The 144,179-nt window shown below is 39.1% G+C and overlaps 1 protein-coding gene across 1 annotated transcript; it reads left to right on the forward strand.

The window, feature by feature from the left end:
- The first annotated feature begins 54,003 nt into the window (after positions 1-54,003).
- Positions 54,004-118,359, forward strand: LOC126177097 (alanine--glyoxylate aminotransferase-like). Its single transcript, XM_049924352.1, has 7 exons — positions 54,004-54,238; positions 84,443-84,635; positions 103,976-104,141; positions 104,249-104,404; positions 108,021-108,116; positions 108,398-108,646; positions 118,087-118,359. Exons 1-7 carry the CDS (start codon positions 54,077-54,079, stop codon positions 118,238-118,240), a joined length of 1,176 nt encoding a protein of 391 aa, XP_049780309.1. The 5' UTR covers positions 54,004-54,076; the 3' UTR covers positions 118,241-118,359.
- The last annotated feature ends 25,820 nt before the right edge of the window (positions 118,360-144,179 follow it).

Here is a 144,179-nt window from a genome sequence, read left to right on the forward strand (position 1 = left end):
TTATATCCCACTTTGTAACTATGGAAGTTACAAAAAAAAATGGCTCTGAGCACTATGGGACGTAACTGCTGTGGTTATCGGTCCCCTAGAACTTAGAACTACTTAAACCTAACTAACCTAAGGACATCACACACATCCATGCCCGAGGCAGGATTCGAACCTGCGACCGTAGCGGTCGCGCGGTTCCGGACTGTAGCGCCTAGAACCGCTCGGTCACTCCGGCCGGCTATGGAAGTTACAGCTATGAACATTAATATAAATAAGAAAATCATTTCACTCGTGCAGGTACTCAAGAAGGTTGAAACAAATACTCGTATTTATATCAGCGGTCACAGATATTGCTTCCATTGTTATAAAACGGTATGTAAGCCAACAAGGTTACCAGTACATCTGTGCCGTGGCACGGTATCAACTATTTGCGCTTGACAAGGGCGCAACGCCAAAATTTGCAATGCCAAAACAAAACTTCTACAACCATTAGAAGAGAATGATCTCCTTCCAACAATTCTACCCATTCTGTATAAAAGCAAAGGATTTTTGTTTGTGTGTCTGTATGGATCAGCAACTGGATAGATTTAGAAAACAGACGTAGGAAGCTTCCCTCTTTATGCAGAAGTCATTCTGATAACCCTTGTGTACGTCAGCTTTATTTCTGTTAACTCACTGCTTTCATAACGAAGTAAGAGCTCTCAATTTTTTGTACCGCATTCAGTGAATGCGGGGGGGCCTCGCTCGGAAAGGCGAAGGAAAGCTAGGTTATTCTTCATCTGATTTCGTCTTTCGTTGTTACTTTCACACGTGGTACTGAGTGTTACAGAGCGTAAGGAACAACGACTGAAGTAGAAACTGTATCTGAGTGTGACAAAATTTGAACAGAAATATTGAAATTACGGCGGACGGAACCGTTTAGTTGGATCCTGCCGATTTCATCTGCTCAAGTTAGTGAATACATCAGAAGAAACAATCAGTTTTCTTGTGTACACGCTTTTCAGTTTGCGGTTGCGACTTATACATGCATCAATCATCTGATAACTTACTAGTGACGCAACTGTCTGTTGGCACAAAGCTTCCAGCAAAACATTTCTAAAAGCATTCTGTGTTCGGAACCGTATCCATAAAGAAAATACATTAGTGTTAGCACCGAACAAAGGTGAGACTCTCCATAATGAGTCAACGACGAAAGATCATATGGAGTTGTGAAAAAAACGGTTAACGACACTAAGAGATACCACAACGGAGGTACACTTCCTGTTAATTAGGATTTTTAAATGCCATTAGCAATTAATGATCCGTGTTGGTTAGGAAAGGCGTATATTCCGTAGAGTAACGAAAATCACGATAAGTGCAGATACAGTTACGACCGAATCTTTATCGCACGACTACTTTTGCACGGTAACGATGGAAAGAAATTTTGATTAAAAATATAAAAATAAGAAATAGTTAATTATATCTAGAATTAGAAAAATTACTTAAGAACGGTCGTTAGCGCACTATGCGAGCAAAAGTTACTCGATGATTAGTCATTCTTTGTAAACTCTATTTACGAACCAATCAACTGAATTAAAGTCAGGCGAGGAGGAAACCAAAGACACTGACTCGAGCTCAGATGTAAAACACAGTTAATACCATGAATTAAAGTCAATGAAACAACGAGGAGAATAATGTGTTCTGAGCATATGCACGTAAACGTTAATTGTTTGCAAAAAAAGTTCCCGTAATGTATAGATTAGCGTTACTCACTGTGCTACTGATAGTAATTTTGGAAATGCAGATGTTCATAAATACTTGTTTTCTATTATAGTAAGTTATTTTTGAAAAGTTCTTAATGTTTCATTTAGCGAAGAACAAGTAATTTTACTAAACTGTTACGCAACTTGCAAATGTGAGCAGAGTTTGCAATGCACGCAAAAAAACCTGAAATGTATTCGTATTATTCTGAAGTAACATTTTGTCAATATTCATTTAAATTATGCTTTTGCGCTTTTCCTGTTAGACGTTATTCTTGAACAAGTTGCAACAAAGTTTGCTGTTTATAAATGACTGTTCTGGATAGTTTTCAGTTTTGTTAATTGCTCTTCCTAGTTTCCAGAATTAAGTGAGCTCATCACTTTCAATATTTTCCTGTTCTTTGACTGGTGGTGTTCTCTGAATCAGTAATGGTAATGATAAAATAGGACCTTGTTAGGTAAATGATTGAGGTAAAGTTCATTTACACTATAAAAGTTACTGCACTAAACACTTCAAGCAAGAGAAACCACTACGCTGGCTACGCTTGTGCACTCTAAAGAGGGAACTGGTCGGATCTTACTTTGATGAGTTGCTGTCGGTGCGATGTAAGGCATTATTCGTCGACAGTGTGTGGCAACAGGCTCTTCTTCTTTTTCGCTCCATACAACAAGTTTGGGCCCACAGTACTCTTCTTGATATTAATTCCTCTTGGTGACAGTCTAATGTGCCCATGTACAACCAAACAGTATGTCTGGCCATATATTAAAAATCTCGCAGTCTATTCCTTACACTTCCGCACACCGCGTATGCATTTGATCACTTGTCAATAGCAGCTCCACCACTTCGAGCCAGCGTTACGCGCCCAGCGACTACACTCCTTACTTGGTTCTATACAATAGCAAACTTCCCCGACTAGGCCAGCGTTTTTACTACATCACAATTACAACATTATTTTTCAATTAATTCGTTTGAATTAACTCTTTGACATTAAATTTTATGACAACATTAATAAAGTAATAAAAGGTACATATGACAGAAATTACATCACCGTTACATTGTGGCTACAAAATTAATTATGTGACAAATTTCTTAGTCGCAGAGTTGCTGTGGTACAGATCAAACGTACACAGTTTACTCATGCTCTAGGCGGTTGTATAGGACATCGAATGGCAACTGTATACATTTCTGACACGAAATAGGTTGGATAACTACGGGCCAAGGCTAGTGAGACAGTTGATTAAGAAGAAATAGTTATCATACAGGTGCCGTATCTAGACACACAGAGAAATCAGGAACACTGAGTCCGCTCTTCCGACATTTTTTTCACTGAGCGAGATAGCAATACTGTTCCTCCTTGCAATAGCAACAGGTATAACGCAGTGATAAACGTTGAGACAAGGGATCACGAAATAGAAAATCAATTCAACTCGTTTAGTAGAGGTGACGCAGACATGATAGGGTATCTCTATTAATTCTATACAAATAGTGGCAAACAATCTGGGATATTAAATGGAATGACCACATAAGCTACAGCGTAGTAAAGCAGGCAGTAGACTTCTGTTCATTGATAGGAAACTGGGGGAAGGCAGTGAATCTAGAAAGGAGATTGCATATACAACACTCGTTCGACCCGTCCTAGAATATTGCTCCACTGTAAGAGGTCTGTGCCAGACAGGACTGACAGGGGATACTAACTTATACAAAGAAGACTAGTACAAATGGTCACAGATTTGCTTGATGCACGGGTGGGTGACTGTCGCGGAAACGCTAGAAAATCTTAACTGGCGTACACTTGAAGACAGACGCGAGTGATCCCACGAAAGACTACTTCCAAAGTTTTAAGAAACAGTATCAAACGTGGAATGTGGAAATATATGACAACCCATATATATATCACTCTCGTAGGGATCACAAGGACAACAGATTAATTGCAAAGAAGGACAACAGATTAATTGCAAAGCGTACACAGGCGTTTCAGCAATAACTATTCCCGCTCTTCATACGCAAATCGAACAGGATGAAACCTAAATACGTGTTACGATAGAAGTACCCTCTTATATACCCTCTTATATACACATACCGATGTAGATTAGATTTTCTTCTAGCATCATTTTATCTTAAGTCGCTGGAACGACGAAATTTTCAGGAGATTGGAAAAATCTGCAATTCATTTCCATTTTCAGAAGAGGTAGTCCGACGAATTGGCTTTGTTGTACGCTTATATTGAAATCTATTGTAGAATTATGGAACACGTTTTATGCTCGTGTGTTGTGACCGTTTCTTGTGACCAAAAATCCCTATAGGAATCGTCATAAATTCTGCAAAAAATAATCTTTTGTGACTTGTCTCACCCTGTATGTGTTGCTTGGTCTCCAGAAATCATTTGATATTTCCTCGCTACCGCTTGAGTAAAACAGTGTGAGCTTACAGAATACTTGATGGATTCATTACATCACAGCAGTTTGAATTTAACACGTAATTATTACACTGCCATATTTCCGTCAGAAACGAAACTTTCCTTCCGATCATTCTATAAAAAAGTTATTTCACTGGATCAAGGTATCTTCAGAGGTAGTTAGTGAGTTGCTTAGAACTCAGGCACAGAACGAGCAATCGATGCCAGTGTAGAAGTAGGCAGCAGTGGATTGAGTAACCGATGTTTTGGGTAGGAATGTGTGTTGAGAGAAACAAGCGCTAGCCACAATGTATGCAGCAGTCTCGCCAACCAAACGGCTAATGATAGGTACATAATAATATTTACAAACGTTCAAAATTTTGAAATTCAAAACCCCAGGAAAATCTCAGAAATCATACAAAAGACGCCACAGTGATACAGAAATTGACAAAGAGTACAATAGAGAAATAAGAAGTGGGGGATCGTTTTGTGAAAACAAAGATGGATTAAGTTCAATGCAAAGTTACAACCATATCAGTCTTACGGTAGTGCAGTGATAGAGGTATCAAACGCAGTCAGTGAACTGGTGGCTGACAGAAGTATTGGACATAGTAACTGGAGCAGTGGCCTCCAGAGATATCGGGCATAGTCAGTGGAGTGGTGGCCTCCAAAGGTATTGAGTAGTCAATGGTCAGGGAGACTCCAGAGGTAGCAGATGTAGTCAGGGAGCTGGCCGGGGTGGCCGAGCAGTTCTAGGCGCTACAGTCTGGAACTGCGAGACCGCTACGGTCGCAGGTTCCAATCCTGCCTCGGGCATGGATGTGATGTCCTTAGGTTAGTTAGGTTTAAGTAGTTCTAAGTTCTACGGAACTGACGACCTCAGAAGTTAAGTCCCATGTTACACAGAGCCATTTGAACCATTTGTAGTGAGGGGACTGGTGGCCCGTAGAGGTATTGGATGTAGTCAGTGGAGTGTTGGCTTTCAGAAGTAGTGGACATAGTCAGGGGACCAGTGGACTCTGGAGGTTGGGTTGGGTTGTTCTGGGGGAGGAGACCAGACAGCGAGGTCATCGGTTTTATCGGATTAGGGAAGGGTGGGGAAGGAAGTCGGCCTGTAACGCCGGAAATGCATGTCCTCCTATTTCCATCTATTGCACTGCAAATTTTTTTCCTTATTTGGTTACCTGAAGATATAACATTTCTGTGTCTTTGTATATTGTAATTGTTTTACTATTTGTATATATATGCATTTATGTCGATGTATAATTGGTTTGTTTTGTGAATATTATTTGTATTTATACACTGGGTCTGGCCTAGGGAAAACTATACTATCGAACGAATACATCGATAGGTCGTGTGGAGAACGAAAGTGTTTAGGATCTTTGGTAGTGTTAACTCTGCCGCGTGGAGCGCGGGCTGAGCAGAGGGAGTCTGGCTGGGGTGGTGCAGTGGAGCAGGTGTGTTGTGTGAAGCTCCCGCGAGTTGCCGCGCTTTCAGGGTTTGGCAGAATGTAATTGCGCTCGACTTGCGATGATAGTTTCTGACGTGGTGTCGCGGACGGGAAGCATTAGCTGGCACACATCAAGAGCCCGTTTCGTCTGGTGACCGTGTCGAGAAGAAGGCGCGCCAACATCCAGCTTCAGCAACAGCGACGGCCGACAATGAGTGACTGTCGCCACCTCCTCGATCAACGCCTTCAAACCTTCAATCAGCCAACAAGGAAGACTGGAAACACGTAAAGGTTTAGAACTGTATGGCAGACCTCAGCTTTTCAAACTTTTAAAATTGTTGCATCACAAAATTACAGCAACTTAGCACGAACGTTTGTTGCTCATTGTCCCAATTGCATTACCAAGCAGGGTCCCTTCCTTTTCTGGAATGAACCTGAGTGTCGTTGAAATTCAAACGCCAGCATCATTCGATTTCACTGCTTTAATTTCAAAGCTCACTTAAGGTATTCATAGCTGGCTACAATTTTCAGATTACACAAGCACAAATTAAGAGTGCGAGTTTTGTTACCGTATTTTAGCTTACCTGTGACTGCAGTTCAGCTTGGTACGTACTAAATTTTACTGTTGTTAATTGTTCAGAATCATTTAATTCAAGTTCAAAGTTAAATCCCTTATTTCTAAATTGCGTAGATTCAAGTAGCTTTTGAAATGATTGTTGAGGTAGTACAACACTAACCGTATTTTACTGAATTTCGATGTGCTTCAGAAAGAAAGCTCACTATTAACTTCAGTCACTGTTTTATTAATTCTTTTGCTAAATTAAGTCAGAGTGTAGCGAAATTTATTACTTCTGACAAACTTTCAGTTTTCACACTGCACGTGTCAACCTTCAGTTGCCGCGCTTCTAGTGCTAATTGTATGTGTAATAACCTTTCTTTTTCAGTTACTATAGTAATTGTCCTTAGGACTGGCGACCGTAATTTCCCCCAAATCTCAAATATCTAATTACCGCTAGTTAATTGCTAACGTAACGGCCGCACATTTACTTTCTTTATTAACTTTACCCCTTTTCAAAATTAATTTCCACCTGTTTCATTAGCATTTTTCCTTTCATTTAGATGTAACCCTTTCCTCCCTCTTTACCGACTGATTAACTTCGGTGACGATTGCTTTTCCCAAATTTCCATTAGGTACACGCGGTTTAATTTTTCACTGTCATTAAGGTCGATAAGTGAGGGGGGGCTACAGGCTGTGCCCTTTCAAAGGAACCATCCCGGCATTTGCCTGGAGCGATTTAGGGAAATCACAGAAAACCTAAATCAGGATCGTCAGACGCGGGATTGAACTGTCATCCTCCCGAATGGGAGTCCAGTGTGCTAACCACTGCGCCACCTCTCTCGGTGGACTCTGGAGGTATTGCTCATAGTAATCGGAGCAGTGGCGTCAAGAGGTATCGGGCATAGTCAGTCGAGTGGTAGCACCCAGAGGTACTGGATGTAGCCAATGGCATGTCAGCCTCCAGAGGTTTTGGGTGCAGTCAGTTGAGTCGTGGCCTCCAGAGGTATTGATGTCGTCAGTGGAGGTATTACAAATTTCAAAACTCCGCCATCTCTCTCCCCACATCCACCACCGCTGGCGGCTCACCTTCAACTGCGCAACGCTACGCGCTGTTCACATCCAGCTGCCCAACACTACAATGGCAGACAACAATGCAAACTAGCCACAGACTGCACACAGCACAGCCAGTGATTTTCATACAGAGCACTACATGGCGTTACCAATAAGAAAACCTAAACAGCCTACTTACAGAGGTAGCGTACATAGTCAGGTGATTGGTGGCCTCTAGAGATATTGGACATAGTAAGTGGGATATTGGCCTCTAGAGGTGTCAGATGTAGTCAGTGGAGTGATGGCCTCCAGAGGTACTGAATGTGATCAGTGAAATGGTGGGCTCCACAGCTATTCGACATATTCAACGGAATGGAGACTCTAGATGTATCGGACAAAGGCAATGGGGCACTGGGCTCTAGATGTACTGGACATAGTCACTGGAGCTGTGTACTCCACAGGTGTTGGACATTGTAAGTGGAGTGGTGGCCTCCTGTGGTAGCAGACATAATAAGATGAGTGGTGGTCTGAAGGGGTAGTGGATGTAGTCACGAGTCCAGACCCCTCTAGAGGTATTGGACGTAGTATTTGGAGCAGTGGCCTCCAGAGATATCAGACAGGTGTCAGTGAAGTGGTGGCCGCAGAGGTGGTGGCCATAGCCACGTGACTGATGGCCTAGAGGTATAGGACGTATTGGACATAGTAATCGGAGCATTGGCCTCCACAGGTATCGACCGTAGTTACTTGAGTGGTGGCCTCCAGTAGTAGCCTGTGTAGCCAATGGCATGTTGGGTTGCAGAAGTGTTGGATGTTGTCAGTAGAGCAGTAAATTCCAGATGCATTGGACGCCGTCAGTGGAGCTGTGGACTGCAGAGGTATTGGACGTAGTCAGTGGAGTGTTGGCCCTCAGAGGTAGCGCTATAGTTAGTGGACTGTGTGGCGTTTCATGTTGTGCTGAAAATCGTAGACAGAAATAAATCGGAATTGAATAACAAATTGCTCTTTTTATTGGAAGCAAAAGTATCGCCGTAACCTCATCAACAAAAGGAAATCAAAGACATATTTTTGTAATGTCACAAAAACGGCTGTGGACAGAATGAACGTAAATAACCAGTACACTCACATTGCACATCTGGAAAGCAAGGCCATCGGCAACACTCAGTACAACAAGCTCACTCTTGTCAACGCCATTTCCTAAACTCGAGTGCCAAAAAAATTAAACTTTAAGCTTCCATAAATCAGTTTAAATTATGCCACAAACCCATATTATGGACATCATCAGTAATCAATAATGGATTAATCAAACTAGCTGCAATCCACTGCAGTTGTCTGGTTTACTTCTTCTGGCACTGTGTTTCATGTACAATTGATAAGTCACAACAAGTTTGCACAAACATCATTTATTATATAAACAGAGCCCACATATACACTCACCCATATCAGTAGGCTTCTCTCATGTTTATCCATCGGTGCCAACCTAACTTTGATAAAGATCACAAAAAATACACGTGTTGCAGGTCACACGACCTACCCCAACGTTATCTCATCCGAACTACCTGTTGGCGTCTCTCAAAAATGTATTTATAGAGAGGCCTCCCACCAACAGTTTAGGGGGTGGAAGGTCACAGTGTAAATATGTCATTCATGGTAGAAGTATGCTGCCTGATGGCTAGCACTATTGTAATTTGTATTAGTTTTTACATGAAACAGGTTGTCCTGTATGTATTACACTAATAGTAATGTATATAAATAAAATAAATGTAATTTTTACGAAATTTAACGCGACTGTAAAATTATGTGCAAAATATCTCATCATACAGAAAATTTTGTGCTATCCCAAAAGTGGTCTTAGATTTTGCGAGTCTGTAATATTTCCCTAGTTATGGAGAATTTAATATCCGAATTAATATTTCATTACAAAAAATTCAGCTAATGAGTTCAGGTTACAATTGTTTATGTAAAACATGTTCTTCTGTTGTCCAGCATAGATTGAATGAACATTACTTTTCAAAATGGTCGTTTAACTAAATTTTGATACTGCGTCATAACTTCTCTTGTAGACACTAATACAATTTTGGAATCAGCCAAAGGACAAGGTGCCTTATGAAACCTATTACCTAAATAGGATTTTTATTTGCTATACATCCCAGTTCATGGTAGTAAAATCTGCGGTGTTAAATTTAACTGGTTTCTGCATTCGAAATATGGGCTTCTTACATGAAGCATAAAATGCAATTTCAGCAAGCGATTAGCAATGTAATGATGCTGTTATAAACGTGTACTATGCATAAAATTATAGAAATTAGGTATCCTCAGTGTATGTTATTGTCAACGAGTTTGACGCTAGTGGTCATGATTGACTTTACTAGCCCGTCGATAGTCGACTACGAAATTATATCACTAGCAGTGGTCCCCAGAGGTATCCGATATACACTACTGGCCATTAAAATTGCTACACCACGAAGATGACGTGCTGCAGACGCGAAATTTAACCGACAGGAAGAAGATTCTATGATGTGCAAATGATTAGCTTTTCAGAGCATTCACACAAGGTTGGCGCCGGTGGCGACACCTATAACGTGCTGACATGAGGAAAGTTTCCAACCGATTTCTCATACACAAACAGCAGTTGATCGGCGTTGCCTGGTGAAACGTTGTTGTGATGCTTTGTGTAAGGAGGAGAAATGCGTACCATCACGTTTCCGACTTTGATAAAGATCGGATTGTAGTCTATCGCGATCGCGGTTTGTCGTATCGCGACATTGCTGCTCGCGTTGGTCGAGATCCAATGACTGTTAGCAGAGTATGGAATCGGTGGGTTCAGGGGGGTAATACGGAACGCCGTGCTGGATCCCAATGGCCTCGTATCACTAGCAGTCGAGATGACAGGCATCTTATCTGCATCGCTGTAACGGATCGTGCAGCCACGTCTCGATCCCTGAGTCAACAGATGGGGACGTTTGCAAGACAACAACCATCTGCACGAACAGTTCGACGACGTTTGCAGCAGCATGGACTATTAGCTGGGAGACCATGGCTGCAGTTACCCTTGAAGCTGCATCACAGACAGGAGCGCCTGCAATGCTGTACTCAACGACGAACCTGGGTGCACGAATGGCAAAACGTCATTTTTTCGGATGAATCCAGGTTCTGTTTACAGCATCATGATGGTCGCATCCGTGTTTGTCGACATCGCGGTGAATGCACATTGGAAGCGTGTATTCGTCATCCCCGTACTGGCGTATTACCTGGCGTGATGGTATGGGGTGCCATTGGTTACGCGTCTCGGTCACCTCTTGTTCGCATTGACGGCACTTTGAACAGTGGACTTTTTACATTTCAGATGTGTTACGACCCGTGGCTCTTCCCTTCATTCGATCCCTGCGAAACCCTACATTTCAGCAGGATAATGCACGACAGCATGTTGCAGGTTCTGTACGGGCCTTTCTGGATACAGTAAATGTTCGACTGCTGCCCTGGCCAGCACATTCTCCAGATCTCTCACCAACTGAAAACGTCTGGTCAATGGTGGCCGAGCAACTGCCAGTCACTACTCTTGATGAACTGTGTATCGTGTTGAAGCTGCATGGGCAGCTGTACCCGTTCACGCCATCCAAGCTTTGTTTGACTCAATGCCCAGGCGTATCAAGGCCGTTATTACGGCCAGAGATGGTTGTTCTGCGTACTGATTTCCCAGGATCTATTCACCCAAATTGCATGAAAATGTAATCACATGTCAGTTCTAGTATAATATATTTGTCCAATGAATAGCCCTCTATCATCTGCATGTCTTCTTGGTGTAGCAATTTTAGTGGCCAGTTGTGTAGTAAGGCAGGCAGTATCATCCAGAGGTATTGGACGTAGTTCGTAGAGTTGTGGCCTCCCGAGTATTGGATGTAGTCAGTCGGAGGGTGGGCTCCAGAGATATTGCACTTGGCAATGGAGTAGTGGACTGCAGAGGTATCAGATGCATTTACTGGTGTGGTGGCCTTCAGAGTTATCCGATGTAGTCAGTGGAGTGGCAGCCTCTGGAGGTAGCAGATGTAGTGGGCTCTAGAGGAATCAGACATAATAATTGGAGCAGTGGTCGTCAGAGGTTTCAGAAGTAGTCAGTAGAGTGCTGGACTTCAGAGGTATCCGATGTAGTCAGAGAAGCAGTGGCATCCAGACATAGTGGACAAAGTTAGTGGACTGGTGGCTTCCTGAGATATTGGATGTAATCAGTGGAATGGTGGGCTCCAGAGGTATTGGATGTAGGCAGTGGAACAGTGGCTTCCTAAAGTATTAGAAATAAGGAGCTATTTGATCGAGTTGGAGCCTCCGCAAGTAGTCAAAGTGTTAATTGAGTTGTTCAACATTAGACAATTCAGTTGGTAACATAAGGGCAATTAATATCTGGTGAAGAATATTGTACGTAATTTTGGTGATGTGAAGATGCCAACAGTAGTAGGTCTAGGAGAGAACGAGCTCAGTGGTTCCATTTTTATTCTTATGTATCCAATGATGTCACTTGGCGTTGCCTCTTAAGGTGCGTCCACACTACTCGTGCTCGACAAATTTGTGCTCGTCGTACTCGTCTGTCAACAGACTTGTCCGACTTGCCCTCGTGCCGCTTCTATCTTTGTCCAAACTAGTCCAGTTGCTTGCTCCTGACGATCCGCACCGTACTCGCAGTCGTGACCAGTGCCAGTTTCCTAATTTAAAAATGGATGAAGTGGTTATAGCAAGCGCCAGTTTCCTTGTGAAGCGCCTTTTAGCTGAGGAAGAAGATAGAAGAAGACGCTACAAAGACCCAAGAAAACGCAGGTGGTGGAAGACCACAGTCTTCAGAAGCAGAAAAAGATGTAGTGGGAGTGATTTGATGGATGACTTGAATGTTGAAAACATACATTCCAAGACATTTTGCAAATTTTGAACATCTGATAAATTTGGTTGGGCCGAAAATATCTAGGGCTATACCAGCTATTGAGCGTTTGGCACTTACGCTCAGATACCTAGCAACTGGCGATTCCTACACCAGTCTCAGGTTTTTATTTAAAGTCTCCAAGCAAGTGATATCAAACATTGTTCCTGAAGTATGTGCAGCTCTTACTGGCAAGTTGGAGGAGTTTGTAAAGGGAAGTTGATAAATTATACAAGTTTTGTTATTAACGCAATTTTATTCATCAGTTAATAAGCAAAAGAAATAAAAACATTTAGATTTTAAATAATGAGAAACAATTAATCGCAAAGATTATTACTTCTAATTATTGTAAATCAAGCAGATCCAGAAAATGTGGAGAACCTTGTTCAATGTTGCAGAAGTGGAAGTAGACGTCTGTTGGAAGCTGCTTCGCATCTGCTCATAGGCGTGAACATGTTGAGTTGAAGCAATCGGTAAATGCGACGAGCAACTGTAGTCGCTGTTGGTTGAACACTCTAGAATGTTCGAAACAGACGCTTTCTTCTCTGAAAATCGTCTCTGTAAATTCTTTTTTAACAAAAGCATGTGTACTTTTCTCCATGGACCGTAGAACGTTCGCCGGCCGCGGTGGTCGCGTGGTTCTAGGCGCTACAGTCTGGAGCCGAGCGACCGCTACGGTCGCAGGTTCGAATCCTGCCTCGGGCATGGATGTGTGTGATGTCCTTAGGTTAGTTAGGTTTAAGTAGTTCTAAGTTCTAGGGGACTGATGACCTAAGATGTTAAGTCACATAGTGCTCAGAGCCATTTGAACCGTAGAACGTTCGCTATGTACTCTCCATAGGCGTCAAACTCGTCTCTAGTTTTAGATAAAGCAGTTTGTAGTGCATTATATGCCTCCCCTATACGAGGATCTTCGGACCTTTTTTCTGATTTTTTCTAGGGCGAAGCAAATAACTTCGTGCGTTGGTTGGTGTGGGTGGTAGTTTGCTGCCTTGCGTTGTTTGATGATCTACATCTTGACTACTAATTTCTTCGCAAGTACTCGGTGTACCTTCGTTTGTGTGCATGCCCGCAACCCTTTGTTATTCCAAATCCTCCTTAAATTCTTCCTAAAACAAAACGATGACAATAGACTGCTATAAACAATAACAAAGCAAGTAAAATAAAAGAATGGATGTAGGAATAGGGAGATATACGATAATAATCGTAAACAATTGGTAACAATGTCAAGTTAATAAGTGAAATGTAGAATATTCATTATAATGATTACCTACCGATTATTATGGAATATTATTTGTTTTCATTATAATTAATGTTCACATTATTAGAATGTCCGATATTGTCAATGCTATTTATAATTATTTATATTATTACGAGTTACTAGTTTCTATTTACTTTTTTGCAGATGCCACAGACACGACAAGAGTGGTTGCTTGTAGCAGAGGAATATGAGAGAAAATAGTACTTTCTTCATTGCCTCGGTGCAGTGGATGGCAAATATTGTGTAGTCCAAAGCCCAGTTAATTCTGGAAGCGATTTTTTCAATTATTAGACTTTTTCAGCACTGTACTTTTTGGCCTAGTGGATACAGACTATTGTTTTTTGTATGCTGATGTCGGCTGCCAAGGTCGAATTTCACACGGTGTTTTTCGAAATACATATTTTTTTTAAGATTATGATTAATGGTACCACCGTTTTTCCGGACGATCGTATCCTTCCAGGTAGACAGATAAAAGTACGCTATGTTATTGTCGCGTTCCCCTCAACAATCATATCATGAAGCCGTATAGTGGTCAACAACCTCGGAGGTCAATGAAAAGAATTTTTAACTACAGAGTTTCAAGAGCACGGCGGATTGTGGAAAATGCGTTCGGAATACTTTCTTCCGTATTCTGGATACTAAGAAAGCCTATATTATTACAGCCTGAGGAAGCCCAAAGTGTTTTTATGACTTGTATATACCTTCATAATTTCTTGCGAAAAGGTTCTGCTTCCAGACAAATTTATACCCCTGTAGGAGCAGTGGATCATGAGGAGAACGAGCATTTAAAGCCAGGAACTTGAAGAAATGAGATCACTTCTGCTACAACGTTTACACGATCAGCGAACTTTCCACGACGTTCAACGCATACTGTCCAAGAAATTAGAGTTGAATTCGCTGCTTATTTCATTTCCGAAGAGGGAAGATTGTCATGGCGAGATAATAACCAATAACTTTCTAAGGTGCTACTCCTGGCGGGTATAAAAATGAATGTGTGCAACAGAAAATACTGGACGCGAAAATGAAGATTTGGCTCTGTCTGACTACCTCCTGAAGCAGATCTTAGGATCTCTTAATGTTGATATTATTTCCTCCTTCTTGCTCTTTAACATATGAGTTACAACATAAAACATAAATGAATGATTAAGGAAATTAGTAACTACTAAATGATAAATGTTGTTTCTGCTTAAATATTTATTATAGCTTAAAACCCCTTTATATATTACAAATGTTTATATATCAATGTTCAATTGACGTAAAGAGATACAAATGAATTTCCTAACTAATATGATTGATCAGTTGCCCAAGTGTGCCCCTTTTTACGGCTACGCGATCTAATATAAGTAATGTGAGATGACTGACATCATCTATGTACCAAACACTAGAAGACAGTATATTCAAAGAGGATCTACAGTGGTGGGCAACCTCAGTTGAAATAAAACTTATTTGATCACAGCTGTTTAGATTTATATCCCTAATACGCCGAAGCAGTTAGCAATATCACCGTATGTACTGCATCTGGTGCGTCGGAGTGATGGTTCTCGTACACGCCCGCGATGATGGAAGAACTCCAGCCACAAAATAAAAACTTTCATATACGAGGATGTCAGAAGGCAGTCCGCTGACTAGCATAATCTAATACTGTCTTCTCCTCTCTGTGTTCCAGAAACAAGAAACGTAAAGTCCTAGCCACAAGGACGGAATTCAGATAACGTCTCTATGTGAGTATATACACTCCTGGAAATTGAAATAAGAACACCGTGAATTCATTGTCCCAGGAAGGGGAAACTTTATTGACACATTCCTGGGGTCAGATACATCACATGATCACACTGACAGAACCACAGGCACATAGACACAGGCAACAGAGCATGCACAATGTCGGCACTAGTACAGTGTATATCCACCTTTCGCAGCAATGCAGGCTGCTATTCTCCCATGGAGACGATCGTAGAGATGCTGGATGTTGTCCTGTGGAACGGCTTGCCATGCCATTTCCACCTGGCGCCTCAGTTGGACCAGCGTTCGTGCTGGACGTGCAGACCGCGTGAGACGACGCTTCATCCAGTCCCAAACATGCTCAATGGGGGACAGATCCGGAGATCTTGCTGGCCAGGGTAGTTGACTTACACATTCTAGAGCACGTTGGGTGGCACGGGATACATGCGGACGTGCATTGTCCTGTTGGAACAGCAAGTTCCCTTGCCGGTCTAGGAATGGTAGGATGGGTTCGATGACGGTTTGGATGTACCGTGCACTATTCAGTGTCCCCTCGACGATCACCAGTGGTGTACGGCCAGTGTAGGAGATCGCTCCCCACACCATGATGCCGGGTGTTGGCCCTGTGTGCCTCAGTCGTATGCAGTCCTGATTGTGGCGCTCACCTGCACGGCGCCAAACACGCATACGACCATCATTGGCACCAAGGCAGAAGCGACTCTCATCGCTGAAGACGACACGTCTCCATTCGTCCCTCCATTCACGCCTGTCGCGACACCACTGGAGGCGGGCTGCACGATGTTGGGGCGTGAGCGGAAGACGGCCTAACGGTGTGCGGGACCGTAGCCCAGCTTCATGGAGACGGTTGCGAATGGTCCTCGCCGATACCCCAGGAGCAACAGTGTCCCTAATTTGCTGGGAAGTTGCGGTGCGGTCCCCTACGGCACTGCGTAGGATCCTACGGTCTTGGCGTGCATCCGTGCGTCGCTGCAGTCCGGTCCCAGGTCGACGGGCACGTGCACCTTCCGCCGACCACTGGCGACAACATCGATGTACTGTGGAGACCTCACGCCCCACGTGTTGAGCAATTCGGCGGTACGTCCACCCGGCCTCCCGCATGCCCACTATACGCCCTCGCTCAAAGTCCGTCAACTGCACATACGGTTCACGTCCACGCTGTCGCGGCATGCTACCAGTGTTAAAGACTGCGATGGAGCTCCGTATGCCACGGCAAACTGGCTGACACTGACGGCGGCGGTGCACAAATGCTGCGCAGCTAGCGCCATTCGACGGCCAACACCGCGGTTCCTGGTGTGTCCGCTGTGCCGTGCGTGTGATCATTGCTTGTACAGCCCTCTCGCAGTGTCCGGAGCAAGTATGGTGGGTCTGACACACCGGTGTCAATGTGTTCTTTTTTCCATTTCCAGGAGTGTAGACAGGAGAAGCGCTCATAATCACTGAACGCTGTGTACTCAGTAACGAGTCCCCACCCTACCAAAATCGTATAAGTTCGCAACAGTACAGTGCCTAACCGTTCTAACTATAACATCTCCTAACAGCATAGACAATAAGCCCGTCTGTACAAACAAAAGCTGATACTGAGCGACTATCAAACACTGGCGCTCAAAATGGAACACCTCTTTCTCTCCACCGCTGGCTTCCCAGCAAAGCTCGGCGACCCTCCCTCGCAACTGCAGAAGGCGAATCATATGCCCGAAACCACGGAATATTCTCTCTCTCTACAGGTCCTTCCGAACGCCGACCAACCATATTTTAGTCTTACGCTTCTCAGAGAAAAAAAAAAAAAAAAAAAAAAAAAAAAAAAAAAAAAAAAAAAAAAAAAATTCTGTTTCCGAAGTATAATCCGGTCTCGCTACAACACTGGTCGGCTGCCGCTGTATTGTGCTTCAGCGCTCAGTCCGCAGCTCGTGGTCGTGTGCGGTAGCGTTCTTGCTTCCCGCGCCCGGGTTCGATTTCCGGCGGGGTCAGGGATTTTCTCTGCCTCGTGATGACTGGGTGTTGTGTGATGTCCTTAAGCTTAGTTAGGTTTAAGTGGTTCTAAGTTCTAGGGGACTGATGACCATAGATGTTAAGTGCTCAGAGCCATTTGAACCATCAGCGCTCAGGTGCCCCTTCCGTCCGTCTTGGGCTACTTCCTGTGATAAGCAGGACCAACACACCTGTGCAGGCTTTTCCACTCAGGGCCTGAGTTACGCCTACCATTTCATTTCCACTGGCATTCCAACTTCTGCTAGTATAGGCAATCATTCATTACGCTGTTTTGATAATAAAGACTATCCATCACCTTTCATGCAATAAGCGTTAACAACTATTTACAAAATGTATGTGACAATGTTGGTCTTCTTTAAATATTCATACATATGATGTAAAACCTATCAAATGATACCTAATTCCGGTTGTAAATCACGGCAAAGTATGTATATGAGTGCTTGTAAGGTGCGAAATTATAGCCACCTTACAACTTATTAAAGAATGTTTTCAGCTGCTACTACGTACGTACTAGTGACTCCCTGACTGCACACATTTCAACTACCTGTATATATAAAGTTTTACCTTTATTAATTCCTATTTTATTATTTTCATTTCCTCAGATAACATAATATACAAATAAAATACGTATAAATGTACATGGGCTTAAATATATTGTGTTAGAGAAATAAATTTCATTCATTATTATTTATTTATTACTGTATGAGTACCCAGTATTGCCGTGGTATGTATTCCAGTTCTGTTAGTCCAGTTCCTCCTCCCCCCTCCGCCCCTGTGACGTTCAGAGCTCATTTTGCCATAAATCCTATAATTTTATCACAATTAGCATTTTCTTTTTAAGTTTTAAATTCGAAGACTATAAGCAATTTATAAGTATATTCCTAATAGAAATGGTAGTAAGCTAAAATGAATATGAAAAAAAATCTTAAGGAAAGATATGATATGTTTAATAGTATATATGGGAATAACATCAAACAATTTAAAAACAACAAATGAGCAGGGATGTAAATGTAAGCTGAGAAAGACAATAAGTTAAGTAGCCGTGGAGGCAGAACCCAAAAGGGAACGAACCCCATTAAGTTTGTTAATAGGTTTTTTATACGTTTACAAAAATAAATATTTTTCACTTACATATGTGCTGATTGTCTTCTGCGGCTGATATTTGCAGTGCAGAAATTCAAACGCTTTGAAAGCGATCCAGTTTGGAACGTTCACTACCTCAACCCCAGCGCAAGACTTCCCAGGCTCATTTTTCTTCTGGTGGACTTTCCTGTAAGTGGCTAATAAGCAGGTCATTTTTTTAAAATTCGGCCACATTCACGTGGAGTTCTGTCGTGATGGAATCCCAAGCTTAACTTTTTTTTTAAATTTTATTTTATATTGGGAGTTTTTTGCATCCCACAGCATAGGATATGATTCATAAGTATTTATGAATGTGATGGCAAAATCTTCGGTCCATTCCATTTTAAAAGAAAGGCCGGCCGGAGTGGCCGAGCGGCTCTAGGCGCTACAGTCTGGAACTACGCGACAGCTACGGTCGCAGGTTCGAATCCTGCCTCGGGCATGGATGTGTGTGATGTCCTTAGGTTAGTTAGGTTTAATTAGTTCTAAGTTCTAGGCGACTGATGACCTCAGCAGTTAAGTCGCATAGTGCACAGAGCCATTTGAACCATTTTAAAAGAAAAACCGATGTCCACATCACAGAAAAAGAACAATACTAAGACCAGCGAGCCAACTCGTCAATGCTTGTTGCCGTCCACGCCACTTGCGCAGCTCGCCGCGCACCCCTTTGATGTACCAACAGCCGGATCCAGACAAGCCTTACGCTCTGGCGGCTCGCAAGTCTGTTTCGCGGCGAGTCCTCAGTCCACATTACTCGTAAGAATCGCAAGTCTCACGAGCCACACGAGTAGTGTGGACGCACCTTTATGTAAACAAAAGATGCGTTTGTGCTCTTAAGTTACGTTTAAACTGTCCATTTGTGCACTTCAAAGTTGCTGCCTCCTCCTCTCCCTGTCACGTTTGCTCACCTGTTCATATTTAAGTCAACCATGGCTGCTGGTTGCTTATCTGGCTATAATTTATGACTGCTTTCACGTTGCAATCATCCCCACTCCTCTAGACCAATTGGATGGCCTGAATTGCTACGATTTATGAACCAAAAATGACGTCGGACGTTTTGACATTACAATGGATGTGTGAAAAATGGTGGGGTATTAGTCTACTGGCTGAATTGCTACAATTTGACTCCATGACCGCCCATGTTCCCTACAAACACTCCAATGTATGACCGCCTTCCATTTCTGTTTACCGTTTTGAGATAGTTTGTTACAATTTTCCAGCTATTTGTTACAGTTTTGTGGATTTTCTCCCACTATTCCAAATACGCATCCAATTCTAATTATGTGACTTTAATTGCTTAACAGTTACTTCATTGTACTATTTAAACAAACTACAGTAATATCCTACAGTTCAACAAATTCCACAGTGCATTATTTAAACAGAAACACTCTTGGTACATACCAAGTTCACTGATATAGGAACATTTCACTATAAGGAACTTGTCCCTCCATTATCATGTGGTACGAATGATGGCCTGTACTGCGTGATGTTACTATCAGACTACCTTAGAGGAATTTGACGCTGTAAGATTATAGTAAGTTTGTAAATAACACTGTGAAATAAGAAACAATTCCAAGTAGGCACATTAATACAGGCAGGTATGTACCTTAAAAACACACAAAGAATCCCTGAACTACATTAGTATCCTGCACTTCTGTTCCTACCAATATGGGTATTGGAATCAGAGAGCTATGCACCACATTTGAAATATGCGAAAAAAAAATCAGGAGGGCATCTTCCATTCTCTGCAAAGTCTGCACCATGTTAACACCTGCTGTATAGCCATCACGTTCCATGGGGTCAAAGCACTACCGTTGCTGCCGCAGTTGCTGCTGCTTTGCGAGCTCCAGTGTGTGCTGCGAGAACGATGGTCATTGCTTTGTGCCTGAGGAGGTGACGCTGCCTCGGCCGATGGCCACCAACAGCAATCGTGCCCGAAATTAGAAAATTAAAGATCCCACCTACACATGCTTGGCATCAGCAGGTACACTCCAGGAAATTGAAATAAGAACACCGTGAATTCATTGTCCCAGGAAGGGGAAACTTTATTGACACATTCCTGGGGTCAGATACATCACATGATCACACTGACAGAACCACAGGCACATAGACACAGGCAACAGAGCATGCACAATGTCGGCACTAGTACAGTGTATATCCACCTTTCGCAGCAATGCAGGCTGCTATTCTCCCATGGAGACGATCGTAGAGATGCTGGATGTAGTCCTGTGGAACGGCTTGCCATGCCATTTCCACCTGGCGCCTCAGTTGGACCAACGTTCGTGCTGGACGTGCAGACCGCGTGAGACGACGCTTCATCCAGTCCCAAACATGCTCAATGGGGGACAGATCCGGAGATCTTGCTGGCCAGGGTAGTTGACTTACACCTTCTAGAGCACGTTGGGTGGCACGGGATACATGCGGGACGTGCATTGTCCTGTTGGAACAGCAAGTTCCCTTGCCGGTCTAGGAATGGTAGAACGATTGGTTCGATGACGGTTTGGATGTACCGTGCACTATTCAGTGTCCCCTCGACGATCACCAGTGGTGTACGGCCAGTGTAGGAGATCGCTCCCCACACCATGATGCCGGGTGTTGGGCCTGTGTGCCTCGGTCGTATGCAGTCCTGGTTGTGGCGCTCACCTGCACGGCGCCAAACACGCATACGACCATCATTGGCACCACGGCAGAAGCGACTCTCATCGCTGAAGACGACACGTCTCCATTCGTCCCTCCATTCACGCCTGTCGCGACACCACTGGAGGCGGGCTGCACGATGTTGGGGCGTGAGCGGAAGACGGCCTAACGGTGTGCGGGACCGTAGCCCAGCTTCATGAAGACGGTTGCGAATGGTCCTCGCCGATACCCCAGGAGCAACAGTGTCCCTAATTTGCTGGGAAGTGGCGGTGCGGTCCCCTACGGCACTGCGTAGGATCCTACGGTCTTGGCGTGCATCCGTGCGTCGCTGCGGTCCGGTCCCAGGTCGACGGGCACGTGCACCTTCCGCCGACCACTGGCGACAACATCGATGTACTGTGGAGACATCACGCCCCACGTGTTGAGCAATTCGGCGGTACGTCCACCCGGCCTCCCGCATGCCCACTACACGCCCTCGCTCAAAGTCCGTCAACTGCACATACGGTTCACGTCCACGCTGTCGCGGCATGCTACCAGTGTTAAAGACTGCGATGGAGCTCCGTATGCCACGGCAAACTGGCTGACACTGACGGCGGCGGAGCACAAATGCTGCGCAGCTAGCGCCATTCGACGGCCAACACCGCGGTTCCTGGTGTGTCCGCTGTGCCGTGCGTGTGATCATTGCTTGTACAGCCCTCTCGCAGTGTCCGGAGCAAGTATGGTGGGTCTGACACACCGGTGTCAATGTGTTCTTTTTTCCATTTCCAGGAGTGTATATAGACAGATGATCCATTTTATGACCTGTTGCTACTTGCCTGTACATTGGCGAGCACTCTGCAGCGATGATGACGCACACCGGAAGCCACTGCCATGGACATTATAAGAGAGGACAAGTTACTCTCTCACCTATCTTTGTGTACAGAAAATTATTAAAGATTTTGTTACAACCTGACGCACCTTGAGCGAGACTCTAGAAAGTTAATGGCCTGTGCAGACGTTGATGGAGCCTGGTGGGGTGCTAAAAGCATGAGGTATTTTTATGGTTCTTTGCTCGCAGAAACAGCGTGCTGGGAGTTGAAAGCATTGGCGGCGAGCCCATCCCTCAGTAAATCTTGCCGGACACATCCACAGCCGTACAGGGCAGCCCCTCGTTGAGACAGTTCTCCAGCAAAACAATGCCACAATACCTGCCGTGGCGCCAGCCAAAGCCTGGGCTGGGGGTGATGGCCTGAAGGAACGTGTCTACACAGTGGAGTCGTAAACCAGGCATTGTGTGCAGAACCACGCATAATAAAAATTTACATGTTTTCGTGTTTGTCAATACTGCTAATATGCCTGTGAACCACTTCCATTGGCAGCCTCAGTTGTATAAGAAACTCAGGCATCTGAGAAACGTTTAGAGATAGAATCTTTATTAAATCTCATCGCTAGGACTTACAAGCTCCAAGACACAGACTATTTAGATGAAGATCCTTAAGATTGTATCTGTTCACTTGCTGCCGTGGGAAGTGACACGACTTAGGAGAAAATCATCTTCCCCTCTGCAAAAACTTAAAAAAGCCAGTAATTGGCAGTTTTTTTTCAGAGATGCAGGTTTGTTAACTCTTGCCCTGGTTTGACATGAGTTTGTGCTGTCATGTGGGAGGGGAGATTTAGAGCCCAGTGATTGGCTCAAGACGAGGTGAAGGCAGTGTCGTTGTGCACTTTGTGGGAAAACGGAATTTTTTTCTGGAGAGGTGCGAGGCACTCGGGTGCAAGACTTTGGTCTGGTGAGCACTTCTGGTCGAAGCTCTGGTATGTGTGGTTCGTACTTGGGACCTGTCCTGAGACTGATTTCACTTGCGAGTAGTTTAGACTGGGGAGCCTGTGGTGAAGTTCTTACTTTATGGATAGTGTGACTTCAAATGTCTCGGACTGCTCGTTTGCCGAGGGCACTCTTACTCGTTTTTGGTTTACCAGTCTCGACGTTTGGTATCCTTCGACGCTCTGTCGTATAAGTGTGCCAAATTGGTCCTTGGTACGACCAGCGAACGGGTGTCTCACACACTGGTAGAGAGCAAATTGAGATCCATCCGCCTGAACGCTAGACCGTGAGATTTTTGGATTTCTTTCGTAGCCGCGATCGTTTCACAGGGGCCGCCTCCACGCCTCACCTCCGTCGCACACATCTCACCAGCTGCAATTTACATTGCGGCACGAAGCCAACACGGTAACACACTGCCGCTCCGGCGATGTCAGGGCGTACAAATCTCGATCGCCACTTGCTCTCAGCTGCACCTATACAATTAAGAAATTTCAGTAGATTTGATCAGTCAAACTCTGCTCAGCGTCGGATCAATTCAGATTGCGTTACCCAAATTTTTAGGGCCAGAGTTAAGCTGTCTTTGCCAACCCAGGATCCTTGTCTAGTGTAGTCTTAAACCACCTGTTAGTTGTTTACGGTATTCAATCGATAACTTGTTCAGCATAATTTATGCCTGCTTTTTTTTTTTTTTTTTGAAAAATAAATGTTGTTAGAACACTAAAATTATCCCAACACAATCAATCATTTAAACAGTCCCCACTAGGGTTACCTTTCAACTATATGTAGACATTCTTAAACTATAAGAATTTTTAGCTCTAATATTTCCAGAAACGAGGTAATGTAACATTCCATCATCCTGGTATATTTTTCCATTGCAAGACCTATACCGCAGCCATTTTTAGACTGTCTGTATTATGTACTAAAACTGGTCATTCTCTTGACGGTGGACCGACTGCGGGTTGCACTGAGTACAGTTTCACATTCTCTTCTGTACATAAAGAGGATGTCTACACATTGTATAGACACAGTAGGGTATAGCACTTGAAGCTCAAGCTCAGATATGACAGTTACTGCTCCCACCTCTTTTTATTTTTAGTGCGCAGACGCAATAGAATATTTTGGGCTGTAATAGGATTTTATACCTCCTCAGAATGCCTTCTAGTATTCCTGTTGCTGTCACATAATCCTTCTCATATGGGAGAAATGATATTTTTACCGTGACGTCATGTTTTGCAATTTTTTATAGGTGGAGACTAATCTGGCGTCCATTGACTGGAAAAATTGCACATTTATCACAGGGGGCAGAAGCAAAGACTCTCGTGAAGTTATTCTAGGAGAGCTCTCAACATACAACCTTGAGCAATTAGTTATAAAACCAACTCGAGATGGGAACATATTACATATCTCGGCGACAAACAGACCTGATATTTTTGTGGAAGTTAATCTAGAAGAAGGTATTAGCGCGCATAATGTCGTTGTGGCTTCTATGTCAGTGGAAGCAACAAAAAAAAAAAAAAAACAAAGAAACAGCTTAGAGTTTTCTTGTTTGGGATAGCAAATAAAAGTGTCATTAATGAATATCTTCATAGTCAGCTCCAAGCATTTCACTGCGGGACACAAAGATACTGAGCATCTTTGGTCGGAATTTAAAGGTATTGTCCACCACGTGCTACAGAAATATGAGCCTAGCAAAAATACAGGGGAGGGAAAGGATCCACATTGGTTCAACAAAAGTATTAGGAAGTTGCTGAGAAAGCAGAGAATTTTGCACAGTCGTTTTAAACGTGGTCACTGCACCACTGAAAAACAGAAATTATGCGAAAGGAAAGCAGCTGTCAAGAGGTCAATGAGAGATTATTTTAACTAATTTGAAAGTAATATTTCGTCTGCAGATTCTAAAAATAACCTCAAAAAAATTTGTTCGTACGTAAAATCTATGAACGCTACAAATAATTCAGTACCTTCTCTTGCTGACAGTAAGGGTAATGTATCGGATGATGATAAACAGAAGGCCTAAATTCTAAACCTAGCTTTCCAAAACTCGTTAAGGTAGAGGACTGCAGCACCATTCCTCCTTTCAATTATCAAACAAACTCAAGGATGGCTGACATAGTGTTTAGTGTATCTGTGACTGTAAAACAGTTAAAATCCTTAGACGCCAGGAAGGCATTTGACTCAGACGGTATCCCTGTAAGATTTTATGTTGACTATGCTACAAATATAACACCTTTCTTATCCATCATCTATCAGAGATCATTGGAACAGCCGAAAGTTCCACGGGGTGGAAGAAAGCCCAGGTACTATCAATCTATAAAAAGGGTAGAAAATCGGATGCACATAATTACCGGCCAATTTCACTGACATCGATTTGTTGTAGAATTATGGAACACATTTTGTGTTCAGACGTAATGACCTTTCTAGAGTCTGAGAAGCTCATCTGCAGAAACCAGCACGGTTTTAGGAAACAGCTGTCATGTGAGACATAGCTGGCCCTCTTTGTGCATGATACACAACAGGCTCTACATACCGGCTCCCAGGTTGATGCCATATTCCCCGACTTTCGAAAGGCGTTCGACTCAGTTCCGTACTGTCGCTTGCTCCAAAAAGTGCGCGCTTGCGGTCTATCCGATGACATATGCCGTTGGATAGAAAGTTTTCTAACAGACAGAGACCAGTATGTCCTCCTGAATGGGGAGACTTCAACAGAAACAAGAGTTAAATCAGGTGTGCCCCAGGGCAGCGTAATAGGTCCGCTGCTTTTTACGATTTACATAAACTATCTGGTTGATGGCATTGACAGCAGCATTAGACTGTTTGCCGATAATGCTGTAGTCTACAGCAAAGTAGTATCACACGCAAGTTGTGAACAAATCAATGAGTATTTGAAGAAAATAAAAGCGTGGTGTAATGACTGACAGTTATCTCTCAATATTAGTAAGTGTAACCTACTGCGTGTAACAAAACGAAAATCCCCATTAATGTACGAGTACAAAATAAATGCCCGGTCTTTGGAAGCGGTAACATCCGTCAGGTATCTGGGTGTGACTATTCGAAATTATCTCAAATGGAACGATCAGATTACACAAGTAACGGGTAAGATTGCGGTTTATTGCTGGAATCCTGAAGCGATGCAGTCCTTCAACAAAGGAAATTGCTTACAATACTTTAGTTCGTCCAGTCTCAGAGTATTGTTTGTCTGTATGGGACACTCACCAGTTGGGTCTGATTCAAGAGATTGAGAAGGTCCAAAGAAGAGCGGCAAGATTCGTGACAGCTACATTTAGCCATCGCGAGAGCGTTACAAATCTCATAGAAAGTTTGTAGTGGGACACACTTGCAGATAGACGACACGCTAAACAGAAGGGGCTGCTCACTAAATCCAAAATCCGATCTTCGCTGAGGATGTAGAGCATATATTATTACCACCAAGTTTCACATCACGCAATGATCACCATTCAAAGATAAGGGAAATTAGAGCTCGCATTGAGGCGTTTAGACAGTCGTTTTTCCCTCGCGCGATCCGCGAGTGGAGCAATGAGGGGGGGATATGCTTTGACGCGAATAGTGCCCTCCGCCACACACCACTTGGTGGCTAGCGGAGTATATATGTCGATGTATGTAGATGTAAAGCCGAACATGGACATCAAACCCACTTGCCTTAGTCAAACAACTGCACTTGACTCTAGCAGCTCGTATTCCAGTTATGTCAGAAGGATCTCCTCATTTAAGTTCCGGTACTGTACCTGTCGGAGATAAACTCTCTCCCTCCTAAGAGTCGTCATGTGAATTTTATGAGGTGTTTTGGTATATATCTACACTTTCATTTTTGCAATTTGTAAATGAAGTGAGCACAAACAAATACTGCTCATTGCGTCTCTAATGTGACGCTCAGTGTTGCAGAAAGCATTGCTGTGTTTCCCATTATGTAGAAAATTATTCTAAAGGGAATTTTATGTCGTCGTTCGATAGAGCAATCCAAAATTAATCTAGTTCGATATTCCTTAACCTAAATGTATTAACAGAGACATTAAAACGACATAGAACATTTTGTAAGAAGGAATATCCACAGCTTTCCAAACTCCGAGATAACACCATAAATGTCGATAGTACAAATAAGACCCGTAATATTTTCGCTATGTTTTTGTTTTAAAAACATTTGCTGGGACTGGTTCAGGTTCATGTATCTTTTTTTTCTGGCCTTTTCCGCATGGAAAGCACAAGGTGATTTTGTTTCATCTCTGTGTAACTTAGATTAATTATATCTGATCCAAACCACAATACCTTCACTTAATATTATTATTATTCCTTGTTCTAATCTGGATTTTAAATTTTTTTACTGCTTTGTAACAGTGAGGAATGAACAAAGTTGGGAATTGCTAATACGGTGAAGCCTGTGATCAGCGACCACTGCTGCACCCACGAATGTGTATTGCATGGCCAATAAAGGAATCTGTATTTATTATCAATTAATGTCTTGAAGTCTGATACCTTTCAAACAGCCGTTGCAATACAACACAAATACTGACACTTCAATACAGATATTTCTTTCTGTGGTCATGCATTATCTTCTGCTTTCTAGCCATTTAAAACAAATAAAATTCAGTCTTTCACTAAAGAGGAGGAAATATATCCTTTATATCAAATCTGATCCATTTGTAAGTAAATGCAGTCTGAGTGTAGTGACTTTTAAGTTTCGAAGTGGCAAGAATTTCCTCAAAGCAGCGCAGGAGAATCTGAACAGTTAGTGGCATAACACCATTGATAAATACAGACCTTGAACCGAAGTCTGTTACCAGGGCAGAGTATTGAAAATTTCTGGGTGTGCATTGATGAGAAATTGAACTGGAAGAAATACATTGATGATCTGCTGAAACGGTTAGGTTCAGCTACTTATGCTATTAGGGTTATTGCAAATTTTGGTGATAATCATGCCAGAAAATTAGCCTTCTATGCCTATTTCCATGTACTGCTTCCATGTGACACCATATTTTTGGGGTAATTCATCATTAAAAGAAAAGTATTCATTGCACAAAAGTGTGTAATCATAATAATAGCTGGAGCCCATCCAAGAACACCTTGGAATTTATTTAGACATACCGCACCACAGATTAGCAAAAACAGGAAATTCTCACAAAGTTAACCCACTCAAAATATTAAAAAAATGGTTCAAATGGCTGGGAGCACTATGGGACTTAACATCTGTGGTCATCAGTCCCCTAGAACTTAGAATTACTTAAACCAAACTAACCTAAGGACATCACACACATCCATGCCCGAGGCAGGATTTGATCCTGCGACCGTAGCGGTCAAGCGGTTCCAGACTGAAGCGCCCAGAACCGCACGGCCACACCGGCCGGCTCAAAATATTCAATAAGCTGCCAATTCATGTTCAGTCTATGGATATATTTTTTTAATTAAGTGGTGCAGCTGGCTGTCAGATCATCCATTCTATGATATTAAGGAATTCTTTGAGATGCTCGAGGAAGATATTAGTATTTAAAAGTTGTTAAGAAACTATAAAAACTATATTCAAGACGTCTTGGAGTTGTGTAAAGTAGTGGATCCTAGAATGAAGGAGGAAGATAAGGTTGCACATCTCATGAAGGGTGTTGCTGAGGACATGTATCGAGCCCTACTCCTGAAGGAGGGTTCGAATGCAGACGGCTTCATAAAATGATGCCAGTATATCGAGACAATGCATCAAAAAAGATTTACATACAAGAAGTTTGAACGGCTTTCAAACGTCGTATCGATGTCTGTGATGGAGGAAGCAACTGATTTCACAACTGTTCTTTGTCAAATAGTGAGAGAGGGGGAAAAAAAAAACTACAGTGCCGCATGAGGTACCTGTTTGGGCACCAAGGAAGACTGACGTCTGGAGGATCCAGGAGGGTAACCAATCAGTATCTTTCCACTGTGGACGACCGGGACATATGGTGCGCTATTGTCAAGAAAGGCGACGGATATTTGATGACGCCCGCGCAAGAAGACAGCAGACCGATCTTAGCTGACGCCAACTCTGGGACGACGAAGATGAACAAGAAGAAGTGGGTGCAGGATGACGTCACCATCGCCGCTAGCTAGCCACTGGAAAGGACGCTCCCCAACACGCCGATCAAGGTCTCCATCGCCGTTTAGAAGCTCCTGCCGATCACCTAGCCGCTGCAACCTGGAAAACTAAAGGGTGCGACCTCCGTTGAAGGTGAGGCCATCGAAGAGAAAAATCCTCCACCGTCAATCACTACAAAAATGATAGGAAACTACGTCGATATCCTAATGGATGGCCGACCAGCCCAAACTCTTGTGGACTCTGGAGCATCATATTCAGTCATTTCGGAGAAGTACCGTCGCCAGTTGCAGAGAATTGCACTGGAGACACCAAACCCATAAACCAGAGAGCATACTGTGTGTCAGCAACGGAACGTCGAATAATCCACGAAGATGTAGAGAAAATGATGAAGAATGACATCATTCAGCCTTCACAGAGCTCATGGTCGTCACCAGTGGTCCTTGTCAGGAAGAAGGATGGCAGTTGGTGCGTTTGTGTTGATTACAGGAAGCTTAATAAGATAACTAAAAAGGACGTTTACCCTCTTCCACGTTTTTCTCAACCATGGACATATACTCGGGATACTGGCAAATCGAAGTAGATGAGGCTGATCGTGAGAAAACTGCATTCATCACCCCTGAGGGCCTGTATGAGTTTAAGGTAATGCCTTTTGGTTTGTGTAAAGCACCAGCAACTTTTGAACGGATGATGGATAATCTTCTAAGGCACCTGAAGTGGACGATGTGTCTTTGTTATTTAGCTTATATTATAGTGTTCTCAGAGACATTTGATGAACATATAAAAAGACTGAGGGCTGTTCTTATGTGTCTCAAACAAGGCGGACTGAAACTTAATCCAAGGAAGTGTCTCTTTGGAGGAAAAGAAATCAAAATACTTGGGCAGCTTGTGTCAAACGAAAGTGTGCGGCCAGACCCAGAAAAGGTAAGATCCATAACGGAATTTCCTATTCCTAAAAGTATTAGAGATGTGAGAAGCTTCCTCGGACTACGTTCTTATTACCATTGTTTTATCAAAGACTCTTGTATCAAAACCAGGCCACTGCAAGAGTTGTTAAAAGCTGATGCTAAATTTATCTGGGGTGGTGCTCAACAAGATTCTTTCTGTGTGCTGTGAAAAGCTCTGACGACTGACCCTGTACTTGGTCTGTATGATGAGAGAGCACATACAGAACTACACACAGATGCCAGTGGGTATGGGATTGGTTCTGTTCTGGTGCAAATTTCAGATGGAAGAGAGAAGGTTATAGCATATGCTTCCAGGACACTTACAAAAGCCGAGAGAAATTACTCAACTACAGAAAGAGAATGTCTTGCTGTGATCTGGGCCATGTGTAGATTTCAACAGTATCTCTATGGAAGGCCATTGACAGTTGTTACAGACCATCATTCACTTTGTTTGTTAACAGGTCTTAAGGATCCAACAGGAGGACTCGCCAGGTGGGCACTACGTCTTCAAGAGTATGACATTGCCATAGTGTACAAAAGTGGAAGAAAACATCAAGATGACGACTGTCTCTCAAGAAACCCTGTGCAAGACATCAAGACTTTGATGAAGATAGTGACTGTCTCACTGCACTCCAGGATCTCTCTGCTGAGCACAAGAAGGACACAGAGATATCTCAAATTATGCTTGCCTTAAATCGGTCCAAGGATGTGAAAGGACAATTTAAGATAGTTCATGGATTACATTTTTCTGTTGTTGTCATGGTCTTCACTGTAAAGACTGGTTTGAATCAGCTCTCTATTCTACTGTAACCTGTGGAAGCCTCTTCATCTCCGAATGGCTTACTGCAAAGTATATCTGTTACCTTATGGTATTCACTTCTTGGTCTCCCTCCATAATAATCCTCCCCCCCCCCCCCCCCCTGCACGCACACACATTTCCCTCCAGTACTAAACTGATGCTTCCCTGCTTTCTCGGAATATGTCCTATCAACCAATTCCTTCTTTTAGTCAAGTTATGCCACAAATTTCTTTTCTCACCAGTTGTATTCAGTACTTCCTCATTAGTTATGAGATCTACTCATGTAGTCTTCAGTATTATTCTGTAGCACATTTCAAATGCTTCTATTCACTTCTTCTCTGGATGTTTATTGTCTGTGTTTCACTTCTTACAAAGCTACACCCCAGACAAATACCTTCACATTTGACTTCCAAACACTTAAATTTATATTCGATGTTAACAAATTTCTTGTCTTCAGAAATGATTTTCTTGCCATTGCACACCTACATTTTATACCTTCTCTACTTTGTTCATCATCAGTTATTTTACTGCACAAATAGCAAACCTCACATATGTACTACTTTTAGTGCCTCCTCTCCTAATCTAATTCCCTTAGCATCGCTTAATTTATTTCAATTACGTTCCTTTACCCTTTTGTTGCTATTGTTGATGTTCATCTTATATCCTCCCTTCAAGTCACTGTCCATTCCCTTCAACTGTGTTTCCAGTTCTTTCGCTGTCCCTTTCATATCCTTCAACTCTTATAACTATTGTCTGGTTTCTGTATGAGTTGTATATAAGCTTTCACTCCATGTATTTTACCTTCACTATTTCAAAGAGTCTGTTCCAGTTTTATTGTCAAACACTTTCTTTAAGTCTACAAAGTCTGTAATTATACATTTGTCTTTCCGTAACTGATCTTCAAGAACTTGTAATGTTAGTATTGTCTCACATGTTAGTACCCTGAGGTCGGTTTCTGCCAGTTTCACATTCTTCTCTACATAATTCGTGTTAGTATTTTGCTACCTTGACTTAGTAAACTGATAGTTTGCAAATGTTCTCACATGTCAGCAACTGCTTTCTTTGGAATTGGGGTTATTATGTTCTTCTTGAAGCCTGAGGGTACTTCTCCTGTGTCATACATCTTGCAAATCAATTTGAATTTTTTTACAGGGTGTACATAAAATCCGGGAACATTTCAACTATTTACTGAACAAGAACCAAACATTATACAGATATTATACATATGTCATTTTGAAGAGAAACCCTGAAAGGTTTTTTTTCGTGTCTACTGCCACAGTGTAGTTTGGTAATTTGCTGATAGTCTGCGCTGGTCGTAAACATGGTGAGTTCAGGTTGCAACGCAACTGTTGTCTCGGAGTGTCACTGTCACTGAAGCAAGCTGCAAATTGATATTCACCTACCTCAGAACGACATCTGTTCAGTGTCCCTTCACTCTGTAACGTAGATACTTACAAGACGATGAAAAAGCGGCATTGATGAAAACAGCACCTAATATCTACAATTACTGAGGGTGTGTAAATCTCGTTATGATTGTTCCTGTAAATATTAATAATAAATTTTCGGGGGAAAACGGAGTCATGTTCTTCATTTAAAGTTTGGAAATCTGGTAAAAGTAGGTTTTATTTTATTTGCTTAAACATGTGTCATCAGCCCACATTTAGTATGCAAAACTGCTATTATAAGTTCCCAGTTCATGTCACATGTAAAGCAGCCAGAATTCTCCTAAGTTCATTCCGAGAATAATCATGTGAAAATACAGTCACTTTCTACACATAACGTTGATTTCTCACATAAGTCATTCAGTGGATTTCTTTCACAAAGATTGCTCGCCACATATATTCTGTAGTAGAACACAGAACATCACCACACGGAATTTTCTAAGTCGAACAAGTCACACACGTATATTTTCTGAACAAAATATCCCATGACTCTTGAACTTTTACAAAATGTTCATAGCAACAAAAGATACCATTACAAATCCACATGAATGCAAAGGACCGAACATTTCTTCATCTTACACATTTTATGGACGGACACATTTAACATGACTTTCGCATCTCAAAAGCTACTCCACGACTCTCTCAATGCTGCTCTCATCTCTTACTTTCCCCTCTTTGGGGAAGTGTGAGGGGGAGTTTGTAGCCTTTCGGCTTTTACTCCCCTGTGTACATGTGTGTGTGTGATTTTTCTATATATTTTTGGTGTCTGTGATTTGTGATGAATTGTTGTGAATGTGTCTGGTACTTGCCTGAGGTAGGCGAGATGATAGGTGTTATATGGGAAGGAACTGGATTAGGGATTGGGTATTGGGATTTTCTCTTCGACTTAATCGTCGAAGATCGTCATAGAGCGCTTGTGCTTATCGTGGGACATGTCATACCGACCTAGGGAGTGGATGAGTGCATTTCCGGTTCTGGAGGAACCTTCGTAGAAGGCCCTTGCCAGATCCTGGAAATGCTCTCGCAGGAGTGGGATTTCCGCTGCGGCGTGCAGGTCGTCTGTGGGGAATCCAAGAGGTAGATGCAGTGCCCTTCTGAGGGCGCGGTTCTGCAGCCTCTGGAGTTTGTCCAGGTGCTGCTTTGCCGCGTATCCCCAGACAGGGCACGCATACTCCATTACCGGCCGGATCAGGGCCTGGTATACATTTACTCTCTCAATGCCGTTGCTAACAGCGCATATACTACTTGATAGTGTGTGGGAAAGACTTCGCTCTGACTGGTTCATCAAATGAACAGCCAATCAGATCAATCTTTCGAGATCATATTCGCACCTAAACTGTTCTGAGCCAGTCACTACTTCAGATTCATTGGCGTCACTTCGACAAGCAAATTATTACTATAATGTTTATTAATTGAAACTAAACGAAAATTAATCTTGAGATAAATTTAGGAAAACATTACTCTACAAATAACTATTCTGACTGCCTACTTACAAAAACAAGTACGCTTGGACATACATCATCAGCAATGTGGGTACAAACATCTTTCCCACGCTATGATTGCGTAATGCAATACATAAAATTAATGACGAAATTTAACGCATGTCCCACATACACACTCTCACTCACTCTCATTTACTCCCACAATGACATAAGACACAAATAATGATTTTGTCTGAATTTTATATTACGAACTTGAAAATTAAAGTTTTAATATGAAAATCTCAATTAATTAACTCTGCACACTGAGAGTTCTGTTTGTGTTTTCAAATAATACCAAAAGATAAACTATTATAGTTCCTAACCGAATTTAATTCCCTAAGTGTCTGTTTTTGGTATTTTAGGTTATTTTCTCTAATTCTGAAAATACCCCAGACAGAAAGCTGAGATATTGCAACCAGCTTCTTTTTAATAACAAAAGGCTACATATTAGTTTTTATCAAAATTGAATAATATTTAGTATCATTTATTTAGATTCTTAAGGGTTTGAATAGTCTGTTGCTGGAACGGACACTAGTAGCTCTTCCCACGGTCGTGCTAGCGACAGGTGCGAGTGAATCACGCCGAGATACAAGCGGCTGTCACCGCCACCAGCTCCAAAGCTACGAGCCCATACTGCATTAAAACACTGTTGCGGATTGACTCGTGACATTGCAAGGTGAGGAGTGAGCTTTCTCTGTGTTGGAGTTCATGAAATGGCCTCTTCGATCACCAGATCTCACTCCGTGTGACTTTTTTCTGTGGGGACACATTAAAGATCTGCTGTATGTGCTGCCTCTACCACATGATGTTGCTGAGTTTCGGGAGAGAATACGAGAAGCGACTGCTACAGTCAACGATGCCATGGTGGGGCAGGTATGGCAAGAATTCTATTACTGCACTGCATTGACATCTGCCAGGTCACTAATGGTTCGCATATCGAATGTTTGTAAAAAAAAAAAAAAAAACTTTCAGAGTTTTTCTTCGAATTGTAATATGTATGACATCTGTACAATGTTTAGTTCTTGTGCAATAAACAATTGAAAGTGTTTCCGGACTTAATGTACACCCTGTTTCATGACTGTCCCTGCCAAGGATATCAGTATCTATGTATCTAAAACAAGCATGTAAGTGATCAGCATGTTGCCATGTTTTCCCTGAGAAAATTCATTGACTTTTTCACGGAGAGTTTGAAATTAGAGCTCATGAAACATGCAAATAACTAAAAAAAGCATATTTTGACTCCATTTTAGCTCAATGTCCAGCAAGTCACCAAGAAATTTTACACTAAATGTAAGGCCATTAATGCCTATGTGTGGCCACACAGTCCTGTAAAGTTCGTGGTAGATTATAAAAAATACTAAAACTAAACTATGCAGTCAGGCCCAGACTAATGTGCATTGTAGACCAGCTGCTGTCTCATCCTTTTCTGTATGGTGTCACCCTGGTGTGGTATGGAGAACCATGAATTGAGCACACTGCACTCCCAGACATTGTCGATTTCCACACCGTGGAGCTGTTGCTTCTCATCCAAGGAGCTTCTCAGTGGCCATCATGAGGCTGAGGTGACCCAGTTCCATTCCTCCCACACAGGAAAAGTTTTTGTTAGTACTGGGAGACGAACTTGTGTCTTCCACAACATAGTCAGAGTCACTGAATACTCAGTGGACATACTGTAGATTATATTGGTAAATAACTGGAGTGAACCAATTACTAAAATTGTGGGACTTGATGTTTTATGTTTAGTTTCATTCGCTTGGTTCAATATGTCATGATGATGCTGTGAGACTCTGCATGCAAGAGGGATGCTATTAGTGTCAAACAGTTTATTTTCAGATGTAGAATTTTATAGTCTATGTAACCAAATACATTGACAAATTTACAGAAAGACTGACTGAATAATTTTCCTGGTTTTGCTGTGCTTGGACTTAATTTTTGAGAACATATATAAATGTCATTGCAGAGAATGTTTTACAACAGCAAAAATGGGAAGCATTTACCTGTTACTTTTGGACAAGTGAGTCTATCTTGTATGTCATTTTCTTGTTTTTGAAGACTCACTGGAGCGATATTTGATAATTAGAGGTTATTTGCTATTGGAGGTAATTTGTATAGAGGGATACGATTACTGTATTTAAAGTTTGTCAGGAAATGTGTCTTAAATCACTGACTGATTACAGATAAAATTCAAGGGCCCTACCAAGTTAATGCAAAATATTTATATTCTTTGAAAAACAGAAATTTGACCAGAAGAATTACTGCATTTTTTACAGCTTATTTTCTTAATTAAACGGAACTCTCTGTTAATGTTACAAATGTTAATCATAGCTGTTACATATTCTTTCTTCCTTTTTTTTTTAACCATCAGCTGTTGATTTGCCCCACTTGTCATCTACTGGTTTCAGTTATTAACTATTTTCCAGGATGCAGGGCACAACATTAAAAAGACATGTCCCTAATAGTTATATAAGATCAGCATATTTTGCTTTCTTTCAAAGTATCGTATCATATGGAATCTTATTGTGGGGCAATAGCAGTCACGTAAAGGGCATTCTACTTTTACAAAAAAAAAAAAAAAAAAAAAAAAAAAAAAAAAAAAAAAAAAAAAAAAAAAAAAAAAAAAAAAAAAAAATTAGTAAGAATAATAACCGACTCAGATAAGATAGAACACTGTAAACTCTTGTTTGTTAAATTGCAAGGCCTGATGGTAATAAACTTGTACATCTATGATGTTCTATTGTATGTTAGGAACAATATTTCAAATATATCATTAAGAAGGGATGTACATAGCCATAACACCAGGAACAAATCATCTTTAGATGTACCATATCAAAGACTATCCAAGTCACAGAATTCATATTTAGTTCTTGGACTTAAGTTGTACAATAAGTTAAGTATAGATTTAAAAGAGTTACCTATCAATATCTTCATAGCTAAGTTGTACAGAATACTAGTAAATAATCCTTTCTACACAGTAGACGAATTTTTTGAACCTGAAAATACTGTCTTTCAACACTGTATCTAGCAGATGGCCTTATGTAATCCAAACTATATTGTATTTACTAATTAATGTTAAATATGTAAGTTATCTTGACCTTGTCTATTGCTTTATGAGCTGAATGTCAATAAAATTTGATTGATTGATTGATTATTAGTTACAAAGCATTCCATATCCCTTTAAAGCTGAACAATATCGAAATTATCCAGTGTAATTGTCGTAACGCCTGACATAATTTGTCTTAGAATAATGACAGTTGTATCTCATGTCCACAGACATATGACTATCAGTATTCTAAGGCAAATAATGTTTGGTGTTTGTGCAATTTTGCTGGATATGATACTGTTTAGATTCAAAGGAATGTGGAGTGTTTTTAAGTAATCTGTTGTACCCTACATCCTGGATGATGTTTAATAACCAAAACCAGTAGATGACTAATGGGACAAGTAAACAGCTGATGGTTAAAATGCGTTTATAAAATACTTTACAGCTGTAGAACCTGACCTTAAGGAAAAACTTCCCATTTTTGCTTGATTTTACCCAAGGTTCTGTGTTCATGGGGGTACAGGATTTAGCATGTTGTAGGAATGTGTTGAAGAAAGATAAATTTTCATGTGCACTGTCTGCTTTCAATTCTGTGTCCAGTATTCACACTCAACTCTCTCTTAACATAATTATTGAGCCATTAGTTGCAACCCTTTCATGTAATATTTTTACCTATTACCTTAACTTAAGTGATGGGCATGTTTTATTTTTAACACTTGACCATCAAGCTCAGATAATAAATTATTGCTGCTTGTACACCTATATCAATGGATATAGTTAAGTTTAAAAACAAAAAAATATCAGTGGCTGATGAATCCTGTTGCGCCTAACAATCAGAGCAAAATATATGTTTCCTCTTCTGGCAAAAATAAAGGTTGTGTTGTATGTCATGACTCTAAATATGGACCACTTGAAGCAAAGTACTTTTTTGTGGCTTTGGTGTTATCAAATATGTGAATGTACTGCTGGGACTGGACAGAAAAAATTGAATTCAACATTCTTATGTTGATCTTATTGAAGATAAGGTAAGCTCCACATAGTTTAATGTAACCTGAATGATTAATAGGCTTATCTTAGAAATAAAGTGGCATGTACTGGAGTGAGAACGTGAATGGCCCTTTCTTTTTTATTAGCTACTTATAGGGAATAACAAATCCAACTTCCAAATATCTCAGAAACACCATCCTCTCTCCTGCCCATCCCCCTTCCCCATTGTCATCTAGTACTACCCAGGCCTTGTATACTCAAGTACAGGGTGTCAAACCTCCCTGTCCAAAGACTTAGGGGGGGGGGGGGGGGGGGAAAGACACAGTAGATACAACAATGAAAAATGCACCACATTGCAGAGCATCTCAAAGAATTTATTTATTTATCATCAATCACCTCTACATGTGAACCATTTGTAGCACGAGGAATATTGAGTCTATATTCAATTTCTTGTCAAGTTCTTTGTAACATTTTCTCTGTTATTGTTACAATCGCATTAGTGATACGATGTCACAACGTAGGAATATCACACACTTTCATCGCACACTCACGGTCCTTCACAAATCCCCACATGAAGAAATCAAGTAGCATAATGTTGGGTGAATGTGGTGGCCCAGCAATGGGTCCTCCATGTCTGATCCAATGATTGGGAAATTTCCTATCCAGGACTTGTGAACAGCTCTATCTTGTTGAAAAATGATGCTGGGTTGCAAGTCTTGTCCCTGACGGTATCCAAACTGCTCTAACATGTCCAGATACACTGACCCATTCACTGTTTGTTCCACGAAGAAGAACAGTCCAACAATCCTGTCATGCATTAGCCTGCACCAGATGTTTAGTTTAGGGCTATCATGAACATGTTCGATGACAACATGTGGATTTTGTGAACCCCAAATCCGAACATTATGCCTATTAACCCTTCCTGATAGAGGAAAGGTTGCCTCATCTGAGAATGCACATCTTTCCAGGAAGCTGGCATTCATATCAATATGCTGCAGCATATCTGCAGCAAATAGTTGTCGTCGTGGTTTGTCGTTCAGCATCAGATGTTGCAGAATTTGCACTTTGTAAGCATACATAGGAAGATGCTGGTGAAATATGATGCGATGCAGATTGAGGTACATCAAATAGCCTAGTTGCTTGAAAAATTGACTTATGTGGGCTACAGAGAAACGTTTGTCTGATATCCTCCACTGTCTCTTCCCAAAACTCCATAACATGTACCACCAGAATGTTTCAGAACACTTCCTGTTGCCAGAAACTTCCTATACCATTCCTTAATTGTTTTCACATCAGGTGGATCACATTCAGACACACAGCGATAATTTCTTTGCACAGTAACCGGCAATTTTGTTTCTGCAAACCATGCTACTGCTTGTGCTCGCTGCTATGGAGTCACCATTTTCACTTCATGCGACCATGCTGCACTCTGGCGATGATACTTGGCACTTCTGATGTGGGAATATAAATTCTTTGAGATGCTGTACAATGTGGTGCATTTTTCGTTGTCGTATCTACTGTGGTTTTATTCTCTGGGGTCCTTGAAATCAGGGAGGTTTTAGTGGGACACCCTGTACATTTCTCTGCTGAGGGTACGACTTTATCAGGTCGTCATTGATACTGAATAAGGTGGCACAGTGATATAAGACTGGACTCACATTCTGGAGGCTGTGCTTCAAATTTCTGCCAGATATTCAGGTATAGGTTTTCTGTGATTCTCAAAAAATGCTTAAGGTGAATGTTGGAATAGTTCCTCAGAAAATGATACGACCAGTGTCCTTCATAATCCCTTCCTAATCAGAGCTTGTGCTCCATCTCCAGTGAGCTTGTTGATAACAGGACATTAAACTTTCCTTCCTTTGAACCCTGGAATGATATAATCTTTCCCTGATATCCTTTCCACACCACCCACTGTCACCTTCCATTACTCTCCTAACAGCTGTAACATCATAATCATACCAAATGACATCCAAGATCACTATCTGGAGCCCATGACTCCTAAACCTGCCATTGTACTTGCTGTAAAACCTGCCTCTTTCATCTACCCTCCCGCTTACTCTAGCCCTACCACTGGTGAATCCTACAACACCAGTAGAAAAGAAACATGTGAAATCAAACACCTTGTTTACCAGCTTACATATGATCTCTGCATAGTTTTTTGTATAGGAATAATCACCAGTAAAGTGACGAATGCACAAATGGGTACAGAATAACTGTCTGCCTTGGGGACACACAGTGCCCCAATTTCAGAGAATGCTCTACAATGTAGATTCTACAGCATAAATCAAGGAATCTGAAAATTTTCCCTGAATTCTAGGGATGGAAACTTGCTCTCTAAAACAACCATCCACTCCAGCCTCTGAAGTTAACCTCTACTAACTGATTTTCCTCTTTCTTATTTTTTATTGGTATCATTTCATTACTTTTCTATTATTTTTATTTTCATCTTTCCCCCTCTCTCTCATTTTGATTTCCTCCCTCCAATTATTCTTCTGCCTCCTAACTATTACTTGTTCAGTCCATCTTTGTTCTCCCTATTTGAGCAGAACTGACGAACCTGCCAAAGCTTCAACCCCTGCTTTGTTTCAGATTCTTGAAAGCATAAGTTATATAAGAAAAAAATACAATAATTTGGTATTTACATTTTTACATATTTAAATTTAAATTCACCTGGCACTGGTCTCCATTGATAATTTGCACCTATGATATCAATGTGCCCTATGAAATGATTTATGTTATTGCATCAATGAAAATAATAATGTTTGAAAATGTAATAGGTAATATAATCTACTCGCCAAAGGGCGGCAGGGGAAAGCACTTATAAAGGATGTGAAAATGCACAGGCTTTCTAAACCAGTGGCTCCTTCTGCTGGGAGAAAGGTTGAAGGGAAAGGAATAGGGATGAAGGAGACAGACTGAAGGACACAGACTGATGAAATTTAGAAAATGGGGAGAATTATGGTAAAGTTGCCCAGAAACCCATATCATGTGAGGCTTATCAGCCAGTATGAGAAGGAAAGACTGATTGTTGGCACCTGTAAGCATTAAGGTGGAAGATAGGATAATTAATAAGACAAAGATTACTGAAAAGAATATAATGCAAGAGTCAATAAGATTGGATAGCTAAGATGATATATATAAAACTATAAGCAGACACTGGCATACACAAATTCTAGGAGGTAATGGGGTGCTGACAGGCAGGGCATCCAGTCACCCCATAAATTAACCATGCCAATTCTGATAATAACCATACCAACTTGTGTAGATGGCAGATAAAGGCAACAGAAAAAGAACTTATTGAGAAACCAATTGGCAATTATAATAGTTAAAAAACATGAATAGGAACTTGTAATTGAGAAGTGAGTGAGAAACGGTTGCAATCAATCACTGACGTTGTTCAGTCGGAGCATTGAGCAAACAATGAAGGAAACCAAGGAGACATGTAGAGAAGGAATTAAAGTTCAGGGTGAATAAATAAAAATGTTGAGTTCCATCATCTTTCGGGCGTGCACTTGGGACAGCGACAATTCTTCTTGCGATATTTCGGCTAGAAACATCCCAGCCATCTTCAAGGCGAGTCGGAGACTGAGTTCATAGCGTTTGCACATGCCTATTTACACGGAGAGTCACGTGATACAAAGCTGCTGAGGATTGAAAGCGCATGCGTCAAAGATATCAAAGTTGCCACTACTGCGCTAGTCATAGATAAGATGACAATGTCATTTTGTCAGGGACGGCAAAAGACTTGGAAAAACAGTCAAATGGTATGGATATTGTCTTGAAATGAGATTATAAGTCGTACATCAACAAAAGTAAAACATGGTTAATTGAGCCTAATTTAATTAAATCAAGTAATACTGAGGGCATTAGATTAAGAAACAAAGTACTTAAAGTAGTGAATGAGTTATGGTAATTGGGCAGCAAAATAACCGATGATGAACACTGTAGAGAGGACATAAAATGAAGACTGTATTAAGCAAGGAAAGCATTTCTGAAGAAGTGGAATTTGTTAGACTTTTCAGAAGATATTTGTCTGGAGTATAGCCTTGAACAGAAGTCAAATGTGGACAATACATTTTTCAGACAAAAAGGGAGTAGAAGCTATCGAAATGTAGTGCTACAAAAGAATGCCAAAAATGATATGAGGTACTGAACTGAATTGGGGAGAAATGAAATTTATGGAACAATTTGACTTATAAAGAAGGGATCATTGAAACAAGTGTTCAGTTCATAGTGTTGTGGAATGTGGGAAAAAAAAACAACGCAAATTGGCATTCATAAGAACAAGAACAACACCAAAAATGCAACAGGAGCGTAATATGTAAGAAATTGTTCACGCATCTGGCCACTGATGATGCCTTGCAGAAAATAAAGGCGAAACGCGTATGGCACTAAAATTGTGTTTTATTCAGTTGCTGTCAGACAATCCATAAGTAAAAATTATCAATATACTGTAATAAAGAAGGGATCAGTTGAGAGGGCACATTTTGAGACATCAAGGAATTGTTAGTCATGTGTTGGTGGAAAGTGGGATGCGTAAAAATTATAGAGGGAGGCCAAAGGATGAATACAGCTAGCAAGTTCAAATGGATGTGGGTTGTGGTAGTTAATTAGTTACATGTTCTAGGCTTAATTTTGCATGATAGATTGTAATGATGTGGAATAAGTCATTTTGCTTTCACATCGCAAATTAATTTACACGTACTATTACATTCTGAACATTTCTAAGGTGTTTTTTTTATCAAATAGAAATAAGATATACAGATGTGATTTAGTAATTCCTACCCATCACTTTTTACACAGTACAGTAATAAAAATTCTTCTATGGAAAAGAGGGAGTTGTCCCAGAGAAACTTCCTCAGCTTGTTATCAAATTTTACTCTGCTGTCTGTCAGACATTTTATATCACTGGCTAAATGATAATTTTTTTTTTTTTCTAAAGACAACCTTAACACAGTATGAGTGAGGTCGGGTGTGTTATACTCGAGGTGTTTTGAAGCTTTGATTATTGAATGTCATTGTTGCCATAGCTGGAGGTAAGGGAGAGGGCGGGGCAAGATGCAGTGTTGAGTTTATTGTTATCGTAGCATCGGAGGGAGCTACACGTGTGCAAAGGTGGCTAGGGCACGTCACACCCGACCTCGTAGTCGGTATTTCATTTTTGAGCTGTCAACAAGTTTATGAGATATACAGTTATTCATAGTATTCTTTGATTTATTTGTATATTTTATATTTCTCAAGATGTCTTATGTAGAAAATGAACGCCAGCTACAAGGACTACTAGAAGAAGTTTTAGAAAACTGTTGAAATGATAGTTCCTGTATCTCTGAGAGCAAAGAAGATATTGACAAAGTTTCTCAAAGAAGGGAAGAAAATGATTTGGAGAAAGAGGTTATTTTGTATGATTCAGAAGAACCAAAATCTGCATTAGCAGCTCCTAGTCAGTCACCTGAGGTAAGTGGGATTTTTTTTGTACATCCAAAGATGGTACAAAATGGATGAAGGATTGTCCTCTGCAAAGTGATCGTATTCATTGAGAGAATATTATTACCAATTCTTCAGGCATAAAAGATGCTGCAAAACATGCCAAAACAGAACCATAGTTGGAGTCATTTTATAACAAACATACATGTAGATGTAGAAATAATCAAATAAGGAATATTAGGGGAAAATATCCAGAAAATAGAGAGCAGTACCACATGAATGACGCAACTTTGGAGGATTTGAAGGCATGTATGGGACTTATATATAGTGGGCCTAAACCGCAGAAATAGACAAAACTAGAATGATTTGTGGCGTAGAGATGGTACTGGAGTTGCAATCTTTCAGACTAAAATGACGCTGCGAAGGTTTTACTTTCTCCAAAATGGTTTGAGATTTGATGATAAGAACACCTGGGACAAAAGGAAAAAGACTGAAAATCTGGCTGCTATAAGAGATATTTTTGATAATTTTGTTGAAAATATTCAACAACACTACATGCCACCTGAGAACCTTACTATTGATGAGATGCTGTTATCTTTCTGAGGGAGATGTCCTTTCTGTGTATACATACCAAACAAACCAGCCAATTCTGGCATAAAAATATATGCTCTTGTAGATGCAAATACATTCTATATCCTGAAACTGGAAGTATACTCAGGGAAACAACCACCAGGACCTTACCAGTTTAATAATAAAGCATATGATATTGTAAACCATTTAGTGGAGCCAATAACGAAAACAAATAGGAATCTGACATTCAACAGTTGGTTTACTAGATGCCCCTTTATGATCTGTCTCTTGAAAGAACATTCATTGACTTCTGTCGGCACAGTCCATAAAAACAAGACAAGTGTACCTGAGATTTTCAAAAAAAGAACAGAAGTATATAGTCAGGTAACCTTCCATTCAGAAGGTTGTTGCACATAGTGACTGTTATATTGACTTGTAAATAATAGATTTTGGGTATCAGTCATCCTTTTTAAATTTTATTGGTAGATCTAGATTTCAGCTAGAAACTAGCCATTCTCAATGCACTATCATTTTTGATCAATGCATGTAATTCCTGCTGGTTGGGCTTCATCCACAGTTCATTGAATTCAATGAACTGTGGATGAAGCAAATAGAATCACTTTTCAATCACCTGTTCCCAAAAACAAAGAAATAATCATACCTGGTGATTTGAATGTAAATTTCCTTATCTGTGATAATGATAGAACAGATTTTGAGAATATAATGAGCACTTTTAATCTGAGAGCAGTTGTTAACTTTCCCACAAGGGTGACTAAGAACTGCACAAGTCTGATTGACAATATTTTTGTATACACTGACAGAATTGGTGACATACATGTAACAGAAATCTTAAAGGGCCTGGAATGAGTTTTTCACTTTTCAGCGTAGTGTGTGCTGATATGAAACTTCCTGGAAGATTAAATCTGTGTGCTGGGCTGAGACTCGAACTTGGGAACTTTGCTGAAAGTAGGCAAGTGCTCCACCAACTGAGCTACCCAAGCACAACTCACGACCCATGCTCTTAACTTCAGTTCTGCCAGTACCTCGCCTCCTACCTTTCAAACTTCACAGAAGCTCTTCTGCAAATCTTGCAGAACTAATACTCCTGGAAGAAAGGATAGTGCGGAAACATGGCTTAGCCACAACCCGGGGAATATTTTCAGAATGAGATTTTCACTCTGCAGCAGAGTGTGCACTGAAACTTCCTGGCAGGATAAAACTGTGTGCCGTACTGAGATTCAAACTCGGAACCTCTGCATTTTGCGGGCAAGTGATCTACCAACTGAGCTACCTAAGCATGACTCACAACCTGTCCTCACAGCTTCAATTCCACCAGTACCTTGTCTCCTGCCTTCCAGACTTCACAGAAACTCTGCCAGGACATTTCGTATCATTGCACACTCAGCTGCAGAGTGAAAATCTCATTCTGGAAACATCCCCCAGGCTGTGGCTAAGCCATATCTCCGCAATATCCTTTCTTCCAGGAGTGTAAGTTCTGCAAGGTTCACAGAAAAGCTTCTGTGAAATCTGGAAGGTAGGAGATGAGGTACTGGCAGAACTGAAGCTGTGAGGATGGGTCATGAGTCGTGTGTGGGTAGCTCGGATAGTAGAGCGCTTGTCCGCTCAAGGCAAAGGTCCCTAATTCAAACCTCAGTCTGGCACACAGTTTTAATATGTCCAGAACTTTCTTAAAGGGCCTTCCCAACCATGATGGGCAGTTGTTAAAAATGTTTGATGTAAGCCCAGTTAACAAGAGTAGTTTTACCTATAGAGCTTTTAGACTAGCGATAGTGAGAATTTGGACACCTTCAGCAGACATTTGCCCCAGTTGGAATTGGACACAGTATATCAGGCTAAAGATGTCAATTTTAAATTTAACATAGTTCTGAATGAATTTGTTACCATTTTTGAAGCTGTATTTCCCAGGAGAATTTAGAAAAATAGCAATCTGACTGATTACAGGAGACAATGGGTCACTAAGGGAATCAAAACATGCTGTAAAACAAAGAGATTGCTTTATGTCTCACTCATAAATTCTAACAAACCTCAGGAAAGGAAGCACTAAAAATTATGCTGTAACATCCTAGAGAGTGTTATTACTCGTAAAAGTCCAAGAGCATGTTTATTAAATCTGAAATGAACAATTCAAATAATAAAATAAAAAGTGTTTGGAAGGAGGTCAAAGGGGATACAGGAAAAATTACAGAAGATACAGACAGTATCAAAGTGTGTCATAATGGAAGCATGGTAGAGGAAGGTGATATAGTTGTCATTATCTTCAACAACCATTTTTTTTTTTACAGTAGCAGATCAAACTGGTTGTTAAGGGTCTAGAGTTGAAGCCACAAAGCTTCTACAAAAAGCAGTGCAGAATAAAATTAGTCAGATGCATGTCCCATACATTACAACTGAAGAGATTGAGAAAGTAATAAGGAAAATGAAAAATAAAAATTCCACTGGTGTGGATCTTATATCTATCAAAGTATTGAAGTACTGCTGCAAATTAGTACTTGAAGTTCTCTGTCACATGACTCCATAAATCAAAGTATGCAGTTATGCAACCACTGTTCAAAAAAGGTGATAAAGCTGATCTTTCCAATAACCGGCCAATTTCATTGTTAACAAGTCCCTCTAAAATCCTAGAGAAACTAATGTTCAAGAGAATCATGGAGCATCTTAATGAAAATAAAATCCTTAATAAAAATCAATTTGGATTCCAAAAGGGTACTTCAACAGAACATGCCATTTTCAAATTTGTTTACCAACTCCTTAAATCCATAAACAATAAAATGTCACCAGTGGGAATCTTCTGTGGTCTGTCTAAAGCATTCAGTTATGTAGCTCACAAGATTCCACTGATGAAGGCTGAGCGCTATTGGTTAAATGGTAAAGTAAGGATGTGGCTCAAGTCATGTCTAGACTACAGAAGGCAGAAGGTAGTATTGAACAATTCTGCAATGCCACCTGCCTGCTCTGACTGGGGCAAAGTAAAATGTGGAGTACCACAGGGCTTGGTGATTGGTCCCTTACTATTCCCAATCTTTATCAATGATCTTCCATGCTGTATGATACAAAAAGCACACTTCACGCTGATAGCTGATGGCACATCCATTATGATTACCAAACCCCCAACTGCACTCTAGAGAACACTATGACCACTGTATTCAGAGAAGCTCTATATTCGTTCACTTCAAATGGTCTGTCACTCAATGCTAACAAGACTCAGTTCATTCAGTTTCAAGCAGCAAATAAAAAACAGGAAAAAAATTGAAATAAAATGTTATGACAAATAAATATTGGGAGTTGAGCCTTCCAAATTCCTGGGATCATACATAAACAACAATCTGGAAGAATGACACGCAGTAACAAGGAAAATGCAGAAATCATGGCAAAAGCATTTTAGAAACTTCTGAATTGCGAGGAACCCAAAGAACCCTTACAAATCAACATAAATACCCCAATAAAAACCAAACCTAACAAACTAGACCCTCCAACTTTCCAAGAAGTAGAAGAAATTCTTAAAGAACAAAAAAATTATAAGGCATGTGGAGAAGATCAGGTTTTTGTTGAAATGTGGAAATATGCAAGTGACACAGTCAAGACCTCCTTACACATGGCTCTAACAAAAATTTGGGTAACAGAACAATTTCCCGAACATTGGACCACAGCTATCATCCACCCACTACACAAAAAGGGAGATAAGAGCAACCCAGATAACTACAGAGGAATCTCTCTCCTAGATTGCACATATAAAATTCTATCCAAGATCCTATATGAAAGAATCAAGGAGCAATTAGAACAGGAGTTAGGGGAATATCAGGGAGGTTTCAGACCATGGAGAAGCTGTGCAGAGCAGATAATTAGTTTAAAATTGATTATGGCATACTACAAGAAATGGAACAAACCTCTGGCAATAACATTTGTAGATTTTAAGAAGGCATATGACTGTCTCCACACACCTTCAGTATTAAAAATTTTAAGAAATCTAGGACTCCATCCAAAATTAATTAAAATAATACAACTCACTCTAACCAACACCAAATCAAAAGTGAAGTTTAGAGGAGAAATTTCGGAACCATTCCTCATAAAAACAGGCTTAAGACAAGGTGACTGCCTGTCACCATTACTTTTCAACTGTGCACTGGAATACATAATGAGAGAATGGTACAAGGACAATCCAAAGAGGATAAGAATTGGAAGTGCAAAAGATGATATTAGCTTAAACTGCTTGGGATTCGCTGATGATCTTGCTCTCCTAGCCAACACCGTTCAAGAAGCAAGGCAACAAGTGAAATCACTACAAGAAATAGCAGAGAAAGTAGGCCTTAGAATATCATTTGAAAAAATGGAGATTATGCTAACTGATCCACCACTTGCAAACAAAATTACAATAGGAGAACAGGAAATCAAAATTGTTGATAAATTTAAGTATTTAGGCGAAATAATAACATACAATCTAAATGAGAAGCCATCATGGCAAAATAGAATAAAAAAACTGAACTATGCAAATTACATTACCAAAACTACATACAACAAAAAAAGCCTATCTATAGATGCAAAATTAAAACACTATAAAACAGTTACACAACCAGAAATAACGTATGCAGCTGAAACTATCTTCAAAACAACTAATACAGCAGAAATTGACAGAATACTAAAAATAGAAAGAAGAATAATTAGGACATGTATAAATAAACAGTATAAAATAAATGGACATTGGAGAATAGCATCAAATGAAACAGTATATAAGAAAATAGAACCAGTCATGAGCACAATCAGGAAGAAACGCATCTCATTCTTTGGACATCTGATGAGAACTCCAGAAAACAGAATTAGTAAAAAAAATAATACAAAAATTGTGGAATAGCAAGAGCGACATTAAATGGATCACAGAAATTAAGGACGATATAAAAGAACTTCAAATTACAGTAGATGACCTAAAAAACAAGACAGAGAAAACCAGAATACTGCAAGACCCGCAAACCAGACTACAAATGAAAATCAATAAAAGGAGTACAGGAAGAGTTGTCTCAGATGAAGAAAGAAAGAAAATATCTGAAAGAATGAAGAAATATTGGGCAGACAGAAGAGCAAAACACCTTTCATATAAGAATAGCCTCTAATAATTATATTACCTAAATATATTAAGTTATTGTCGAACCAAATTGTATCCATTTGTAACAACTTGTTTAGAACTTTGTATTTTTGACTACAGTGGTCTAATGAAGGCCATAAAATAAATAATAATAAAAAACAACAATCTAAACTGGTCAGTTCACATCAACGACCTATGTAAATGACTGAATTCAGCAGCATTTGCCATATACTCAATTTCATCTGTTTGAGACTTGGAAACAATTAAAGTTGTATACCTGTGATATTTGCATTCACTTATGAAATATGGCTTCATATTGTGGGGTAGCCAGAAATGAGCAAACAAAGTCTTTACTGCACAGAGAAGGGTCATCAGAATTATGGCTGGAGATGCTCTTGCAGAAACTTTTTCACACAGCTTGGGATCCTCACCATACCATCTCATTACATTTTTTTTAACCAATGTGCTATGTGAACAATAATCATACAGTTTACAAAACAATCATACGATCATGATACAAGAAGTAAATGTGACCTTCACAAAGATATAAAAACTCTCACCATGGTGCAGAAGGAGTATATTATTCAATCATAAACATATACAATAAACTTCCATTTCATGTTAAATCAGTCATTGGGGATATGAGTAAATTCAAAAAACAGCTGAAACTTTATCTTTTGAATAGTTCTTTCTATTTTTCACAGGAATTTTGTGACAGTGTGTAACAATTAGTACAATGTGTTTAATTTTAAGCATTCCTATAAGAACTGACTATGTAGCACTCGCATATCAATTGATGACAGAATACTTTTTATGTGTGTTAGAATGTAAGAATTTTAATTTGTTTGTGTAATCATTATTACTACTATAATCTGTGTTGTTGTTTAAACACTTGAACCTCATGCATCTCTTTATATATGATATAATTTGTAAGCCTCATGACCATTTAGATATGGTTATTACTGTAATAATCTGACATGTTCTACATCCTAGTGATACACTTGCATCAAGGATCTATGGAACATAAAAATAAATAAATATATGAATAATAATAAATATAATAGAGGGAAACATTCCACGTGGGAAAAATATATCTAAAAACAAAGATGATGTAACTTAACAAATGAAAACGTTGGTATGTTGATAGAGACACTAACAAAATTTTGTGTGTGTATTTGTGTTTGTTAGTGTCTCTATCAACATACCAATGCTTTCGTTTGGTAAGTTACATCATATTTGTTTTTTGAATAATAATAAATGTACATATGCTTGGATTAATTACAATACTCAGTTATAAGAGTCGAGGGGCACGAATGGGGAGGAGTGGTTGGAAAGGGAGTGAGACAGGGTTGTAGCCTACCCCTGATGTTATTCAATCTGTATATTGAGCAAGCAGTGATGGAAACAAAAGAAAAATTCGGAGTAGGTATTAAAATCCATGGAGAAGAAATAAAAACTTAGAGGTTCGCCGATGACATTGTAATTCTGTCAGAGACAGCAAAGGACTTGGAAGAGCAGTTGAACTGAATGGACAGTGTCATGAAAGGAGGATATAAGATGGACATCAACAAAAGCAAAACGAGGATAATGGAATGTAGTCGAATTAAGACAGGTGATGCTGAGGGAATTAGATTGGGAAATGGGACACTTAAAGTAGTAAAGGAGTTTTGCTATTTGGGGAGTAAAATAACTGATGATGGCTGAAGTAGAGAGGATATAAAATGTAGACTGGCAATGGCGAGGAAAGTGTTTCTGAAGAAGAGAAATTTGTTAACATTGAGTGTAGATTTAAGTGTCAGGAAGTCATTTCTGAAAGTATTTGAAGGGAGTGTAGCCATGTATGGAAGTGAAACATGGACAGTAACTAGTTTGGACAAGAAGAGAATAGAAGCTTTCGAAATGTGGTGCTACAGAAGAATGCTGAAGATTAGGAGGGTAGATCATATAACTAATGAGGAGGTATTGAATAGGATTGGGGAGAAGAGAAGTTTGTGGCACAACTTGACTAGAAGAAGGGATTGGTTGGGGGGACATGTTCTGAGGCATCAAGGGATCACCAATTTAGTATTGCAGGGCAGCGTGGAGGGTAAAAATCATAGAGGGAGACCAAGAGATGAATACACTAAACAAATTCTGAAGGATGTAGGTTGCAGTAGGTACTGGGAGATGAAGAAGCTTGCACAGGATAGAGTAGCATGGAAAGCTACATCAAACCAGTCTCAGGACTGAAGACCACAACAACAACAACAACAACAGATAGATAGATAGATAGATAGATAGATAGAGAGAGAGAGAGAGAGAGAGAGAAATTGAACATAGCTGAATGTAAACCACTGTATGTACAGGGTTATTACAAATGATTGAAGCGATTTCACAGCTCTACAATAACTTTATTATTTGAGATATTTTCAAACTGCTTTGCACACACATACAAAAACTCAAAAAGTTTATTTAGGCATTCACAAATGTTCGATATGTGCCCCTTTAGTGATTTGCCAGACATCAAGCCGATAATCAAGTTCCTCCCACACTCGGCGCAGCATGTCCCCATCAATGAGTTCGAAAGCATCGTTGATGCGAGCTCGCAGTTCTGGCACGTTTCCTGGTAGAGGAGGTTTAAACACTGAATCTTTCACATAACCCCACAGAAAGAAATTGCATGGGGTTAAGTAGGGAGAGTGTGGAAGCCATGACATGAATTGCTGATCATGATCTCCACCACGACAGATCCATCGGTTTTCCAATCTCCTGTTTAAGAAATGCCGAACATCATGATGGAAGTGCGGTGGAGCACCATCCTGTTGAAAGATGAAGTCGTCGCTGTCGGTCTCCAGTTGTGGCATGAGCCAATTTTCTGCGGGCTACACGTGAAACTTGCCCGCACGCGTTCAACCGTTTCTTCGCTCACTGCAGGCCGATCCGTTGATTTCCCCTTACAGAGGCATCCAGAAGCTTTAAACTGCACATACCATTGCCGAATGGAGTTAGCAGTTGGTGGATCTTTGTTGAACTTCGTCCTGAAGTGTTGTTGCACTGTTATGACTGACTGATGTGAGTGCATTTCAAGCACGACATACGCTTTCTCGGCTCCTGTCGCCATTTTGTCTCACTGCGCTCTCGAGTGCTCTGACGGCAGAAACCTGAAGTGCGGCTTCAGCCGAACAAAACTTTATGAGTTTTTCTACGTATCTGTAGTGTGTCGTGACCATATGTCAATGAATGGAGCTACAGTGAATTTATGAAATCGCTTCAATTGTTTGTAATAGCCCTGTAGTTAAAAATGTAGCACAAGACATTCATGTAAATGGGCGGCATGTTACCACATTTTTCATAGAGAGAAAGAATACTGAGAAAGAATACTATATGTGTATTTCTGACGTGTTCCACATCACTGTGAGAGATAACATATATGGCCCATGGAACATGGAAATAACTAAATATTGCAAAAGTGCTACTTCCTGACTACATTTCATTTTTATTTTTAAAAAGTATATTTGTCAATAAGGTTCTCATGAAGAGCCATATTTTAAATACATGCCCTACACACAATACTTCTTGACACTGTCTGCTGTTGTTGTGTACTTATAAGAAAAATACCACTTTATAAGCTGAGAACTATCATGATCAACTTTTTTGTTATATATTTTAAAAAAATATAAAAGTGGCTTCAGCTGCCGGAGACGGTGCTCACGTGTGGGTGGGTTGCATTTGTGTGTGTGTGTGTGTGTGTGTGTGTGTGTGTGTGTGTGTGTGTGTGTGGTCTATTATTGACAAAGGCCTCATTGGCCGAAAGTTTATTCTGTGGCAGTCTTTTGTTGTGCCTATCTGCAACTTAGCATCTCCGCTATATGGTGACTAGCAAAAATCCTTTTCATAATATTTTTATTATATAGTTATGGATATAATAGAGGGAAACATTCCACGTGGGAAAAATATATCTAAAAACAAAGATGATGTGACTTACCAAACGAAAGTACTGGCAGGTCGATAGACACACAAACAAACACGAACATACACACAAAATTCAAGCTTTCACAACCAACGGTTGCTTCATCAGGAAAGAGGGAAGGAGAGGGAAAGACGAAAGGATGTGGGTTTTAAGGGAGAGGGTAAGGAGTCATTCCAATCCCGGGAGTGGAAAGACTTACCTTAGGGGGAAAAAAGGACAGGTATACACTCGCACACACACCCATATTCAACCGCACATACACAGACACAAGCAGACATTTGTAAAGACTTTATTCTTTAGTGTCTGTGTATGTGCGGTTGGATATGGGTGTGTGTGCGAGTGTATACCTGTCCTTTTTCCCCCTAAGGTAAGTCTTTCCGCTCCCGAGATTGGAATGACTCCTTACCCTCTCCCTTAAAACCCACATCCTTTCGTCTTTCCCTCTCCTTCCCTCTTTCCTGAGGAAGCAACCGTTGGTTGTGAAAGCTTGAATTTTGTGTGTATGTTTGTGTTTGTTTGTGTGTCTATCGACCTGCCAGCGCTTTCATTTGGTAAGTCACATCATCTTTGTTTTTAGATTTATTATATAGTTGTATATACAAAATAACATAAAAGACAGTCACTATGTTTCCCTATGGAGCATGCCTAACTTTTGTATTGTTCAACTTCTTGTTCATATGGCTACACTCAGTTCAACACTGTTAATAGATTTTAATGCCTGTCTATGCTCATTTTCTAATAATTCAATTACAAATAGAGAGAGAGAGAGAGAGCGAGAGAGAGAGAGAGAGAGAGAAATTGAGCATAGCTGAATGTAAACCACTGTATTCCAGTCTGTTACTCCATTTTTGCTTTATTCAAACAATGAGTGCTGATCTACCCTTATGTAGATAAATTTATGCTGTTTTCTTTGTTATGTAACTACGTCCATCTTTAAAATGAAATACAGTAAATAGAAAGCTATTGCCTGATGTCATTAAGCCATAATCTTCAAACGTTTTTCATAGTTGCCTTATTCCTGGTTGTCATCTATTACTGCATGGCTTGAAGTCTTGATTCATGCTATGTAATACATTCTTGTAAGTTATGGAAAAAGAAACAATGTTTTGTTGAAGTAACTGAACATGTCTTCATTTTTCAATCTACAAGGGTAATGAGACAACACTGCATAAGAAGTAACAGATGATATAAATAAACTTGCTGAATTTTCACTTTAATTTCAGTACCTGTCCCATGTTATTGTTTAATCAACCATTCCTTATTACAGATATATAAACCGTCACATACAACTATGCAGCATAAAATGCGGAACACGATACACAATTTTATTGCATAGTGTCTGCAACAAACTTCACAAAGAAAGTTTAGTGCTTCTGGACTTTCTTGGTATTTACACAAAATTGCAAATAATTGCATTACTTGTGAAATGTAATCAGTAGTGTAGATGTTAAAGTTCTATTTCTGTCTTATCAAAAAGTGTCAATGTTGGGTAGTTATACAATATGTAAACAGAAAATAGGTCGCAGGTCAAGCTGATAAGTGCTCGGTCTCAGACTTCATAAATATTCAAGAGCAAAGATATGTCAGTGTGTGGTGAGAGTCTGAGAAGAAAGTGACCTACAGCAATTCTGTGAAAGATGAATCCTAGTGGCATGATTGAACCCCCAAAAAGTTTGCTAAGGGCACTAAATGTACCTAAAAAACTGTTGATGGGTCCTGGACCATCAAATTGCTCACCTCGTGTTCTACATTCTCTGAGTCAACAAGTTATTGGTCATTTGCATCAGGAATGCTTACAGGTAAGGGGCACTGAAATCTACTGTAGTAAAGGAAGCAGAGCTTTATGATTTATTAGCATTTTAACACTTCATACCAGTTGACACATTGTTGCAATTTTTTGTCTTGACTATAAAAATCATTTGTGTATTAGTTGGAGATGAATTATTATTGTAAAATTAATTTTGAATTTTTCTTGGTATACATCCTACAGTCTTTTGGAAGGAATGAAGGGATGATTTGTTGGCATGTATGATTGTGTCCCCACGTAACTCAGTATGTTGCTCAGTTTTCCATAGTGAACAATTTCCTATATATGTTCTTTCTGGATTATTATCCCAAAAGACAGCCTAAAAGAGTAATAATAATAATATTATATATGCATAATGTATAACGTAAAAATTAGTGACAACTATACTTGTATGGATATGTAAAATGTCTTTTGATGAAGCCAACTGCACGGTAAACGTGCTGAATGGCTAATAAATAAACATATAAAAACACTTAATAATAATAATAATAATAATAACAATAATAATATGCAAAGACTGTAATCAATGTCCCATTAATGCTAACACAGGTGGATATAATCGTAGAAAGGTGAGATCTGTTTCTGAAGAGTTTTCTGTGCAACAGGCCTAATTTATAGAACATTGCTTTCTTTCATGGGTGAGATCATTAATTCATGCAAGTATAGTAATTTAATCCCAGAGATAGCCTGTTCAAATTCTGGAATTAGAAGAAATAGACACCATAATTCACTTGCTGGCATGAAGGGAGAGAGATGTTTGCAATGCAAATCTGTCTCTAAACTCTTCATACACTCATCATGTTTATCTATGCTGAGCAGTTATCCTAATGACACAACAGTCATACTATGTAAGACAAGCATCAGTCTGAAGAGACTGGTGAGTGGTGAGTTTGCAAGTGTCATTCAGTTTAAGAAAAATAGTCATAAATACTCAAGATTTGTTGCATTCCACATCTTTTACTTTTCTTTTCCTGAACTTGCTCATGGTTGTAAGCTCCTAGTGGAATTATACAAGGATATCTTCTATTTCATGTTAGATAGTTTGTAAGGAACTTGGAACAGCTTTAATGTTTTCATATCATAGCTCATGCAGTAAGACATCATAGTTTGTCTTACCTCCATTAAGGAGATGGGGGTGGGGGGTAGGGGGGGGGAGGGGAGAAATATTTCAGCCTTTAAAAATTAGGTAGAGTTTTCTCATGGAGCTAATTTTATGTAAGTTCAATTGTGTGACATACATTAATTCATGTTTTGTTATAGGGAGAATAGTAAAATATATGTTTTGTTCTTTTAAATCAGCTTTCTTTGCTTATCAAGCAAAGTAATCATACTGTTTAGCTGCAATTCAGTCCCATCAACCTTTCCTGCAGCTGTTTTAAACAAAGGCTCTCAAGGACCATTTCCAGATATTATGGAGCAAGTGGTCACCATTGCTTATCCTGAACACTTGTTTCCTTTGTCTTTGTACATCTTGTAGCTCTCTCTAGAGAATTGAAATTGCATTGTCCTTTCAAAGTGTCATAACGACCTTTACTGTGCTCATGTACTGTATTCAAGAGATGTCAACTCTTTACTCCATGCTGTGTTTCTAAAAGAGTGTTAATATACATTTTGGAATAACTTTGTGTTATGACAGAGTCATGGAATACTCCATATCTTGTGCAGCAGTGTAAGTATCAAAATTTGTTGTCACTTGTAGCCTAATCTCATTCTCAGTCACTCAATTTGCCTCCTCACAGTTGTCAACCAGTTTGCCAGAGAAATCATGTTGTAGTGGGAGTGTAGATTTCTTTATACAAAAAAAAAAAAAAAGAGTTAGTTACTTCACATTTCTTTTCTTAGATGCTCGACACTGCATTACTATTGGTCAAAATCTAGTCTGTTTTTTGTAGTTGCTCCAGCTCTTCCAAGATCTCTTCTCTCTACTATTTCACACCATCAACGTTTCATTGGTGGTGAGATGTTGCTCTGAGCTCTACAGATTTCCCCAGCCATTCTCAGTCCATTAAACATGAGGTAATGCCATAACAGTACTGAAAGTGACTGTTTAAGAGCAGGCAGTAGGAACTTTGTTTCAGTGTCTCAATGCTTATTGTATGTTCATCACAAGCCTGACTTTGTTTTGTAAATGTAGTCACCCTTTTCATAATAACAATGACTGCTATTGGTTCAGGTCATGTCATCACTCTCTGGGTGCTTTGAGATTCATTCATCCAGACAAGTGTCAAATACAGTTCAGACATTCACCATTTCTGTCCTTTAAGTTTTGGATATGATCCATACTCAGGTTCAGTTCTTCCACCTCTCTGCACAATTCTGCCCTAGCATCAGTGCTTCACAAATCATTTATCTGCATCACCTTTCTGGAATTATCCTATATCAAGCCTGCGTAGTGTGCACATAATATGGAAGAAACTGATTTGGACTGAAAGCTGCCCTTGCACAATAATTAAATAAATCTTGTTGGACTCTGTGTAAGTTCACAGCTCCTTAATGGCATGAAAGACCCACCTCAGCAGATAGCAGGTGTGGATTCAGGATTGGTGCTGGGTGGGGAGGGAGAGAAAGAGGTCATGGGGTCATGAGCATCCCTAAAAAGTTTTAGTAAACTTATAAAGGAGACAGACAGGCACAACAAAAAGGTTGCACAGGCCAGAGACATTGGTCGTGTGAGAGTGTTGTGCTTGTATGAATGTATGTTTGTTTTCTACTGCAGAAGAAGGCCTTTTGGCTGAAAGCTCAAATGTATAGCAATCTTTTTGTTGCGCCTGTCTGTGACTCAGTATCTCCTCTATGTGGTGAGCAGCAATCTGCCCTTTTTGTGATATTATTGCTATTCATTCCTGGACTTTCCATTGCTGAAACTGATAGTTATGGCATTTACTTCTAGGTTACTTTATATACGTGTGTTAAGAGAAAAACAGCTACTTTGAAAAATGCCACAGAAGTTAACAGAGATGACCATTAGCTGTCTATGTACTGGAAACCTCAGAATCTATCTGGTACAAGTATTACAGTTAGGCGGAAATTACACTATGTGATCAAAAGCATCCAGACACCCCCAAAAACATACGTTTTTCATATTACGTGCACTGTGCTGCCACCTACTGCCAGGTACTCTGTATCACCGACCTCAGTAATCATTAGACATCATGAGAGAGCAGAATGGGGCTCTCTGCAGAACTCATGGACTTCAAACATGGTCAAGTGATTGGGTGTCACTTGTGTCATACATCTGTATGTGAGATTTCCACACTCCTGAACGTCCCTAGGCCCACTGTTCCTGATGTAATAGTTAAGTGGAAACATGAAGTGACATGTACACGACAAAGTGTACAGGCTGACCTCATCTGTTGACTGACATAGGCCACTGACAGCTGAAGAGGATCATAATGTCTAATAGGCAGACATCTATCCAGTCCACCACACAGGAATTCCAAATTGCATCAGTATTCACTGCAAGTACTATGACAGCTAGGTGGGAGATTAGGAAACTTAGATTTCATGCTTGAGCAGCTGCTCATAAGCCACGCATCACGCCTGCCAAATGACGCTTTGCTTGTTGTGAGGAGTGTAAACATTGGATGATGAAACAGTGGAAAAATGTTGTGTGGAGTGATGAATCATGGTACACAATATGGTGATCTGATAGCAGTGTGTGGGTATGGCGAATGCCCAGTGAAAATCAGCTGCCAGCACGTGTAGTGCCAACAGTAAAATTCGGAGATGGTGATGTTATGGTGTGGTCGTGTTTTTCGTGGAGGGAGCTTGCACCCCTTGTTGTTCTGTGTGCATTATCATAGCATAGGCTTACATTGATGTTTTAAGCACCTTCTTGCTTCCCACTGTTGAAGAGCAATTCGGGGATTGCGATTGCATCTTTCAACACGATCAAGCACCTGTTCATAATGTACGGCATGTGATGGAACGGTTACATGACAATAACATCCCTGTAATGGACTGGCCTGCACAGAGTCCTGACTTTGAGTCCCTTTGGGATGTTTTGGAATGCCGACTTCATACTAGTCTCACTGACTGACATCTATAACTCTCCTCAGTGAAGCACTCCATGAAGAATGGGCTGCCATTCCCCAAGAAACGTTTCAGCACCTGATTGAATGTATGCCTGTGAAAGTGGAAGCTGTCATCAAGGCTATGAGTGGGCCAACACCATATTGAATTCCAGCATTACCGACAGAGGGTGCCAAAGACTTGTAAGGCATTTTGAGCCTGGTGTCCAGATAATTTTGATCACGTAGTGTACATTTCTGAGCCAAGTATTCAGAAATATTGTTAAACATAGGGGGATTTTTCAATTTCCTGCCTGCTGTCCACTGGAAACCTGTCACAGATTTTTGTACCAGAATATTTGATTATGTATTGTACAGAGTCTGAACTTGTAATATAGGACAAATCAACTTAATTTAATGTCTTAAAACATTGAATCTCCATATTACAATACAAAACATCAAATTGGCAAATGTGATAGTAATGTTGTATAAAATTTTGCTTTTGATTTATATTTAGATCTTAAAGTTGTTTACATGTTCTTTAACTCAGGTGATTTCACAACAGTCATACAAAAAAAATATGATCCATACAATTATTCAGGTGGTTACAATGAATATGTACAGGTAATAAAAACATTCCTCATCATTTACACATACAAACCTCTACATAAAATTCTTTTTGTACTAAATAATCCTTTGGAAGTTTCTTATAATGTCTGTCCACTCATGCTGTCATGTAGACTCTTTGGAAGACTCTTTGTCAGTTGCACACCTGAGTACTGAGGACTGTTTTCAAGATCTCTCAATCTCTGCAGTGTACTTCTCAGCGGGTCTTTATTTCTTGTGTCACATGAATGAACATCTGCATTTTTTCTAGTTATGTATTGCCTTTCGTTAATTAAATTATTTTTCTCTATATGTATATGGATGGAAATGTCAGTGTTTTTAGCATGCAAAAGGCTTTTCTGCATGAATCAGTTTGTATTTCATTCAGGATAGTCCTAATGATCATATTTAGCTAAAATTATTTCCGCTTCTAGTAGTGTGGTTGTGAATTGCTAAGTTCACTCTTGTTATTAAGCACAAATGTCATTACGGAATGTATGTATTGGAATGTAAATGTAAGGACCCCTAGGTTCCTGAAGAGGCTTCAGCAAAATGTTTGGTTATCAGCTTAACACAATATTCTTATTGCACACCTCTGTAGAATAAACATCTTTTTCACCTTAGTTGCAATGCCCCAGAAGATTATGCCATAGGAAAGAACTGAGTGAAAGTATGATAGTCTTGTCTGGAGGTCAACACAGTAAGAGAAATCTCTGAGTACAAAGCAGGCAGAACTGAGCTTTTTGATTGACTTATCAATAGGCTGGTTGCACCTTAGTTTATTATCCATCTGTATACCCTGGAACTTTGAGTGTCATGCAGAGTATGCCCATTGATCTCTGATTCTGGTAACTTTCAGCCATTTTTATTTTTTGGATCTGCATAATTTGAGATTTTGGAAAGCTGAGGGTTAAAGTGTTGGCTGTGAACGAGCTGTAAGCCTCTTCCATTATTTTTCTGACCATGTCTGGTACGGATGTGTTTGGCATATTTTGCTTCCTTCAATGGTCTTTTTCCAGTTGATGAAATAAAACGAAGTCAATACTGTTTGCTATAGTCACATTCATAGTTAGTGTTCGGGCACATAAACTGAGGCAGGGACAACCAATAAGACTTTTGCATGCAACACAAATGATATTATTTCTATCCTACAAGGTGCTTACAGAACATAGTCATTAGAGTCTGTATGAGTAATATTCAGAATATAGGCTATAATATTCAGATATAAAGAAGAGGAATTATAAACTGGATTCACATGGGAAACAGAGAGAAAGTGTAGGCAATAGCAATAGCTCCTAACGGAAACTGATGTAAGTCAAAGCACTTCTACTTCATTATGCACGTGCATGGAAATTATAATATTAAGTTCTTAAGTGAGTTATGATTTTAAGGCATAACATAGTTTCATGATAAATATAGAGTGAGCTTTCCGTAAGCCTTGTCCTTTCTTTCAATGAACCCATGTCTGTAACTTTACACATGTGCTTGAGAAACACTTTCACAGGATCAGCACGTGCTTTGTGTATAGGTGCACTGGTCACCTTTGTGCATTGCACTATGTGTCTGTTTTGTGTTTCAAGAGTCGCTTATAGTAGTTAGATTTCCCAGGCAAGTGATAGCTCTCATAGCAGCAACAGCCCATCACAGTGCTTTGAGTTGACACAGCTGCTCATAAGAAGCAACTTGCTTTACATTTCGTCAGTGTTCTTTAGTTTCAACTTTTTATCAGGCTGTGTTGAGTATGGTTAGTAACTGTGATTGCTATGTTCGGATGTGAGCAGAGTTGGTGACCCATCACTCACATTTCCAGGTGGCGGTGGCTTTGGTCACACAGCTTGAGACTGTTGCTGATGGGCATCACTGTGGGGAGCCAGATGGGGTGATCTGAGGAACGTCCAGCCAAACCCGTGTGTCCCCCGATTGGTCTACTAATGTGGCTACTCCTGATAATGCCCACACTGAGGTTGATACATCACCCATGGTGGAGAAAAGTCATTGCAAGCTGTGGCCAGTAGTGAAGGACCATCCAATAGGCTCATTGGGTGGCCTCCGTGGTCCATGTGACAAATGAGTTTCAGGCACTATCTGTGGCGTATCCCTAGCCAGATGAAGTTTCTCCTCTGTTCTGGAGGAATCTTCTTGCCTGCAAGGTCTGGGCAATCACAGAGGGTGGGACTGCTGGTAGTTGGGAGTTCTAACATTAGGAGCATAATGGGGTCCCTTAAGGCGGCCTCTGTGGTCCATGTGACGAAAGGGTTTCAGGCACTATCTGTGGCTTATCCCTAGCCAGATGAAGTTTCTCCTCTGTTCCGGAGGAATCTTCTTGCCTGCAAGATCTGGGCAATCACAGAGGGTGGGACTGGTGGTAGTTGGGAATTCTAGCATTAGGAGCATAATGGGGTCCCTTAAGGCGGCCTCCGTGGTCCATGTGACGAATGGGTTTCAGGCACTATCTGTGGCTTATCCCTAGCCAGATGAAGTTTCTCCTCTGTTCCAGAGGAATCTTCTTGCCTGCAAGGTCTGGGCAATCACAGAGGGTGGGACTGGTGGTAGTTGGGAATTCTAACATTAGGAGCATAATGGGGTCCCTTAAGGCGGCCTCCGTGGTCCATGTGACGAATGGGTTTCAGGCACTATCTGTGGCTTATCCCTAGCCAGATGAAGTTTCTCCTCTGTTCCAGAGGAATCTTCTTGCCTGCAAGGTCTGGGCAATCACAGAGGGTGGGACTGGTGGTAGTTGGGAGTTCTAACATTAGGAGCATAATGGGGTCCCTCAAGGCTATGGCTGCGAAGGAGGCTGTAACCTCCTCCTCACTTATTGACCTTAATGACAGTGAAAAATTAAACCGCGTGTACCTAATGGAAATTTGGGAAAAGCAATCGTCACCGAAGTCAATCTGTCGGTAAAGAGGGAGGAAAGGGTTACATCTAAATGAAAGGAAAAATGCAAATAAAACTGGTGGGAATTAATTTTGAAAAGGGGTGAAGTTAATAAAGAAAGTAAATGTGCGGCCGTTACATTAACAATTAACTAGCAGTAATTAGATATTTGAGATTTGGGGAAAATTACGGTCGCCAGTCCCATGGACAACTACTATAATAACTGAAAAAGAAAGGTTATTGCACATTTAATCAGCACTAAAAGTGTGGCAACTTAAGGATGACACATGTTGTGTGAAAACTGAATGTTTGTCAGAAGTAATAAATTTCGCTACAGTCGGACTTAATTTAGCAAAAGAATTAATAAAACCGGAAAATTGAAAGTTAATTAGTGGCTGAAATTAATAGTGAACTTTGTTTCTAAAGCAGTACGAAATTCAATAACATAAGGGCTACCTCAACCATCATCTCAAAAGCTACTTGAACTCGCGGGAACATCACACAACACACCTGCTCCACTGCACTACTCCAGCCAGACCCTCCTCTGCTTGCGCTCTGAGCGGCAGAGGTTTTCTGTAGTTTCAGGAACCTAGCTGAAGTAGTGAAGACTGCCAGTCTTGCTTGCAAGATGAAGGCAGAGCTCACCATCTGTAGCATCATCGACAGGACCGACTATGGTCCGTTGGAACAGAGTGGAGGGTTTCAGTCAGAGGCTCAGAGGGTTCTGCAACCATGTATGTTGCAGATTCCTTGATTTGCACCATAGGGTGGTGGGTCTCTAGGTTCCATTAAATAGTCAACAGTCCACTACACAGGAAGTGGCTATGTGTGTAGCAGAGGCTATGTGGAGGGACTTGGACTTCTTTAGGTTAGAGGGTCTTGGGAAACAGCAGAAAGAGCTTCAGTTTCAAACGGTGCAGGACGAACGCAGAATGAGAATAGAAACCAGGTATGGAAAGCTGGAAATAAATTCAACCAAAATTCAGTAAGAATAGATTAAATACCAATGGTGGTGGACTGCTCATTGCTGTTGGACGTAGTTTACCTTATAGTGAAACTGAAGTTGATAGTTCCTATGAATTAGTGTGGGTAGAGGTTATACTTGACAACCAGAATAAATTAATAACTGGTTCCTTTTACCAACCCCATGACACAGATGATTCAGTTGCTGACCAATTCAAAGAAAACTTGAGTCTCATTTCAAATAGTTACCCCACTCATTAAGTTATAGTTTGTGATGATCTCAGTCTACCCTTGATATGTTGGCAAAAATACATGTTTAAAGTCAGTGGCAGGCACAAAATATTATCTGAAATCATACTGAATACCTTCTCAGAAAATTATTTTGAACAACTATTACAGGAGTCCACTTGAAGTGTAAATGTTTTCAAAAACAAACTTGACCTCTTAGCAACAAAGAATCCTGACCAAATCGGGAGCATGATGACAGAAAAAGGGATTAGTGACCACACAGTTGTTGTAGCTAGACTGAATATCATAACATCCAAATCCACCAAAAATAAATGCAAATAAATCTATTTAAAGAAATCAGATAAGAATTTGCTGAACACCTCCCTAAAGGACTGTCTCCACTTCTTCCAATCTGGCTATGTAAGTGTAGATCAGATGTGGTTTAAATTCAAAGAAATAGTATTGACAGCAGACGAGAGATATATACCAAATAAATTAATAAGAGATGGTATTGTTCCCCATCATACACAAAACAGGTCAGAACACTATTGCAGAATCAATGAAAAAGGTGCAAAATCCCCAAGGTTGGCAAGGTTTTTCAGAATCTTGAAATTTAACATGAACTTTAATGCGAGGTGTTTGTAATAGTTTCCACAATGTCTCAATATCTTGCAGAAAACCCAAAGAGGTTCTGTTCATATGCGAAGTACGCTAGAGCCAAGATGCAACCAGTACCTTTACTGTGTGACAACAATGGTGATGTTATTGCTGACAGTGCCACTAAAGCAGAGTTACTGAACCGGATTTTCTGAAATTCCTTCACAAAAGAAGACAAAGTAAATATTCCAGTACTAGAATCAAGAACAACTGCCAACATGAATAATTTAGAAATTAAAACATGTAACAAAAGAAAAGCTTCTGGTCCAAATTGTATACCAGTCAGGTTCCTTTCAGAGTATGCTGATACAATAGCTCCATACTTAGCAATCATACAAAACCACTTGCTTGTAGAAAGATCTGTACCCAAAGAGAGAAAAGTTCCACATGTCACACCAATACCCACTTAAAATGCTGAATTACAGACCCATATCACTAACATCAATTTCCAGTACAATTTTGGAACATATACTATGCTCGCCCTTGTGAATCACCTAGAAGAAAATGATTACTTGACAAATAACCAACACAGATTCAGAAAGTATCATTCTTGTGGGACACAACAAGCTGTTTATTCTCATGAAGTAATGAGTGCTATTGACAGAGAACATCAAATTGATCCCATATTTTTATATTTCCAGAAGGCTTTTGACACTGCTCCTCACAAGTGACTTATTATTAAACTGCGGGCCTATGGAGTATTATCTCAGTTGTGTGACTGGATTCATGACTTCCTGTCAGAAAGGTCATAGTTCATAATAACTGATGGAAAGTCTTAGAGTAAAATAGAAATAATATTTGGTATTTGTCAAGAAAGTGTTCTGGGTGCTTTGTTGTTCTTGATTTACATAAATAATTTAGGAGATAATCTGAGCAGCCCTCGTAGATTGTTTGCAGATGATGCTGTCATTTACCATCATTTAAAGTCATCAGATGATAAAAATGAATTGCAAAAAGATTTAGAATGATAACTGCAAGCTGCAAAAAGTGGCACTTTATTAAACTCATGAAAAGTGTGAAGTCATCTACATCAGCACTAAATACTTAGGGATTACAATTACAAATAACTTAAATTGGAACAGTCACGTAGATAATGTTGTGGGGAAAGCAAACCACAGACTGTGATTTATTGGTGGAACACTTAGAAAACTAGCAGGTTTACTAAAGAAACTTCTTACAGTATGATTGTTCGCCCTCTTCTGGAGCACTGCTGTGCGGTCTTGGATCCGCATCAGATAGGACTGTTGGAGAACATTGAAAAAGTTCAAAGGAGGGCAGCTCATTTGGTATTACTGTGAAATAAGGGAGAAAGTGCTGCAGATATGATACACAAATTGAGATGGCAGTCATTAAAACAAAGGTGTTTTTCCCTGCTGCAGGCTCTCTTCATGAAATTTCAATCAACAACTTTCTCCCAAGAGTGTGAAAATATTTTGTTGGCACCCACCTGCATAGAGAGAACTGAGCATAGTAATAATATAAGAGAAATTGGAACTCACACTGAAAGATTTAAGTGTTTCTTTTTCCAGCATGCTTTTAGAGATTAGAATGGTAGAGAAGCAACTTGATGGTATTTTAATAAAACCTCTGCCAGCACTTAACTGTGAATTGCAGAGTAATCATTTATATGTGTATGTAAACGTCCTAATTATTGGGTAAGATCCTGCTGACAATATTTTGCGAGACATGTCATTTCCTCTGAGTTTGCATTGTAATGCTTGGCAGCAGCACTGGTCTTCTAGGGTTGTATTAGCCATGGCCACACCCATTATATCCCATTTATATTCCACTGTGTGACACTGATTTGTCGGAGGCACTTGTGAAGTAAAACATTAAGTATTTCGTCCACTATCTCACATTAACATGGGCTCTGAACACAATGCTTTGATCAAGAACATTGTGGATGAGTCAAAACTTAATGGAAAAGCTGAACCAAACACATACATGAACAAGACAAAAAATAAGTTTCTTATTAATTTCTCTCTTGAGATATTAATGAGAAAAAATAGTAATTAAGTATCTATGACCCAAGTATGAGTCACAACAGTGACAGAGTTCATCAACCAAAAGGCAGTTGAAGCTGTTAAGTCTGTTATTTGAAATTATGCTGGTTACAGTTATATGTAGTCAGAAAGTCTATTTAGCTGAGTTGTCTCGGTAGCACTGAGTTCAGTGAGCTCTACATCTACATCTGCATCTATACTCTGCAAACCACTGTGAGGTCTATGGCAGAGGGTATGTCACATTGTACCAGCTGTTAGGGTTTCTTCCTGTTCCATTCACAAGACCAGTTTAAAAGGAGCCTGAAAGACTTACTAGTGGCCAACTCCTTCTACTCCATTGACGAATTTTTTAATAGAAACAAATGATTTATTGTATATATTCATACTATTAGTATTTTTATTTCAGCTTAAAAAAAATGACATGTTCCACATCCACGAGGACCTCCTCAGCACAGATCTATGGAACGAAAAACTAATCTAATCTAATCTAATCTCATGGAGGGTGGGAAGATGCTTGTTTGAATGCCTCTGTGTGTGCACTAATTATTCTGATCTTCTCTTCATTGTCCCTATGTGAGCAATATTTAGGGGGTTGTAGTATACTCCTAGAGTAATCATTTAAAGCCAGTTCTTGAAACTTTGTTAATAGACTTTTTTGGGATAGTTTACCTCTATCTTCAAGAGTCTTCCAGCTCAGTTCCTTCCGTATCTCTGTGACACTCTCTCATGGATTAAACAAACCTGTGACCATTTGTGCTATCCTGTTCTGTATTTATTCAATATCCCCTGTTAGTCCTGTCTGATATAGGTCCCACACACCTAAGCAATGGTCTATAATCAGTCACATGAGAGATTTGTAAGCAATGTCTTTTGTAGATTGACTGCACCTCTGCAGTATTCTACCAATAAACTAAAGTCTGCCACCTGCTTTACCCATGGCTGAATCTATGTGATCATTTCATTTCATATCCCTACAAAGAGCTACATCCAGGTTTTTGTATCAGTGGTTGATTCCAATAGTGACTCATTGATATTAAAGTCATAGGATATTATTTTTTTTCACTTTGTGAAGGGCAAAATTGTAGATTTCTGAACATTTAAAGCAAGTTGCCTATCTCTGCATCACTTTGAAATCTTATCAAGATATGACTGAATATTTATGCAGCTAGTACTTCATTAGAGATAACTGCACCATCTGCAGAAGCCTGATTTTACTATTAATATTGTCTGCAAGGTCAGAAATATATGATGTGAACAGCAAGGGTCACAACACACTTCCCTGGGACACACAGAAGTTACTTCTACATTTGACGATGACTCTCCATCCGAGAAAACATGTTGTGTCCTCTCTCCAAAAAGTCCTCAATCCAGTCAAAAATTTCACTTGATACCCCGCTTGACTGTACTGTTGACAATAAGAGTAGGTGTGGTACTGAGTCAAATGCTTTTCAGAAATGGAGAAATAGAGCATCTACCTGGTTGCCTTGATCCAAAGCATTCAGTATGTCATGTGAGAAAAGTGCGAATTGAGTTTCACTTGATCAATGTTTTTGAAGTCCATGCTGGTTGACATTGAGGAAGTCACTCTGTTCAAGATACATCAGTCTGTTTGAGCTCACGTTATGTTATAAGATTCTACAACAAATTGATGTCAAGAATACTGGACAGTAGTTTTATGAATCACTTACACCACCCTTCTTGTAGATGGATATGACCTGTACCCTTTTTCCAAGAACTGGGCATGGGCTTTTGTTTAAGTGATCTATGATAGATTATAGTTAGAAGAGGGGCAAACTTGGCTGCAAATTCAGTATAATATCTGACAGGGATTCCATCGGGTGCGGGAGCTTGTTCAATTGTAACGATTTCAGCTGTTTCTCAACACCACTGACACTGATACTTATTTCATTCATCTTTCCAGTGGTATAGGGATTAAATTGAGGCAATTCTCCTGGGTCTTCATTTGTAAAGGAAAACTTGAAAACAGAGTTAAGCATCTCAGCTTTTGCTTTGCTCCCCTCAATTTCAGTTCCTGTCTCATTTGCTAGGGACTGGACACTAACTTTGGTGCCACTAACAGCTTTTACATATGGTCAGAATTTCTTGGGTTTCTGTGCAAGATCACTTGTCAATAGTCTGCTATGGTAGTTATTGAAGACATTACACATTGTTCTCTGGACAGCAAAATGTGTTTTATTCAACAGCCCTACACTTTGTCTTACACCTATTGTGCATTGATATCTTTTTCTTTAGAAGTTGCTTTACAGTGACTGTATACCATGGATGTTACCTCACATTATGAACTATTTTATTGTGTACAATCTATTCTGTGTGTGATGACCTATTCTTTTAAAACTGAGTTCCCTACCTACTCTGATATCATTTCCCATTAAATTCTCTGGAAGAAAGTTCTCAATGGGGATGAAGTCAAAAATTTGCAATGACTTAGGGATTTAATAGCTCATAGGTTCAAATATCTTCTAACAATTGTATATTCTCAGCAAACATGGTAGCTTATGTTAATGAAATTCTGAAACACTGCTACAGTGTTAAGATCATTTAATACAAAAGCTGTTCATAAAAACTGGCTATTAAAAAAAGAAAAAACTGGTAATTTTTTGTATACAGTCTATACTTACATGTTTTATTACTTCACTCCATAGTCATCACCCAAACTAAAACATTTGTCATAACGTGACACCAGTTATTAATCCCATCTCCAAAGATTGGTGCCACCAGGTGCTTCAGCCAGTTGTTGACAGCAGCCTTGTGCTCTTTGTCTGTTGTGAAGTATGGAGTAACCAGCCAGATCTTCATCTTAAGGAAGAGATGAAAATCTCCTGGTGCCAAATCCAAACTATAGGAAGTATGAAACTTCCTGGCAGATTAAAACTGTGTGCCCGACCGAGACTCGAACTCGGGACCTTTGCCTTTCGCGGGCAAGTGCTCTACCAACTGAGCTACGAAAGCACGACTCACGCCCAGTACTCACAGCTTTACTTCTGCCAGTATCTCGTCTCCTACCTTCCAAACTTTACAGAAGCTCTCTTGCGAAACTTGCAGAACTAGCACTCCTGAAAGAAAGGATATTGCGGAGACATGGCTTAGCCACAGCCTGGGAGATGTTTCCAGAATGAGATTTTTACTCTGCAGCAGAGTGTGCGCTGATATGAAACTTCCTGGCAGATTAAAACTGTGTGCCTGACCGAGACTCGAACTCGGGACCTTTGCCTTTCGCGGGCAAGTGCTCTACCAACTGAGCTACCGAAGCACGACTCATGCCCGGTACTCACAGCTTTACTTCTGCCAGTATCTCGTCTCCTACCTTCCAAACTTTACAGAAGCTCTCTTGCGAAACTTGCAGAACTAGCACTCCTGAAAGAAAGGATATTGCGGAGACATGGCTTAGCCACAGCCTGGGGGATGTTTCCAGAATGAGATTTTCACTCTGCAGTGGAGTGTGCACTGATATGAAACTTCCTGGCAGATTAAAACTGTGTGCAAGTTTTGCAGGAGAGCTTCTGTAAAGTCTGGAAGGTAGGAGATGAGATACTGGCAGAAGTAAAGCTGTGAGTACCGGACGTGAGTCGTGCTTCGGTAGCTCAGTTGGTAGAGCACTTGCCCGCGAAAGGCAAAGGTCCCGAGTTCGAGTCTCGGTCGGGCACACAGTTTTAATCTGCCAGGAAGTTTCATATCAGCGCACACTCCGCTGCAGAGTGAAAATCTCATTCTATAGGAAGTATGTTGAAAAATTTGCCAGGCAAAAAGTGTGAGTTTTTCCTTAGTATGATTCACATGATGTGGTTGCACATTATCATGAAGGAGAATGATTCCTATGAGAATCATCCAGCATCATTTGTTTTGGATTGACATTCAGAGTTTTGGAAGAGTCTCAGAATGAACTTGTGATGTCACACTATTCACACTTTTTACTCTCATGAAGTCTTTCGTGAAAATTCCTTTGTGGTCCCAAAAATTTGTAACGGGAATTTGTGACGGGTTCTACTTGAATTTTTTGAGCTGACTTGGAGAATGAGTGTGTATTATGTCTGAAAAGTTTCTCAGTTTCAGGGTTCATGTACTGCACCCATGTCATCCCCAGTCACGTGGAACAGAAGGAATCTGTGGATAGAATCTATTCTTTCAGTTTTGTGAACCTTATGGTAACACTACCTCTATGTGACAATGTTGAAAAGGGTTGTCCTTGAACTCTGAGGTACATCTTGAGAAAGTTTGGAAGTTGTGAACCAACATCCGACATCCGCAATTTCATCAGCATGATGCACTAGTTCACCTGACACATCTGAATGTCTTCTTCAACCAATTTCATCATGGACTATGTGCAACCAGCCTTGAATTTTCTGCACCACTCCCTCACAACAACATTCACTTATATTCCCAGCCCCATATACATGACACAATCGACAGTGACTCTTGGTGGCACTGACTCTTTCTGCTTGCAGGAACTGTGTGACAGAATGTACCTCATGACAGGTGAGTGACACAATAACACCATCCATTTCAATCATATGCTGCTTACACACTGACAGAGAGCTAACTGACACAACATGACAGTCAACGTGTCATTCTACAAACATGCAAGCATATTTAAGGTACAGGCATTTGTCTGTTTTAATAGCTAATTGGAGATTAATTTATGTTCAGCCTTGCAAAAAGGTCCTTCAAGCAAGTCTTTCAATATCAAGAGATTGTTTTACAAGATGGTGGTGGTTACTTCCTCTATGTGGTACAGAAAGTGGCAGCCATCATTACTTCAGAGATTAGTACCCATGTAATCTTTGCAGGATAGGTGAATTAGCCAGTAATTTTGAGTAGAGTCTCCACTGGACACAATATCTGCAGTTGGAGTCTCAGTTGAGACAGGCATCATGTCCCTTCTTTGCCAGACTACGCCAAAGAGTGCTTGCCAGCTGGCACAGCCATCCCATATCTCACCCACACACAGTGGTGATGTTCCACATATGAAAATGTTCTGTCTGCTTTTGTCACAAAGGACCAACTCTCGGGTCTCTTCCACCACTCTTCTGTCCCCACCAAGAAACATTTTCATTGGTCATCCTTCACAATGTTTTGTTAAGTTAATATTTTAAATCCTCGTGTGGTTCAGAATAGCACAAAATTTAGTAATTACTCTCTTGGGCTAAAATCAGTTGTTATAGTCTTATTAGAATGGGAGTGGATAACACAGGCTGACTTCTGTAGACTTATACGAAGCATGTTACATAGATGTCAGGCAGTGATAAACTCTCACAGAGGGCATACACATTATTGAAGCTCTCAGAGTTCAACGAAAAGTACCTGGGGTGATGGGATGAATGATTGTTTCCACTTCGTTTTTGACACCTGTCAGACATTTCAGTTCTTTTTATGTAAGCAGTCGAGGATGAAATGATTTTTTTGTTGTGAAAGATAAAGGTATAATTTGGTAACATACCCAGTACTCAATTATTGCTCAATGGAGTATGGTAAAAGCCCAAAGTCATGTTCCCCTAATTCTTTTGACCAGTGGATAAAAAAGTTTTCAGTTTGGATTTGCTTCTCCGTATCTCCACCTGTGATAGGTACGTTGTTGGAACTTAGTGATGCTCAGCTCACTATTTCCTTGTGTTCTGCATCTACATCTACATACATATTCCACAAGCCACCATATGGTGTTTGGTGGAGGGTATGCTGTACCACAACTAGTCATTTCCTTTCCTGTTCCACTCACAGATAGAGCGAGGTATAAATGATTGTCTATATGGTTATAATATAAGGAAACATTCCACGAAGGAAAAATATACCTAAAAACAAAGATGATGTGACTTACCAAATGAAAGTGCTGGCAGGTCGACAGACACACAAACTAACACAAACATACACACGAAATTCAAGCTTTCGCAACAAACTGTTGCCTCATCAGGAAAGAGGGAAGGAGAGGGAAAGACGAAAGGATGTGGGTTTTAAGGGAGAGGGTAAGGAGCATTCCAGTCCCGGGAGCGGAAAGACTTACCTTAGGGGGAAAAAAGGACGGGTATACACTCGCGCACACACACACATATATCCATCCACACATATACAGACACATATACAGACACAAGCAGACATATGTCTGCTTGTGTCTGTATATGTGTGGATGGATATATGTGTGTGTGTGCGAGTGTATACCCGTCCTTTTTTCCCCCTAAGGTAAGTCTTTCCGCTCCCGGAACTGGAATGACTCCTTACCCTCTCCCTTAAAACCCACATCCTTTCGTCTTTCCCTCTCCTTTCCTCTTTCCTGATGAGGCAACAGTTTGTTGCGAAAGCTTGAATTTTGTGTGTATGTTTGTGTTAGTTTGTGTGTCTGTCGACCTGCCAGCACTTTCATTTGGTAAGTCACATCATCTTTGTTTTTAGGTATATGATTGTCTATATGACTCTATATGAACCCTAATTTCTTGTATCTAATCTTTCTCATCCCCATACAAAATGTATGTTGGCGGCAGTAGGATCTTTCTGTAGTCAGCTTCAAATGCTGTTTCTCTAAAATTTCTTCGAAATGAATGTCTCCTTCCATCCAGGGATTCCCATTTGAGCTCCTGAGGCATGTTGGTAACACTTCCATGCTGATCAAACCTACCAGTAACAAGTCTAGCAGCTCACCTATGAATTGCTTTGATGTCTTCTTTCAATCCAACGTAGTGTGGATCCCAAACACTCAAGCAGTACTCAAGAATAGGTTGCACTAGTGTCCTATATGTGGTCTCCTTTACAGATGAAATGCACTTTCCTAAAATTCTCCCAATAACTGAAGTTGGCCATTCACCTTCCCTACCACAAGCCTCTCATGCTCATTCCATTTCATACTGTTTTCCAGCATTATGCCCAGATGTTTAAATGATGTGAATGTGTCAAGCAGGATGCTACTAATGCTGTATCCGAACATTATGGGATTGTTTTCCCTATTCATCCTTGCTAACTTACATTTTTCTACAGTAATTAATCAAACCAACTACAAATTTTACCTATGTCATCTTGTATCAATCTACACTCACTTATTTTCAACACCTTCCTGTACACTATAATATCATTGGCAAACAACCACAGATTACTGCCCATTCTGTCTGCTGGATCGTTTATGTATATAGAAAATAGCAATGGTCCTATCCCACTTGCCTTGGCCATTCCTGATTTTCACCCAGTCTCTGCTGAACACTTTCAGTCAAGGACAACACACTGGGTTCTATTATTTAAGAAGTCTTTACACCAGTCACATGTTTGTGAGCCTATTCTGTATGCACTTACCTTAGTTAACAGTCTGCAGTGGGTTACGGTGTTGAATACTTTTCTGAAATCTAGAAATATGGACTCAGCATAGTGTCCTTTATCCACGGTTCACGGTATATCATATGAGAAAAGAGCAAGCTGGGTTTTGCATGAGCGTTGCTTTCTAAAGCCATGCTGAATTGTGGGAATGGGCTTTTTGGTCTCTAGGAAATATATTATATTCGAACTTAGAATATGCTCTACAATTCTGCTGCAATCTTATGTTAAGGACGTTGATCTATAATTTGGTGTGTCTTTTCTTTAATTTTCTTACATACAGTAGTCATCTGTGCTTTGTTCCAGTTGCTTGGCACTTGGTGCTCATTAAGAGATTTGCGATAAATGCAAACTGAGCAAGGGGCCAATGAAATAGAGTACTCTTTGTAAAACTGAATTGGGATTCCATCTGGACCTGGTGACTTAATTGTTTTAAACTCTTTCAGTTGTTTCAATATTGTGAAAAGGAAAGTTGCTATCACCATATAGTGGAGATGCTGAGTCGCATAGAGGCACAACAAAAAGACTGTCACAAATATAGCTTTTGGTCTGTAAGGCCTTCATCAAAATTAGACGACAAACACACCCACATACACACTCACGCAAACGCAACTCAGACACACATGATGAGTCATGTGTGTGTGAGTTGAATTTGCATGAATGTGTATGTGTGTGTTTGTCATCTAATTTTGATGAAGGCCTTACAGACCGAAAGCTATATTTGTGACAGTCTTTTCGTTGTGCCTATCTGCGATTCAGCATCTCTGCTAATATGGTGAGTAGCTACTTTCCTTTTCACAGTATTGTTACATTCCATCCTGTATTTTCCATTGTTTGATTTTTGTCTTTCAGTTATTTCTGTGCATCAGAGATACTTATTACTATGTTATCCATAGGGGAGTCTGTGCAATGATCAGATGACAGTACGCCTCTTGATAATGGGGTCCCGGGTTCGATTCCCAGCTGGGTTGCTGATTTTCTCTGCCTGGGGACTGGGTGTTTGTGTTGTCCTTATCATTTCATCATCATTTGTGAAAGTCTCTATATTGGACTGTGTAAAGATTGGGACTTTGTACAGGCGCTGATAACTGCGCAGTTGAGTGCCCCACAAACCAAACATCATTATTATCATCATCATCAGATGACAGCAAGTTTGTACTATTCTCCTGCGTGAACAATTTCTGAAATAGGAATTTAAAACTTTGGCCTTCCTTTTGCTATCTTCTACAGTCAAACCAGACTGACCAACAAGTGACTGGATGGAAGCCTTACGCCCACTCAGTGATTTCACATACGACCAGAATTTTTTCGGGTTCTCCACCAGATCTTTAGACAAGATATGACTGTGGTAACTCTTGCATGCTTCACACATAGATCTTTTTGCAGACGCACAAATCTTTACTAATCTTTGCTTATCGTCATTTGCATTTGTTCTTTTGGACCAAGAGTGCTACAGCCTTTGCTTCCTCAGCATTTTCCGAGTTTCGTTATTAAACCATGATGGGTCTTTTCTGTCCTTAACCACTTCTTGGGCACATACTTGTACAGAGCATGATTTACAATCTGTTTAAACTTTGCCCATAATTCCTCTATGGCCATCATTCTGGAACTAAATGACTGCAGCTCATTGTCTAAGAGAGATGTTGACACTGCCTATCTGCTCTTTCTCCTAGACCACTTGACTGATTTATTAACCTTCATAACCATAGTTGCTATGATGACGTTCATTATCACTAATCCTCATCTCTGTACTGACACCATCTATAAGGTCTGGCCTGGTTGTAGCTACAAAGTCCAAGATACTTCCATTATGTGTTGGATGCCAAACTAGCTCCTCAAGACAGTTGGGAAACATGTTCAAAAGTACGAGGGTGGTTTGAAAAGTTCTCGGAAACACCACAAGAGGTCAGTGCTAGCACAACGAGCTGTTCTCATGATATTCATTGGTCTGTTGCCTGCAAACACATGCCACATCAGTGCTCTTGGAAGAGAGTTGTGATGGTGACATTGCTCTGTTGTTGTTCCCACACAGTGATTTACGGAGCAAAGGACATTCATGCCAATTTTCACAATACAATGGGGCACTCTGGTCCTTCATATTCAACTGTTGCCAAGTGGACATGTTGTTGTTGTTGTGGTCTTCAGTCTTGAGACTGGTTTGATGCAGCTCTCCATGCTACTCTATCCTGTGCAAGCTTCTTCATCTCCCAGTACCTACTGCAACCTACATCCTTCTGAATCTGCTTAGTGTACTCATCTCTTGGTCTCCCCCTATGATTTTTACTCTACACGCTGCCCTCCAATACTAAATCGGTGATCCCTTGATGCCTCAGAACATGTCCTACCAACCGATCCCTTCTTCTGGTCAAGTTGTGCCACAAACATCTCTTCTCCCCAATCCTATTCAATACTTCCTCATTAGTTATGTGATCTATCCATCTAATCTTCAGCATTCTTCTGTAGCACCACATTTTGAAAGCTTCTATTCTCTTCTTGTCCAAACTATTTACCGTCCATGTTTCACTTCCATACATGGCTACACTCCATACAAATACTTTCAGAAATGGCTTCCTGACACTTAAATCTATACTCGATGTTAACAAATTTCTCTTCTTCAGAAATGATTTCCTTGCCATTGCCAGTCTACATTTTATATCCTCTCTACTTCGACCATCATCAGTTATTTTGCTCCCCAAATAGCAAAATTCCTTTACTACTTTAAGTATCTCACTTCCTAATCTAATTCCCTCAACATCACCCGACTTAATTCGACTACATTCCATTATCCTCTTTTTGCTTTTGTTGATGTTCAACTTATATCCTCCCTTCAAGACACCATCCATTCCGTTCAACTGTTCTTCCAAGTCCTTTGCTGTCTCTGACAGAGTTACAATGTCATCGGCGAAGCTCAAAGTTTTTATTTCTTCTCTATACCTACTCCGAATTTTTCTTTTGTTTCCTTTACTGCTTGCTCAATATACAGATTGAATAACATTTGGGAGAGGCTACAACCTTGTCTTACTCCCTTCCCAACCACTGCTTCCCTTTCATGTCCCTCGACTCTTATAACTGCCATCTGGTTTCGGTACAAATTGTAAATAGCCTTTCGCTCTCTGTATTTTACCCCTGCCACCTTTAGAATTTGAAAGAGAGTATTCAGGCAACATTGTCAAAAGCTTTATCTAAGTCTACAAATGCTAGAAACGTAGGTTTACCTTTCCTTAATCTTTCTTTTAAGATAAGTCGTAAGGTCAGTATTATCTCACGTTTTCCAGTATTTCTACGGAATCCAAACTGATCTTCCCCGAGGTCGGCTTCTACTAGTTTTTCCATTCATCTGTAAAGAATTCGTGTTAGTATTTTGCAGCTGTGGCTTATTAAACTGATTGTTCGGTAATTTTCACATCTGTCAACACCTGCTTTCTTTGGGATTGGAATTATTATATTCTTCTTGAAGTCTGAGGGTATTTCGCCTGTTTCATACATCTTGCTCACCAGATGGTAGAGTTTTTTCAGGACTGGCTCTCCCAAGGCCGTCAGTAGTTCCAACGGAATGTTGTCTACTCCTGGGGCCTTGTTTCGACTCAGGTCTTTCAGTGCTCTGTCACGCAGTATCGTATCTCCCATTTCATCTTCATCTACATCCTCTTCCATTTCCAGAATATTGTCCTCAAGTACATTGCCCTTGTATAGACCCTCTATATACTCCTTCCACCTTTCTGCTTTCCCTTCTTTGCTTAGAACTGGGTTTCCATCTGAGCTCTTGATGTTCATACAAGTGGTTCTCTTATCTCCAAAGGTCTCTTTAATTTTCCTGTAGGCAGTATCTATCTTACCCCTAGTGAGATAAGCCTCTACATCCTTACATTTGTCCTCTAGCCATCCCTGCTTAGCCATTTTGCACTTCCTGTCGATCTCATTTTTGAGACGTTTGTATTCCTTTTTGCCTGCTTCAGTTACTGCATTTTTATATTTTCTCCTTTCATCAATTAAATTCAATATTTCTTCTGTTACCCAAGGATTTCTACTAGCCCTCGTCTTTTTACCTACTTGATCCTCTGCTGCCTTCACTACTTCATCCCTCAAAGCTACCCATTCTTCTTCTACTGTATTTCTTTCCCCCATTCCTGTCAATTGTTCCCTTATGCTCTCCCTGAAACTCCGTACAACCTCTGGTTCTTTCAGTTTATCCAGGTCCCATCTGCTTAAATTCCCACCTTTTTGCAGTTTCTTCAGTTTTGATCTACAGGTCGTAACCAATAGATTGTGGTCAGAGTCCACATCTGCCCCTGCATATGTCTTACAATTTAAAACCTGGTTCCTAAATCTCTGTCTTACCATTATATAATCTATCTGATACCTTTTAGTATTTCCAGGGTTCTTCCATGTATACAACCTTCTATCATGATTCTTAAACCAAGTGTTAGCTATGATTAAGTTGTGCTCTGTGCAAAATTCTACCAGGCGGCTTCCTCTTTCATTTCTTAGCCCCAATCCATATTCACCTACTACGTTTCCTTCTCTCCCTTTTCCTACACTCGAATTCCAGTCACCCATGACTATTAAATTTTCATCTCCCTTCAGTATCTGAATAATTTCTTTTATTTCATCATACATTTCTTCAATTTCTTCGTCATCTGCAGAGCTAGTTGGCATATAAACTTGTACTCCTGTAGTAGGTGTGGGCTTTGTATCTATCTTGGCCACAATAATGCATTCACTATGCTGTTTGTAGTAGCTTACCCACATTCCTATTTTCCTATTCATTATTAAACCTACTCCTGCATTACCCCTATTTGACTTTGTGTTTATAACCCTGTAGTCACCTGACCAGAAGTCTTGTTCCTCCTGCCACCGAACTTCACTAATTCCCACTATATCGAACTTTAACCTATCCATTTCCCTTTTTAAATTTTCTAACCTACCTGCCCGATTAAGGGATCTGACATTCCATGCTCCGATCCGTAGAACGCCAGTTTTCTTTCTCCTGATAACGACATCCTCCTGAGTAGTCCCCGCCCAGAGATCCGAATGGGGGACTATTTTACCTCCGGAATATTTTACCCAAGAGGATGCCGGAAAGGTCCGTGGTTCATGGGGGCGGAAGTGGACATATGAATTTAAATTTGGTCGGGAGTGCTTATATGATGATCCGCACAGTGGTCGGCCAATATGTGTCACTTCCCCAGAAATCATTGCAAAAGTGCACAAAATGGTCATGGAGGATCACCGATTCAAAGTACGTGAAATTGCTCATGCTTGGCAGACGTCATCTGAAAGGGTATAACACATTGTAACTGAATAATTATAAATGAAATATTTATCTGCAAGATGGGTGCCGCAACTCTTGATGCTGGATCAAAAACATGTGCCGTCACCATGGAAAAATTACGTGAACTAAGGTATGCATTGTTGCCACACCCACCTTATTCACCTGATATAGCTTTTATTTATTTAGTCCTTCAAATCCTATATGTATAGAATATATACAAGGATATTGGACATGGTTAGGTATTTACAAGATAAAATACAGTTTGTATTGCAATCCTATGGACTAGATATTGAAGTAATTTAGCAAAGATTCATAAATACAACAAACATTACAGGCAACATACAAAGTAGAATATTAATAATGCATCTTTATTTTTGTTGTTTGGCTTTTATATATTCTGTCAGACTGTAAAAGCAATGATCAATTAAATATGCCTTTACTTCAGCCTTAAAACTATAGAGTTTACCTATTGATTTAATATGTTTAGGTAGATTACTGAAAATCTTTATCCCAGTATGTAGTGTGCCTTTTTGGCACAATGATGTTCTCACCTGTTTCATATGAAGGTCAGATTTTTGCCTTGTATTGTGTGCATGTATATCTGCATTTTTTAATAAGATATCTGGGTGTCTATCGATATATTGTTTGATGAAAACTGATGTTTCATAGATAAATATGCAAGTTTTTTGAACATGGCAGTTTTTTGAATATGGGTCTGCATGATTTCATATTGTTTACCCCTTCAATAATTCTTAGTATTCTCTTTTGCATCCTGAAAAGTTTAATATTTGTTGTTGTATTGCCCAGAAGATTATGCCATATTTAATTACAGAATGCACATAGGAGTAGTATACATTTAACAGGCTGGCTTTGCTGCAACAAGTTTTTAAGATCCGTATCATGTAACAGGTTTTGCTTAGTTTTCTTTGCAAATATTCATTGTGTACCTCCCATTTTGTGTTGTTCTGGAGCCAGAGTCCCAGAAATTTAGTGCTGTCAACACTTTCAAGAACTCTGTCCCTAAGTTCTATTTCTATGTTTGGGTGGTGTCTTCCTTTTACATTATAGAAGTTCAGTGCTACTGTCTTTTCTTTGTTTATAATTAGCTTGTTGTAGCTGAACCACTATTCTACACTGTTCATTGTTTGGATAGCGGAATCTTTTAGTTTTTCTTCTGTTTTACCACTAATAAGGAAGCTTGTATCATCTGCTGATTGGAGGGTAGTTTGGCAATACTTGTTGTACATAAGGTCATTGACATAGAGGAGAAACAGAATGGGTCCTAATACTGATCCTTGAGGGACGCCATATTTCACATTTTCATATTCTGAATAGTAGTAGCTGATTTTGTTATGGTCGGTATATTGCACTTCAACCACCTGTTTGCGACCACTTAGGTATGTCTTGAGCCACTCATTGGATATACCTCTAATTCCTAATTGGTCAAGCTACTGCAGTAGGGCATTATGGTCAATGACGTCAAAAGCTTTAGATAAATCAAGACATATGCCTGTTACAAACTCACTTGCATCCAGCTTAGTATAGATTTCATTAAGAAATTCAAATATTGCACTTTCAGTTGAATAGCCTTTCCTGACGCCATGCTGTGAAGGAGAGAGAATTTTATTTTTATTTAGGAAATCAGACAATCTCTTATAAAAAACTTTTTCTAAAATTTTTGAAAGTACAGGCAGTAGGGCTATTGGTCTATAATTTGAAACACATTCTGGATTTCCTTATTTGAACAGTGGTTTCAGTTTTGCTGTTTTTAAGCATGAAGGGAAGGTTCCTGATGCCAGTGAGCTGTTGCACAAATGTGTCAAGGGCTCAGCTAAGGCAAGACAGCATTTTTTAATAATTGCATCTGGTATTCCATCAATTCAACATGAGTACCCTGTTTTCAAGGTTTTTATAACTGATAAAATTTCTTCAGTATTTGTGGGTGAAAGGAACAAAGATGTAAGACACGTTTCTCACACTATTGCATGATGGAGGTGATATTTTGTTGTGTTCTTCCAGTCCACTCACCAACTGTTCACTTACATTTGCAAAATATTTGTTGAAGGTCCCTGCAATGTCTGTTGGGCAAGAAATCATTTGTCCTTCATAACATAAGTTCAGATTTTTATATTGTTTAGTTTCACTTGTTGTTTGATTTTTTATAACTTCCCTTATAGCTTTAGATTTGTTTTTTGAATTTTCAATGTATTTGTCATTTGCCATTGTTTTAGCCTTCCTTACAACATTTTTGAGGATCCTCTTATAATTCTTCAGGTACAAATGAAATTCATGAGGCATGTTCTGTGTCTTTGCTATGTCGTGTAATCTTCTTTTCTCTGCACAAGATATTCTAATACCTGTTGTAATCCATTTGTTCTTTTTGAAGTTAGGTTGACATTTTTGCTTTTTTAATGGAAATGCAGCTTCAAAATATGACATGAAGATTTCCATGAATTTTTCAAACTTTGTGTTAGTATTTTCACAAGTATACACTTCATACCAAGTTTCTTCACTTAGTCTCTGTACAAAAAGGTTTATTTGTTTGTTAGTGAATTTCCTTGCTTCTTTTACAAGTTCCTCTTTCTCAGTTGATTCACTTGGGGTGTGCAAAGCAATAAACTGTGCATAGTGATCACTGAAGCCAGTTTTAAGATTTCCGGCACAGAAATTGTGATTTACATTTGTGTTTATTAATATCTGATCAATTGTTGAGCTAGTTGTTGGTGTAACTCTTGTAGGAGAGTCTATGGTGGCTTTTATGTTATATGTTTCCAGTAGGGTCATCAAGCTTTGCTGGTCTTTTGAGATTTCCTGAAAATCAATATTAAAATCTCCACATATGATCACTGATTTGTTGAAGTTTTTTATAGTATTTAAAGCTGCTTCTAGTTGATGACAGAAATCATTTAAGTTCCCATCAGGGCTCCTATATACGCAGATGATTATTAATTTTAATGCAGAGAGTTCAACTGCGGATACTTCAAAAACTTTCTCTTCAGCCAACAGTTCAATGGGTTTTATGTTACAATAATCAATGCCACTTTTAACAAATATACATGACCCTCCATGACTGGATGTAATTCTAGAAAACGATGATGAAAGATTGAAGTCTGCAAGTTTTGTGACTGACAATGCATCTTTAGGCAGCCAGTGTTCAGTTATACACATTACAGAAACGTTTTTTAGCTCATCAGTACATAAAATTTCAACTTCACTTAATTTGTTTAGCAATGATTGGACATTCTGATGAATCAGCATGAAATTAAAGTATTTGTTAGGCTTTGGCATATTGTTAAACTTTGGCATATTTAATTGATCACTTACCTTTACCTTGTCAATAAAAAATCATTCAGGTGTGCTGGAAGTACTGCTTTTCTTTTCCTGACTGCACCTAGTCTTCTATTATGATCTACAGTAGAATTTTCTTCTGTGTCTGGCTCCCCTGGTAGTTGTTCAGCTGCTGCTCCTTCTGTTGATAATATTGCTGCTGGTGTTCAAGCTGGGTCTGCAATTGGTTGGGCTGTTACTGCATTCATTGTTTTTGCTGCACCTGAATATTGGAGGCACCTAGTTCCTTCTTTTGTCATTGATGTTGGTGAGTGAGGTCTTGCTGGCATTGTTTCTGTCGAATATTTTGGGGGCCAATCCAGGATGATTTTGCTTTTGAGTGTTTGATGCCTCTTGATGATAATTTCTTCAATTTTTCCAATGAGCAGTTTTTTCCCCGTGTTGTTAACGTGCAATCCATGTAATGTGTGGAATCTGCGCCCAATATTGTTAACATTTACGAGTTCTACATTTCTGAAATGTTTGCAAAGTAATGAAATTTGTTGGTTGGCATTGCTTATTTCTTTATCTATGCATGACCAAGACAGTAAGTCATGCCGATGTGGGATGTTCAGCATTAAAACATTTGTGTGTGTCAACTGTCCTAAGCACCTTTTTTGTTCTCGTTTTGCTTTGTGGGTTTCGTTTTTATATACATCATTTGACCCACCAATTAGCACAACAAAGTCTTCAGAGGATAAGCCAGCAACGTCTGTGGATCGTACATGATTGCAAACTTCAGACATAGAAGCACCAGGCTTTATGTAAGCGATAGTTTGTAAACTGGACTGACCGTTCAGAAGGCGAGCAAATCCACGACCATGACTGTCTGCCATCAAAACTACTTTTCTTCATTTAGGTTTCTCTGCATGTTTAGAAGGCCCACCGTTATTATGGCCAAACAATATAGTATCAGCGCTGGACAAATACTTGTTATCTGGGTCATGCAAGTGTTCAGGTCTTTCAGTTTCATTTCCCTTCATAACAGTAGTTGAGTTGTTAGGCATTCTTTTGGATGTATCACTCCGCGTATTTGTAGTTTCATATTCAGCTCGGAAGTTAGTTTTATCACATGCTAGCTCCGTAAGACTTCCATCTCTTCCCAAAAGTGAAAACTTTCCTTGGTGGACAAAGATTCACTTCAAATGAAGAATTGGAAGCTGGAGTTAACAAATATTTTGCAGGCCTGGAGGAAACTCATTTTTGATGTGGGATCAAGGCACTGGAACATCACTAGACCAAGTGCATTAATCTACAAGGAGATTACATTGAAAAATAAAAAAGGTTTCAGTGATGTAAGTACTTTTTTCCTATTCTGTTCCGAGAACTTTCAAAACCTCCTTTGTATGTCACAAGACTATCTGTACCCCCTGAAATGAATCCATATTTGGTAGATTAAAGTCACCACCAACTAGTTTTATATGATCTGGGTACTTATGCACAACTGACAATAAACTTACTTTGAATGTCTCTAGAACTGTCACAGTGGAGTCGGGTGGTCGTTAAAAACATCCAGCAGTTAACTTGGTCTCACCTAGACCTGTTATGCGCAACCAGATAACTTTACCATCACACTCAGTTTCTACATAAAGACTCAAAGGTGTTCTCTTTCTACCCTTCAAGACTATTACACAATATTTGATAACTTTTGGAACAAAAGAAGAACTCTGTATGTCAGAACATAGGAGAACTCTTACACAGTGCTACTTATTGAGGTGAGACCACACACTTTCTGTGAATCAAAGCACACTTGAACTTTTGTCTAATTTAGCCAAATAAGTCAAGGTGTCTAGAGCAGAGCAGTGAATAGAATGAGCAGTGCTAGGCAATGAGCCTGAGGTACTACCTCTTCTTCAGGCATCTCCACACGGCATATATCAACAGCACGTTGCTCAGCAACATTTGATAAGGAATTTGAAAGCCTTTTTCAAAGAAAAATGGTTGCCAATGTTTCCATGACCTGTATATTCTTCTGATACTTGCTGTCAAATATGTCGGAGATATTATAGGTCAGCAACTGGTTTGTCACAGTGCTCCAACAATCACTATTTATGCATTACATGAAAACTGTGTGGAAGGAGGTTTCCTATTCCATAATATTTAGAGACTCAACACTGCAGCGTGTTAGGACTTCATCTCATAGTCTATCTCAAAGGAAGAGTAAGTATACAGTTGTGTAATCTTAATCATTTGTGTATTGTCATATACCTAATCTGCGACATAAAATTTGTTTCTGTCATATGTACCCTTCAAGGTGTTGCAGTTTTCAGTTGTTAGTGTATATTTCCTTGGATGCACCCACCTACTGAGCAATCATCATTGCTTTCTGACTGTCTTATTCCTTAAAACAGTGGAAACTCCAGGTAGGAATATCAGCAATGAAGGAAAACACAAATTGCTTCTTACCATAAAGAAGACAAGTTAAGTTGCAGACAGGCACAATTAAAAGACTTACATAAAGCTTTCGACCGCAGCCTTCATCAGCAAAAGTGAAACACACACTATTCATACACACAAGGAAGCACACCACATGCACACATGACTTCCAACTCCAGCATTCTGGTCTGAGTCATGTGTGTATGAGGTGTGCTTACTTGTGTGTATGAATGGTGTGTATTTCTCTTTTGCTGATGAAAGTGGGTCGAAAGCTTTATGTAAGTATCTTTTAATTGTGCCTGTGTGGAACTTAATGTGTCTTCTTCATAGTAAGCAGTAATCTGTCTTTTCCTTCATTGTTAATATCATCTTGTTTCTTAATTAGATAATACAACAGCCTGACTCTTGATCAGTCTCTGTATTTATGAAAGATGTGATAGTGACACCTGCAGTTTTGTACTTGCTTTTATGTAAGTTAGTGCACTAAGCCATAGCACATCACAGAACATTATCATTTTCCTGGTTATTGTAGACAGGCACATTTAGTCTGTTCCTCTTTTCTTTTGCAGATCATGGATGAAATAAAAGAAGGGCTGCAGTATGTGTTTCAAACAAGGAACAGGTTGACACTTGCTGTTAGTGCCACTGGTCATGCTGGAATGGAAGCAGTTATGTGTAATCTCATAGAACCTGGGGACACTGTCCTTGTTACGGTGAATGGGATCTGGGGAGAAAGAGCTGCTGACATGGCTGCTCGTTATGGTAGTATTTACACACCTTTTCATTGTTAAATGAGGAAATCGTGTTACAATTAAAAAAAAGTTATATAGAAATACTAAAATTTTGTAGAGGAATCTAACATAAAGCTGTGACTTGTTTGTTCACTTTTCCGTGTCCGCTCTCAGAGAGGCTAGTGAGGTGTGAAGGCAGTGAAACCTTACTGAGAGACATGGTAGAATAAGCATCTTTATATATATATATTTATATATATTATACACCTAAAAACAAAGATGATGTGACTTACCAAATGAAAGTGCTGGCAGGTCGACAGACACACAAACGAACACAAACATACACACAAAATTCATGCTTTTGCAACAAACTGCTGCCTCATCAGGAAAGAGGGAAGGAGAGGGAAAGATGAAAGGATGTGGGTTTTAAGGGAGAGGGTAAGGAGTCATTCCAGTCCTGGAAGCGGAAAGACTTACCTTAGGGGGAAAAAGGGACAGGTATACACTCGCACACACACACATATCCATCCACACATATACAGACACAGACATATGTCTGCTTGTGTCTGTATATGTGTGGATGGATAGCCTTTTTAATCAAAATGTTATGGAAGTTGAGATTTATACTCATAGCCATCAAGTTGTTGAGTGTTTCATGTAGCCAAAGCTGAAATGTGCTTCCCCATGATTCAATTGTGGGTGATGCATGTAATAGGTCGGCTCTCCCCCATCTCCTAAGTTCTGTAGAATTTTCAAAACCCTTCTTAACAGATGAAAAGCACAATTAACTGAAAATAATTTTACTACTAATATTCAGCAGGATTGTTTGATTGCAAAGGATAGCAAGGAATGAGACATACAGTCAACTTACCAAAAGTGTTGCAATTTCTTCCAAAAACTAAAAATTTGGAGAGTAACATAAAAGTAGAGAGATCTATGAGTATTTCTCATTCTATGAAGTATATATGAAAATCAGTTAGCTTTAAAACTGCATAAGTCACTATTTTTGACAATCTGTTTTACATGACTAAATGGAAGCTGAAGCGTATGTACATCATTATGTAAAGAAACCATGTATGTGTTCTGTGTAAAATAGCCATGAAGGGATTTAAATATTTGCTTTGATTTTGAAACTGTAAGTCACTACCTTGTGGCATTTATCCGCGTATCAGTGTTTTACCACTAGAGTATGTTGTTGGCATCAGCTGTCGGTAACCGCAAATTTCACTAATTGTGGGAAGCACATTGTTTTGCATTTGTTATAGGAACTTCTCTGTTCGTTTAAGCTGTGCAAGCATGTATTCTTTAGACAATAATGATGTTAGTGTCAAGAAGAAAAAAAGAAATTAGAAATACACATGTATATAAGTGAAGTACAATAAAAACAGCACAAGTGAAACAAACTCCATGTGTTGGCTACAATACCAAAGTAGTCCATCCATGAAATTGGAATGTTTGTTTCAAGTACATAGCCAGTTACTTACTTACTAATGATGCATGATTTTATTCTATATTACTGTTAACATACTCCAACCTGTTTGTTTCTAATGTTGGACCTGTTGAAAGATAATCTGTTCATATCCATTATAATCTATGATGTCATTATTTGTTCTTAATACTAAGTGACAGAATATATGATAGGGCACACACATAGATGGAGTATGTCACTGGTTACTAATGCGCCCAGGAATAACAGATTCACAGTTAGTGTTATAGAAGGTAACGTGTTGTAATGTTGTAAAAGCACTATATCAGAAGTAACACCACCCAAGTTTTGTTCTGCTTCCACATGAAGAGGTTCCCAATAACACTGAACTACTGCATCCTTTTCTATTTTCCTTAGATGGGCTAGCCACGTATTGTGGGTAACCAGTGAAAGTATCTAACTACTATAAAAGCATGAGTTTGTTTTCTGTCAAATGTTGTTTTGGAATGTCACTAGATTTAGCAATACTGCATCATAACCTATCCTCTGCTTCCTTTAAACTTGAATCTATTTTAGCTAGAAATTTACTTTCCTTCTCTTTTTAGAGCTTCTTCTACTGTATTTACATAAATTTTGCACTCTTACACTACCTTTTCAGCAAGGATGCTGCCAGGAATCAGCAAAGAATGCTCCTCCAGATAATGCATAAATTCTTCTCGTCTGCACTGAACCTCTTGATGCAGGATCTCAGCAGCGAGTGAAATGATGTTAGATAGGAGCTGATCTCTTAACCACGCAAATAAATTTTGCTTTTCCAATAACTTTTACAATACTTTTAGTGAACAATTGAAATGCACCTTTTTAACAATGCTGGTATGACAGATCCAAGCTATGCTACCATGTCTTGAAACTAAAGGGTGAAGATACAAGTATTCACAAACTGAAGAGCTCATTTCTTACTTTGTTTCATACAGATATTTAATGATGTATCAAAACATTATCCTTGTTACAAAACAACTCCTTAATTTACCTTTGGCAGTTTATATATAGCTTATGTATATAAGAAAAGAAAAGAACGGAAAAATAATATGATTCAGTACAGCACAATATTTGCTGCACTGTCTGCCCAGGATGCATGGCAACCTCTCTAGGTCAGTCATGGAGGGACTTGTATCATACACTGTATGAATATGCATGCATGCTCACACTATATTTCCTTTGAGGGAAAGCATTAACGCTGGAGATGTCCATATCTCCATTGGCAGGTGATAACTACTGGAGCAGGTGTCATGCTGCCACAGGAGAATACGGTCTCAAATGGTCCAGATAGGCATTGCTCCCATTCCCATGTGAATGCCGTAAGGGAAAACTAGTGACGATGGTGCTTCATCAATGTCCACATTCACGCAGACACTCAGCGACGGAGGCAACAGAGAAGACAGTGGCTGGTGTGGCGGTGGTAACAGGGGCTGCAGAGATGGAGGTGGCCTGGTGCTGACTACTTCACCCGGTGGCAGCGGTGCCCAGAGCGAAGACTGTGCTGGAGCTGATGGAGGTGTGGACCGTGATGCAGGGACTGGCACAGATAGTGGAGGTAGCTGCGGTGGCAGAGGGCTCTCCAGTGTGCGGTCGGTCATGCATGGATGGAGCTGGTCATAGTGTTGTGACACCAAGCCATTGGAGGTGTGCGTGATGCAGAGGCCTCAGGAGCAATGGATGCCTGTTGGCATCCGCTTAGGGTGCAGGCCAAATCTGGGGCCCCAATGGCAGGGTCTGGATGAAATCGGTGTGAGGCAGTTGCCTGCGGGCATTGTCCAGAGCAGATGAAGCAGAGTACATGGCTGGCAGCCGTGAGGAAGCTCCACTGGGCCATGTTCGCCAACTGGAATGAACCCATGTGGACTCAAGAACCTATCAAGGGCTTCCCCAGCAGAAGATTGAGCGATATATTATTTCACTTGAGTTTTGAGTGTACAGACGAGGTGCTCTGCCTCTCCATTGGACTGAAGCTGATAGGCAAGTGCCGTAACATGCCGGATGCCACTCTTTATACAAAATCTTCAAAATCTAAAGACACAAGTTTTGAGCTACTGTCCATCACCTGAGTAATGGCAGTTCTTCTTAACAAAATTTTTTTGAGAAGGTCGTGACCATAGCCCCCGTGAACGTGGGCAGGCAATGAACTACATAAGGAAATTTTCCAAAAGCTTCATTTACTACAAGCCAAACAGAGTTAAGGAATAGACCCACAAAATATGCCCCAAATAAGCTGTCAGTGGTGCTGAGGGGGCAGGCCATGGGGAAAGAGAGGTCAGTGGTATGACTTGATGGGTGGTGCCCTGTGGGCATGCTGTCACAACGCGTGTGATCTAATTGTCAGTACCCGGCCAGTACACGTGGCAGCGGGCCAGCAGTTTTGTATGAGAAACCCCTCAAAGGTCCAGGTGGAGAAGGCACATGGTATCCCTTCGCAATGTGGATGGGATCACAACTCTCGGCACTGACTCTTTGGTAGCCAACAGTAACACACCGTGTAGAACTGAGAAGTGGTGGCAGAGAGCATAATAATTACATAAAGGATCTGACTCTTGCCCCAGTGGTTTATCCAGCCAACCGTGGTGGAGAAACTGAATAACCACATGTAAGACAGGATTGACCATGACAGCCACAGACATCCAAGAACTGCTAATGGGAAAACCATCTACAGTGTTTTTGGCTTCAAAATCAAAATGGAAACACAACAGTTCATCCTAATTAAATGCAGAATTGGGACCAATCAGCAATCAGGGAAGACCATCTGCATTAGTGTGTTGTACTGAGAGTTGGAAATGATACTCATAGTTACAGCATGACAAAAAGAGAGCCCAGCATTGCAGGAATGGGATACTTTGCCCTGTAAAGAAAACAAAGGACTGAAAAGAGAATCCAGAGGTTTATGATCAGTAATCAAATGAAACTTAGAATCATATAGGAAAACATGAAATTTTTGGAGTTTGGACTTATTTTTCCATTTGTGAGTAGCCATGTTGCCCCAAATCCACAGTTTAGGAAGTGTACGCAATAGGGGGTCAGAACAGTCAGCATCTTTGTGTGCAAGTGCAGCCCCGAGACCATGCTGAGAGGCATCTATGATCAAAACAAGATGTTGGCCTGCTTGGAAGGCAACCAGGCAAGGTGCCAAGTATAATATTGATCTTAACAGGATAAGAGCAGGCTCGCAGGTGAGTGACCAGTGCTAATGCACATCTTTACATAAGAGAGCATGAAGTGGCTGGGTCAGTGTGGCTGCCTCAGGAAGAAATTTTATGACACAGCAAAGCTGTAAAGGCATCAACTTGCTGTCATAGAGGCTTGACACCAGCACACAAGACTTAAGAACTGAGATAGGTGATAGACAGCTGAAAAAATTGTGATTTGTCCAAGGTACATTTCAGACCAGCAGCTTGTAGCACCGTGAACAAGGCATGAAGGTTCTGCAAATGTTCATCTGTTGAGGAACCTGAGATAATATCATCCAAGTAGTTGATGCACCCCTGCATGGAGGCTTGAGTTGCTCCAAAAATCATTGGAAAATGGCAGGCATGCTAGCCATGCCGAATGGCAGCTGCTGGTGTTGATACAACCCACAGGGGGTATTCACTACTAGGACTCATTTGGAATCACCACCCAGAGGAAGTAGTATGCAGGATTCTGACAAGTCTATTTTGGAAAAATATTGCCTACTGTGAAGCTATTCTAAGAGTTCATGTGGATGGGTAATGGATAGGTATCAATAACAGACTGTGAATTTATAGATGTTTTAGATTCACCACAGAGCCAAAGGTTACCATTAGGTTGTTTGAGAATTACCAGTGGAGCAGACCATTCACTAGAGGAGACAGGTATGACAAAACCGAAAGATGTATGTCAATCTAGTTCTGATTTGACTTGCTCCCTTAAAGCTACAGGGACTGGATGGGAAAAAAGTAGGGGGTGCTGTTGCTTTTATTGTGATGTTACCCTTGAAACTGGTAGCACACCACAAACATTCCAAAAACAGGAAGGAATATTCTGAGCAGAGCGCATCCATTTATCGGTACGGAACTTGATCCGATACCAGATGCACTTCATCAGAAATAGAGAATCCAAAAATTGTGAAGGTGTCAACCGAAATAAGTTTTCAGTGTTCGCATCATCCACTACTGGAAATGTCAAAGGCTGAAACACTGTTTTGTACATTACAGAAGTAAGTAACTGTCCCAATATGGATACTTGTTGGTTGTTATAACTCACCAACCAATGTGATCCAAAATCCACATAGATTTGAGAATTTAACAAAGTCATTGTTGCATCCATGTCCACTTGCATTTTTATCATCTTGTCCATCACACACACACTTCAGTGTAGAGTTCGTTTGGGGTTACCATCACGTGGGAAACACTGTTGACATACATATTCATGTCTGCTGAAAGAGATTAACAGTTGCACACAGACACAACATTCCCTCTTCTTACAATGGTTACATTGGGCCAATGCTTTGGGCATATGGCCTGCTCATGTTGAACAAAACAATAAAGACGCAATGGAAGAGAAGCATGTGGCCACTGCTGTGTTGCTAACTGCTGCTTCTTAGCATGGCACTGCCTCATGCAGCATGGAGGCCATGTTTGCAAGGCCACATCACCTTCCCTCCATGAGCTAACCAATGGCAGCAAAGGACAAGAGGAAGCAATGGCCTCTACTTCAGGCCATGCTTCTGTCGGATGTCCTACTGCCCTAGATACTTCAAAAGCCAGTGCAATGTTTAGAATATCTATGAGAAGGGATTATGACATTGTAAAGCATGTTCAAGGACTTCCCTATCAGGAGCCAGGCATATTATAGGATCACAAATTGTGGAATCAGCTTAAGCATACCAGTGGCAGTGACAGCTAAGACCGTGAAATTTTGCTGTCTAAGCTATGTATGACTTGTGGCTCCATTTGCCAACTGTAGAACTCAACATAAGCAGCAATAACATGAATATGTTTGCAGTGATAATTAGAGAGCAACTGACACATTTTATCAAAAGAGAGACTGGGAGGTTCCTGAAGAGGAGCTAACTGACACAAAAGGTGATAAACATGAGAAGAAATTCATGACTGACATAATCCCTTGCACAAACTGGGATAGGCAATTCCAGAAGCTTGAAAATGTTGCTGAAGGCATTTTACATATGTATCCCAATCTTCCATAGAATCATCATATGGAGAAAATGATGGGAGTTACATCGGTACAATAGAACATGGCAGGTCAATAATGCTGTCAAATTGTTTAGTGCCACAGAGAGAGTCTGCTGCTGATCAGTGAGAGCTTCAGGAGATTGAAGAAATTCTGCAGCTGACATGCTGAAGTAGCACCAACAAAGTTTTATTCTGCTTTCATATGAAGAGCTGCACAATACATTGAATGAAGTATACAACAGTACAAACTCTCATAACTATAGAACACATCCCTGTACAGTCTTGTAGATGAACATACAACAAGCATACAATATACCAAGGGCCCAGCATGATGGGCTTATATTGGCTGTTATGCACACAGCATAGTGCTTGCTGTGCTGTCTGTCCAGGTTGTGAGCCAACATCTCTAGACCAGCACATGGAGGTGCTTGTATCACATGCTGTTTGGTTATGTGCACACACACTAAAGGGCTAAAACATAATGATATTGTTGCTTATAAAACTTAGTGGCTTCCCTTATTCAAGAAAACTGTCCTGTTCATTGAATCCTACAGTAGAGCAATGTCTCAAGGTGAGAAAGTATCACAATATAACCATTTCACTCACTCAAGAGATATTTTGGTGTACTGGAGGCTAGCCAATTTAATAGCCTTGTACATCAGCCTTTCAGACTTCTAAACTGTCACCCCAGCATCATTACAGTGCCATAATAAACAGTGTACTCGAGTAATCTTCCAGTTGATATAAAGAAAATGAAGTGTCCTAGGAAGCTAGAGGGATATCTATGTAATGGGGAGGAAATTAAAAGTTTTTGGAATACTACAGTGTCGGAATAAAAACCATAACACTAAGAACGAGTTGTGTGACAGAAACATGAGCTGGTAGGGATGTTTCTACAAAGGAGGGCAATGTCTATTCAAATTTTGCACTAGTTTTTATTTATTTATTTCTTTCTTGTTCCATAGATCCAGTTAATGAGTCAATCACAAGGATATGGAACATGTCAAATTGTACAGGTTTCAATGTAAACTTACAATAAGAGAGTGGTGCTGATAGTGCCATTTTGAGGATTCAAATCTGGTTTGCTTTAAATACACGTAGTAATGGTCGTGATCATTCATTACCTTTGAGATTGGGTGTGATGAGTTGTTGTTAGTCAAGAATGCCTTTAAGGTAACAAAGATGTCATCATCAGCATCTCATTGAGTTTGAATGAGGTCATGTTATAGGGCTCCGAGAAGCTGGATGTTCCTTCTGAAATATTGCAGAAAGACGTGGCAGGAATGTAGCCACTGTATATACCTGCTGGCACTGGTGGTCATGAGAATATTTGGTCCACATGGCATTACCAAGAGGGAATACCAGTGTGTTCAGTGTTTGGCTTTGTCACATCATTCTGCATCAGCAGCAGCAATTTGAGCAGCATCGGGCACCACAGTAAACAATGGACTTCTGCTAATCGTTTACTTCAAGGACAGCTCTGAGCCAGACGCCATGTAGTGTGAATTCCACTGGCCCCTAACCACCACCATTTGCTACTTCAGCGGTGTCAAGTGAGAGCTCACTGGAGGACAGGGTGGAGGTCTGTTGTGTTTTCTGATGAAATCTGGTTGTGCCTTCATGCCATGTCAGTTGAGGGCCTGCACCCAACCTGTCAATGTGCCAGACGCACTGGAGCTACACCATGAGTTATGGTCTCGGGTTAAAATTTGTATGACAACAGGAGCACTCTCATATTTATCCCTCACACCCTGAGAGCAAAATTGTGCATCAGTCTGGTGATTCGATCTGTTGTGCTGCCATTCGTGAACAGCATTTCAGGGGTGTTTTCCAAGAGGATAACACTTGCCTACATACCACTGTTGTAACCCAGCATACTCTACAGAGTGTCAATACATTACTCGGATCTATTCAATCACCAGACTTGTCTCCAATCAAGCACGTAAGGGACACCATCAGACAACTCCAGCATCACACACAAACAGCATTAACTGTCCTTTTATTGACCAACCAAGTGCAACATGCGCGGAAGACCATCCCACAAACTGACATCCGACACCTGTACAGCAGAATACATGCACATTTGCATGCTTGCAGTCAACATTCTGGTGGCTACACCTGTTATTAATGTAATAAACATTTCACATTTGCAATGGCTTATCACATGCTCACATTAACATGCAGTACTGCAATGTTAATCACTTAAATATATTACTCAGACAAATGTGTTCCCAAAATTCCATTAGTGTACATTAATTATTTTTTGGTGTTGCAGTTTTTTCTGGCAATTTATTTCGTTCTATGTGTCATTATGTATTAAAATATTTTGCTTACACAAATTGTATCTAATATACTGCAACTGTAAATGTTATTACTTTTTATACTCAAATAATGTAGTTACACATGTCAGTAAAACATATATACGTATGATTTTTTTCTTTAAGAAAATAAAAAGAAATGTTGTTCATTTAGTTTTAAAATCTCATAAGTTACAGAGTTTAAATTATCTACTGCGAAATTTAATAACTAATTAAAAGTTATATCATATGTCTGTCTTTCCATAAGTATTAATCCCCAGAGGCAGTAAGGTTTTTCAGTTTTCTCTCAAGTTTCCACTATGCGACTTATGAGGTTCTAAAAATACCCGATTCATATGTGTTACAGAACTAACAATCTTTATATTTTACCATTATGCATGAGATAATAATACCTATTTTCTAAAGGAGTCAAAATTGGCCCTCAGGGGGCATTGTTCTTTAAAAATGTTGGTTAAGTATTCTGACAGAATCGGAGTTCTGGAGCAGATTATGCTCTGAACTATTGGTATGTTGTTTTCAGCCAGCCAGAATTCATAACATACCTGACTTCCATTATTTGAATTCAGTTTGAGTAGTTATCACATATCTCTTCTTGGTAGCTTAATACCTGTTTGATCACAATGACACTGATTGCAAGATAACAGGTATCTCTGTGTAGTTTGCTTTGTTACTGGTGAAGAACAGTAGCAAGCTCATTACATTTATTCGTAAAGTTTATTGTAATATATTCATGTAATGCAAGATGTCAACATTTGTGTGAAGCTTCTAATATTCTCCCAGCATATTATGATGCAGCCTTAGGCCAAGAATTGCCCATAGGCTATTGAAAATGACTTATTTATCAAAGACATTGAAGATTTAATGTGAGTACTTAACTGCAATAAACTTTTTTGTTAAAAATTGTTTCTGTTGTAAGAATAGAGGTCTGTCTACAAAGAGCATTGTTATTAGGCATAAAGATAACACAAATTCCCAGTCCTTGAATTGAGGTAAGGAGTGGATAATATGGTATGGATTTAATTTTTTTTTGAATTTCTATAATTTTTGTAATGATGAATAGAATCTTTTTGAAGATATAAAATCTGTACATGGAGGCAAAATCTACATGGATATTTTTCTGTTATACAGGGTGTAAATTTTAAGTTGACAAACCAGAGTAACTCGAAAAATTCCGATTGGGTCAACATTTGTAAAACTCTAATTCCTCTCTCTCAAACCCCACCCTATTGGGAAGAGGGAGAGTATTAATTTTAGCAAATCAAAATTTATGAAGTAAATAAGTATTTTTTATATATCCATAACCATTTTCCATGCAGAAATGAGAACATGGATTTTCTTGAATTACCGTGCCAACTACCAAGAATCAAAACAAATGTTTAAGACAAAATGTACATAATTTTTTATGTAGAATCTGATTCTGCAATAAAAAATTGGGGTTCTCATTTGAAATTTTAAAGTTGCCTCCCACCCCACCGCCAAGGGGCTGGGGTGGCAGTCTAATTTAGGACTAGCAGATGTCCCCCTCGATAATAATCAACTTTGGATTCTACACATTTTTTTGTGTGAACCTTATTTTTTGAGTTATTCTGGTTTGTCAACTTAAAATTTACACCCTGTATAATGTGGTTGTGCAAATCACAGTTCAAATGAAACTGCTGTTCATTGCTAACAGTAAATACCTCTAATGTGTGTATTTACTGAGTGTAGGAATTCAAAGAGCCGTGAAGAAGTGTCAGGGTGATGTGCAATTACCTATCTTACACAGCATTCTTAGTGCTGTGTTTTGCTGAATAAATATTTTATTTGTTTTTTATCTTAACTTCATTGTCCCAGAAGATAGATGTATAACACACCAAAGAGGCAAATAGTGCAAAATAAGCCATCACCCTGATCCCCTGATCTACATAAATACAGTGAGAGATACTTTTAAGTGCAAAAAGATACTCTGTGTGCATTTTGAGTAATTCAAAATCTGTGTGGAGACTGTATTTTAAGTGTCTCATACTGCTGGATCCAAAGTTTTTATATACATAGTGTTTCATTGACTGAATTACCTTGCTAATAACCAATCATATTTGTTTGTTTGAAATTGCATAATATGTTTCCTTGTGAGAATAAAACTTGAACCATTTGCTGTGGACAAGCTGTAAGCATGTCTAGCTATAATAGTGGCTGTGTCTGGTATGGTTCAGTTTGGGTTCTTGATTTATATGCTGATTTCATCAGAAAACAGTCACTGCACAATTATTTAAAGACAGTGAGATACTATTATGTAGCTTAGGGTTAGCAATGGGACAAATTCCAAAATGTGAGGGAATGAACATCAATGTTTCTCCTTTTGGAGTTTAGTTTTATTCTTCTCACGCAGTTTGTGAGTATGTCCCTCTGCAAGGGGTTTAAGATCTTGGGAGGGCTGGGAAGATTTTCTGTAGTTGACCCACAAAACAGGTTGGCATATGATGGTGCCATCCAGATGTCCATGGTCAGCCACAAATTTGTTTGTATATCTTCTCCTTGAAAGAGAAGTAATTATAGGTAAGCATGTAGTTATTCAGCTGTACAAGGAAAGAGGTAATGAGTTTGGAAATGGTAGAGTAATGGGAAAAGTAGTGTTCAGTGGCTATGACATGGGGGATGTAGGTGTATAGGGAAGTGGTGTCAGTAGTGACATGCAAGGATCCACATAGTTATAGCACGAGAATGATATAGAGACTATGAGGGAAGTGGTTTATTGTCTTAGTATAGGAAGGTAGGATGCAGTAGAGGGTTATAGGTATTGGCCAACAAGAGCTGACATTCTTTCGTGGGAACACAGTAACTAATTACAATCCGGTATCCATGGCAGTTAGGTTTCATTTTGAGGAGCATGTAGAAAGTGTGTGTGTGTGTGGGGGGGGGGGGGGCGGCAGGAGGTGGAATTGGGGGATGGGGTAGTAGGAGTGTTACCTGAGTAGAGACTGAAGGTTATGCTGGGCTCTTCGGATGGAATCCCATTGGCAGGACTTGTAGGTGGAAGAATCAGACAGTTGGTGGATTCGTTCCAAGAGGTAATCACTGCAGTTCTTCAGTACAGTGGTGAAGACTTTGTTAGCAGGGAGAATGATTGACTCAGGGCCTGTTTTAAGGTAGTGAATGGCTGCTCTTTCACCCACCAAGAAGCTTGTGTTCTTGTGAAATGACTTAGGTAAATAAGATGATGCAAGGTCTTTAAGTAAGGAGTTTCTGAAAGATAACCAGGAAGTAGTTGGATGGGAATCGGTGAGGGTCACAATTAGTCAGAGGTAGACATTGAGAGACGCAAGTTCAGTGTTAGCTTCTCTCAGTTTTGTCATGGAGGTTGGTCACAAAAAAAGTGTTCCCTCTGTAGGAACTGGGTGTTCTATGTGCTTGGTTACCACTTAGTGTCTCATCTATATGGTGAGTGATTACCGTAACTCCTTATCTTATTTGTGTTACACTCAGGACTTTCCAATATAATTTACATTCAGCATTAATAATTGTTAAATATCATTACTGAAAGATATAAGGTTACTGTTACAGCAGTAAAAAGGAAATGGACTGGAAGATGGCAAGGGAAGGAAAAACTATTGAATACAATAGCATGTCTTACTTTTATATGATGGCAGACTTGAACTAGTGGGTTGTAACTACAGGATTCATGTCAGTCTATACCCAAGAGACATGAACATCACAAATACTAGGTGTTTCACAATTCCTATTACAGGGTTCTAGGCGCTGTAGAGGGAACTTAAAGTTTTGGAAAGGAACCCATGTCCAGAAATGTACTGTTTGGATGTGAAACAAACAAGTTTCAAGATCGAGTAACTTCCAAATCTCCCACTTCCCAGTAGACACACAAACTGAGAAGAGGGTGTCATTATCAGACTCTGTTCTAATTACCATATGGCTCTGTTATAATTACCATATGACATTGAATGCCATTTTTATCTGACTACAACAATGGCTGTGAGAAACAGGTATGTTTGCAACTAGGAGGGTTGACTAAAGTGCTCCATAAATGAGCTGCACTTTCAGCATTGAACAGGACACTCTTCATCATGTACGAGTGAATCTGATGACAAGTACTCATAACGTTGTCCGTGCTGTGGGCTCCTGTAGAGTACATGAGGCAAAAATCTACTGTGTGTTTGCTGTGAAGTGGGAGATTTGTAAGTGATCAAATCTTCAAACTTATTTTACATCCAACTGGTACATTTGCAGATGTAGACTCCTTACAAAAACCTTTATCTATTAAGCCCCTCTATAATATTTAGAAGCCTGTAATAGGAAATGTGAAACACCCAGTTGTCAACAGCTAAAGTTTTACCTAAGATCACCTAAACATGAAAGGAACAAGTATGGGTTTGAGACTAGATATGGCACACAGTTGAAAATTATTGGAAATTTTTATAACATCATACATACTGCTGTAGAGCAAGAAATTTTCTCTGGATAAAACTCATAGGCTGTAGATATGTGGAATAAGTTCACAGATACGTGAGAGGTTCAAAGACTTCTTAAGTAATAGAACCCAGTATACTGACCTCGATGGTGAGTGTTCATCAGAGGTGAGGGTATTGGCAGGAGTGCTCCAGGGAAGTGTGATATGACCTCTGTAGTTCTCTATATAATAAATGATTTGGTGGATGGGGTGGGCAGCAATCTCCAGTTTTTTGCTCACGATGCTATGGTGCGTGGTAAGGTGTTGAAGTTGACTGACTGTGGGAAGATACAAAATGACTAAATGACTAGACATAATTTCTAGTTGGTGTGATGAATAGCAGCTATCACTAAATTTGGGAAGATATAAATTAATACAGATGAGTAGGAAAAACGAACTTTTAATGTTTGGCTACAGCATTAGTGGTGGGTAGCTTCACAGTCATGTTGTTTAAATTTATGAGCTTAATATTACAAAGTGATGTGAAATGGAATGAGCATATTAGGGTTCATGGTACTGAAGGCAGTTGGTCGACTTCAGTTTACTGGGTGGATTTTAGGAAAGTGTGGTTCATCTGTAAAGGAGACTGCATATGGGATGCTGGTGAGACCTATTCTTGAGTACTGCTTGAGTTTTTGGGATCTTTGCCAGGTCAGATTGTGGGGAGACATCGAAGCAATTCAAATAAAAAAATATTTTGGACAAAATTATGTCCCACTTTTTAAAAATTTTTTTCTCCCGTGTAATCAACGTGTCAGGCATGACATGCTGTTCCAGTTACCTCAGTTCAAGTGACTTTTGCCTTTTGAATCTTTTGTGCCATTCAAAAACTGTAGAATAAGATAAAAATGTGTCACAGCAAGTTGTTGTTGTTGACTAATGCATTTAATATTGCATGTGATCTCCAATTTTTATTTGTATTCTGTTTCTTTGCCCATAAACAAATTTTAAGTCACTGTCCAGCACTAACTATCCTTGAAGTATCCTATAAGAAGTGCAACATGTGTAATAGAAAAATAAAATTTGCTCTAAAAATTTCCAGAATTATATATTAGCTTACAAAATGCATGACTATTTGCACAAATCAATGATATCAAATGTTATTCAAGTTGTATGTAGGTCATTAATAAATTGTACAATTTGAATAAATATTTCAACTGTTTATGTACTTTGGAACTGTCTACGAAGTAGTATATAACAATTGAACTTGTCTAACTGTTTCCAAATATGGCATCTTTAAAGTGTAAAGACAGATTTCAGTTATTATTTGTATTTTATGGTACTGTAGGATCTTCATTCTTAATCTGTCTTGTATTCAGTTTTAATCTACTGTACATGTAGCTATGTATGATCATAATCTTGACACATACAGAACCCAGGGTGAGCTCATAATTACATAAAATGGAGGAACACACATCCAAGAATATAACATTTGTTTCAATATTGTTTGTACAGTCATCATACAAAGATGTAGCTTTTTAATCTCCTTCTCCTGCTCCTCTTCTTCCTCCTCCACCTTCTCCTCCTCCTTCTTCCAGATTAAGGGCTGGGTGAGATCTTGTTAGACCTGCTCTTATCATAATTTTCTGGGATTTCCCAGTTTAATGTTGGAATGGTTATAACAAGGGATGTCCAAGAAATCGTGTATCTGTTACAAAACACAAGTAATTGAGAATTCACAGTTTTCAAACAACAAATGCTCAGTATCTAGCTATGATTTTGGTAACAACTAGATATAATAAGTAACAACTAAAAGTAGCAATTAATACTGTGTTCCATCTGTTGGTGAAAGTTCATACTTCCTTCAAAGGACATTGTGTCGCACTATTGAGTGTCAACTTTTATGTTATTTCAACTGTTCTCAAGAACAGTATAAGCCACAAATAACTATCAAAATTAACATTTAACACTATGCACATCTGTTGGACAAAGTTTGAACTTCTTTCTAAGAACCCTGTGTCACGCTGTTGAGTGTCGGCTGTTATCATGTTATTTTGACTGTTCTCAAGGACGGCATATGTCACAAGTAGCAACTAAAAGTAGCATTATAACATTTTGCACAATGTGTTACCCGTTGACCAACATTCGTGTTTGTGCTAAGAACCTTACGTCTCATGCCATCAGTGTATAGCCTATTTATGGTTGAAGATATTAATGTACATCTACATCTACATCTACATCTACATGACTACTCTGCAATTCACATTTAAGTGCTTGGCAGAGGGTTCATTGAACCACAATCATACTATCTCTCTACCATTCCACTCCCGAGCTGCGCACGGGAAATACGAACACCTAGACCTTTCTGTTCGAGCTCTGATTTCTCTTATTTTATTTTGATGAGCATTCCTACCTATGTAGGATGGGCTCAACAAAATATTTTCGCATTCGGAAGAGAAAGTTGGTGACTGAAATTTCGTAAATAGATCTCGCCGCGACGAAAAACGTCTTTGCTGTAATGACTTCCATCCCAACTCGCGTATCATATCTGCCACACCCTCTCCCCCATTATGTGATAATACAAAACGAGCTGCCCTTTTTTGCACCCTTTCGATGTCCTCCGTCAATCCCACCTGGTAAGGATCCCACACCACGCAGCAATATTCTAACAGAGGACGAACGAGTGTAGTGTAAGCTGTCTCTTTAGTAGACTTGTTGCATCTTCTAAGTGTCCTGCCGATGAAACACAACCTTTGGCTCGCCTTCCCCACAATATTATCTATGTGGTCTTTCCAACTGAAGTTGTTCGCGATTTTAACACCTAGGTACTTAGTTGAATTGACAGCCTTGAGGATTGTACTATTTATCGAGTAATCGAATTCCAACGGATTTCTTTTGGAACTCATGCGGATCACCTCACACTTTTCGTTATTTAGCGTCAACTGCCACCTGCCACACCATATAGCAATCTTTTCTAAATCACTTTGCAACTGATACTGGTCTTCGGATGACCTTACTAGACAGTAAATTACACCATCATCTGTGAACAACCTAAGAGAACTGCTCAGATTGTCACCCAGGTCATTTATATAGATCAGGAACAGCAGAGGTCCCAGGACGCTTCCCTGGGGAACACCTGATATCACTTCAGTATTACTCGAAGTTTTACAGTTTAGAAGCTAATTTGACCAGAGAAAAATTTTAGACTAGGTGTCTTACATGACAGCACCACTGGAATATTTAAGAGTCTGATCCAGTTCAGAACAAAACAGTTAACATCCAAGGAAATTAAAATAAACCATAAAAATCAAAATCTAGCAGAAGTGCATTCTGTGAAATTTTAGGGTTAAATGTAGACAAGAACTGAAATTGGAACAAACATGGGAAATATCTAGTGAACAAACTATGTATCTTTGCATTTAGAATGCAAATATTGGCAAATGCCACTGACAGGGACTCAAGGAAAATTGCATACCATAGCTACTACCAGTCAGTTATAAGATACAGTATTGTTGTTTGAGGAAATTCAACTAAGTTAATGCTCATACTGAAATTACAGAAACAAATTATGAGAAACGTGTATGCTGTGCATCCAAAGAAATCATGTCAGCCATTATTTAAAAATGTGAAACTATTAACAGTACCCTCCCTATATATCTATGATATTATTGGTTTTTTGAGAACCAATTTAGAATTTTGCAAGGAGAGAAATAAAGAAAATTTTATGCTATCTGCTCATCTGCTTCATGATTAGATCAATAAGGAACGTCACTAACACAAGTACCCTAACCACAATGTACCATGCACTCTTTCACTCCATACTTAACTACGGAATCATCTTCTGGGGCCAAAATTCTGAATCAATTAAGATATTCAAACTGCAAAAGGAGGTAGTCAGAACAATTATGTTCAAAAAACAAAGAGACACTAGTAAACCATTATTTAAGAAACTAAATATTTTGCCCGTCCCATGCCAGTACATACTAGAATTATTATTCTTTACCAAAAAAAGTATCAACAAAATTAGCAAAAATATGGACTACCACGATTATGACACAAGATCAAAAACCTCTCTAAGAATACTTCCCCACTCAACAAAACTGTACAGTGATGGTGTCAAGTGCATGGGAATAAAATTATATAATCATCTTCCAACTTTTATACAAGAAATCCAAGAAATAAATAAATTCAAACAGACAGTGAAATCTCTTTTAATAAAAGAATGCTTTTATACCATCCAGGAATATTTGGAATCAAAATTGTCTTAGTGCATCATAAAGTATCAAAGCTGAATGTTGTTAAGTCAGTTTTGTCACATCATGTAACAATTCTCTGTAAAGCTGTAACTTTAAGTAACATAATTTTGTAGGTAATGTAAAATAATCTTTCCTCTGTATTCTTGTTTACTATTTTAGACTCCTGTAAACTGTATATTTGTATTGACTTATCCCATATCAGTTGTACAAGCCATTGTACTGATTTGATCCACGGGACAAATAATAAATAAATAAATAAATAAATAAATAAATAAATAAATAAATAATTTAAATTTATGTACTCAAACTCCCCAGTATGTGGGAACAAAAATTTATAATTTTTTCAACACTACAACACACAGGTAAACTTCTTGTGTGTATTGTCATGTATTGCGCTTAAACTGTTTCCAATATAGTTTTAACTGTAAGATCTGCACTTCTCACTGTTTTCAGTTGCATACCATCAACCTTAAAGGTCATAACCAAGTCTTTATCAATAAACACATGGCAGATAATGTCGGGATATGAGGTGGCTTTAACAAAGGGTAAGACTTTTCATTATTCAGTCACATTGTGTTTCACATTTATTTATCATTCCTTTCATGCACAAAGACGTCAGCAACATAGTTGAAATACTTAGTCTGCACACTTTACAGAAGAGGACATTTAGCAGATGTATGTGCCAGTGCCTATTAGTTGTTACTTGTGACTAATCACAGTGTGACAATAATGTTGATAAATAACAGAAGGAATATTTTGACATTGACAGAGTGCAGGGGTTACAAATTGTGAATTCATAAAATGTGATTTTAAACTGTGTCAAATTGCAGTTATTGAAAAGTAGCATCCACAGACATCACTTTCATCCAAAAGTCACTGTTTAGCCCAATCTTAGTTATAACAGTACTCTCTGGGAACATCATAATTACATGTTGGAACCACATATGTTGGTACTCATTTACATCTTCCGCTATGATAATGTTAATATCAAGTGATTTTTGTTGATCAGTATTCCTAATTTAGTATGCTAAACTTATACCTAATACTGATCAAAGAATCTTCATTTCTAATGCTTCTATTTTGCTTTTATCACTTTCTCTCAGAATTCATGTTTCACTGGCATATAGTATTGTAGGTTTGACACCAGATTGTGTAATCTTAATCTTATTTCTTTCCTCTCATGCCATCCCTCCCCCATCTACCCCTCCCCCTCCCCCAATATTATTATGAATCCATTTATTTTATTTTATTTTGTATGGTTTTCTCTAAATGTATGATGATGGTGTAAGTTGATGTTTCACATCCAAAATATTTGAATGAACTTTTTCTTATATTGTTTGATTATCTGTTAAAATTTTAGCTGTCCATTTGTATCTGCATATTACTTCCAAGGCTTTCTGTTTCACTGATATTTTCATATTGTTGCTTTCTAATGTTATATTTATATTTGTTATCTTATCTTGCAGGTGGCCTTCTGAATTAACTAATAGTACTAGGTCAACAGCAAATTGGATATTGTTTGTTGTTCTATTGTTACCCAGATTTATTCTTTTGAGGTTGCTTTATTTCCATTCCTATTTGATTTTATCCATATAACTGCCAAAAGCAGAGGAGAAAGTCCACAGCTTTTTTACATTTTTAGCTAAACTTTAGACATATCTTTCTAATAACTGTGACTATGTTTTAAAGTGCTTTTTGATGTTAATAAGTGAATTCAGCACTCACAAGGCAATTGAATGTAATTTTAAAAACACTAATGAAATCTGTGCCTTTTGTTTTTTTGTCCTAGGTGCTGTTGTACACAAGGTTGGGAAGCCGTTGGGTGAAAGCTTCAGCATATCAGAAATTGAACAGGCATTAAGAAAATTCCATCCATCATTACTTTTTGTAGTTCAGGGAGAATCTAGTACTGGTGTCTTCCAGCGGTGTTGTCAGCTTGGTCCACTATGCCACAAGTAAAGTGTTGATCATAAATAATTTTTGTGAAATCAATCTGCATTATGAAATATTTCCATAATTATAATACTAAAGTTGCAACTTACAAATTTTCTTATTCTGTAAGGTATGGCTGCCTGCTTGCTGTAGATACAGTCGCATCACTTGGTGGTGTTCAGTTTTATGCTGACCGATGGGAAGTAGATGTAGTATACACAGGCTCACAAAAGGTTCTTGGAGCTCCCCCAGGACTGGCACCTATAAGTTTTAGTCCCCGAGCAGAGTAAGTGTGGAAGATATGTTAGTTATATGAAAACACAATTTCATTATTTATTAGAATTTTTATGAAGTCTTGTAGAGCATGACTGCAATAAAGTATAAAAGATAATTACATGCATGTGACACAGTAGTCACCAGTTTAGAATGAATTGACCTTCTCCTTATATTTTTAGTTGCAACTATTCCTATTTTTTGCATGTTTTTCATTAAAAAAAAGAAACTATTTTACTTACAAAAATCGGTATCTGACATGTATTTAAATGATTTTTCTATTCCGCTGGTTTTCCATGTGCCAGTACCCATATACAGGCCCTCTTCTTTCCACTCAGATTATATCACCCTACATATCTCCAGCCTTGCCTGTTACGCACCAGCAGACCAGCAAGTTAAATATTTATCTTTCTCTGTGTTTTCTTTGTAGTTCAAGTGTTAAATTCTGTGTGCATTTTTCTAGTTAAGAGGTGCAAACTAGCATTTTTGTAACTGTAAAGTGTAGATTCAGGCAGACTGTAGCACAATTGTCATTCTCTTGAATTGCCAGCTACACAGCTCAATAATGGGTCCTCTATTGATGACATGTCATGAGGGTATCAAGTTGCACATTTAGGTTTCTCTGAGTGCTTTTTACATTTACTTCTTAAGTTAGTCACATTAGAGTGGATAGGATGTGTATATGATACGTGCAGAAATGGGGAGCTGGCCACAGTTCACAAACAGCTCAAGGCACTTTTGGCTACATTCATCTGTCTTTATGCTGCTGCCTTGGCACCTAGTGGTGGCAGCGAAACTGCCACATCAAGTGGGATACATCAGGTGTCACTTACTTCAGCAACAGGCTCTGCTTCTGAGGCACCTTCCAGTGTACCTGATGTAATGGATCTGCCCGCACCATAGGGTGAGTGGTGTAACATGTTCACATCACTTGAGGCAGAGGATCAATGTAGAGACTGGCTGTCTGGTCTTGTGCATTCGAACTGTGAGTGGACAGGTGTCTGCTCCTTCAGAATCAGCATTCAGTGCTGGAAAGAAAGACAATGTGTACTTATTATGACTGCTAGCAGGGCCTAATCTGAGATGTGAAGGAGACCTCGTCTGTGGTTATCGTGTGTGCACGGTGCAATGGTCTGCAAGTTATGACTCACATTGATGCCAATGATGCCTGTCACTTGGTTTCTGAGGCCATCCTCAGTTCATATAGGCAGCTGGGAAAAGTTATGAAGGCTGCTGGTCTCATGTGCAGGGTGTAAGCAGTGCTCACAATTTGCAGTATTGTTCCCAGAGTTGATTAGGGACCTGTGGTTTGGAGCTTAGTGGAAGGTTTCAACCGACAATGCTGCAACTTGGTTTGTGTCTTATCTATCTAACAGGAAACAAAGGGCGTCATTGCAAAATACCTGTGCGCTAAGCAATCAGTCTTCATCTGACTGGGAATTAATTACATGTGGTGTTCCTCAAGGTTCCCTCTTGGGTCCATTGATTTTTATTGTGTACATTAATGGCCTCTCATCTGTTACATTGCCAGATGCTAAGTTTGTTTTGTTTGTAGATGAATCAAACATTGCAATAAGTAGCAAGTCAAGTACAGGTTTAGAAATAACTGCTAATCAAATTTTCATTGACATTAATAAGTGGTTGAAAGCTAATTCACTCTCATTAAATCAAACAATGGAAAATCCAGGATGGAATGTGATAATACGAGAGAAGGAAAGTTGCTACTCACCATATAGCGGAGATGCTGAGTCGCGATAGGCACAATAAAAAGATTCACACAATCATAGCTTTTGGCCATTAAGGCCTTTGTCAGCAGTAGACACACATACACACATGCACACACACACTCGTGCAAGTACAACTTGCACATACGTCTGCAGTCTCAGAGAGCTGAAACTACACTGCATCTAGTATAAGTGAGGCTACTTACATGATGTTAAGGACTGCCACATTCATTCATCTGCTAGCTGTCTATACATCACATTAGTAGTTCTTTCCTTATGGGAATAAGTAATTTCACGTTTTGTAAGTCAAAAGCCATGTTTGTCATGCCAATGTACTCATAATGCATTGTCGTATGCATTTCTCTTTAAAGAAAATTATGAATTTTGGTTTCAAACCATTGTGCCTGTTTCAATACATTTCAGTATGTGTTCACTTTTGTAATGTAAAAATGTGCCTTTGATTTAGCAGGTCATCAGATGATGGACTACACCATTATGCAAATAAAGGTGTTCCATTAACATCCAGTGTCTCCTTTTTGTGACCTATCAGCTTTTTTAGAATAATACAAAAAATTATTTTAAATTCTCACATTCTGTTTAATTTTATTTATAAGAAGTAGTTACTCAATGTAACCTTTTGCTTCCTGTTGTGAAATGGAAATCCAAGCATTTTTATGCACTGTTGTGAGATGTTCTTGCTGCAAAATATCAGATCGGGGTTGTATCTGCGTTTCCATCTGCCACTGTTGAAAGATGCAGGTTCGTGAAATCTTCTCGGGTGATCAGCCGAGTAAAGGCGTCGTCTTCTCGCGAGCGAGCGAGAAGACGACGCCTTTACTCGGCTGATCACCCGAGAAGATTTCACGAATGGAATACGCCGAGAAAGTCTCAAATCACATTTAAGATGCAGGTTGCTTAGGGTCATGTATATGGCTCATATGATTGCCTTCTGCCCATTCTTGTAATGCTGTACCATTCTCATCATGATGCTCATATCCCCACGTGGTGCTGTGACAGTTGTAGTCACCAGTCACTATTTGTGTGTGTTGACTATAAAAGTTATCAGGTAGATTGATTTTGAGATCAACATCCAGTGGTTTGTACACGGATGTGACTGTACAGCCTTTGATTTCCAAAGTTAATATTTAAATATCATTTGCTTCAGTAAAGGCTGATGATATTATCTATATTTCTGGTTGGACAAATATAGCACTTCTGTATTTTGGGTGGGGTCTTTCTGTAGCCAGTCGCATTCCGTTTATTTTTGGTCTGCACATTTCGCAGCTTCTGTGGGTCTCCTGTAAGCAGAGTAGATCGCATTTGGTTTGTCTGCGCAGCTCTTGTAACAGTTGTTCTTTTGGTGATGATATACCTTCTATATTCATCAATATGATGGTCAACTGTGGTCCTGAAAAGGATGAAGATGATGTTTCTGGTGTGAAAGGATCAGCCGCCAGAGAAACCTGATGCCCAGGGTACGCCTGATTGCAAGTCTTATCTTGGTCAGAAATCATTGCAATCTTTGTGGAGGCTCCTTTCAGGTACCCCATTCTGCATCTTGATGGGTTCTACAAAATGTGATGAATGAGTGATTTAATGTTTGAAACAGAAGCAGACTAGATCTTTCTAGTACCTACCAGCTGCTTCGTACCTCTTATATCAACTCATTAGACATTGAACTTATATTCATATAACTTATTTCACACTGGATTTTCCATTTATATGTATTACCATATTTAGATATCAAGCTGCTTAATTTTGTTCCAAAGAATGTACTGTAAGCAACTATTAATTTTATTATTTGCCCAATATACTCTTGGATCATTTGAGTGTTATGTAACATTTAATTCTTAACATCACAAAATTTATTTTGTTATTTTATGTTTATAATATTCTTCTTTGTAGAGCTAAAATAAGAGGAAGGAGGACACCAGTAAAAGTTTTCTACCTTGATATGACTTTGCTGGGAGACTACTGGGGCTGTTTTGGAAATCCTAGAATGTGAGTGTAATGGTATTTAAGACTGTATTTTTATTGCTTAGTGTCTTCCATATGACTTCAAGAATAAGTTCTGATATATAAGTTTACTTTCATTGTGAACTAAGGAATATCATCCAGATGAATCACTGGAAAGGCAGATAAGCAGTGTCATATTTTAATGTAGTTGAATTGTAAATCACAATTTTAAACAATCTGCCTGATCTCTAAGAAGAATGTTTAATGAAACACTCTTTATTTTAAATTATATTTCTGAAGCCTGTAATTTTTTTGTTTCATGACAGATACCACCACACAGTGCCAGTAACTTTATTATATGGTCTGCGTGAAGGTCTGGCACAACTAGCAGAGGAAGGTTTACAGAAATGCTGGGAAAGGCATAAGAATTGCAGTATTCAGCTTCATGAAGGAATCACAAAACTTGGCCTTGACTTCTTTGTTAAAGACCCAACAAGTAGACTCCCTACAGTAACTGCTATTTCTCTGCCTCCTCTCATTGATGGACGAGCTGTATCAAGATATGCTATGGAAAGGTGAGTGTAGTATGATGAAAAAGTAACAGTACCGAAAATTGCTGTTACGAGCAATAATTAAAGTGATGTTAACTGTAATTCAGACTCTTGGAAAGAGGATCATGTAATAATAGTAGGGGATAAAGGCAACCATCAATTATATGACTCAGTTTGACATTGGGCATATCACTGAGAATACTCCTCTCATTTGGGTGAAGAAAATGTCACTCTGATATGCCCATGATGAAGCACATAGTTTATATGATAGCTGAACAGACTAGACAGTAAATAGTTTAAATTTTTTTAGTAAAATTCATCTGGGTGTGTGATCACACCGTGTGTGATAAAACTACCAATATTTCTGCTTCTACTGGAGGCAGCCTTACTCAGTCACAAAAACGAACTTTGGCCACAAAAGCCCAAGCTCGTATAGTTTAGTTCGTAACACCTTCAGTATCCCTGCCCTGGCAGGCGTGGTAGGGAATGACAGGTGGCCAACGCCATGACCAGTGTGTTCTGTCGGTGCCGTGTAGCCTGTGTTTCGGTTACTGTGCAGGTCAGATTTGCCTCATTCCATGACCGGGCATTCTGCAGTGAACATTGATTGTGATTTGGCTGTTGGCTTATCTTTCTACCACTCTGTGGTGGAACTTGTGCAGGTAAGAGCAATTGTTTTCAATGTATCATTCTTTATATATAAAATAATCATTTTGAGCATAATTATACACAAATTGTATTTGTGTAGACATGTCTCAAAACAAGTGTGCATGTAAGAGGAAATTATTTCCTGTCAAAGTAAATTTGTAGTAAGTATAAATTAAAATGTGTTTTGAGATATGTCTATAACAATAAAATTTGTGTGTAATTACACTGAAAATAATTATTTTATAGATAAAGAGTGGAAAATTGAAAACAAATGCACTTGCATGCACATAATTCATCACAGAATGATAGGAAGATGAACCAACAACTAAATCATAACCTACAGTCACAGCAGAGTGCTTGAGCACAGAATGGCGCAAATCAGACCTGCACAGTAAACAAAACATAGACTAGATGGCGCCAATAGTCTGAACGCACTAGCCATGGAATCAGCCATTTGCCGTGCCCCAGGCTACCATGCCTGGTGAGGTGAGTGCACCGAACATCTTAACCTTACAAAGGTCACAATATGCAACTCCAAAGAAGCAAAATTACCTGTTGGCACCAGGAATAGACATGAATTGGCACTCTCCAGCATTGCAAAAGCAAATTTTCAAAGTACCTTCTTAGGCACGCCCACAAGTTATGTCACTATTATTGTTATTATTTCTTTCCTTTCTCAGACGTTACGTCTGGTTAAAAATGGAAAGTGACGTGGACCTTGATCAAGCGTGACTTCCTTTTAACTGTACGGTATATGTTACATTGCATTTAGGAACTTTCGGGTAATTGAACAAGTATCAATAATTACAGATTTATGTAATTGTATATATAAGTTTGGATGTAGCTGTATTGCTTTGATGTACTGGTGGATATTGTGTGGTATCACTCCTAGTTGATAGTATAATCAGTATAGTGTCAACTTTATCCTGATGCCACATGTCCTTGACTTCCTCAGCCAGTTGGATGTATTTTTCAATTTTTTCTCCTGTTTTCTTCTGTATATTTGTTGTATTGGGTATGGATATTTCGATTAGTTGTGTTAATTTCTTATTTTTATCGGTGACTATGATGTCAGGTTTGTTATGTGTTGTTGTTTTATCTGTTATAATGGTTCTGTTCCAGTATAATTTGTATTCATCATTCTCCAGTACATTTTGTGGTGCATACTTGTATGTGGGAACGTGTTGTTTTATAAGTTTATGTTGTAAGGCAAGCTGTTGATGTATTATTTTTGCTACATTGTCATGTCTTCTGGGGTATTCTGTATTTGCTAGTATTGTACACCCGCTTGTGATGTGATCTACTGTTTCTATTTGTTGTTTGCAAAGTCTGCATTTATCTGTTGTGTTATTGGGATATTTAATAATATGCTTACTGTATTATCTGGAGTTTATTGTTTGATCCTGTATTGCAATCATGAATCCTTCCGTCTCACTGTATATATTGCCTTTTCTTAACCATGTGTTGGATGCGTCTTGATCGATGTGTGGCTGTGTTAGATGATACGGGTGCTTGCCATGTAGTGTTTTCTTTTTCCAATTTACTTTCTTTGTATCTGTTGATGTTATGTGATCTAAAGGGTTGTAGAAGTGGTTATGAAATTGCAGTGGTGTAGCCGATGTATTTATATGAGTGATTGCTTTGTGTATTTTGCTAGTTTCTGCTCGTTATAGAAATAATTTTCTTAAATTGTCTACCTGTCCATAATGTAGGTTTTTTATGTTGATAAATCCCCTTCCTCCTTCCTTTCTGCTTAATGTGAATCTTTCAGTTGCTGAATGTATGTGATGTATTCTATATTTGTGGCATTGCGATCGTGTAAGTGTATTGAGTGCTTCTAGGTCTGTGTTACTGCATTTCACTACTCCAAATGAGTAGGTCAATATTGGTATAGCAAAAGTATTTATAGCTCTTGTCTTGTTTCTTGCTGTCAATTCTGTTTTCAGTATTTTTGTTAGTCTTTGTCTATATTTTTCTTTTAGTTCTTATTTAATATTTGTATTATCTATTCCTATTTTTTGTCTGTATCCTAGATATTTATGAGCATCTGTTTTTTCCATCACTTCTATGCAGTCGCTGTGGTTATCCAATATATAATCTTCCTGTTTAGTGTGTTTTCCCTGGACTATGCTATTTTTCTTACATTTGTCTGTTCCAAAAGCCATATTTATATCATTGCTGAATACTTCTGTTATCTTTAGTAATTGGTTGAGTTGTTGATTTGTTGCTGCCAGTAGTTTTAGATCATCCATGTATAGCAAATGTGTGATTTTGTGTGGGTATGTTCCAGTAATATTGTATCCATAATTTGTATTATTTAGTATGTTGGATATTGGGTTCAGAGCAAGGCAGAACCAGAAAGGACTTAATGAGTCTCCTTGGTATATTCCACGCTTAATCTGTATTGGCTGTGATGTGATATTATTTGAATTTGTTTGGATATTAAGTGTGGTTTTCCAATTTTTCATTACTATGTTTAGGAACTGTATCAATTTAGGATCTACTTTGTATATTTCCAATATTTGTAGTAACCATGAGTGGGGTACACTATCAAAAGCTTTTTGGTAATCAATGTATGTGTAGTGTAGTGACCTTTGTTTAGTTTTAGCTTGATATATCACCTCTGCATCTATTATCAGTTACTCTTTACATCCTTGTGCTCCTTTGCAACAGCCTTTTTGTTCTTCATTTATAATTTTGTTCTGTGTTGTATGTGTCATTAATTTCTGTGTAATGACTGAAGTTAATATTTGTATATTGTTGGTAGGCATGTTATGGGGCGATATTTAGCTGGGTTTGTTGTGTCTGCTTGATCTTTAGGTTTCAGATAAGTTATTCCATGTGTAAGTGTATCAGGGAATGTGTATGGGTCTGTAATGTGACTGTTAAATAATTTAGTTAGATGTGAATGTGTTGAGGTGAGCCAGAAATTTGCTATTTTATCTTTTCCAGGGTCTTTCGAATTGTGAGTAGATTTAATTGCTTGGGTGACTTCATGTTGCAAAATTATCACTTCAGGCATTTGTGGTATCATCTTGTATGTATCTGTTTCTGCTTGTATCCACTGTGCATGCCTGTTATGTTGTACCGGGTTTGACCATATGTTGCTCCAGAAGTGTTCCATGTCTGTTATGTTTGGTGGATTGTCTATTTTAATGTGTGTGTTATCTATTATTATTATTATTATTATTATTATTATTATTATTATTATTATTATCACTTATTTTTATTTTATGACCTTCACTGGACCATTCTAGTCAAATACGCAAAGGCTTATACAAGGAGTTGTTGTTAATCAAAGGTTTGTACAAGTAGTTGTTGTTATTCAATAATACAATTCAGTTCAGTAACAAGTCAGTAAGACATTCAATAATACAGTGGTTGTGGAAGAAGTGTTGTAATTTATTATTACATAAAGGATTTTTTGGTCTTATATCAGCCCAATATTTCCTCATTCTTTCATATATTTTCTTTTTTAGCTGCTGGTAAACCTTTTGGGATGTGAGGTTATGGGCCAAGAAACTCTTCTGTCCTTGGACCACGACCTCACATCCTGCAAGGTTTACCAGCGACTATGTCATCCGGTCGTGAAAGCCTTCATTTTCTTTTTTGTTTTTCTCATTGTCTGATATCACTCTTCCATTAGTCATTTTATTGATCTTTGTTTGTAGTGTGTGATATCTGATTCTCTAGATTCAGTGACTGAAAATTCCTTTTAGCTGCATGACTAGTAGTAGTGTATTGCAAACAGGCCCCTATTCCTATAAATTTAAGTAAATTTTTAAAACAAGAATACCAATGTAATCAAGTAATGTTAAGCTATGAATGGATAGTAAATAGCATCTATTTAATGTAATTGTGGAAGCAGGAATTCTTTTTGAGTGCCTTTCCTTTAATTCATTAGGTTACGTTCAGCCAGTATAAAAATAAATAATATTAAGCAGTGTAGTTGTTGTTAATTAACTTGCTAAGAGTTGCATCTCTTTTTTAGTTCATATCCGACTGTAATAACATCTCTGAAAGTTGCTCTTCATGATGGGAGCTACAAAACACAATAATTGAATGAATCAGTGAACAGTGTATCAGCTGAACAATATGATAAAAACTGTATTAAGATAATTTTGGAACCCTTGAAGTAAAGGGATAAAAGGCAGATATGGGTGAGAGATGAGAACATTATTAGGTGTCATGGATAATATAACACGGAAAATGAATAATCTGAGGATGAATAGCATGATACAAAGAGAAATCGTAATAGATGCCAAATAAAGAACAGCGAGAGATAAAAAATTTATTTAAAACATTCCATTCACATTAAGACTCCATGCATAATCTGTGATTATGGGATACCGTAAATAAGAATGTACAGTTTTGAATTCAGCCTTTGCACTAACAATAGATTGTAAAAGTTATTCAGTCTTTTATGTCATAGAAACTTAGCATTTGTGATATGGGGAGCTCATGAGGTAAATAATCATTAACTTATTTTTCAGATAGCTTCTTTCAAAACTATTTATCCTAATTGATTTCAACTGGTTTAAAATGTTTGTACCCAAGCACATAACCCAGTTCTGGAGACAAGAACATAATTGACAGCTTATGCAAAAACTGTCATTGCCTTGTGCTGTAGTTATTAAAATTCTCTTTAAAAATATTGGTTGCTTTTATAGAATTAATTAAAAAATAAATATGTTTTAGACTATCAAATATAAAAATAAAGTATTACTGTTTGAAGAATTCATTCATTGCCAATTTTTACTGCCGTTATATCCAGGCATAGATAACTTTATTGTAATATGTAGCTTTGTTCAAATGCAGGGCAGTGTGTTTCCATAGTATATTCAAACATATTTATTGCCATGTATTGTGATTATGAAAAATATTCATTCCTGTGGAGGAGGCAGGGCTTTTCTGCCACATTTGATTTCGTTTTTTGGATGAATAGTTTATTTAATTAACAATACAGAAAAATGAACATATGTAATCAAAGACAAAAAGATACAAAATATATGATTAAGTTTTATCAGTATGTTCAGGAGCTGTTCAGTGGAAGATACTTGTTGTATTGCAGAGGGATGAATCCTATTAGCACAGTTTAAAAATAGTTCATTCTGTCATGAAAGTAATACGTCTCTGTGAGAAACAGACAATCTCTGATGAAAACTGTTGAGACAGGGGTAACACAGGGATCAGTTCTTGGGCCATTCTTTCCCATAAGTGCAATCACTGGTTTACCACATAACGTTCCCGGTTATCTGATCTGCTCTGCAGATGACACAATGATAATTGCAAACCATTAAGACACATCAGTATTAAAACAGATGCCTCTGGAACAACTAGTTTCCTTTTTTCCTGGTCTTTTATCCTATATCTGCATTGGGTTGACATGTTAATTATTAGATTTGGCAATGTTAGTGGTAGAAGGTGGGTGGCTGGCTGCCCTTCCTGTTACCATAACTTCTCCCCCATCCTCCCAAAATCTTCCTCTCTCACCCCCCCCCCCCCCACCCCCCCTCTCTCCCTTTTCCCCGGGACAGAATTTGTGTACCTTAATCCGAACTGTCTGTGCCTAGTGTTATCCCATGTGAAGTGTGTGAGCATTTTGTAAATATGTGACAGTCACGTAACTGAGTTGTGACATGGGTCCCAGCCAGGTGTAGACTTAGTCGGGTGTGAGAAACCAGCCAAAAGGCACATCCAGAATGGCCAGTACACCTGTCCTTGTTGCCAGTCCATCAGGTGTATTTAATATGGGGCTGACATGGCTCTCCAAATCCTGAAAGCAGCATGCTAATGCATACAGCTATCCAAAAGGGGCACTAGTATTGCTAGATGATGTGGTGAAGTGGTTTTCAGCCAACAAACTACTTTGTAACCCAGATAAGACCCATTGTCTTCTGCTACATCTACATAACAATACAAAAAAAGTTGGTTAAACTTATGATGTCATATTGATTCCAATTTCATCTGGGAACAACACATCCATCATATTTGCAAAAGTTGGTTACTCCAGCTCTGAGCTTACACAAGTACTGAGCTTTGCATGAGTTAGGGAAGTGCCCTTAGTACCTTTATTTTGAAAGAAACAACTACTGACAGAGACATCATTCACGGGCAGCAGTGCTCAAACATTGTGGATTGTTAGAGCAGATAGGTGAGGCTCCTAGCACATTATTCACCAGTTCACTACTGGACACCATTGCCCCCACAACCATCACCACCACCACCAACAACAACAATGATAAGTGAGCATCCAGGAGTGACTGCTCAACATATTATGTACTTTCGGTCATCAGATGTCACAAGGCACAGAGATTATTATGGGCACAGGAACACCACCACTTGATTCTTGAAGAATGGCAAAATGTTTGCTATTGGCATGCTGATGGAAAAGTATAAGTACATCAAATATAGTAAGACAAAAATGAACAAAGGAAAATCCAGGATGGAACATAACAATATAATGTAAAGGATAGCTGCTACTCACCATATAGCTGAGATGCTCAATTGCAGAAAGGCACAGTGCTAAGACTGTCGGAACGTTAGCTTCCAACCAACAAGGCTTTTGTCAAAAATAGACCACACACACACACACACACACACACACACACACACACACACACACACACACACACTTATGACCACAGTCTCTGGCCACTGGAGCTAGACTGCGAGTAGCAGCGCATTATGGGAGAGGCAACCGAGTGGGGGTAAGGAGGAGGGGGGGGGGAAGGGGGAGGGATAGCAGGGCAGGGGTGGGGGGACAGTAAGGTGCTGCTGAGAGCATGCAGGGATGAGGAGGAGAATAGGGCTGCTAGGTGCAGTTGGGAGGTTAGATGGAGGGTGTGGGAGAGAGGAGGGGTAGCAGAAAAGGAGAAAAGTAAAAAGACTGGGTGTGTTGGTGGAATAGAGGGCTGTGTAGTGCTGGAATGGGAACAGGGAAGGGGCTAGATGGGTAAGGACAATGACTTATGAATGTTGAGACCAGGAGGGTTATGGGAACGTAGGCCGGCCGGGATGTCCGAGCGGTTCTAGGTGCTACAGTCTGGAACCGCGCGACTGCTACGGTCACAGGTTCGAATCCTGCCTCGGGCCATTTGAACCATTTTTTTGAGAATGTAGAATATACTGCAGGGAGAGTTCCCATCTGCACAGTTTAGAAAAGATGGTGACGGAGGGAAGGATTCAGATGGCACAGGCTGTGAAGCGGTCATTGAAATGAACATTGTGTTGGACGACGAGCTCAGCAACAGGGTGGTCCAGCTGCTTCAGTCCTGGGTGGTACTGAGTCATGAGGGAAATGCACCTCTGTGGCCAGACAGTGGGACTTTCTGAGATGTTGAGTGACTGGAAAGATAAGGTATGGGAGATCTGTTTTTGTACGTTGTTGGGAGGGTAATTATGATCTGTTAAGGCCTCAGTGAGACCATCGGTATATTTCAAGAGGGTCCAGTCTCACTACAGATGTGATGCCCTGTATAAAAGGGACTTCTTGGTGTAGATAGTGGCAGCTGTCAAAGTGGAAGTAGTGCTAGTGGTTGATAGGTTTGATTTGGACAGAGGTACTGATGTAGCCATCTTTGAATTGGAGGTCAACATCAAGGAAGGTGGCTTTATGGGTTCAGTAGGACCAGGTGTAGTGATTGGGTACCGAAAGTCAGCACAGTATGTACTTTGCGTTCTGCCTTGCAAGGCAAATGGGGCTTGTTGGCTAAAAGCTAACATTCTGACAGCCTTTTTGTTGTGCCTTTGTGTGACTCAGCATCTTCGTCATGTGGTGAATAGCAACTATCCTTTTCAAGAACTGTAAGACAGAATACATCCCACCCTCTTGCAAGTGGTGCATCATTCAGGTACGTATGCAGGTATTCCCATCTGAGGGTTGTTCATACAGGATGAAATGCGGCATGTGGTACATATGCCATCACCTCAGTTGCAAACAATGCAGGAAAAAAGTTCTATGTTCTGGCCATGATGGTCATTCAGGACCAAGTGACTGCCTTATCATCTGATCAATTTCCTCAAGCTGCAGCTGGACAGCTGATCATGATGGCTTATCAATTCTTCTGGAGTCTGTGTTACAGTGTGTTGCCTCTGTCATTAGGGCAGAAGGGGATGTATAAGCTCCTGCCATTATATTGGAAGAATAGTCATCTTGAAGAAGTCACCTTGCCATTAACTAAAAATGTATTTGAAAGATCAAAGAAATCATAAAATAGAACAAGACAAGTTCCTCTGCTTATGTATTACATAGTGAGAATGTTAACAACACCAGCAAATATTCCAATTTTTTGCAGATCATTTAGTTTCCTTGATAAATTTTCAAGATAGTATAAACTAGAAATTAATTAACTCATAAATCCTTTATTGCTACAGAGAATATGTTTACAATGACTAAAATTAGACTTAAATGTTTGGTGGATAAAAGCTGATACTCAATACTTAGTCAAGTACCTATATGCATAGAGGTCAAATTAATTGTTCAGATCTTTTATGCAGCCAGAGGCATTCTATATTGATAAACAAGTGTAACTTAAAAGCACATTATTTGGCCAGTATATATTCTGAGGAGAAACAACTACCATTATTCCAAATGCACCCAAGAAAGAAAGGGTCAGCATTCCAAGAACTGAAAATCACAGGCTTCTGATTCATGTAAGAAAAAGAGGAAATAGTTAAGTATGTTAGAGGATTACAAGGGACCCACATAGTATAAAGAGTATGTAACAACCTTCTGTAACAATATTCTTAATGGATGGTTATTAATTCAAATACTTAAAAAAACAAAGTTGTTTATTGTGTTTATTTTTTTGCAGATATGGTCTGGAAATAGCAGGTGGACTAGGTCCAACAGTTGGAAAGATCATGAGAATTGGTCTAATGGGATACAATGCAACTCTAGAAAATGTCTCTCTCACATTGGCTGTTCTCAAGGAAGCTCTTGCTCATGCTACTGCTTCACGTCTTTAACTGATAACTCAATTACTTACTATTTTACTATTATTATGATTGTTAGTGTTACTTTGCATGACTGGTTTAGTTACCATCACAATTGCAATGATCATAATAAAGCTCTTTGTTATGGTGGATGTACTGTTTGTTAAGCATGAATATGTAATAGATCTAATATTTCCAAAATCTCTGCCTATGACAATTATGAGTGCACTTATTTCATATTTTTTTTAAAAATGTGGTGCCTAATCTCAGAGTTAAACTACTTATCCTTTACAACCAGGTTCACTATTTTTTACTTACCTGTGTGGTAACTTGTGAGTTCTCGATCGTAACTGAATCCTGACGAGTCTAGCTTCTGTAACTGAACATCTTATTTTGGAGTAAAGCACCTTCCATTTATGATTGTATTTTACTGTAATGCAAAGGTATGAACATTAAAAATAAAAAAAGATTTAGTATATGGAAATACTAACATGAACTAAATGAAAATATAACTCATGCTGAGCTGCTATTACCTGTTTGCACATTGATAGGTTAAAACTGGTTTTGTTTGTCCTAAGACTCTCTCTTTGTGTCTCAGTAGGAGGGGAATTCAGTCCAGATAAGTTCTAATAGGTAATTCCAATCCTTCATAGATCTCTCTACAGTCAATGCATGATTTACAATTTGTGTGTTGGTTTTCTCTATGCTGTAATCAGAATCTTTGGATTCACAACATGCCATGCAAATTTTTCAAGATTTATTCTGTAATGTGGTGAGTCATCATAGGCATATGACTCAACAGAAGACCTGTATAGCAAAGAAGTATTATATTTTTTAAAATCTGTATATAGAACTTCACATTTATACATGTGTACACTAATCATCAACATCCTTTTGTTTCAGGATTATTTAAATTATATTCTGCACAGAAAAGAGAAAACAAGATATCTGAGAAAGACTTTAATGTACATGACAAGTCGAAATATTCTAACTTTGAAATGAATGTGTATGTTTTGTGCCACAAGTTAAAGGTAGCATTGTTACCTGTTCATTCTTTGTCTCCCATACATCCCATGTAGAATGAGAATCTTCAGAGATCTGAATTGATTATGCACTAGATAGAAAAACAGATCATGATGGGAGAGACCCTCCATGGAATACAGTCTTTCTAAAAAGAAACAAAGGAATGATGTGTACAGTGCAGTAGGCATAAAACAAAGCAAATGAATGTAGACGGAGATGCTGACTGAAATACAGTTGACTGTCAAAATGCCTATGTATGGTAGATTCAAAGACCTCTCACAAAACCCAAAGAGATCCTGGTCATGTCCTGGTCATATGTAAAGACTATCAGTGGCAGCAAAGGTAGTGTCAAGACACTCAAGGACGATAAAACAAAATTGATGGTAGCAGCGCAAAATCAGTAATGTTGAACACCATTTTCATATGTTCCTTTACAAATCCAAGAACACTGCCTCAGTTTAATTCTTGTAATACTGCAAAGATCAAACAAATTCTATACAAAGTTTAGAGTGGAGTTAGCACCCCTTGTAGCAGTTATATCCCATAGATTTCTCAAACAAAAAACTGTACCCAGTGGTTGGAAGAAGGAATATCTCACGACTGTCTCCAAGGAAATTAGTAGAAGTGATCCACAAAACTACCATCCAGTAGCATTGAGATCCATATGCTGTAGAAGTATACACTGCCATATACATTTATTTATGTCTTTGGAGCGTTCTGTAAATGGTATTGGACAAGATTACACAAAGTCTGAAAAATTATAAGTTTCAAAAATACACAACTACACGCATATTTCAGTAAAATGACTGATTTATTCAAAAATAGCCTCTAAAATAGAAGTATCTAAAAAAAAGAAACATTGATTTACATACGTAATTACCAAAGATTAAAATAACTTTATGCTTTCTAAACTTTTTTTAGATATTTGCACAGTTTCATATGAAACATTACATTAAGTTTTCGCTTCAAGGTATTTTTTAACACTGTACAGACAAGTTTTAATCAAGTGACATTTTAGTTTGCTTTTGAAAGCATACATGGTTTCTGTTATATTTATGTAGTTTGGCAAACTGTTGTGTAGAAGGTGGTGGGTTCTCACAGTATAGGCAATACAATAGTGAATTATTACCAACTACGGTTGCGTTCTGTACACACCATTTTTCCCCACTTAGTACAGTAAATAGCATCTGTTCAATACAGAAGTACAGAGCGTACTGACTATGGCTCCAGAAGAGAGCATATACATTGTCTGTCAGCAGTATTATTGTTCAGAGTCCCCACAGAGCCCTTCTCACGGAGTGCAGAGTGTGGGTGGAGGTGGTGTCAAGGTGATGAACGACTGCCGCTGCTTATGTGAGTTTGTAATCCTTGAAGTGTCATGGGAGGTGTTGTGGTCAGCTGAACACTAAGGTGGGAGGTAGCACTTCACCATCCCCCATTGGTGGCTATTGCATAGGTGACGCTGGTTGTTCACATTCCATTGATATTGGTAGTGTTGACAGAAGTGGTGTGGATTCGGTGGAGAGATCTTCCAGGGTACTGCTAGCTTCAAACTGTTGATGGCCCCACTGTCAGTTTGCTGTTGACCTCGATTTGGGAGGTGTTGCTGCTGTGGCTGATGACTTGGTATGAGCTGTTGTAGGGGGATGTGAGTGCAGGTCGGACCAAGTCGTCACACAGCATGATGAGCTGTGTCGTGGTCAGTGCCTTGTATATGAAGGTAGGTAGTGCTGTCTGGGGCCACGGCAATGGCATAACGGTGCACTGAATTCTTCTCTGTACTACTTTTAATACTTTTGGTAATGGTTATGGTAGTCATCATCCACGTGAAAAGGTCTGCCAGTAATTGCAGTGTCTCTCCATATAGCAATTTGGAATGCGAAGTCTGTAGGTCCTCATCTGCAATGGTGCACACCCCTAGCAAGATCCAAGGGAGCACTTCTGCCCATTCACTGCCATGACATATGGGCTGTGCTTTCATTATTCTGTGCCACCTCTTGACAAGAACATTGCTCTGTGGATGGTATGATGTCTTACACCAGCAGTTGTACACCAGTAGTCGATGCCACACATGTTGCATAATGCTTCAAACAGTGAGGCCTCAAATTGTTATTCTTGATCCATCATTATCATGAGTGGGAAGCTGAACTGTGTGATCCATGCAAACACAAATGCCATAGCTGTGGCTTGTACCATCATGTTAGTCATTGGTTTTGCCTCAACCCATTGTGTCACACAATCAATCATGGAGAGGATGTATTTTTGTCCTGACAATTCCATTGAAGGACCAACAAGGTCCAAATGAATGTGACAAAATTGTCCCTGAAACTGTGAAGTGGCATAGTGGCAGTTGCGTGTGATGGCTGACTTTGCCTTGTTGACAGGCAGTGCTTGCACATGTCCATACTTTGAAGTTTCTTTTAACGTTTAGCTATACAAAACAGTCAGTGACAAGACACATTGTGGGCCATATTCCTAGATGGGAGAGATGGTGCAACGACCGAAAAATGGCTGCACAAAAGGAGACTGGAACCAGTGGCCATTGTTTTCCAAGCAAAGTATCACAGAGTAGAGCTGCACACGTCTCTGGTAGCTGACATTGTACTACCTTCAAACTGGTCGCCAGGTCAGAAGCAAGCACTGTAATTGATGGATCTGATGTCTGTTCCCATGCCATTTGGAGATAGTCCAGTTGAAGTGATATGGTCTTGAGCCATGGGAGGTAGTCCAACACAATGCTATCCCCTCCTTGTAACTAGCAGACATCCATAGTAAATTGAGAAATATAGTACAAGTATCTAAACTGACTTGCACTAACTCGTGTTGACAGATGTTGAATTGCATCCATGGCCAGTTTTTGGTCTGTATAAATCACAACCACTTGACCGCTAATATCTTCATTAAAATAGTGAACAGCTTTGTAGACTGCTAAAAGTTCCCTGTAAAATGCGGAATACTGCGGTTGGGCTTTAGAGAACTCTTTGGAGAAGAACCAGAGCAGTTGCACTAGCTTGTCAATGATTTGATGGAGTACCGCTCCTATTGCTTCCTCGCTGGTATCAGTAGTGATTGTATGAGGCACTCCCAGCAACAGACGGGCTAAAGCCACTGCTGAAACCAAACTGTTGATTAAACGTGCGAAAGCCTGTTGGATGTCTTTGATCCATGTGAACTGGTGGTGTCTGTGAGTGTTTGGTCCTTTTAATGCATCAGTGAGGGGGGTGTGGTTTAACATAGGTGTTTACTAGAAGACGGCTCCTGAGAAACTCTTTCTACTCTTAGATCTGAGGGACAAAGCCCTATTTAAACACATGAGAAACACTGAATTCCTATTGGCTAGTATGTTAAGCAGCCAATCAGATCATCTTGAGCACTTCTATATCCATGGTATATCTATTGTCAGCCAATCAGATTACCATAAGTAGTTTGGACTAGAAATCTCATAATTCTGAAACTAAACAAATTTGAATGAAAACAAAATATGATTCATTTCCACAAAACAAATTAGCAATACATTTAATACTCCACGTCCCTTCTGGCTGCGTTTTACAAAATCAAGCTCACTCGGACATAAATCACAAATTCCCTATTGCACAACAACTTTCTCATGAATACGTGTACATAGTTTTAATACAATATCACATTCTCACTTTAAGTGTACACACACACACACACACACACACACACACACACACACACACACACACACACATAACCAGAACATGATGAAATAATAATTTTCCAAAGTATTTTTAATTACGTCAGAAATCTGTGGTAATGAAACTAAAAAAACTTCCAGAAAATTGTGTGAACCTATCCTCTTGGTTGTAGTTTTAATTGATACTATAGATGAATATGTTACAGTCACTAACTCTGCTTCACAACACCAGCACAGTTATTATGTGTTTTAGGTAAAATTTTATATCTCCAAAAGTACTGAAGTAATTGATTTGAAATTTTAGGTGTATGGTTGTGTTATTTATAGAATTTGGTACACTAAGTATGAAAAAGATCGATCAATATTTAATATTACCTCTTCAGATTCATAAAGAGTATGTGTAACAATTGCACACCTGGACCATTAAACATCAGCTGTGCAAGCATGAGAACTAAAATCTACTCTCCTCCCGGCTCCTTGCAAGCTACACTTTCAATGCTAGATGACAACTTGAAATAATTTTGCTCTGTTACACAGCCCCTATGAACTGAAAATTACTGTCAAGTACATTTGAGGTTCATGTAACAGAAAAATTATTGCTACAACATAATTTTAACTAAACAATTATCCACTGATTCTTTACAAAATTTTGAATGCCAAAAAGGTTATTGAAAAATGAAAATGTTAACTTGTTATACTAATACATTGATTTTGTACTGCTTGAACTTGATAGCAATACATCAAAATTATTTACAAAAATAGTTACAAAATATGTTTCCTACTAAACTCAATTTTTTTATTCTTTTCAACAAAACAAATGTCCATTTGTCAAAAATTAATATACTTGAAATTTCTATAAATTCCTTTAACTTATGACTTTACTTTCCCATTTTCATTGTAAGATTTTTTTGTAATGAAAAAAACCTACTAAATTAATTCACTGAATCCATCATTGTATAAAAGACACTTTGATGGATGTCCTTCATTAAAATATACATCCGCTATGTGTAATCTACACTATGTAGAGATTCCACCTGCCTCGAGATGACTGGGTGTTTGTGTTGTCCTCATCATTTCATCATCATTCATGAAAGTGGTGAGATTGGGCTGAGAAAATGTTGGGAATTTGTAAGGACGCTGATAAATGCGCAGTTGAGCGCCCCACAAACCAAACATCATCATCATCATTACTATGTAGAGATACTATGGAGGGCGTCTCTTATCTAAGTGTACTTTTCCACAGACTTCTCACAAAAAGTGCTATTGTTGGTGTCCTTGTCCTATTTGACAATAGTATGAGAGGGGGAACCATTTCTTATTTTTAACCTGTTTTTTTCTTTTTTTCTTTTTTCCTTTTTTTCCTTCCCCCCCACCCCCCACCCCACCCCACCCCCACCCCCTACTGTGGTGAGCATCTATAAAAATAATATATTTTCAGCACCTACTTTTCAATGAAACAGCATTGGAACTCCTTTTCACATTTGCTGTTATACCAATTCCACACCTGGGTGCTTTACAAACAATGTCCACTCATCTGTCAGGTGCAAGTAAGTCTCACATCAGATTTCCATAATGGGTGTATCTGCAAAATACAGTACATCTAAGCCAAACAATTACTACTTTGCTTCATGCAAAGAAGAATGTTATACCGGTTTTGTCCAAATATGCACACTATTTGTTTGTCACAGTTGGTACATTTATAAAGACAATTTTCTAGATTTACTTGACTTTACATATCCAGTAATAATATTATTCCACTAAAGTATTATTCAGCATAAATTCTTTTCCAAAAAAAAATTGTTTTCGGTAAAAGGTGTGCTAATCTTTACTAACGAAAAGTAAATGGTACTCTAACTGTTCCTCTCCTTACCCATCTCAAATTCCAAACCAGCAATCATTAAAAGGCAGTTCAGACTCAAATTCACTTAAGCAAGGTACTGCTGAAAAACAGCTCTTTTTACTATGCAAGTTCTCTGCTTCTGATCATAAATCTTTCCAGCTTTGCTCTCAAATATTAGTAGACACATTTCTCAACTTTAGAAAATCTTCACATATTAAGGCTAAGACCTCCTGTTACATAAGCTTTACATAACATATACAAATACACAATGAACAAAAACTTACTGAAAACATTTATAATAACTGCCTGAGTTTGCAGTTGTCATAAAAGACACAACCTGTTCACATTCAAGTCTGTACGAAATATCTTGGCTTTATGCGTTGGCAATTATAGCAGTTCTGTTCTGAAACTTTTACTTAAACATGTAGAAGCACATTTCATCACATTTACATTTCACATTACCTTATTCTACAAAAATTTCACATATTCTCCTAACTCAATCCTCATCCATTTCTTAATAAGTTAGTACTGTTTTGTGTACTGAAATTTTTCAAAATTGTTTTGTCAGTAACTCTTATCTCCTACAAAACACTATGTGCACTAAATACATCAGATAGTGATGAATGAACAGATGATAGCAAAAGTTCTGAATGAAGAAGAGGTAGGTTGACAATATGAAATGAAAATGAAATAATGCTGCCAACAACTAGGGATGCCTGATATTTGTCAAACATCTCATCACAAAGAAAGCTCATCCCCTGAGGCCAATTATTTACTACTGTCCCCATCATCTTTCTGCATATACTTTTCCTTCCTTTCTCCATATTCACTGTGCACCATGATATCATCTCTTTCCTGCAGGAACGTATAGGTACATCGCATTATTCATCTGCTGGATGTGCTTTTTTCCTGCAAATGGCACTGTTAAACACTTTCCATTTATGCTAATGGCAGCCTTGTTATTCCCAGAACTGTCCTTCCCTTTGTGTTTTTGCAAAAAGTCTGCCCCCTCAAACTTTTCGACACTTAATTAAAAATTATCAGGAAATTCTGGTACAGTTGCTCACCCTGAATCTTTACAGGTAACATGACCTCATGAGCTACTGGTTTCTTACTTTTCCCTGTGGCCCTTACAATGTTTATTCTGGAGACTGCCATAATAACTATTTCTTTCTGATTGGGAATAACATCTACAAAATTTTTTGTTGCTGCAAATATATCTGAACCACTCTCAAGTAAGCAAGGAACTTTTTCATAAAAACTGCAGCCTCTGTTATTGGTTGCCCTGCTGATTCTTCAAAAGATTCAGGACCTGGTTCTTCCAATAAATCCAACACTACCTCCCATCTGTTGAATCCTATACCTCCTGCAGAAATAACACACATATTTATGGGATCTTCTTCCTCTTTAATTGTGACAGCTTTAATTAATCTGTCTTCTAGTGACAAATCAAAACATTTCTCCAAAATTTGTCCATGTCTAACACTCTCAAATTCTGCAACATTTCCATCTATGTTGTCAGAATTTTCAAAATAACCCAAGCTTCATCTACTTCTGTAGTTGCATCACTATCCGATGAGCTTCCTTCCACTCTACTTATACCTTCATTGACATCTGAAACTGCTCCATCACTATAGGACAGAATCTCTTCTATTCTACGTAAATCTTCATCTGCTGGTATATCTTCCTCCTCTGCTTCACTTTCCCCATGTACTGTGATTTCTTCCATGTTCCCTACAGGACCCTTTTTAGTATTGCAGTGCTCAGTTAGACTAAAATCCTGCTTCACAATCTCATCAGATAACTCCTGTTCTTTCCTAACCTAGTTCCTAGATCCACGATTTTCATCTAATCTTTCACAAATTTCTGCCACATTTCTCTGAAAAATAAATATTCTCACTGGTATGTTTATAGTATCTGTACCACTAGTGTGTTGTTGTGTGTTGGTTGCTGGCTTACAAAGGGCTTTGATAGCAGATTTAACCTATGTTTTGGCAGTCTGCAAACAAAAACACTATTAGTTTTCCTCATCACCTACTCTGCTATTAGCCATAGTGTAGCATTCATTTGGCTGTCTGGAATGCTGTTCTGCTCTCTCAGCTAATTGCTGACTTTAATAACTGTCTTTCCTGTTCCTGTCATAATTTCTATATCCAATAAAACCTCCTCATCCTCTGGACCTTTCTCTGTGATTGTTAGATCTCTGCACACCTATTCTGTTTACTTGCACTTCATTTTTCCTAGTAGGGACCTTATAATCTCTATTATTATTTTCCTCTTCTTTGAAAAGATTCTCTACCCTTTTCAAGTAACCAATGGCCTTGCCAATGTCTCTCAAAGAAAGCCTGTTTGAGGTTTTCCATGTTGTCGTACTTGTCTGCAGCTAAATTTTTCCAAACACAAGCTTCTCCTTAAGACTAGATACCACAAAACCTATTTTCTGTTTGTCATTCCATGACCTAGACAATATATCCTCAAAATCATTCCAGAACCCTTTGGGATCCACTCTCTTATAGGAATCAAGTCTTAAAAACTGTCTGTGGTTAACATTTCAGATGATTCTGCAAAACTATTTATTATTACATGACCACTATTGTTAGTAATTTTCTGTTCTACATTTGTTAATCTAATGTCATGCTCTTGTAGGTTACCAATTACTGCTGTAGTAAATTCTGACAAGCTAGTTTCTAAATCAATTATTCTTGCATAGAAGTCCCCTCCAAGCAGTTTACATTTGTCACTTAGCTCCTTAATTTTATCAACCTTAATTTTATGACCCTCATGACTGTTTTTCAACATCATCTGTTTAGGCCTGTAATTTATTTCAAGTCAGCACTTAACTATTCAGCTAGATGCTTACTACCGTCAGCAAATTGCTTAATTTGGGTAGTTAGCTCACCTTTTACTCTGACAATAGCCTTCTTACATTCTTGTTTCATATTGAAGATTCTCTTTCATGCAATATCTCATTTTTTACAGAATCACTTAAGACTGAAATTCTGTGATCCATTTCCCCATTGAATTTCCTCTTTAAAATTTTTCAATTTATTATCAAACTCTTCTGACCTTTTTATAAACCCCTGATTAATTTCAGATATTAATCCACTTATTTTACTTTCTACACGAGACCTAGTTCGTTTATTTTTGTAGTCAAATTACTTATATCCGTACCTAGTCCACTTATTTTACTATCCACATCAAAGCCAAGTCCATTTATTTTTGTATTCATTCCATTCATTATACTGCTAATACCCCCCATCTGTTTCATAATGTTTTGGAACATGCTCACAGTGCTTTCTGCTCACCAGCCTTCAATGCTGGTTCTGTTTTTGCATCGGTGACAGTAAATGGTACTAATAGAACATTAGGACCAGATGTTTGTTCCTTACTTACTTCTTGAATAGGAGTATTTACATCTTTTTTATCAACTTCAAAACCTGACTCCTATTTTACTTCCTTCACAAGACTGGTGTGAACTTATTTGAGATACAACGAAACTAAAATTTCTTCTCATACCATCATCTGCAAGTACTGAATCATCAAAATCTACACCCTCCTTCCTTTCACTTATTACATGCTTATCACTTTTCTCCATGTTGACAAGCTTTTTTCCCACACTCACACACCTAATGAAGCAAAACACTACTTAAGTTTTTCTCCAAATTGTCAACATGGCAAAATGCTACTGAGAGACCATCTGCCAAAGGCTGCCAGCTTGGCTTCAGTTTCTGGGACCACACAGTACTGTCCATGGCTGCCAAATGCTCTGGCTGCCAGATCTGCTCACTACTCCCACCCATTGATGTTCCTGTAGTTTGCTGACCTCTTTGCCTGCTGTGTCCGGTCTCTCTGCTAAAATTGTCCACAGTATCTGCACTTGATTTAAGTCCTTCTTCTATCACTTCAGCTAAAAATTTATCTGCACACACATGGGTCATTCTCACATGGGCTTTACACTGCTATTCTAAAGTTAATTTGACACTGAACTTTACTTTTCCTCACCAAATGCAGTGGAGTGGGTCATTCTCTCACTGTCCGTTAAACAATCAGTCTACTCACTGGGTAGCATTCAGGTTGTCAGCCTCTTCAGTCTGTGATGGTAGGTACCTGTTTAGCTGACAGAAGCAGTGTTGATGAAAATTCAACTAAATATCTATCACGCAAAGGCTGCATAACTCCACTCCATGGGTAGTAGCTGGAAGTTATTTAAACTATCAAATGTTTGGGATTCTTGCATGACTCATTTGGGGAAAAAAAGAAAAAAGCCTAAAATTTACTTTTAGTTGGTTTATTGTTTTTAAAACAGGGAAAATGGCTATCAGGTCCATATTTGATATCGCGACATCAATTGTGCATTGTTGCTGACTGGCTCTGTAACAAGTTCACACCTGAAAGCAGCCAGAAGATATTTAGTCCAACCCAATATTTTAAACATCCTCAACAGTCAATGATGCATGAATACTTGCAAGTTAACATATTCAGTCGTTCAGTAGGCTTCTTGTAAAGAAGTGCACAACATAATGTATTTTTACGAGGGTTATCCCGAAAGTAAGGTCTCCTATTTTTTTTTATAAGCACATAGACCTGTTTATTTCTGGAATCGTTTACATCAGTTTACAGCTTGAACATTTAGCTATTTTTTGACATAATCACAATTTCTGTTGGTGCATTTTTGTAGATGCTGTGACAGTTTTTGTATGCCCATATCATACCAGCTCGCTGTCATTCTGCTCAGAAAATTATGAACCTCTTCTTTCACCTCGTCATTGGAGCTGAATAGCTTTCTGGCCAAATGTTCTTTTAACCAGTCCAGAAAGTTGTCCTGTTTGGCTGTAAGGTGGTGAAGAAATGTGCAGGAAGCATCAACTCGTTGCCGCATGTGGTCTTCAGTCAGCATGCATGGCACCCATCTTGTGCACACCTTCCGGTAGTTCAATATTTCCGTTAAAATTCTGTGAGTGGTGCTTCAGGAAACCTCAGGAACCAACGTGCAGAGATCATCCAGGGTGATCTGCCGATCTTCATGCATGCTTTGCTCAACCTTCAACACTGTCTCCTCAGAAAATGACGGCCTCCCGCTCCTTTGTTCATCGTGAATTTCAGTGCGACCAGCTGCAAACTCTCTACACCACTTAGGAACATTTTTGACATCCATGCAAGACTCACTATACACTTCCATCAATTGGCAATGGATTTCAATCAGAGCAGTGCCCTTTGCATTAAAAAACCGAACTGCGCGCAATTCGCACTTTGCGGTAACATCCAACGGGAGCTCCATTCTCAACAGCTGCCAAGCCAAGAGTAAATGCTTGAGCATGGTGTGCACATGTTTACACACAGCGCATGAAGCATTCTTCATAACAGTGTGACCAACTGCCACACAAACAGAGTTCTGTACTTTTAAAAAGTAGGAGACCTTACTTTTAGGATTACCCTCGTACCTGCATGAAACACACCACACAGAGTTTATGGACAACGTGAAATGTTCACACACAAGTATCTTCTTAAACAAACCACTCACAAGGCTCAACCTTTCACAAAATATTCACGACAGTAGTTGCTTTTTGTCAACTACACAAGAACCAAACAAACAATTTAATTTTCATACAAATTTGGTCAGTGCAGTTTAACATAGATGTTTACTAGAAGAGGGCTCCTGAGTAACTCTATCTACTCTTAGATCTGAGGCAAAAAAATCTGCTTAAACACATCTGAAACACTTGTATATTAAGTAGCCCATCAGATCATGTTGAGCACTTCTATACTCGCGGTATATCTATTGTCAGCCAATCAGTTTACCAGAAGTAATTTAGACTATAAATCTTATAATACTGAAACTAAATAAAATTTATTGAAAACAAAGTATTATTCCTTTCCACAAAATAAATTACCAATACATTTAATACTCCATGACCCTTCTGGCTGCCTTTTATAAGATCAAGCTCACTCGGACAAACGTCACAAATTCCCCTATTGCACAATTACTTTCTAATGCAGATATTTAAATAGTCTTCATACCATATCACATCTTCACTTTACATATGTACTCCTTTCACCCTCTCAGTCTCTCCAAAACACATGCACAACCAAAACATGATGAAAGAATAATTTTCTAAAGTATTTTTAATGACTTCAGAAATCTGGGGTAGTGAACTAAAGAAAGTTCCAGAAAATTAGATTATGTGAACCTGTCCTCTTGGTTGTAGTTTTAATTGATACTATATATTGATACATCACAGTCCCTTACTCTGTTTCACAATATCAGCACAATTATTATATGTTTTAGGCAAAAATTTATATCTCTGAAAGTATTGAAGTTATTGATTTGAAATTTGAGCACTATGGTTGTGTTATCTATAAAATTTGGTACACTAAGTGTGAAAAAGATCAATAAATATTTAATACTACATCATCACTTTCGTAGAGAGTATGTGTAATGTATTGTATGCCTGGCCCAGTAGTGAGCGTCAGCTGTGTGAGCATGAGTACCAACATCCGCTCTCCTCCCAGCTCCACAGCAAGCTACACTTCCAATGCAAGAAGACAACTCATAATAATTTGCTACATTACATCCTACTTTGTCTAAGGCACTGAGAATTTGTTTGAGGTTTCTATCATGCACTTCGTTGTCTTTGGAGTACACTATTATGGGCATAGCAACTGGGGACATTAAAAAGCACACCATCAATGAAACACTGCCATGTCTGCACGTTGTTTTTGAGACTGTACGACATTACCAAGAACTCCAAGAAACTGAAATGCGTGATAATGGCAGTATTTGGAATATTGTCCTGGTGCAGGGGGATCTTGTTCTATGCTTTCTTGCAATCAATGTCAGAAAAAATTGTAGTCCCTGCTAGATTGTGGGCAAAGTCTTGAATGTTTGGTACCAGGTAGGAACCATACAGAGTTTGAGCATTCAATGTGTGACAATTACTGCACATGCAAACTGATCCATCTTTCTTCAGAACCACTTTTATTTGCGATGCCCGCAGGCTGTCAGCTTGTCAAAGCACACCAAACGACATCATTTGATTGACTGCTTCTTTTGCAGCATGAGTTTTTAAGGATCTAGTCTATGTGCCTCGTGTTGCACTGTGTAATGAGAATCCTGTGGACCTTTCCGTTCCAAATGGCACACGAATACACCATTGAGGAGATACTGGCATGGGCTGGGGAGGCAGAGCACAAAGTAAGTACCTGTGTTGACTTGTCCACCCAGGTTGGCTGTGAGCACGGTTCTGGCATGGCCGACAAGGAGGCTGTGGGTCCCACAGATCAGCATGTGCACTGCTGTTTCAACACATCAATTGTAGTGTGGGCCATGTGGAGCTCCTGTGTAAGTGACTGAAGTCGTAAGCACAATGAGTGGTTTTCTTCATGTGCATCCAGAAGCTGTAAGTGGTTTGTAATCAGCTTGTCCAGTGCAGTGAAGGTTTGCTGCATTAGGTGGCATTGCAGATACTTTCCAATGTTGTAGTATCAGTAGGTGCCGCCCCAATGATGGTGTGTGTGTGTGTGTTGTGGTGGTACAATGCAGGTGAGGGCAAGTCAGATGAAAGTTTGAAGTGTCACAAGAAGGCCATCCCAAAAACTGGTTGTGTGACATGTGCTATGTAGAAAGTCTGTGTGCATTCTGCTCCATCATCAAAAATCACTGTTCTCATTATGGTGCCACATACCCATATGGGAATGTCATTGGCAGCCAGGAGATGTAGAGGTTCCCAGGTGGATCACACTGAGGTGAGGTGTTGTGGGAGTATACTGACATTGGACCCAGTGTCAGTCAGAAACTGGGTGCGTCTACCACTTCTGTGATGAAAATGCGCCCACCTTCTGTTGGGGTGATTGTGGCTGGAAGGTTATTTTTTGTAGCATGGCGGACAAGTCCGCCTAATCCTACCCGCTTACAGCATTTGGCTGCTGGTATGGAGATCAGCATTTTTGTGCCTTATCACCGAATGTTTGGCGGTACCAGCATGCTGCGTCAATGTTGTCTGATTCAGCCACGGTTGTTTGTTGTGATGGCTGAACATTGATAGTGCTGGGGCTGTTCAGACATCATACTGTAGTGGAATGCAATGAACCAACATTCCAGTGTGACATATTCTCGTGGGTCGATTGGTCTGGGTGGCGGTGTATATTCTGTCGGCCAATGTAAGTCTGTCTCCCATCAGTTGCTGCTCGTGGGCTATCAGTGCCGCCCAGACCGCAGTCAGCAACTTTGTGAGTCAGATAGTCCACAGCGTGTGATCGTTGATACCTCTGAGTCAGCTGAGTGTCAGTGGCGGAGCCACATCTGTGATGGAGTTCCGTTGCCAGTGCACATTTTGTACAGTGCTTAATGTTCTTTTTGTTCCAGTGGGTGTGCGATTCCTCTGAGAATTGCTCATTTTGCCACCTAATATTCATCTGAGGGCAGTGCTGACAGGATGACATCACTCACTAGTTTGGCATGCTCCCCTAAGTGACATAGTAGAGCAATGACTTTTTCTGAATTGTCCATAATGTCTTGGTGTGAAAAAAAAAAAAAAAAAGCATTCAGCAATAGCAAACTATAACATCAAATCATCTGCGTGGAAGAGTAGGAGTTTAATGTTTGGCATGGTGAGGGGGAATGGCATGCTGAAAGCTTGTGTGCATGTTGCATGTTGTTGTACGCAGTTGCTGTGCTGTCAGCCAGATGGTGACTATGATGACAATGGCAACATGGTGACGGGATTGTTTGACAGTTGCGGAATGCTGCCAGATGTGAGTCCATGGAAACTTGAAATGTGGTATAATCACCACAGTTGACTGGTGAAATTACACTGTTGAGGTCAGTGCTAGTGATAGTCACCATCAGAAACCCATTGTCATTGTTATGTGGCCTGCATTGGCAATGTTGTGGTCGGTCGAGGTGCAGGTTGTCACATGGAATTTTCTGTACAGTTAGGGAACTGTGTTGATGCATCTATGAAATAGGATAATGTTTTGGAGAATGATTCCCATCCCTTATTTATGTTTGTTTTTGATATATATCACTCCAGTCTTTAGAATGCATTAATCTTTGTTGCCTCCATGGGTTTGCTTGCCTCCATAGGTTTGCTTGCCTCCATAGGTTTGCTTGCTTTGTTCATTGCAACCCTTTAAAGATATTTTCTGACTGTGCTATCTGTTAATATCTGTTGGTGGTCAGCAAAGGCTGTGTTTATGAACTGTGCTTTTTGTCACTATTATGAAATATTAGTAAGTATGTGATCTGTTAAAGTATCTGTATCTGTGATACTATTTACTTCCAGATTTATGTCATAAGTATTAATTAGATCACTGAAACTGCTAGTATAGCAGCCTTCTTTCAGTGTGTTAATATTTAGATCACCTGCTGTTATTATGTATGTGAATTGCCTAACTGCTTTGTCTAACAGAACTTCTAGCTCTTTTAAAAAATGATTTACCCGACTCACAGTGATTTGCAGATTATGATTGTAGGTGTAAATGTAGAGTTGGAGTATTGAGTGCCAAAAGAGAAGCAACTTCAAAAATTTAATCTGTACATTGTATTAAAAATAAAATATCACTATGCTCCTTAATACTCTTTGTGCCAATGCTAATTAAACGTACCCTAGCAAAGTAAAGCAGAGCTGATGTTTTGGAATATACACTACTTCTTCTTATTGGTAGCTTAATATCTGCATGAATACACTGATATTTTTTAGTGAAAATAGTTACCAACATCTATTGTAACAGAGGCCTGTTTACAACAGACTGCTGCTTGTCAAGTAGTTTTATAATGAAAATTCCTTCTTTTCTGCCAAGCAGCTAATATGAATTTTCATTTATTGAATCTTTACAATCAGATAATTTATTGAAGGCAATGGAAATATGTTTTTAATTTTTTTCATTTGGTAATCATTCCCAGTTTCTTGTTTAGTGCTATATGAGAGTTCGTTGAAGATTTTTGCATCTCAGTACATACCTAAATGATTAATGGAAAATCTCATATAAAGATGTGAAACAAATACTAACAAAGAGATAGAGGGGCTGGCCAGTACTTACCTCAGCTCAGTACAGCCGATAGATACACATAAAACAGAAACGAAAATTTACATTCCTAGCTTTCGGAACAAATGTTCCTTCATCAGGGAGGAGAGAGGGGAAAGAAAGGGAAGAAGGGAAAGGAGATTCAGTTACTCACAACCCAGGCTATGAAGCAACAGGGAAAGGAAAATAGGGAGGGTAGCAAGGATGGAGGCATGGTTGTCAGAGGGCTTCCCTCTGACAACCATGCCTCCATCCTTGCTACCCTCCCTATTTTCCTTTCCCTGTTGCTTCATAGCCTGGGTTGTGAGTAACTGAATCTCCTTTCCCTTCTTCCCTTTCTTTCCCCTCTCTCCTCCCTGATGAAGGAACATTTGTTCCGAAAGCTAGGAATGTAAATTTTCGTTTCTGTTTTATGTGTATCTATCGGCTGTACTGAGCTGAGGTAAGTACTGGCCAGCCCCTCTATCTCTTTGTTAGTATTTGTTTCAGTACATACCTACATTTTCTGAAGCCTAGGTATGTACACATAAAAATTATATTTGACTATTGTATTGTAATTGTGTAAATCAGGTGAAATTGGTTTCTATTATCAGCAACAACTACCATTAAGGATCATTATTGGAAAGTGATGGTAAGAATTCTGAGATGTGAAGTTATCTACTTTACATGACAGCTAAATCACTATAATACTGTAGAATATGAAGTAAATTTATTTAGAAGTCAAAAAATTTATCTGTGCTTCAAAATTAATAAATTCAGTAACAAAATCAGAACAGTATGGGAAGCAATAAGGAATGAGACTGGTGCAAATTGCCCCAGTAGGTCCCATAACATTGTTGTCAGTAATGAAGGCAGATGAAAATCAAGAGACTATGGCAAGAACTTTTAATGAGTACTTTTTAGGTGTTGCTGAGAAAAGAGGACACAATGGCTCCATAGAAGAGGCCTTAAAACTACTGAAAGATCATTTCTCAAATTCCATAGAGCAGATAGGAATATTTGCTAAATAGTAGGAAGTAAGAAAAACAATTATTACTTTAAAAAACAGAAATTCAACTGCTGTTGACAACATGTCCAGCAAACTGCTAAAAGCCTCCTGTAATCAGTTCAGTGAAGTCCTAGCTCATATATTCAATGCCTCTCTGAAACAAGGTATCTTTCCTGACAGGATGAAGTATGCTATTGTCAAGCTCCTCTATAACAAACACAGTGCCTCAGATGTTACAAACTATCATCCTATCTCTCTTTTGAATACATTTTCCAAAGTCCTCGAAAAATTAATACAAGGGTTGGAACTTAAATAGCGGTAACTGTTTATTTTACATGTTACTGTCCTTCAAAGTAGTCACTAGCATTGTGTAGAACCTGTTGCTAGTGATGTGGAATGCGTAGTACACTGTTATCAAAGCCTGTTCTGTTGACGGTGCGAATGGAGCGCTCTGCTGCCTGTCGAATCACTGGAACAGTTCTGAAGTGAATGCCATGAAGTGGTTCCTTCATCTTTGCAATAAAATCAATGTCACAAGGACTTAAGTCCGGGGAGTGTGGTGGATGGTAGAGTACTTCCCAGTCCCATCGACTGAACAGAGCAGCCACAGCTTGCGCTGTATGTGCCCACACATTGTCATGCAAAATGATGGTTGGGTTGCACAGAAAATGTTGCTGCTTCTTTCACGAAGGTCATCGCAAGTGATGCTCCAAAAACAAACAGTAATACTATGCATTGACAGTCTGCTGTGGAAGAACGTAATTTGTTAGGATGACATCATCGCAGTTATACATGAGAATGACAATAACTTTAGACTGCACCATTCACACCATCAACAGAACAGGCTCTGCTAACAATATACTATGCCTTCCACATTGCTGGCAATGGGTTCTACACAACACTGGTGACTACTTTGAAGGACAGTAACAGGTGAAAACATGTAAATTTTTTGTATCGGTTGTGAATAAATAGTTGCCTCTATTTAAGTTCCAACCCTTGTATATGCCAGGATAGTCAGTCATCTAGTCCAATAATTAGAAAAAACCAGCATGGCTTCAGAGAAGGTACCTCCACAACTGAAGCTATATTTTCATTTACCAATAACGTTTTGCAATACCTTGACAAGAAGACAGTACCTGTGGTCATAATTTGCGATTAGTCTAATATCTTTCACTGTGTCAATCGTAGAATGCTTATAGAGAAAGCATGCCACTATGGACTCCAAGGACAAATGGGCAGCTGGTTCAAATCCTATCTATAGGGCAGACAATGGAAAATAGTGTTAGATGGTAACACTACACGGATAGGAGGGGCAGAGTCTGACTGGGGAACATTAAATTATGGAGTTCCACAAGGTTCTGTTCTTGGTCCCCTGTATTTCTGATAAACATCAATGACCTACGTTTTTCCTCAAACAAAGCAAGCAGCTTTACAATGTTTGCAGATGACACAGATTTGGTGATGGACGATAAGACATCCCCTGACATAGAATTAAATGCCAGCCAATTACTAGAGGACATTCTGAATTGGTTCACAGTAAATTCTCCATCAATAAACTTCAGCAACATCAATTAAATTCATTTCCATTCTGGTCATAAAAGCCCACAGAAGATAAACATTGCACATGAGAGCCAGCGGATACAGAGGGTAGATTGTTTGAAATTCTTGGACATAAAAATAGATAACGGGCTTAGGTGGGAACACCATATCCACCAAACTCTGAAAAGGCTTAGTTCAGCAACATTTGCCATCCATATAATCACCAAAATTGGAGACACCAATAGCTCAAAATCTGCTTACTTTGGCTACTTCCATTCACTTATGTGTTATGGAATAATCTTCAGGGGTAATTCACTGCTGTTGACAAAAGTCTTTACAAATCAGAATAAGGTTTCCAAATCTTGTGTGGAGTGCCTCCATGAAACTAAAGTCACAACCTTTTTAAGCAAATAGGAATACTAACCACTACTTCACAATATCTATTTTCAATCATGACATTCATGCTTCACAGTCCGTGCCAACATGAGATGAATGAAATGTACCATCATCACAACATAAGAAGGAAATGTGACATACACTGTGACCTGAAAAATCTGTCTCTGGTGCAAAAGGTGTAAAATACACAAGCACAAAAATCTTCAATGCACTTCCAAGTAATATTAAGTGTCTATGAGGTATTAATGTACTATTTTAAAGTGAGCTAAAGGAGCTCTTGCTTGAAAAAAGTTTCTATTCTCTAGGAGAATTCTACAGCAGAGAAAGCTAGGGTTATTTACTATGTATTATTGTGCATTCCTGATTCAATATGTATTGCTGCTTTAATTAGATTAATTAGTGATCTGTAAGCCAAGAAGATGCTCACTTTCACTCTGTAAAAAACTGTTTGGATAAGATCAGAAAATTATATCTTAATCTCTGTTTGTGAGTGTAATTAGAACTTACTGACTATGTTACTTTATTTTGAATTTGTATTCTTAATCTTTGTTTATCGTCCTGATGAAAACATTTAGTTTTGACTTGTTCCACATCAATGTTTTTCCATGCAAAAAATAAATAAAATAGCTAAATATTCTTACCACTTGTTTCTACCAAATAAACACTAGATTAATGTATAGTGTATTGCCCCAGAAATAAGTCAAAATAACTTAATTAAGCCAACACACTTGCCATTAACTCTACTAAGCACATTTGAGCAGATTAAGGCCAGGAGAAAACCTTGTACCAATCCTTGTGAAAGCCAACATTTTATGTTCTCCTATTTTGAGTTTAGTATTTTTGTAGCACTGCATTGTCAATGTGATCCTCTGCATTTACTTATGATGGTAAGACCTCAGCCATAGTAAAACTTAATGTCTTGTATGAATCTCTCTCTAGAATATCTTTTACAAAAGAAAAACTAAAAAGCAGCTAACAGCATCTGGTCAGAAAAAGTGAGTCAGTATTTTATCACTGGCTACTTTCTCAAACACTTTTGTGTAGACTGGATAGTGTGGAAATAACCCTTGAGCCAGTGACTGATGACTCCAGCACAGTCTTATGACTCCAGCACAAGAAACATAACACAATCAGAAGCTTATTAGACCTCAGAAGCTTATTAGAAAATGACAGCTTTTATAATCTTTTAGGGTGCAATTTTTGTAAAGTAATGCCTGTTGCTGGAGTGAACAAAGTATCTTAAAGCAAATACAATGTTTCCTTATGTGACTTTCTATTAATGAATGCATGTTTGAGGTCATTCTTTGGAATAATTAATTAAAATTGGAAATCAGTGATTTCAGTATCTTGTCATTTCTGCTACTCTTACTTTGTGGGAACTCAATTTGATTTGTATTATAATATTTGTTTCCTGCTTAACATTGCTTACAGTGTCCTTATATATGTCCCATCAGAAATCATTTTATTGGCCTGCTGATAAGAAAACTAGAGAATTTTATATCCACTCATTTTTGCTTGCCATGTATCTGCTTTGCTCTAACGTCAACTGCAGCAAACAGCTTGTCCTTATAAAAAGAAGTGAACGTGCAATTCAGTGGGTTTCACCACATTTTCTTTGATTTATGATTTGATATAAATCATCCAGATGTCAGATCTCTTACTGAAGTTCACACTTCTTGCTGACTAGTGTATGTCTTAAATTTATAAAGAACTAAATGTATAAAATTTGGCATCCCCAGATATTAAAAATTATGGTAAGGATGCATTACTACACACTTATTCTATATGTTAACTAAGTTCTGGTTATACAAACCTGTATTAATAATATAAGGAACAATTGTAAAAACTATATTACAATATTTGGATGTGTATTTTCCATCAATGGGTCTCAATTTATAGAAAAAAGTATCCCATTGTAGACAAGCAGATAAAACACATATATAACTTGAGTTACTTTTCAATTAAAGAATTTCAAGAATTTTATTCATCATAGATCATTTTACAATGATATTGGCTTCATCATACAAGACGTACTAGTACATACAGAATAACAAAATAAACTTCTGTCAATACATTATAAATACATTTGAAGCATGGCAGTGTACCAAATTACAAAGGATAGCTTTTAAAAGCTAATGCAACAAGCTATCTTATAATGTAATATAATATGGTATTTTATTGTTTATAGTATAAACTTTGTAATTACACACAATTAACCACAGCACAAAATAATATGTTTAACTACAGACAACTTTTAAATGCTTATATTCTCCTCAGGCATCTCAAAGAATTCTTTAATGTCATAGAATGGATGATCTGACAGCCAGCTGTACCACTTAATTTTAAAAGAATTTGTATCCATAGACTGAACATGAATTGGCAGTTTATTGAACATTTTGAGTAGGTTAACTTTGTGGGAATTTCCTGTTCTCGCTATTCTGTGGCGCGGTATGTCTAAATTACTGTTCGCCCTGGTGTTGTGTTCGTGTATTTCCTTTCTGGCAATAAATTCTGAAATATTATTTTTAATATAGAGTACAGACACATAGATGTATAAATTTATAATTGTAAGTATTCTGAGTCTGGAGAAAAGAGGACGACACTGCTCCCTATGACCTCTTTTACATATTATACGTATGACTTTTTTTTGTAATTTCAATACGTTTTTGATGTGAGGGGAGTGCCCCCATATAATAAGACCATATGAAATATGTGACTGGAATAGCCCAAAGTATGTCATCCTGAGGTATTCCAAGCTCACTACCTCCCTTAGTTTCAAGAGAAGGTATGCCACCCGAGATATTTTTTCACATACATGATTGACATGTTCCTCCCAATATAGTTTTGAGGCAATGTGAATACCTAAGAGTTTTACCGACTTATTGTCTACTTCATTTGATGTTCCCATTAAAAGTTGTTGTATTTTGTCAGGGTTGCATAGGAGCTTATTGGCTGCAAACCAGTCCAGGGCCTTTCTAGTGTTTCTTTTGTTAGGTTATTCAGATCTGAAATGTTCTGATGTGTGGTAAGTAGTGTTGTATTGTCAGCATAACACACAACAGGGTGAGCTATATTTTTAGGTAAATCATTAATAGCGACAATGAAGAAGAAGGATCCAAGGATAGACCCTTGTGGTACACCTGTGCTGATTTCCATGATGGAAGAATTTAAATTTCTGACTGAAATGAATTGTTTTTGGTTACTTAAATAAGAATTTATCACAGATAAAGTGCTCCCTCTCACCCCATAACACTCTAGTTACTACTGATTTCACCATCTTGGGCTTACAGCAATTTAATTAAAGGCAGTTTTCACACCAGATATATCTTGCTTTTGTTTATAAAGGATCTCCTGTTGTCACTAGCATTTCCACTTCTATTCTCCAAACTACTGCATATTTCTTCTTTGTTAGCAGAGGTTGGTGTCAAAAGACTTTGTGTTGGAGATTATGTAAACAATAGGCAGAAAACCAATGACCACAGAAGATGCTTTGTAAGTAAAAATAAAATGTGTTTGGTCTAAAAATTGATTTTTACAGCTGCTGCAAAAGATGGCCATGCAAAGAAACAAAACATGTGTAATATTTTTGTTGATATTAGAATCCCTCTGAAATTAAATATTGTTATTTGTTGGAGTAATGCATGGGAAAAATTTATAATGGTTAGTTCTCTCTGCTATTCCTGAATTTCTCCTTTATGAACGAATTTTGTGGAGGAGTATGTGAGTGATATAAGATTTAAAAAATGATAAATAAAAGAAAGCAATTGCTCATAACAAATATGCATAAGGACAGTTATAGTGTCAGTTGAGCATCATTCAGGAGCACATCATGATAACTGTTTCATTCCATATACATATTATCTTCTGTGATATTTGTGTGTGTGTGTTTGTCTTGTGTGTGGGTGTGCAGACATGAAGCAATAAATAAGAAAAGTATGCATTACTGCTGTTTTGTTTTTGTTTGTTCATATTAGTTCATATTAGTATGTGTATTGTCCATGATGAATTTTGCATGGCATAATTATAATCTTTTAAGCAATTTCACTTTTTCTGTGCATATTATCGTGTAGAGTAGTGGTGTGTGACATATGGCACAGAGCCAATGATCCCCCACTCTGTTATCAGCACCATTGATTACTGATAAGACAATAATCCATAGATGGCAAGGAGTGACACAAACTTGATATGACAAAGTGCCAACATACTTCTCTTTACTTATAGGGCATCCCATTCTGAGCTACAGCTAGTTGAATATATGTTAAATATTATATTTTCCTGTCTTTATTAGTTATGTATTTTGTTAGCTGTCTCACAATTACCTAGTCTTCAGAAAATATTAATTAGAAACATTTGTCACTTACATAACAGTCTGATCATGATTCTACTTGTAAGATTAATAATAACTTGTGTTTCCCAAAATGGTTGAATGGCTGACTTTTATATGCTGTTTTGTGTTGTCTTTGAATAGGTTTGATGTAATTATTCATACTTCTTACAAGACACCTCTCACTTTTTGCCTCTCTCTCTCTCTCTCTCTCTCTCTCTCTCTCTCTCTCTGTGTGTGTGTGTGTGTGTGTGTGTGTGTGTGTGTGTGAAATGGTGTTTGATGTAACTTGAACACATTTATAAGCGTTTGTACTTCTCATTAAATAGTTGAGATAGTTGTGTCGTTAAATGGGCAATCCAAAGGTTCAGAATTCAATTCCCTCTTAACCATATGATTTGTTTTTTGTTAATTGTTACTCCTTTTACCTCCAGCGATAATTATGGTATATGATAAGTGGCATGCTGCACCATGGTTCATAGTCTATGTTAAATAATGAATAGATAAGTTAGATCAAAGCTTCGAGAAAGACAAGGGCATACTCTTTTCAATGGGACCATGCCCAGTAAAAGATTATGGTGGTCAAATCCACCTTCAGGTTGAGGCAGTATTAGACTTATTATGTTATTGTCAGATTACCTTTATTACTTTTTTCCTTAATTTATTATTGTTTGTCAATTTTACAATAATATTACCATATTAAAATTAATCAAAAAATTGCAATTTAAACTACGATACTAAAATGGGTACTATAAAACATATATTTGAGAACTAGAGCACAATATACATTACAAAAATAAGACAGTCAAATAGTAAAAAAGCAGAGTTCCTTCTCTTTTCAGTGACACTGAGTTGCACCATTCTATCACTAGAAAAATATTCTGTATTGTACAAAGGGGGCTCTTTTAGTATACACAAAATTTTAGCCCTAAATTGTTCAATTGGTAATGACTGACTATCGTTAGATAGAGCATTAAATAATTTTAGGGACACCATTGGGAACCTGTTCTGTGTCTTAGTTAGTTGACTTCTTGGCCAGTCTATACTGTCCTTATAGCAAGTGCTGTATTGATGAACTTCATTTCTCTTTCTATATGTTGCATCATTTGTTTTTGTGTGAACAGGGTAGTTGAAAAGATATTGGCTGAAAATACTCAGAACTCCTAGTCTGGAAAAATTGGTTTGCAATGGTCAGTTTTTTTCCTTGACGTAATGATCCTTATTGCTTGCTTTGTAATAAAAGCATACTCTTGCAGCCTGTAGAATGGCCCCACCGTAACAGCCCATCAGTAATATCAGAAATTGAGTCCGCCTTGATGCAAAACACCTTGTTATTGAACAACAAGGTGCTTTGCATCAAGGCGGACTCAATTTCTGATATTACTGTTTTTCTATGCAAACACGGACAAAATGGAAGAGTTCCAAGATAATATTATTGTAACAGCCCATAGCTAATGTGATTGTGGAACATTGCATAGTATACTGTTAATAGGTACTGGTGTGGTATAACTTTTTAGTTTCCTCAAGAAATACAGGACTCATGAGAGTTTGGAACATACATGTTTACTGTGCTGTTGCCAGGTTAACTTGTTATCAATGAGGAAATCCAGAAGCCTGGTGGCTGCTGTGTCACCCAGTGCTTCAATACAAATTAGGCTGCATGACATCCTCTGTGTTTTTGTCTTCATTAGTTTTCATCTTGTTCATGATGAACCAGGCCTTGGCCTGCTTGGGCTTGTGCTTGGCCTTCTGCTTGTTCAAGTGCTTGGGGTACATTCTGCCCTTTTGGGAACAAAGTTATGTCATCTGCGAACTGCAAGGTGTGCCCATTGGAGCATATGTTATTAACAAAAATTAAGAACAGCAGGGGCCCTATTACAGATCCTTGTGGCACATCATGTTTTAACTTCATTTCACCTGATTCTGCCCCTTGCTCTGATACAATCTGTTGTCTGTTATTAAGGTAGGATTTGAGAGTATGCAGAACAGTTCCAAACACCATATGATTTTAGCTTGCTGAGCAGGCCTAATGTGAGATATAAACAAATGTCTTACTGAGGTTACAGAGTACTAGTGCTATAGACTCCTTGTCTTCAAAACCCTGAATTATATTTGTAACTAGGACAAGTACTACTTTTATACTTGACTTTCAGAAAGCCATGCTGTATATCATAAAAGAAG

The sequence above is a fragment of the Schistocerca cancellata genome, chromosome 3 (genome assembly GCF_023864275.1).
Source record: "Schistocerca cancellata isolate TAMUIC-IGC-003103 chromosome 3, iqSchCanc2.1, whole genome shotgun sequence".
Taxonomy (NCBI): domain Eukaryota; kingdom Metazoa; phylum Arthropoda; class Insecta; order Orthoptera; family Acrididae; genus Schistocerca; species Schistocerca cancellata.

Excerpts from the sequence above, each read along its gene's own strand:
- LOC126177097 (XM_049924352.1), top strand. The coding sequence starts at position 54,077 with ATGAATCCTAGTGGCATGATTGAACCCCCAAAAAGTTTGCTAAGGGCA. Across the intron at positions 54,239-84,442 it reads TGCATCAGGAATGCTTACAG|ATCATGGATGAAATAAAAGA; the intron begins GTAAGGGGCACT and ends TTTCTTTTGCAG. Across the intron at positions 108,647-118,086 it reads TCAAGATATGCTATGGAAAG|ATATGGTCTGGAAATAGCAG; the intron begins GTGAGTGTAGTA and ends ATTTTTTTGCAG.